General features: G+C 36.4%; 1 protein-coding gene across 2 annotated transcripts; it reads left to right on the forward strand.

The window, feature by feature from the left end:
* Nucleotides 1-54,961: 54,961 nt before the first annotated feature.
* On the forward strand, nt 54,962-103,752 carry PPP1R3A (protein phosphatase 1 regulatory subunit 3A). 2 transcript variants are annotated; one of them, XM_033099319.1, is made up of 5 exons: nt 55,196-55,441; nt 55,720-55,802; nt 96,468-96,526; nt 96,626-96,750; nt 98,652-103,752. In XM_033099319.1, exons 1-5 carry the CDS (start codon nt 55,331-55,333, stop codon nt 101,025-101,027), a joined length of 2,754 nt encoding a protein of 917 aa, XP_032955210.1. In that variant the 5' UTR covers nt 55,196-55,330; the 3' UTR covers nt 101,028-103,752. The 2 variants fall into 2 exon arrangements, with proteins under 2 accessions (XP_032955209.1, XP_032955210.1); XM_033099318.1 differs by having other exon boundaries at nt 54,962-55,802.
* Nucleotides 103,753-144,179: the final 40,427 nt, after the last annotated feature.

Genomic DNA, 144,179 nt, shown 5'->3' on the forward strand with positions numbered 1-144,179 from the left:
GCTGGTCCCATACCCGTGTGTGAACATTAAAAACCAGGAAGGATATCTCACTACAGAGATTTCCCTTGGAGGAACGCCGAGAGGTCCCAGCCACACACTAGGCTCCCCAGCCTAAGGTTCCAATACCAGGGAGAGGAGTCCCCATAATTTGTGACCACGAAAGTCAGCATAGATTGTGGCTGAGTAAGACAAGTGTGGCTGCAGTGCTAGGCACTCCTCTTAAAGAGCTCTCACATGGACTTACTCACTGAGGGACTCACCCACTCTGAGCTCAAGCGCTAGGGCAGCAGCTTGAAAGGCACCAGGGTCCTATGAGGAGGTACTGAATTGTCTAACTTCAGGATGAGGGCTGGAGGGTCAGCTTTCTCCCGAAGAGAGGAGCTGGTGGAAGCCATTGTTTCTTTGTTGAGCTCTCTCCCTCCCTGCATGTGGATGCACACAGATGCCATATCTGAGTCTCCATCAAGCTGGTTATCGCCTTTCAGCTGGCCCACCCTAGGGATTCTCTGAGACCCTGACCCACCCAACTTTCAGGCAAACCCAAGCCACTTCCAGTGGCTTTTCCATACAAATAACTTGTCTTACCTCATGCTGCAGACTTTCATAAAATATCTCAAAAGCCAAACAAGCAGCATCTGGCTTCAGCATGTCCTGTACCTCTAATTGAGCAGCGCTAAGGCCGGCACTAGTGACAGCCAACCTTATTTCATAGATTGGCCTCTCAAGTTACCTCCAAGACCAGTGTGACTGGCAACAACTCAGATTGCTTTGTGGCTCATACCAGCTAGCCAAGGGAAGGGCACAGGCTGTGGTTAAACTGAGCCTACAATGGGGCCCCTCCCAGGAGGCCCCAAAACTTGAAGAGCCAGTGGCCAGCTTGGACCAAGCCAGAGCATTACTCTGCCACCTCCAAGGATGACACACCAAAAAGGCAGACTGGGCAGGCACCAGAGCTCCGCTAAGTGAACCCTGCTGTGTAGGGCCAGCCCCTGCACCCCAGCTCCTCCACTGTAGTCACAGCCACTTCTCACAACAAATCAGCCTGAGGGTCAATCCCTCCCATTAATGTTCAAATAGCAATAAAGTTTCAACTACATAAGGAGGGCACACACAACCCACACAAGGGACACACCTGGAGCACCCAGCTCTGGTCAGGAAGATCAGGAAGACTGCACTACTGGGCCCCACAGCACACCTACTACATAAGGCCACTCTACTAAGACTGGGAGACATAGAAGCCTTACCTAATACATAAAAAACAAACACAGGGAGGCAGTCGAAATGGGGGAGACAAAGAAACATGTTCCAAATAAAAAAAACAGAACAAAGCTCCAGAAAAATAATTAAACAAAATGGAGACAAGTGATCTCTAAACACAGAGCTCAAAACACTGGTTATAAGGATGCTCAGTGGTCTCAGGGAGAACTTTAACAAAGAGATAGGAAACATAAAAATGAAAATAAAAAACATCAAAAACAACCAGTCAGAAATGGAAATGAAGAATACATTACAGGGAATCAACAGTAGATTAGATGAAGCAGAGGACTGAATCAGCAATTTAGAAGATAAGGTAGCAGAAATCACCCAATCACAACAGCAAAAAGAACCCCCCAAAATGAGGGTAGCTTAAGGGGTTTCTGGGACAGCATTAGTCAACCAACATTTGCATCCCAGGGGTACCAGAAGGAGAAGAGTGAGCACAAGGAATTGAAACCAATTTAAAGAAATAATGACTCAAAACTTCCCTAACCTTGTGAAGGAAACAGATATACAAGCCCAGGAAGGACAGATAGTTGCAAACAAGATGAACCCAAAGAGGCCCATACCAAGACACATCATATTTAAAATGCCAAAAATTAAAGACAAACAAAGAATCTTAAAAGCAGCAAGAGAAAGACAAGTATTAACTTATAAGGGAGCTCCCATAAAACTGCCAGCTGATTTCTCAACAGAAACTTTGCAGGCCAAAAGTGATTGGCAGAAAATATTCAAAGTAATGAAAAGCAATGAACCCCAATCAAGATTACTCTACCCAGCAAAGCTATCATTTAGAATTGAAGGACAGGTAAAGAGCTTCTCAGACAAGAAAAAGCAAAAGGAGTTCATCACCACCAAACCAGTATTACAAGGAAACTTAGAGATACTTATTTAAGACTAAAAGAAATTTTAAAAATCAAAAACATGAATAATAAAATGGCAATAACTACATACCTATCAACAATTACTTTCAACGTACATGGATTAAATTATCCGATCAAAAGACACAGGGTGGCTGAATGGATAAGAAAACAAGACCCTTACATATCCTGCCTACAAGAGACTCACTTCAAGTCAAAAGGCACACACAGCCTAAAAGTAAAAGGATGGGGAAAATATATTTCATGAAAACGGAAACAAACAAACAAAAATCTGAGGTAGCAATACTTATACCAAACTAAATTGACTTTAAAACAAAGGCTATAACAAGAGACAAAGAAGGACCCAGTAATTCCACTTCTGGGTATTTATCTGAAGAAATCCAAAATGATTCTTCGAGGGGACATGTACATCCATATGTTCATTGCACCATTGTTTGCAATGGCCAAGATGTGGAGGCAGCCTGGGTGTCCATCAGTGGATGAATGGATAAAGAGGAGATGGTACATATATACGATGGAATATTGCTTGGTCATGGAAGGAAATGGGTACTTGCCATCTGCAGCAGCATGAATGGATCAGGAGGGTATTGTGCTGAACTGAGTGTCAGACAGAGAAAGACAGATGCAATGTGATTTCGCTTATATGTGGAATCTAAAGAACAAAACAAACAAACAACACTTCTTTAGTATAGGGAATATAATCAATAATGTGGTAATAACTCTGTATAGTGCTAGGTTGATACTGTTGAGTAACTATGATGTACACCTGAAACTAATACAATATTGTATGTTAGCTATATTTTAATAAAAATCTTTAAAAGATCCAAAAAAATAAACAAAAGAGAAACAAACTGATAAATATAGAAAAAAATTTGATGGCTGCCAGATGGGAGTGGTGTTGGGGGTGAATAAAAAGTGGGAAGGGATTAAGAAGTACAAATTGGTTGTTACAAAGTAGCCTTGGGGATGTAGGATATAGCATAAGGAATATAGTCAATAATATTGTAATAACTATGTATGTCTCAGATGGGTACTAGATTTGTTGGGATGGTAGATGGGAGGGGGTTGGAGGGGTGGGTGAAAAGGTGAAGGGATTAACAAATACAAATTGCAAATTACAAAATAGTCGTGGGATACAAAGTAAAGCATAAGGAATATAGTCAATAATATGGTAATAAGTATGTATGATGCCAGGTGGGTACTAGACTAGTCAGGGGATCACTTCTTAAATTATATAAATGTCGAACCACTGTGCTGTACACGTGAAATTAATATAAAATAATAGCTGCTGCCAAAATAAATAAATAAAGTGTTTTTAAGAAAAGATGCAAATGGTCTCCACACTAACTCAAAAAGCCTTTACTTGAAAGAAACAAAAATTATATTAGATTTTTCCATTCATGAGCAGTAAAGCTCAAATTTATACTCTGCTTTATTTGAATGTACTCTTATTTCTACATAGATTTAAAAAGAGAGAAAAATAGCAGTTTGAATGACACCACAGAGGACAATTTTGAAAAAATATGCTTATTTAGTAATAACAACATTTAATACTTAGAAGTTGACTGATTTCTAAAGTTCAGATCCAGAAGATGTTATGCATCCTGTTACATTGCACTCAGTTTATTTACTAAAAAGAATGGAATTGGAAATGATTGCAAAATGTTCATAAACTTTAATAGATGACAAGCTGGGTTAGCTACATAGTGTTACAAGCAAATCTGGGAATCAATTTCCAGGATCTTAGTCAAATGTTCCATTACAAAATGCTCCCTCTAACCTATCCCTCACATAAACCTTCCTTGCTTATTTAGCACAGTCCCCTGAATCTCCCTTTGATTTTGTTTCTTAGCCATTATCATCTATTGTTAGGAAGTACATTTAATGTTAAATTCCTCAAGATGCAACCTAAGCTCATTAACAAGAAAAAACACCTTTACAAATATTGACAATTAGCATATACTTAAGTATCTTTTCTTCCTTTGGTCTAAGTGTATGCTAATATTTTATGATGCTAAACTTGCTTCACGTTGTTTTTAACTTTGTGAGATCTTGAAGTCAATATAGGAATGTTAATAATTTTAATTGTAAAATACATCACTCTTCTCTTGTATCGTCTTTGTAAAATATGTGTAATATAGATAATAAGTTACGTATCTACTGCTTATGTAACAAATAATTTGTTTTATATAATGTATTTTTATTTAATCTCTAGAGTATACTCTGGTTTACAGATGTTCTTTTAAATTTAATGTTTCTATTGACAACAATGTCACAGATTTTTATTCATTTTAAATAAATCTTATTTCCTTCCACCAAATTTTCACTTAGTCCATACTTTGTACTTTTTCAGATAGCACTGTACCTAGAAAGCCTTATATAAATTCAGTTTTCTTGTCAGTTGCTGCATTAACCTTTACAGAAAACATACTACCAATGACGCTGTGATGATTCTTTCCTCAGAAAATATGTGTTCAATTTATACTGTGTTAATTTGTGCAGCTAGTAATGCTGCTTGGTACTTGTGCTTTTTCTTTAGGTCTGTAAGAGTACCTTTTGTGGATTCCATCTGTTCAGCTAGATTGTAAACTTTAAATTAAAGAGTCATATCTTTATATTAGCTTCTATATATTTCCCTTCCCTATTCCCAATCTCCTGTTACTTGTTTCAGTACTCAAAGCTGTATGACTTTGGGGTTTATTGAAATGTAATTAAGATTTTCTCAGTGTAGGTCACTGTAGTTTATTATTTTGGCAGACTCTGAATGCCAGTTCCAGATTTGGGATAAATGGCTTAGACTAGAAAGTAAACATAAACATGAACGAAAATGGATTACATAAAATACCAATAAGTAAATATAAAGAAATTTTATAATACCATTTTTTTTCTTTTTTCTTAACTCAATGAAAATTTATTCTCCCTCAGTTCTCAAGGCCAGGATTCTGCAATTAGTTTCACTGGGCCAAAATCAAATTGTTGGCCGGGCTGTGTTCCCTCCAGGGGTTCTAGGGGAAACGCCATTTCTTTTTTCTTCCTGCTTTTGGGGGCTGCCGCTCTCCTTGGCTTGTGGTCACATTATCCAATCTCTGCTTCTGTGTTCACATTGCCTTTTCCTCTTCCATCTCTCTATAATACCATTTTCTTGATATTCAATAAGATACTATAGATTATGATTTTTTGAAGAAAATATGTGTTACAAAACCTGTACAAAGCCAGTTTACCTTGAGTTTAAATGTATGGTGTTATTTTCATTATGCATATTCAGTATCATTGGCTGTATGACTGCAGAAGACCAAAAGGCCGTCTGTAGTGCTGGCTCATGGAACACAAGAGCTCATCTGCTGCCCTTGGACCGAGTCTCAGCTGTTTCGTCTGGTTGAGGCTGTGAGAAGACGCCCGCTCGTTTGCAGCTGTGGCAGGACCAAGCACCCCTTCTTTTAATGTGCTCAGCTTCATCAGCCTCTTCACCAACCTCAGAAAAATTGCTCCCTCATTAAAAAAAAAAAAAAAGTTACAATTGTTACCAGGGAAGTTTTAAGTATTTTGTATTTTATTAGATTTTACAGCATTGATTCGCTCTTCAACGCTCTTCAAAGCCGCAGTGAATATTCATAGATACCAAGTTCATTGTAGTTTATTAAACAACTTGTGGGCACAGTTGGCCCAGGTTAATATTTACTGACATCATCAATTGAATGGTAAGAAAATAATAGTGATTTAAAAACTACCTACCTTACTCAGTAAGTAACCATATTGAGTTTATTACATATTCTATTTATTAAATAATTTTATTCATTTTATTAAACAATTAAAAGCATATGTAGGAGAATCTATTTGCTAGGGTGTGCTTGGACAATATTAACATTTAAAATTTAATATTAATGTTCCTAAGGCGTGAATTAAATTGAACACTTGTTAATTCCCTAAATAATAACAACATAGAAATTACCGAAAATAATTAAAAAGTAAATGCAGAATCAAGAAAATTATCTTTATATTTTTATTTTATGTTATCTACAAATGAAAATATTTGTGAAAGAAAATCCTATGGTTATTGATTTTTATATAATTAAAAGAAAATCATTTTAATTAAAATTATGTATTATACATCACAGTAAAATTTTTATTTATCTAGTTCATTTGTTACAAATGATCAAAAGAGGTATGTATATACTATTTGAATCTTAAATTATCTATATTTACGTGTAGGGATTACAAGAAAAGGAGTAGAAACAAGATAAAAACTATACATGCATAAATGACTATATTTCCTACTAATTATGTTAGGAAGGGAGGTTTTAGGCTGCATAGTCAATAAAACTTTCATAGCAAAAATTTAAATAGTTTATCTTAGTTTTCATAATCCACTGCTAATGATGGTAATGAGATCAGGAAGATATTGTGTCTCCACTTTTTCCCCATCCTTAGTTTTGGACCTCAATATACTTAAATGGAAGCTAAATTCATTTTATTTATAGGTGAGGTGAGAATACGCTGTACACCTGAAGCTGAAGTAGAATAATATTGAATGTCAACTATATATATATATATATATATATATATATATATATATATACATATATATGTGTGTGTGTATATATATATATATATATATATAGAGAGAGAGAGAGAGAGAGAGAGAGAGAGAGAGAAAGAGAGAGAGAGAGGGAGAGAAAATGTATATACATTTTAAGAAAAAAACTGTATTAAAATTGAAATAATATATACCAATAACAAAAGATGAATACAAATCGTGTTTGCCTTCTGCAATTACAAGAGGTGCTCAAAGCGGTTACCATCAGCATAATTTTTGGCACCCTCTGTATATAGTCACGAGATATATGGTACAGTGTAGGGAAGATAGTCAATGGTATTGTAACAGCTATATATGATGTCAGAGGGGTAGTAAACTTGAGGTGGGTATCATCACTTTATGAGGGGTGTAAATGGCTACTCATGTTGTTTTATACACCTGAAACTAACATAACAAAAAATTTTAAAAGAAAAAAAGAAATTAAGGCCAATGTAAGATAAAGATGATTTTCTGAAGCAATTTCTTCCTTTGTGTTGTTTGAAATGTATTGTTCTGCAAAAATTTCAGAAGTAGTACCAAAGGATGAGACTTCAGAAACCACTAGAAACTTCTCATGGATACTGAACTGTCTTCTGCTTATTTAGAAGTGTATCTTTAGTCATTAAAATAAACATCAATTATTAGTTTATACTGGTTTTTCTAACTATAGGAAACAATTTCTCAGACAATTGACTGAATCTGAAATATTGTAGAAGTCAACTTTCCACATCAGTGATCTGTTTTACTAGATCACCCTCCTGCTAGTACCAGTGTTAAGTCAGTGTACTAAATAATTAAAAATAGAAATGCCAATATTTAAAAAGAATTAAACCACTAACTAAAACTAAAAAACGTATAATACAGTAAGTATGAAGATAAACAATTCATCATATTAGTCTTTCACATTTTTTCTCATCTTGATAAAAATATTTTACAACTCTCCATTAAAATCTCATGACTAATGAGAAGAGGATTGTAGTTAGATAACATTGTGAAAGGATTAAACCCTTCACAGACATGTGAAACAAATGAAAGTCATTGTTTCCAGTTCTGTATTCTGCACCCAGGCAAACAAGTATTTAGAAAAGTACATGTTTGTTTTACATATGTAAGAAAAGCCACAAGAAATAAAATATTCTATCAAAGCCTACAATAATTGTTGATAAAACATAAAGGAATAAATTAATCAGTTGTTCCCATTTCTTTTAGATATTACTATGTTAGTTCGTAAAGTGTGATCTGCATATTTACTTGCAACACTATATATCAAGATTTTTTAAAGAAATCAAGAAACAATACAAGTCTTATATATTTAAGTGGTATTTGGTTCCGGCATTTGCAACACATTGGGACAAGACATGTGAGGGCCAGAAGAGAAAATACAATAAGAACAAATATATACTCTGTGTGAGAGAGAGAGAGAGAGAGAGAGAGAGAGAGAGAGAGAGAGAGAGAGAGAGAGAGGAGTTATTGAAGGTTAATTAGTTTTATTTTTGAACTTTGAGTAATTAATAATTTCTGTCAACTTACCTATTTTTGACCGCTGTTCAGTATGTAAGTGACTCATATACTCTGCTCCCACATTCCTATTGCTTTCTTTTTTATTTTATTTTTTAAAGATTTTTATTATAATATAGCTAACATACAATACTATATTAGTCTCAGGTGTACACCATAGTTATTCAACATTTATATACCTAAAGATCACCATGATAAGTCCAGAAACCATCAGACACTGTACCATGCTATCACAATATTATTGATTATATTTAGTTCCTATGCTGTACATTACATCCCCATAACTTATTTGTTTTTATAATTTTTGTCATTAAATTTATTGGGGTGACAATGGTTGGTAAAATTATATAGGTTTCAAATGTACATTTCTATAATACATCATCTATATATCACATTGTGTATGTTTTATACCTGGAAATTTAAACCTTATTTCCCTTCACATTTTCCTGCCTTTTAAATTTTCAATTACAGTTGACATTCAATATTATTTTATATTAATTTCAGGTGTGCAGCATAGTGGTTAGACCTTTATATAATTAAGAAGTGATCCCTCTGACTAGTCTAGTACCCACCTGGCTCTATACATAGTTATTACCATATTATTGAATATATTCCCTATGCTTCACATCCCCATGACTATTTTGTAACTACCAAGTTATACTTCTAATCCCTTCACCTTTTTCACTCTGGCCCCCAAACCCCTCCTATCTATCACCCTGATAAATCTAGTAACCATCTGACACCATACATAGTTATTACAATATTATTGACTATATGTCTTATGCTATACCCTACATCCCCACAACTACTAGGTAACAACCAATTTGTACTTCTTAATCCCTTCCTCTTTTTCACCCACCCCCAAATCCAGTCCCATCTGGCAATCATCAAAATGTTCTTTGTATCTATGAGTTTGTTTCTGTTTCGCTTGTTTATTTTGTTCTTTAGATTCCACATATAAGCAAAATCACATTGCATCTGTCTTGCTCTGTCTGACATACTCCACTCAGCACAATACCCTCCACATCCATCCATGCCACTGCAGATGGCAAGAACCCATTCACTTCCATGGCCAAGCAATATGCCATTGTATATATGTACCACCTCCTATTTATCCATTCATCCATTGACGGACACCAAGACTGCCTCCACATATTGGCCACTGTAAAAAAATGCTGCAATGAATGTATGGATGCATACATCCCGTTGAAGTAGTGTTTTGTGTTTCTTTGGTTAATACCCAGAAGTGGGATTACTGGGTCCTTCCTCTCTCTTGTTATAGCTTTTGTTTTAAAGTCTGTTTTGTTCGGTATAAGTATTGCTACCCAGCTTTTTTGTTTGTTTGTTTTTTTCCATTTTCATGAAGTGTCTTTTCCCCATCCCCTTACTTTCAGTCTATGCGCTTCTTTCATTTACATTTAAAGTAACTATTGATAGGTACGTAGTTATTGCCATTTTATTATTCATATTTTGTTTTTGTTTTCATCTTAAGTCCCTTCTAAATCTAGTTTGGTGTTAAGGAACTCCTTTAGCTTTTGCTTGCCTGGGAAGCTCTTTATCTGTCCTTTGATTGAAATGATAGCTTTTCTGGGTAGAGTAATCTTCATTAGAGGTCCTTGCTTTTTATCATTTTGAATATTTTGTGCGACTCTCTTCTGGCAAAGTTTCTGGGAGCTCCTTGTAGGTAACTAACTGCTTTTCTCTTGCTGCTTTAAAGATTGTCACTTCTTCATTAACCTTTGGCAACTTAATTATAATGTGTCTTGGTGTGGGCCTATTTGGGTTCATCTTATTTGGAGCTCTTTGTGCTTCCTGGGCTTGTATATCTTTTTTCTTCAACAGGTTAGGAAAGTTTTCTGTCATTATTTTTTCAAATGGGTTTTCAGTTTCTTGTTCTCTCTCTCCTTCTTCTGGTACCCTTATGATGCAAATGTTGGTGCATTTGATGTTGTCCCAGAGGTCCCTTAAACTATCTTCATTTTTTTGGATTCTTTTTGCTTTTCTGATTGGGTGTTTTCTGCTACCTTATCTTCTAAATTGCTGATTCAATACTCTGCATCATGTAATCTATTGCTGATTCCCTCTAATGTATTCATCATTTCAATTAGTCTGTTTTTCATTTTTGATTGGCTCTTCGATGTTTTCTATCTCAAATTTTATGTTTCCTATCTCCTTGCTGATGTTCTCCCTGAGATCACTGAGCATCCTTATAACCAGTGTTTGGAACTCTGCATCTGGTAGTCTGCTTGTCACCATGTTGTTTAGTTCTTCTTCTGATGCTTTGTTCTGTTCTTTCATTTGGGATATATTTTTTTGTCTCCCCATTTTGGTTGCCTCCCTGTGTTTGTTTCTGTGTATTACTAGGTAGTGCTGCTATATCTCCCGGTCTTAGTAGAGTGGCTTTATGTAGTAGGTGTGCTGTGGGGTACAGTGACAGTCTCCCTGGTCACCTGAGCTAGGTATTTCATGTGTCCCTTGTGTGGGTCGTGTGTACCCACACATGGGTTACAGTTGAGTCTTGGTTGCTGTTGGACGTCAATGGAAGGGATTGATTCTTGGGCTGATTGGTTGTGAGGACTGGCCATGACTACAGTGGAGGAGTTATGGTGCAGGAGCTGACCACAGAGCAGGATTCATTTAGCAGGGCTCTGGTGTCTGCTCAGTGTGCCCTCTGGGTGTGTCATCCTTAGAGGTGGTAGGGTAATATTCCAACTGGGTCCAAGGCTGACCATTGGGTGTGCCAGCCACAGGGCCTCCTGGGAGAGCATATGCTGCAGGTCAGTTTCAGCTACAGCCTGTGCCCTCCCCAGGGCCACCTGAAATAAGCCACAAAGCAATCTATAGTTGGCCACTGCCTATGCCGGGTTTGTAGGTGCCTTGAGAGGCCAAGCTGTGAACAGAGGCTGGCTGTTAATGACGGGTTTAGGGCTGTTCAGCTAGACATATGGGACATGCCGAAGCCAGGTGCTGCTGCTTAACATTTTGTGAACCTTTTAGAGATTTTAGGAAAATCTTCAGCATGAGCCAAGATAAGCCATTTGAAGTGGCTGGGGTGGGTGCAAATTTTGGGTGGAACAGGATCTCAGGGTGAATGAACTGTGTCAGACAGGTTGATGGAGACTCAGATATGGTGGCTGCCTACATCTGCACACCACATGAGTGGAGAGCTCAACAAAGAAACAATGGCCTCTGCCAGCTTCTCTGTCCTGGACAAAGCTTCCCCTCCAGCCCTTGCCCTGAAGCCAGATAATTTATTTCCTCCCTGTATGTCCCTGATGCCTTGAGCTGCTGCCCCCATGCTGGAGCCCAGAGAAAGTGAGTCTAACCATGAGATAGTCCATGTGCAGGCCCTTTAAGATCCAGGGCTCCAGGACTCCAGCTGCCCTCCGTTTCATTCAGCCACAATCTCTGCTGGTTTTCACAGTCAGAAGTTATAGGGACTTCTCTACCTAGTATTGAAACCATGGTCTTGGGAGCCTTATGTGAGGCTGGGACCCCTCACTCTTCCAGGGGAACCTCCATGTCTGAGATATCCCTCCCAATTTTTAACCACATGTGGGTATGGGACCAGCCCATTCTATGTCTCCACCCCTCATGCCAGTCTCAAGGTGGCTTCTTCTGTATATCCTTAGTTGCAGAACTTCAGTTCAGGTAGATATCAGGTAATTCTCAACGATGGTTGTTCTAGAGACTTCAGGGACACAAAACAAAACAGAAAAGGGTGGAGAATGACTCTGTTAAACCTCAAGGTTTTAAGCCTTGTGTTTTAACTCCTCTGAGAATTAATGCCACCAGGGTTTCTGCAAACTTTTGCCTTCTTTCTCTGGGAATTCGAGTATCCCAGTGTCCAATGGTAAGTGACTGATAGATCCAGAATTCAAACCCTTTCAGTCTGACTCAAGTGTAGTAAGTGATAAAATAGTAGGTACTGGACTCTGGCAGAGGGGTTGGCAGGTCGAGCAGGAGGCCCAGGGACGTTCAGAGGGCCTGAACTGAGGGCATTTGGAGTGGGAATTGGCGGGATGGGAGCTGTTGTCCCTGTGTGGAGCTTGCATATGTGTGGATTACCTGCTTTCTTTATTTTAAAATCCGTATTTCCCTGGCTTTCCAGCTTTTTATTCTATCCTAAAGTTGCCCAATTCTTTAAAGTCCTACAGTCTTTTTTCTTAGCCCTTATATACTGATTGTGCTGAGGAAAATCACACAACTCTGTGGATAATAATTCTTAAATTTCATCATCTTCAATCTGTACTGGGACCTCAGTACTGTTCAGGAATATTTCTACTCCTTTTCCTTTCAGTGGGCTTTGAACCTTCTAGTAAGTGCCTAAAAACTCTTGCTTTTTACACATTGTACAATATGACTGTTTCAGATTTCACACAAACAGAATCAGTAAGAGAGAGTTTGTTGTTTTTCTCCTTCCACATCATTCTGTATTGCTGCTATAATAATTTTTCTGAGATGCACATTACCTTATTCCTTTGCTCAAAATTTTTAGTGGCTCTTAATATTCATCAGGATAAAAGCTAAACTCAGCATGACTTTTGGAACTTTTGAATGACCTTGGAGTCATTCACTCAACAAATACTTATTTTTTAATTATTTTTTTCACTTACAGTTGACATTCAATATTATTTTATATTAGTTTCAGGTGTACAGCATACTGGTTAGATATTTACATAATTTATGCAGTGATCCTTCTGATTAGTCTCATATCATACATAATTGTTGAAACATTATTGACTATACTCCCCATATGTACTTTACGTCCCCATGACTATTTTGTAACTACCAATTTATACTTCTTAATCCCTTCACTTTTTCACCCAGCTCCCCCATGCTCCTCCCCTCTGGCAACCATCAATTTGTTCTCTGTATCTACGAGTCTGTTTCTGTTTTGTTTGCTCATCTATTTTGTTCTTTAGATTCCACATATAAGTGAGATCATATGGTATTTGTCTTTCTCAGTCTGACTTATTTCACTTACCCTTGTTGTTCATCCATGTTGTTGCAAATGGTAAGATTTCATTCTCTTTTCTGGCCAAGCAATATTGCATTGTATATATGTACCACGTCTTCTTAATCCAATTATCTATCAATGGACACATAGTTTGCTTCCATATCCTAGCTATTGTAAATAGTGCTGCAATGAACATATGGAAGCATATACCTTTTCAAATTAATGTTTTGGATTTCTTCAGATAAATACCCAGAAGTGGAATTGCTGGGTCATAAAGTAGTTCTATTTTTAATTTTTTGAGGAACTTCCAAACTGTTTGCCATAGTGGCTGAACCAATTTGCAATCCCACTAACAGTGAACAAGGATTCCATTTATTCCACACCAACACTTGTTGTTTCTTGATTTCTTGTTTATGGCCATTTCGACAGGTGTGAGGTGCTATCTCATTGTGGTTTTAATTTGTATTTTTCTGATGATTAGTGATGTTGAATATCATTTCATATATCTATTGGCCATTTGTATGTCCTCTTTGGAGAAATATCTACTCACATCTTCCCATTTTTTGATTAGGTTGTTTGTATTTTTGGTGTTGAGTTGTATGAGTTTTTTATAAATTTTAAATGCTAAGTCCATATCCGATGTACCATTGGCAAACATCTTCTTCCATTCAGCGGTTGGTGGTTTCCTTTGCTGTTCAAAACTTTTTAGTTTGATATAGTCCCATTTGTGTATTTTTTCTTTTGTTTCCTTTGCCCGAGGAGATAGGTCAGAAAAAATATCACTGAGAGCAATGTCAGAGAATTTACTGTGTATGTTTACTTCTGGGAATTTTATGGTTTCGGGGCTTACATTACAGTTTTTAAACCACTTTGAATTTGTTCTTATATATGGTGTAAGAAGGTGGTCCAATTTCATTTTTTTTAAACGTGTATCTGTTCAGTTTTCCCCACACCATTTATTGAATTGACTGTCTTTACACCACTGTATGTTCTTGCTTTCTTTGTCATAGATTAAGTGACCATATAGGTGTGGGTTTATTTGGGGGGCTTTCTATTCTGTTCCTTTGAAATATGTGTCTGTTTCTATGCCAGTATCATGCTGTTTTGATTACTATAACTTTGTAGTACAATTTGATATCAGTTAGCACAATACCTCCAATTTTGTTCTTCTTTTTCAAGATTGCTGTTGCTATTTGGGGTCTTTTGAGGTTCCATATAAATTCTAAGATAACTTGTTCCAGTTCTGTGAAAACTGCCTGGTATTTTCAAAAGGATTGCATTGAATCTATAGATTGCTTTGAATAGTATGGTCATTTTAATGATGTTAATCCTTCCTATCCATGAGTACAGTTTATGCTTCCATTTATTTGTATCTTCTTCAACATTTCTTCAGTAGCTCATAGATTTCTGAGTACATGACTTCTACCTCCTTTGTTAAACTTATTCGTAGGTATTTTTTTTATGCAATTGTAAACGAGATTTTTTTTTAAATTTCTCTTTCTGACAGTTCATTATTGGTATATAAAAATGCAACCAATTTTTGAACATTAATTTTGTGTCCTCTTACTTTACTGAATTCATTTATCAGTTGTAATAGTTTTTTGGTGGAATCTTTTGTGTTCTCTATATAGAGTGTCATGTCATCTGCAAATAATTAGAGTTTTACTTTTTATTTTCCACTTGGATGCCTTTTATTTCTTTTCCTTGTCTGATTGTTGTGGTCAGGACTTCCAATACTGTGTTGAATAAAGGTGGTGCAAGTGGATATCCTTGTCTTGTTCCTGATCTTAAGGAGAACAATTTTAGCTTTTCCCCATTGAGTATGATGTTAACTGTAGGTTTGTCATATATGGCCTTCATTATATTGATCTATGTTCCTCTATTACCACTTTGCTGAGAATTTTTATCATAAATATTCACTGGATTTTGTCAAATGCTTTTTCTACTCTATTCATATGGTCATTTAATTTTTATCTTTCATTTTGTTTACAAGTGTATCATAATTGATTTGCTGATGTTGAAAACTCCTTGCATCTCAGGAATAAATCCCACTTGATAATGGCTGGCATATGACCTTTTTAATGTATTGCTGACTTTGGTCTGTTAATATTTTGTTGAATTTTTGCATCTATGTTCATTAGGGATATTGACCTATAATTTTCATTTTTGCAATGCCTTTGTCTGATCTTGGAATCAGGGTAATGGCAGCCTCATAAAATGAGCTTGGGAGTGTTCCTTCCTCTTGAATTTTTTGGAATAATTTGAGAAAGATAGGTGTTAATTCTTTGAATGTTTTGTAAAATTCACCTGTGAAGGCATCTGGTCCAGTACTTTTGTTTTTTGGGGTGTTTTAGGTTACTGATTCCATTTCTTTAGTAGTAATCAGTTGGTTCAAATTTTCTGTTTCTTCTTGATTCAGTCTCAGAAGATTGTATGTTTCTAGGTATTTATCCATTTCTCAGATTGTCCAATTTGTTGACATATAATTGTTCATAATATTTTCTCATAAAGCCTTGTATTTCTGTGGTGTCAGTTGTCCCTTCTGCTCTTTCATTTCTGATTTTATTTATTTGGGTCCTCTCCTTTTTTTTTTTTTCTTGATGACTGATTAAAGCTTTATCATTTTTTTTTTCTTTATCTTTTCACCAACTCGCTCCTGGTTTCATTGATCTTTTGTATTTTTTTTAGACTTTATTTTGTTTATTTCCACTCTCAACTTTATTGTTTCCTTCATTCTAATCACTTTGGGTTTTTCTCTTCTTTTTACTCATTCCTTCAAGCATAAGCTTAGATTGTTTATTTGAGATTTTCTGTGTTTCTTGAGGTAGGCCAGCATTGTTATGAATTTCCCTTTTAGGATTGCTTTTCTGTGTCCCATAGATTTTGGGTCATTGTGTTTTCATTTTCATTTGTCTCAAGGTAGTTTTTGATTTCTTACTTGATCTCATTGCTGACCTATTCATTATTTAGTAACATGTTCATTAACCTCCATATGTTTGTGTGTTTTTCAGTTTTTTTTTTTTTTTTTTTTTTGTAATGGATTTCTATGTCATACCATTGTGGTCAGAGAAGACACTTGCTATGATTTTAAGTCTTCTAAACTTATTGAATCTTGTTTTGTGGTCTAACATGTGATCTCTTTTGGAAAATTTTTCATGTGCTCTTGAAAAGAATGTATATTCTGCTGCTTTGGGGTGAAATGCTCTAAAATATCAATTAAATCCATATGGTCTAGTATGTCATTTAAGGCCGCTGTTTCCTTGTTGATTTTCTCTCTGGTAGATCTGCCTATTGGTGACAATGGGTGGTTAAAGTCCCCTAGTATGACTGTATTACTGTTGATCGTCAGTCAACGTTTGCCATATATGTGTGTGTGTGTGTATTGGGGAAGGGGAACAGGACTTTATTGGGGAACAGTGTGTACTTCCAGGACTTTTTCCAAGTTAAGTTGTTGTCCTTTCAATCTTAGTTGTGGAGGGCGCAGCTCAGCTAAAGGTTCAGTTGCCATTGTTAGTTGCAGGGGGCGCAGCCCACCATCCCTTATGGGAGTCGAGGAGTCGAATCGGCAACCTTGTGGTTGAGAGCCCACGTTCCAACCAACTGAGTCATCTGGCACTGACCCATGTGGGAATCAAACCGGCAGCCTTCTGCATTTGGAGCACGGACCTCCAACCGCCTGAGCCACCGGGCCGGCCCTGCTTTATATATTTAGGTGCTACTATGTTGGGTGTATAAATGTTTAAAAGAGTTGTATCCTCTTGTTGGATTGATCCCTTTATCATTAAGTAATGTACCTCTTTGTCTCTTATTATAGCCTTTTTTTAAAAAGTTGATTTTGTCTGGTATATGTATTGCTACCCCAACTTTTGTTTTCATTTCCATTTTCATGAGATATGTTTTTCCATCCCTTTACTTTCAGTCTGTATGTGTCTTTTGATCTGAAGTGGGTCTCTTGTAGATAGCATACGTATGCATATTGTTTTCTTATCCATTTATCCTCCCTATCTTTTGATTGGAGCATTTAATCCATTTACATTGAAATCAATTATTGATAGAAATGTAGTTATTGCCATTTTATTTTTCATATTTTTTATCCTTCTTCTCCTCCTTCTCCTCCTCCTCCTTCTTCTTCTTAAAAAAGTCCCACTAACATTTCTTGTAATACTGGGTTGGTGGTGATGAACTCCTTTAGCTTTTTCTTATCTGAGAAGCTATTTGTCTGTCCTTTGATTCTAAATGATAGCTTGGCTGTGTAGAATAATCTTGGTTGCATGTCTTCGCTTTTCATCACTTTGAATATTTCATGACAATCCCTTCTGACCTGCAGTTTCTGTTGAGAAATTAGCTGAAGTCTTATGGAAGCTGCCTTGTAGGTAACTAACTGCTTTTCTCTTGCTACTTTTGAGATACTCTCTTTGTCTCTAAGCTTTGTCATTTTAATTATGGTGTATCTTGGTGTGGGCCTCTTTTGGTTCATCTTGTTTGGGACTCTTTGTGCGTCCTAGTCTTGTTTGTCTATTTCCTTCAACAAGTTAGTAAAGTTTTCCTTAATTATTTATTCAAAAAAATTTTCAATTCCTTGTTCTTTCTCTTCTCCCATTGGTACCCCTATAATGTGAATGTTGGTATGCTGGATGGTGTCCCAGAGGTCCCTTAAACTCTCCTCATTTTTTTAATTCCTTTTTATTTTTGTTCTAATTTTCTGCTACCTTATCTCTTAAATTGCTGATTTGATCCTTTATTTCGTCTAATCTACTGTTGATTCCCTCTAACGTATTCTTTATTTTGGTTATTTTATTCTTCATTTCTGACTGGTTCTTTTTTATGTTTTCTATCTCTTTTATGTTGCCTATCTCCTCAGTGAAGTTCTCCCTGAGATCATTGAGACTCCTTATAACCAATGTTTTGAACTCTGCTTCTGGTGGATTGCCTATCTCCATTTTGTTTAGTTATTTTTCTGATGCTTTTTTCTGTTCTTTCATTGGGGACATGTTTCTTTATATCCCCATTTTGGCTGTCTCCCTGTGTTTCTTTCTAAGTATTAGGTGTCTCTCTGCTGTGTCTCCTGGTCTTAGTAGAGTGACCTTATGTAGTAGGTGTGCTGTGGGGCCGAGTGGTGCAGTTTCACTGACCACCTGAGCCAGGGGCTCCAGGTGTGTCCCTTGTGTGTTTTGTGTATGCTCTCCCATTATATTTGAGCCTTGTTTTTTGCACATTAGTGCAAAAAACAGGTTGATTTGTTGTGAGAACTGGCTGTGACTACAGTGGAGCAACTGCTATCAAGGGACTGACCCTAGGGATCAGTATTCACTTTAGCAGGTGCCTGCCCAGTCTTACCTTTAGTCGTGTCATCCTTGCAGTTGGCCAGTCAGTTTTCTGTCTTAGTCGGAAGCTGGCCGCTTGGTCTGGGGCCTCCTGGGAGATGGTCCTGCCACAGGCCAAGTTCAGTAGCAGCCTGTGCCCCACCCAGCACCATCTGGCTTGAGCCACAAAGTAATCTGCAGATTGCCACCACCCATACTGTCTTGGAGGTGCCTCAATAGGCCAAGCCATGAACTGATGACAGCTGCCACTAGACCAGGCTTGGGGCACTCAGCAAGATGTATGGGGCATGCTGAAGCCAGATGTTGCTTGTTTGGGTTTTGTGAACCTTTGAGAGATTTTAGAATGGTCCACAGCATGAGTCAAAACAAGCTGTTTGTATAAAAAAAGCCACTGGAAGCAGCTTGCGTGGGCCCAAACATTGGGTGATGTGGGGTTTCAGGGACTCACCAGGGCAGGGTGAATGGTGTTGGCCAGGTTAATGGAGACTCAGATATGGCAGTCTCCTGCATCTGCATGCTGGGAGGGGTGAGAGCTCAACAAAGAAACAAAGGATTCTGCCAACTCCTTCATCCAGGAGAAAGCTGACCCTCCAACCCTTGCTCTGAAGCCAGACAATTCAGTTCCTGCCTATATGTCCCTGGCAGCTTTTGAGATGCTGCTGCCCCAGTGCTAAAGCTCGGAGCGAGTAAGTCCTGCACAGGTCCTTTAACAGGAGTGCCTGGGACTCCAGCCACCCTTTTCTCACTCAGCCACAATCTCTGCTGGTTTTCACAGCCAGAAGTTATGAGGACTTCTCTCCCCAGCACTGGAACCCTGGGCTGGGGTGGCTGGTGTAGTGCTGGGACCCCTCGGGGGGGAACTCTGCAGCAGAGATTCCCTACTGATTTTTAATGGTCATACACGGTTGGTCACACTTGCCTATTCCCTGCCCCTCCTGCCATTCTGAAGGTGGCCTCTTCTGTGCGTCTTTAGGAGTAGCACTTCTATTCAACTAGACTTCAGGTAATTCTCAATGATGGTTGTGCTGTAGTTTAGTTGTAATTTTGTTGTGGTCATGGGAGGAGGTGAGCACAGCATTTATTTACTCTGCCATCTTGACTAGAAATGCTCATAATGTGGTAAATCTTTAATAGTTTTACATAATTCTCTGAACAGATAGAACTCTATCATCCAGTGATTACTTTTATAATGAAAACTACTGTATTGTCTCAGGGTGAAACATCCACGTATTCACATATTCCCTTCACTCTGGGACTGAGCTGTTCTTAAAGTGTCTCTACTAGTCTGTGGCACACTTGGCTTCCCTCCACTAGGCTGGCCTGTGGCCACAGTGACGCTGCAGCTGGCGTTCCAGACATGCTGCTGTCCTGCAGCCACTTCCTGCATGCGGCAACAGCACTACTTCTCTTCCTTTTCCGTTTCCATGTGCTCTGTCCTCTCTGCCACCCCTCCCATATGGCAGCCTGTGAGACCCACAATGCCAGTTGTGCTCCCTCCAGCTCACCCAGTTGTACCAGTCTCAGCAGCTGCAGGCCAACTGGAGCTTCCCCAGCGAAGGTTCTGGGGCAACTGACTGGGTTGGCTTTTTCAGGTAAAAGGGATATTGACACACATACCACTGGTACCACATGATATATGTATAAAATAGATTTTATTAATCAAAGAACTTTTAAGCAAAGAAATAACAGAGAGTGTATCATCCTCTAAATTCTCACAATCCCAATAGAAGTGGATTTAGATTGCGCCTAGGCACCCTGGAAATGGCCCAGCTAAAATGGCTTCAGTATTAGGATACATCCAGTCAAGTGTAAATTCCCTGCTAAAGGAGCAGGACTTGTTAGAAAGTAGGAGACTTTCTGAACCCCAGAGGGATCTCAGCCTCTGACATCAATCTGTTCCCCTTGGAGCTAAGGCTTGCTGAGACAATTTCTTGCTAGGTTATCAACAGGGAGGAAATGAGTCACTAGGACCCCCAGATCTGTTCCTTCTTAGCTTATAGTGCCTTTGCATGAAATCAAGTACTCACTAACAGTGGTACTGAATGATATAGAAGGTAAATAGATCTCTATTATTTTCACATTTTAATTTGATACAAGAAAAGAAAGTAGAACATGGAAAAAAAAAACCTTTGGACTTTTGTTATTCAGTTAGAAACTAATAGCTAATGTGCCCAGGAAGGAAGTGTGTTAATTCATTATCAATTATAAGAAACACAAACCAATGACTGGTTAACTATGGGAAAGGTGATGGCCTGCAAGAAGAACTCTAACAGAACAGCTAGGATAATTGAAGGGCTGGGCTTGTGAGGTACAGAAACACAGGCAAGAGCAGAGGAATAGAAACAGGAAGACAGCACTGGTAAATGGTGCAATATGGACGGAACTTGAAAACATTACGCTAAGTGAAAGAAGTCACATGCCAAAGGCCACATGTTGCGTGCTTCCATTTATAGGAAATAGCCAGCATGTGCCAATCTATGCTGACAGAAAGCAGACCAGTGGCTGCCAGGGGCTGGGAAGAGGGGAAGATGGGGAGTAACTGCTTAATTGGCATGGAGTTTCCTTTTAGTGTGATGAATATGTCTTGGAACAAGATAGAACTGATTGTTGTACAATGTGGTGAGTGTATTAAGTGCCAGTGAGTTGTAAACTTTGAAATGGTTAATGTTATGTTAACCTTACAAAACTTTTATCTCAATTATAAAAAGAAAACACTGGTTGGGGCTACTCAGGTAGGAATAAAATTCCCATTATTCTTTTTCTTTTCTTTCTTTTTTGCTTCACTTGTCCAAGATTACAACTTTTTAGTGTGGCCAAATTTAGATCATGTGCCCTTATTCTTGTTGTATGGGGTCAATGAAAGAAAGTACCCCTGAGGTTTTGTAGTAGGGGGCCAGACTCCAGTGTTTCATGGACCATCAAGATTACAGAGATAATAGGGAAGATGTAATCTTCCAAAAGTAATAACAATGCTATTAGGAAGATACAGTGGATATTGGGTATATACTAATACCCCTAAAATAGCCCTAGGAGGGGCAAAAACATCAGAAATCAGTTCTTTGCGTTTTACTAATCATAGTTCTTAGGGAAATTATGTTTTGGTTAAAACTTAAGAATTTAGATAAATTTCCTTAAGGTGCTTGACAGGGTCTAAAGAGGGATTACTGAGACAAAACAATAATAAATTGACCCTTGATTTTTAGGACACAGGAGTATAAAGAATTCGGCTGCAGTTCATGTTTCTTTCTATTCCTATATCCAATATGTATTGTGTGTAATGATGTCTGCTTTCTGTGGTGACTGAGAAAGTTGAACCAGAGGAAGTACTTAAACGTTGTGCAAAACTTAATATAATCAGACCAATGTGGCTGTTTTATGTAGCAAGGACATAAATTGATTAGTCAAGACTCCTCTTTGTGATGATATTTATTGTAATAGAAATTTACCTGAAACACATGACTTGCATTGTACACTTTATACTGTAATAAAATAAAAGGCAAATATTCATCCAAGATAGGAAGGGATTAATTTTAACTTTCTGATAGATTTTTTTTTTTCTCACTGGCACACAGGTCAGAAAATATACAGACTAACAAAGTAGAAAGATGACTGAACATGGATTCCGAAGACCTGGGTTGGAGTCCTGAATGCTATTATACTAACTTTGCGAAGAGAAGTAAGTCGTCTGAATTCTCTATAACTTAGTTTCCTGCCTTAGAGTGATGCTGTGGAGAGTATCAAACACATGTAATTTGTTATGATATATTTTCTGTTTGTTTTTTTATTATTTTACTTTATGGAGTCTCTCTCAAGAGATAATTATATTTTCTCAAAATACTGCTCATAGTTTTAATGCTTTTGAGATAATATAACACGTCCAGAAATTGAATTATTCATTCAACAAATGTTTACTGAGCCCATATAATGCAGCAGATACTGTCCTTGGTGCTGGTGCTAGAGTAGTTACTAAAACAGACAATAATCCCTGTCCTCATAGACCTTAAATTCGAATGGGAAAAATAGACAATAAACAATGATAAATGAGCAAAATGTACAGTACCTTAAATATTGACATATGCTAGGGAGAAAAGGAAAGCAGAAAAGGGGTAATGTGTGTGTGTGTGTGTGTGTGTGTGTGCGCGCGTGCGTGCATGTGTGTGTAATTATAGGTAAGAAGGCTATTTTATGGTGAAGATTAAAGGAAGCCAGGGAGTGAGCCATCAGACATCTGTGGGGAAGATCCTTCATGCAGAGGAATTAGCCAACCGCACTGGATAATCTCATGAGGGTGAAAAGAAAGAGGAACTTCAAAAGGAATGATGAAACACTGAAATTACTTCCTTAATGCTTTTGAGAATGTTAGCCTCGCCTTGAACTGCCTTTTTACACGCGTGTACACCAGTAGCCTTTGCATTGTCTCCCCACTTTGCCATTGGCGCTTCACTAAAAGTACTGTTACATGCACGCACTCTTCTAGGAATCTTATCCATTCTCAGCCCACCTCATCTCCCTCTGCTCGTCATTTGACTCTACATTTCTGTATCTCTCGAAATTGATTCCTCTGTCAACTTTTGTGACTATTGTACTCTCTCACCGACACCCTTGATGGACCTTACTTTTCTGGCCACATCAGTGTATCACTGCCAGCCTTTGATCATTCCCATCCCCCTTACTTGGATTAGATCTTCATCTATCACCTACACGATGGATGGCACAGTCTTTTCCTGACCGACTCCGACTTCCACCCTCTCTGGACCGCGCACGGCCTCTGGGCTTCGGCTCCCGCAGTCGCTGACCGTGTGGGGGGGTGGAGGGATCTGCTCAGGACCCGGACTTGCTTCTCAGGCCACACGGAGCTGCTCCGGTGATGCACTCAGGCTGGGCAGCCGCAGCCACAACCAGCTGCTCCACGTCTCAGCTCCACTTATTCGGGTGAAGACAGTCCCTCTCCTCCCAGGAGGCCGGCGGAGGACTCTATGCTCGGGTTTGCCAGCATTTCCAGGGTGCTGGCCGATCTTGGGAATACTGAGTTAGGGCTCCTTCCAGAATCTGATACCTGTCTGGGTACAAGACCCTTGGAGGAAAATGATTTTCCCTTTTAAAACACTTATAATTTCCCCCTAGTTAATGGATTGCTTGACTGCTTTACTCAGACAGGCTACCCTTAGGGACCCCATGGTGATCTGTCTGCTAAGCGAGGTTCTAGGGAGAAGAATGTGTCCAAGGACGGACACTCTAGGGCAACTCTCTCAGCTGAGAAAATGAGGGCTCCATCCTCCCCTCCCCACCCAAACACACAGCTTGTCACGCAGGGAACCTTGCGGGCTCTCAGCTCCCGCTCCCTACACAAGAACGCAGGACATGGTGAGGCCAAAAAGGAACACCCACGGAGCCACAGATAGGGGAGTCATACCACTATTGTCTCACTGGAGGCTGGGTTGGAGACACAGGAAGCAGGAGACACAGGAAGCAGGAGCCCCACGATCTATCCACCATCCGCTTCTCTGCCAACCAACCTCACTTGCTAACTGCGATCTGCACTTGCCAGCCGCCATCCTCTGCTAGCGTAGCCACAACAGTTATATTAGTGGCCAATGGCTCACTGGTCACAGCTGACGGCCAACTAGCCACAGCTGATGGCCATCCAATCACAGTTGATGGCCATTTACTACCTGAGCCAGCACCTTTCCACCTGAGGCCAAGAGCCTGGAAACTGCACTCCTGGCTCTGTCCCCACACAGCCCCCTTCCCCCTCTCCCACCCAAACACACAAATGTCATCTCTTAAGGAGTAGTAAAAGGAATTTTATGGAGTTTATAACTAATTAAGAAGACTGAAATTAAGTTACTTTAAGGGAAGAGACACTGCCTTTGGAGTCTCTTCACCCAGAGTTCTCAATCATTTGCTTAGGCTATTGCTGAACAAAATAATGAAAAGAAGGTGATGTATTAACGTTTCAGATTTGTAAAATGTATGAAAGGCCATTCAAGTGGAGACATCCAAATAAATAATAAAGACAAGTGAGGAATATGTGAGCTCTTTTAACTTGAAATGCAGATTAGGGTGTCATCTGTATAGTGATGAGAGAGAAAAAAAGAGTAGACTGATATTTCAAAAGAAATTAGTTCTACTTGAAGATTAAACTGCATGAGATTTAAATAAGTAACAATGGTAAAAATAAAATCTGTTATTTATTAATTCCACTGAAGTTATCTCATTTAAACTGCTCAACAATTTTATGAGGTAGATGATATTATAATCTCTGTTTTAGAGATAAGGCTTAGAGCACATGGTTACTTTTCCAAGGTGTGGAGACAGAGCCCCCAAAAGCAGTTTCCAGGCTCTCGGACTCACATAGAAAGGTGCTGGCTCAGGTAGTAAATGGCCATCAACTGTGATTGCATGGCCATCAGCTGTGGCTAGTTGGCCGTCAGCTGTAACCAGTGAGCCATTGGGCACTAATATAACTGCCGTGGCTAGGCTAGCAGAAAATGGGGGCTAGCAAGAAGATGGTGGCTGAGCCTGAAAGCGGCGCAGTGAGGGTTGAGAATTGTGTTGCTCCTGGTTCCTGTGTCTCCAACCCAGCCGCCAGCGAGAGTATAGAGATATGACTCCCCTACTTATGGCTCCGTGGGTGTTCCTTTTTGGCCTCATCATATCCTGCGTTCTTGTGTGGGGAGCGGGACCAGAGACCCCGCATGACACCCTGCACAACACAAGGTCATACGGTTAAGATTCGTTTAGAACCTAAGAATTTGGGCTTCAGAACTTGTGCAAAGAAAACTAATGACTGGTGGCTTCTGCAATTTTGTATATTGTGAATTTGTTTTCTGTATGTGCATACGTATACATGTATAGATATATAGATGTTTGTTTGGTTCTGCCTCTGATCTTTAACGTTGTCTCTAGTCAGAGGAATTGATAAGATCCTAGGCTCACAGTACAGCGGCTCAACACTGTTTTCTTCTATTTGTGACTCATTCAGGTCTTACACCTAATTTTAGGGGCTGGTGATTCACTTCCAGGATCATTTTGTCCTTCTATATTTTCATTTTGGTTACATGGGCAAACATTCCAGTTCAGCCCATTGCATGCTGTACTACTATGAAATTAAAGTACAGTATTCAAGTTGTGTGAACTTGAACACTTGAGTCTTCCAGGCACCCAAGTTTACACGAAGTAAAACTCTACCACCTGAGAGAATAAACCGAAGACACTTTTCAGGTGGCAGCATCTACTGGCCTTGGTGATGGATTGCATCGGGGGTGAGGAAGTACTATCTACATTGCTGCTGTCACTTTCCCTCTAGCTTGATAAATGGAATATGGGACATGAGCCGGGTCCACATATCTGGCCTGAATCATTAGATGGATGCTAATGCCTCCATATGGGATACTAAGGAATTAATAATTGAAGATGAGGCCAAGAAAAGGACTAAGAATGAATTCAGTCTGCTGACTGGTGGAGCTGCTGCTATCAACTAAAATAGAAAGAGAAAAATGTTTCGAGAGTGTAGTTAATTAGGTACATAATTTTGGATAGAGTAATTTTAATAAGCCTCTGAAAATAAAGATAAATATATAAGTCCTGATTTTAGGAGAGGGTTGGCATTAGAAAGATATGGGAGTTATCCACATAGATTTGATTTGCCTACAGTGGCAGTCAGTGACAGCGATGGCTTAGGAAAGGGAGAGCATGTTAATTCTTAATAATATTTTTAACTATCTTAAATAAAAATAATAATATTTTTCATGTGAAAGATTTGTGCTTTCTTACACTTAGATAAAGACCAAATAAAATTTTATAAAATATTGATATTTTTGATATATTATGCAAACTAAATAAAACCATTGTATTTGCTATGCAAACGTAGCTTCAACACAAGACCCCTGGCTTAACCAGATTTCTACTCTAAAGCCCCACTTATGTAAAGTTTTGAAGTCATCATTGTATACCTAATACATAAATTTCTGGACACTACTTTGGTTAAGATATTCAAGATTTGCTGAATACAAACTCAATATGTTTTAAAAGGAGGTTTTACTTTTACTTACTGTTGGACAGTACACTTGTATGTGATAATTCATGAAAACAATAAGTAATTTCTCCCTAAACTTATAGTCAACAGAACAGAAATAAAACGTTATGTATTGCTGAAACCCAATCTTGTGCCCACCATTTGCAGTAATGGTAGAACTTATAAAATGTCATCAATTTAAAAATATTTATAGATGATAATTTTAGTACTGTATTGACCAGTTAATCAAAGACAATATTTGTATTTAGTCATAACCCTATTACTATATATGTTAGCTTTTCTACTTGCCTCAATTCCATTTCCATTGCATTTGTTTTCAATAAAATGAAATTTACATAAAAATTAGTATTATAGATTAAGAGAAAGGACTCCTTACTTTATGACTAGATAATGATTATTTATATGTTGTATTTTCAGAATTGTATTTTGTGAACTTTTCTTAGCATGCTATGCAATTAAAAAATAATAAGCATGTAAATTGTTTCTTATGAACTTAAAATATTTATTGGCAGGTGGTTAAAAGTCTTAGGAATTATTGTAAACATAATTTCAATAATAAATATTTGTGCTAAAATATATCCTATTCTACATATAGTCCTTCTTTCTTTTTTTTTTCAATAAACTTTCCTTGGTCATAATATTTCAGCATATTTTTTCCCATGGAATGCAGGCAAACTGCTCTCTATGCTGCCACTATGACGCTCTGAACAACTGGCTAGCTGGGACATCAGCGTAAAGATTACTCCAGATTTACTATGAAATATTTGACTTTCATCATTTGAAAATTATTTTTAACACTACTTAGTGATTACAATTCTCCATCCCTTTTAAAATGTGTATGTCCCACTGCAAGCTAAACATTTTCAATAGTATGCTTATGTGTTCCTCGAGAGTAGGGAGTGTGTCTTTTTCATTTTCAATCTGGCACAATTCCTAGCATGTAATATGTGCTTTATAGTGTTTGTCAACTAATGGAAGAGTTTGTTTTTTTCAGATTTATTGAATATGATCCATAATTCTCAAGTTTTCTTGTTATTCTTTTGGTGTATTCTCTGATGATATAAAAATGTGCCCAGTTTAGTAAGGAATCACTGGCTATGCATTTTAAAAGTGAAGCCACTCCTAAAAATATTTTAACAAATACTCCTTTTTTTCCTTCTAGATTCAGCTCATGTATTATTTCCTTTGGGAAACATGTTTTAAAAGATTTTTATTAAAATATAGCTAACATACAATATTATATCAGTTTCAGGGGTACACCATAGTTATCCAACATTTGAGAGTGAGGTTTTCCATTCCTTGCTCTCTCTCTTCTCATTCTGGTACCCGTATGATGTGAATAATGGTACGCTTGATGTTGTCCCAGAGGCCCCTTCAATGATCTCATTTTTTTGGATTCTATTTTCTTTTTGCTCTTCTGATTAAATGTTTTCTGCTATCTTCTAAATCACTGATTTTATCCTCTGCTTCATCTAATGTATGGTTGATTCCTTCCAATATAATCTTCATTCAGTTACTGTATTTTTCATTTCTGACTGGTCCCTTTTTATGTTTTCTATCTCCATTTTTAAGTTTCCTATCTCTTTGTTAAAGTTCTCACTGAATTCATCATCTCTTCCCCTAAGTTCACTGAGTTCAAAGATTACAACCAGTGTTTTGAACTCAGTGTCTGGTAGATTGCTTGTCTCCATTTTCTTTAGTTCTTTTCCTGGAGCTTTGTTCTGTTTTTCATTTGGGATGTACTTCTTTGTCTCCCCATTTTGGCTGCCTCCCTTTGTTTGTTTGTATTAGGTAGAGCTGCTAAACCTCCTGGTCTTAGTAGAGTGGCCTTATGTAGTAGGTATCCTGTGGAGCCCCGTGGCGCAGTCTGCCTGGTCAACAGAACTGATTCCTCCAGTGTGTCCCTTGTGTGGGTTGTGTGTGCCCTCCTGTTGTAGTTGATCCTTGGTTGCTGTTTGCATGTCAATAGGAGGGATTGATCTTCAGGCTGATTAGTTTTGAGGAGTAGCCATGACTACAGTGGAGGAGCTGGGGTGCACGGGCTAACCCTATGGAGCAGGATTCACTTTAGCAGGGCTCTCTAATGCCTGCCCAGTCTGCCCTTTGGATGTGTCATCCTTAGTGGTGGTCAGGTGATGATTTAGCTTGGTCTGAAGCTTGCCACTGGGTGTTCCAGCACCAGATCCTCCTGGGGGAGGACCCATTGCAGGCCAAGTTCAAACGCAGCCTATGCCCTGCCCATCTGGGGCCATCTGGAATGAGCCACAAAGCAGTCCACAGATGGCCACTGCCCACTCTGTGCTTTGAGGTGCCTTAAGGGTCCAAGCATGGGGAAAAAAAACCTGCTGTTGGTAGTTCTGGGCTTAGGGATGCTCAGTCAGAGTTAGGGTCACACTGAATCCAGATGCTGCTTGTTTGGATTTTTGTGAACCTTTGAGAGATTTTAGGAAAGTCTGTACCATGAGCCAGGCACAGGCCTTTGTCCAGAAACCCACTAGAAGCAGCTTGGGTGTGCCAGAAACTTGGGAGGAAGGGGTCTCAGAACCACCAGGGCATGGCAAACAAATGGTGTTAGCTAGATTGATGGAGACTCACATATGGTGGCTGCATTTGTCTGTATGCCTGGAAAGGGGAGGGCTCAACAAAGAAGCAATGGCTTCTGCCAGCTCCACTATCCAGGAGAAAGCTGCCCCTCCAACTTTTGCCCTGTAGCCAGACAACTCTGTTTCTCCCCATATGTCCCTGACACCTTTTGAGCTGCTGCCCCAGAACTGGAGCTCAAAGCAAGTGTCTATCAATGAATAAGTCTGTGTGTGGTCCCTTTAAGAGGAGCTCCCGGGACTCCAGCTGTCCTCTGTCTCACTCAGCCACAATCTCTGCTGGTTTTCACAGCGAGAGTTATGGAGACTTTTCTCCCCAGCACTGAAACTCTGGGCTGGGGATCCAGATGTGGGGCTGGGACCCCTCACTCCTTCAGGGGGGACCTCTGCAGTTGAGATATCCTCCCAATTTTTAATGGTCACACGTGGGTTCTGTGTCTCTGTGCCTTCAACCAGTCTCGAGGTGGCTTCTTCTGTACGTTCATAGTTATAGGGCTTCAGTTCAGCTAGACTTCAGGTGATTCTCAATGATTGTTCTTCTGTAGTTTAGTTGTAATTTTGATGCGGTCATGAGAGGAGGTAAGCACAGCATTTACCTACTTCACTATCTTGACCAGAAATCTTGGGAAGCATTTTAAAATCAGAATCAATCATTCACCTCTAGCTATTCAGCAAGAGTTAATAGGATCTATATATTGAACATTATTAACATGCTTGCTCTTTTGGCTTTCCAAACTATATTCCATTGAAGAGATCCTTCTGATTCAATGTAGGTTAAGATTTCTTACAAATGGAATGAAAACAAAAAGTCTGAGGTAATAATTATTATTCAAGAATAGAATTTGCAGCAAGGAAATACTCTAGATTTCAGTGACTTTCTAATTTCCATTGTGCTTATCATTAGCATTGACTTAGGAGCCTAGCCCATAAATTTTTACATAAGCATTCGAGACAGGAAGAAGATGAAGAAAAACCTTGTCCCTTTCTAGTCCTGGAAAAATGTGGCAAAAAGAGAGAGGTGGGAGAATATGATGAACAGGTCTGTATCCTTTCTGTGAGTAACAATATCACTGGGAACAGAGTGAGGCCTTATCCCCACTCCCATTTGGGACCGTTGTAGAAACTCCCTTATACTTTTTCTCGTACTATTCTGGCTGGGTCTCAGTCCTAACGGAGACCTTTTAGAAGCACAGCTTGAAATTTTATTTTTCCAATTCACTCTTATGCTATCCTGTGTACAATAGGTCCCTGGGTAGTAAGAATCTGGTTGATGGCATGACAAGACTTAGCAGTGATTTGCACTTTGGTGAGTGGACCACCTAGGCTGGTATTGAATGGGACACTCAACTTCATGTTTATAGCAGCAAAATGAACCAAAGTGAGGCTGAGCCTACTAGGGGAGCATTCTGCACATTGTAGAAGCTGAAAGAATTGTTCAGTTTTCTCACTCAGATTTCAACACTGGAAGACCACAGAGCATCCAGAAACTAGGCAATCAAGGAACATTGCCAGGAGGTTGGAGGAGCCAAACTACCCCATTGAAGGAAACTCCCACCCCTGCCACCCTTACCCCACACCCACGTGCTCTATTGGTGAAGAACTTGGAAGGCAGTGCAAAGACTTAGAAATCTGAGAGACTGAAAACAGTTTCTTGGACTTACTAAATATTACCCAAACATGTTATTTCAGTTGTCATATTGGGCTAGCAGGATTGAAAATTAATTCTTATTCCAATAAACCAGAGATGGGGCCTCTTGAAAAGACCATATCAGCTGCAAATAAAAGTAAAGAAACTGTATGCCCTCTAGGAATTACATTTTATAACCCACCTTCATATTTTTATTAAAGAAAATTGAAATTTATTCTTTCCAAGTATATACAATTTGTACATCTATTAGTTTTTTTCACGTTATTTTATAGAAAAGGTATATGTACCTGTTTCTGTATTGGTCTTCCAGGGCTTCCCTAAAGAATACCACAGACTGAGTGGCTTAAAAATAAATCTATTTTCACACAGTTCTGGAGGCTGGAAGTCCAAGATGAAGGTGTCAGCACATTAGTTTCTGGTGAGGCCTCTCTCCTTCGCCTGCAGAGGGCCTCACATGGCCTTTGCTCTCTGTGTGCGCACCCGTGGCGTCTCTTCCTCTTCTTCATGGACACCAGTCCTATTGGATTAGAGCCGCACCCTGTGATCTCATTTAACCTGAATTACTTTCTTAAAGACCCTGACTCCAAATATGGTCATATCGAGGGGTAGGGCTTTAACATATGCATTTGGGGGGGGACATGATTCATAGATGTATCCATCATTATATGATTTATATGAAGACAAGGACTTTGTCATTCCATCTCTAGTCCCTAGCGTGGTGATTGACACACAGTAAATGCTTCATAAATGACGAATAGTAATATATGCACAATGCAATATAATGGGGCAATTAAAGGCACATACTTTTGAGACATGTGTTCAAGTTCTAGCTAAAACTCTTATCCAGACTCAGTTTTTAAATCTGTAAAGTAGGCATAGCAATGTCTCTCTTTTTTAATTGTTAGAAGATTAAATGAGTACCTGGTCAAGTATAAGTGTTCAATAAATGTTAGTTGTGATTTTTGACATTTCACTACTTCATTTGATCACCCTGTTTTCATTGCATGTCAGCTAAAACTGACCCCTTTCTTGTCTGATAAACAGGGTCAGCGCAACCCTACCCTGTAATTCAGGGCTGTAGACCTGGGAGTAGTCAGCCCAACACAGAACTGTCAACCTGGATAGGTGGTCTCCAGAGATTGATTCTGTTTGCTTGGGGGTGCTATGTTGGCCCTCCTGATGGGTAATATTCTTAGTGTTTTCAGGCAAACTTAGGCTAAATTAATTTTAGAACTGACCCACTTACATATTTTTAAAACTTAGACTACGGCAGTTTAAACACCTAAGTTGGACAATTTACAAACTATGTTATGGCTTATATGGGGCAGGCTGCTCTCAAAATAGGACCAAGAGGCTCAAGAGTCCAAGTGAGTGGTTCTTGACAGATTCAAAATATTAGTTAAATCCTTAACCCTTGGATGTTGCTGGAAATCTAGCAGTTTGGAGAAGGGAGAAAGGACAACATGCTATAGTCTGGTTGGGGAATCAAAATCCAAAACAAAGAAAATTCAAATTCTGACTCTTACAGAATAGCTATCAAATAAATAGAAATTTGTGCAAGTTTTAATTACGTTGAATTATATTCACTTGCCAAATTTCAATTTTAAAATTTAAGTTAATTTGCTTAACTTGAAGGGAATGGTATAAGACTCATTCTTAGCCACAAAATAGTATTTTGAAATCTTTTACCATTTCCTCCATGAATCTTTTTTTTTTTTTAATCCATTGAACTAAAATTCTCTCCCCTAAATCCCCAATCAGCACTTTATCTAATTTTCTCATATGTCACTTTTAACATGCAGGGTGTTATGGTTTGTTTCGTGTCTTCTTTTTCCCTCACTCTGCTGTCTTCCTTGAATTCAAGGGGTAACTGACTATTCTTATATCTCTTGCAGTGAAGTTCACTGAATCATACACTTGGTAGGTGCTGAGTAAATAGTAATATAATCCAATATAACCAGCATGTATGCAGCCTCCACTCCCTGCTTTTTGCTACTACTACTCAAGATTCTACCATAACATCGTAACATTTTCCCTACTGAGTTGGACTTGGGCTTAAATTTTTTCTAATCACAGTGCTCCAGGGAGCTGCTATCTCAGCTATGCTTGGTATGAGAATGAAATTGCTTTGCTCTTCTGGCACTTGAGTTTTCACCCAGAGCTTTGCCATGAATTATAATCACTCATCTAGGTCCTTGTTAAGAATAAATGTAATAAGATGTCTGCAAATCAGATCAAAACTATCACTGGTACCTAAAAATAAATAAATAAATAAATAAATAAATAATTCATATTCTATTGAGTTGATAACAGATCAAAAACACTATTTTAATGTAGGAAAGACAGCCAATTCCTAGCAACAGTTGTGACTAAATAAATGTAAGAGTAAAATAATGCTAAATATTCCAAGTCACATTATGTTGAATCAATTGTTTTGATAAAGATATAGATACTAACAATTGTCACTCCAATAAATTAAAAAAAAAAAAGATATAGAAATAGCCTTGTTTTTTATGGTTTTTATTCAGGAATTATTTCCTTTTATTCAGGAAATAATTCCAAGATGGTGCCCTTTCACAGTTTCCACTGGAGAAGTTAATTTATTGACCACTATTTTAAAGATTATGGAGTTCTTTTTAAATCTTCATTTTGTTTAAATTATTTTAAAAGTATTTGACACTATTATAATGTTTCTAAGAGTTATAGACCTTTGCTTCAAAGTAAATAATTTCACTGTTTTTAAATTTTGGGCAATATTAATCTTGCTATTTACTTTTATGTGCATGTAATTCTATTTCTCTTCTATCCATGTGTACATGGCTAGGGGCGCTCTGAACCCTGGCCACATTCAGGGACATACTGAGGAAGAAGCCGTTTCTGAAGAAGATGCTGGGGTCCCTTTTGATCAGTTAAGAAGACTCAGACTACCATTATTCTAGAGTGAGAGTTTTTCAGAGTTACGTGGAAAAGTCTGTAGAAATGATTAGCTACTATCGCCATTATGTGATACCTTTATGCATGGAGACCCTAATAAGATTACTTTATTTGTTAGTAGCTTTGATGCAGGAAAGAAATGAGAACACAAGATTACCTGGTCAAGAAAGAATAATGAAACCAGAATAAATAAATGCTCATAATAAAATCTGAAAATAGTACTATTTGTTCAAACAGCTGAGACTTGTATAGAAGATTGTATCCATTTTTCATTCATAATGTGAAGATACATTGCAAAACATGTAACCATATAAACTTTACATGTCTAATATCACAAAGTACTATTTTTAGAAGAAAATATCAAGATATTAGAATTTTGTCTCATCAACCAAACTAAAGAATAAGTATCCTTCATATACTAGGATTTATTTATTGGAAAATAATTTCTTCCTGTCAAAATTCTATTCAAATCTGATTTTCTAAGCCTACTAAAAATAATACATAAATCAGTAATAATTTAGTGAACAACTTTTTCCATTTCAACCTCTTTCACATAAAATGAATGCGAACATTCCATTTCACCACTTATTGAAAGAGAAATAAAGCCACAATCTATTGACATATAGAATCAGTCTCTTGTTTTGTGTTGGCCTTACTATTTTACCTAAAGCATGGCGATATTACCTTGTGAAAACATTTTGGTTTCAGTACATGGTTTTAAATTAATTGGTAAGACTTTCTATTCAACTAAAGGTAACTCATAAAAGGGATGTTTTAAGGCTCGCAAAATTTTGGTGACAGTGAACACTGTGGTCAAAAAAATCTGAAGTCATACCAATGTTCCTCAGTGTTTGTCAATAGTATTGCATTAATATCTAATTATGGACCATACTTTGATAGTATGTTAGTAACAGCTGTACATAGTGTTCTAATACAGGGAAATAAAAAATTCTTCAAGGATAAATTCATAGGTATTGGAATTTATTGACTATTTATTATCTATGCTGTGGGAGAAACATTTCCAAAATTACTGATATTCACTGAAACCATTAATCACTAATTATTAATGGAGCAAATTGTCCTTTTCAATGACAAAACAAAAATTCTATAATTAAAAAATGGGAGGATAAATGTCATTCAAAATTAAATATACTGAAAAATTAATACAAACCCTTCTGCAAGTGCAGGCTGTTTTCATTCTTAATGGAGAAATCATGGGATAATAATTCACTTCATTAAAATATCAGTATTCCGTATCTTTTATCTCCCTTAGAAAGATTACTGAAAACAAAAACCATATCTGTTCTCAACTTTGTGCTTCTATAACTCTTAAAAAGAAAAAGTACTATATTATTTGTAAGCTTGATAAAACATTTTGAAACTTTTAATTTATACTTGTTGTAAAGTTCTATTTGCTTATTGTTATATATATATATATATATATATATATATATATATATATATATATATATATATATATATTTCAGGTGTGCATTTCAGGTGGATGAATTAAATGTGTAAAATGGCAGAAGGATACCACAGTACTCTAGAACACCAACATTCAGTCTTTGAGTCCTGCCTTGCTTTTACTTTCAATTCTGTTTTCAGTTCTGTTTGTTTTCATGACATATTTGGAAAGCCATGTTAAGAACTTACAGGGAGTCCACGCATGGAGCATGCCTGACATGTACCTACTGTAATTATCTATATTTCACAAAGGATGAAGCTGAGATGCAGAAAGGTTAAGCCATTTGTGAGAAGCCACATGTAAGTAAGCATTATTTGAAATGGAGACAGACAACTTTAATCAAGAAGAGGTTAAAATGTCAGGCTTCCAAATCTGAAATAGATGGCCTGAAATGGCAGATTCTTAAGAGAGAATAATTAAAGGAGTTGATGCCTCATTGTCTTTAATGATATTCCTTACTGTTCCGTCAAACCACTGAATAGATAAGAGGTGAGCAATAAGTTTCAAGCTGATCTTTTTTATAGCTGGATAATTTAAATAAAATCTCATAGGGATGGTGTGGAAAGTAAATTCACCTACCTGGCCTTGAAACTCCTCAACTTTCAGGAGAGGGTGAGTGAGTCATACCTGGACCTATTGAGCAGAATAAAATGACTGTATATTCTGGTTTCCTTTTTGGAATTTGCAGTATTGGGCCAAGTATGCTATGATCATTGCATTTTGAAACAGAGATTGCTATGTCACTTCTGAATTTTAGACTGGGCAAATGAATCCTATTCATATTCCATTTTCACTTCACCTGTGCTCAGAAGACTAAACTTATAATTATATAATATAAGATGGTTAATCCTTATTCTTTATTGCAGTGATTATAATTTCAACTATTTAAAATATGGAAGAAGATATCACCTTCCAAGTAAGCTAGGACATTTTTTTTTTTTTTTGACCCTTCTCTTCCTGTCTGGGAAAGTTCTGGATCAGAAACCTTCTAAGTCACGCCCCACCCATGATTTAAATTCTGATTTGTCTCTTGGGGGAAGGAAATAGGCCATTTCTAAATTAAAATTTTTTAGAGTCAGGTGACAGTGTAACAGTATGTATATATCACATCTCCTCTTAACAATTCTAATTTCTTGATATCAGTTTTTAATGGGTCATTTCCTTCATATCTTTACATTTTATATGAAATTGTACTTGAAAACGATCTAATGCTAGTCTACTTGTTTATGGATTCATAATTCTGTTTCCTTTTGTACTTTATTGTTATTTAGAGTTTCTTTCTTTTTTTTTTTTTGAGAAGTCTGTATAACACATGATGCAAATTTATCCCATTGGATTTCTTACATAAATGAGTATGGTGAATACATACGAGGCCTTCTGTGGTGACTGCTTAATACATTAAAACCTGTTCAGTTGTTTTCTAAAGGGATTCTTCAGAAAGATAAAAAGCACTCTCCTTTAGATTCTAGATAGGCAGTGGAGAAATCACCTCCTAGCAGGAGAAACAGAGAAATGATAACATATCTGTGTGTAGGAATCCTTTCTCAGTTGAGGAATCATTGAACTTTCTCTTCTCCTGGAGTGGGGTAATGATCCCAGCGTGGTTTGCTTGGATGAAGAGGGTAGATACCGCTTTCTTTTAGGAGACTTGATTGCTTCTCAGAGTGGGATTTTCTGGACCATCCCAGTCTTAGGTATGGATACAATAAAAATATCTAGAAAAGAAGGGTTCAGCTGCTAATGTTCAGGAGGACACCTTCAAGAGTGGCACAGGGACACATTGTGAGCAGTTCTTGTCATTTTTAAACAAGAGCTACAGTAATGTATTTGAAGGAAAGGATCATCGAATTGTGAGCTGGTTGATCAAGTTCTGGCTTTGCCTATGCTGCTAGTGTACTAATCAGAGGAGGGGAAAGAATTCCCTTCTTACCTATAAATCTAGTTTGTTTTTACAATAAAATGAAGCAGAGGATCTAAATGCTCTCTAGAATCCCTTTCAGTGTAAATATGTTCTAGTATACAAACACCTTCTGGTAAGGCTGTGTACTGTTGCTATGGGAGACATGTCATAGAAATGTTTTTCTAGCCCTTTAATAGCTAGTTCTTGCATCATCGTATGTGAAAATAATAGAGAAAATTGAACAGAATTTTAAGCCAATTCTACAATAATGACATAGTTTAATGCCATCTGATCTGATCCTGGTGACAACTATGATACCATCTTCATGGTCTGTTTCTTGGGTATGCAGATTAATAAGAATGAAACACAGTTCACCACAGCAATCCACTGTGGTTCAATGTGATGCATATTTCATGTAGGCAAATTACCTAAATAGCATGTGGAAATCTATCAACTAAAATTTTTAAATTAAAAAGGTCACAAGTTGATAAACTTTTAAGAAAGTAAAAGAATGTAATCTAATTATTGTATCTAAAAATATTTCTCTAATTCACAATAGAGAAGTTATTTAAGTTACATTTTTTGTGATAAATTGTGGTCCCTTTGAAGGCAAGGGCACTTCCTCATTCAACCTGGCACAAGGTAAGACTATCAATATATATTTATTGAAGTGAATCTTATAAAATGGAAGTTTTGGGGGTCAATCGATACTGACTATCCCAACACATACACGTGCACATACAATGAACAAATAGGCACAATTCAATATACACATGTAAGGACGTTGCAGTCAGCTTCAGGGGGCATAGAATTAGAATTAGAAAATTACAAAGGACCTTGGAGATCATTTAATTGTTATATGATAGTGAGATTTTGTTGTAATGAGAAAACATGACTGTAATCACATTCTGATTCTGTGAGAACTGCTGATAAAAATTATTTATATTTAACTTAAATAATCTGTGTTTAATCTTTCTGAGTGAATTATCAAATTAAAATAAGTTTAAATTCCAGAAGTATAGAAAAGGTAGTATCAGATTCTTCCCATGGCCACCTTTTTACTCTTTCGGCCTCTAGGAATGTCTTGTGTTCTGTTGGGTTATTTTTGTGTGGTTTGGGAGTATAGGTGAGGAGTTTTCAGATGGCCTGGTGGGATTTGGGGGAGGGAGAGAGAGGATGATTGGGAGTCGATAACTTCAACGGAATAAGATATAATAGTTACAACTCTTTTTTCTCTTCTTTGGTTGTTCAAGAGCAAATCGAACACTGTAAGTTACTGTCTTTATGTAATGTACAGCATAAAGAATATAATCAATAATATTGTGATAGCACGATATGGTGTCAGGTGTTTGCTGGACTTATCATGTGATCACTTCTTTAGAAATAAAAATGTTGAAGAACTATGGTGTACACCTGCAACTAACATTAATATATTACGTTAGCTATATTTTAACAAAAAATATTTTTTAAAAGTTAAACAGAAGAAAACATTTGTTAAAAACCAATAATATCTAATAGATATTGTGCTTCGAAAAATATGATATTTTACACAAGTTTAAAATAATAAATTACCTTATTTTTAATTTCACTATGTGTTACTGCTAACTGAACACCTGCTATGTGCTAGGGACTGTGCTTGGCCTTTGCAAAAATATATCATCACATTTAACATTCTTAACAGTGCTGTTATCTGTGTTTTACACATATGTAAAGAAAGTGAGGATGCTTTAGAAAAATCAAATACTTTTCCATGGTCACATGCCTGGTAATGTATGCACCATAGTTTCAATAGAACTTCCTTGACTCAAATGCTCTTTTTATAACATGCTGCTCTTCCCCCAGTGGATTTGCAGTTGAACTGAAATTATTGTAAAGTGGTGGTGAGTATATGAAGGGTACTAGCTCTGGAACAAACGATGTCCCATTACTAACTAGTTGTATGGGGTCAAGGTACTCCATCTCCCTGCCCTTTAATAGCTACATATGTAAAAAGAGGAAGTTTTAGTTAAAGTTCTTATTGCTCTAGAAATATGTTCTATTTTATTTTTTCAAAGATGTTCTTATTGTGAGACCATCTAAAAGATATGGAAATAGCTTTTAATTATTTTCTTTTTATCTGAACAATCTCATCGATTATCATTACATAGAATATTGGAAGTTTGTACACGCACAGGTGAGGAAATTTGGAAATATTGTGTTTAAGGGTCTTTAAAGAATTTAGGTTATAGAAAGTTATATCCTACCTAGAAATGCTTGTTGTAATAAAACTGAGTGCTATAACTAATATGAAAGCTGGCAAGCTGTAGCAGTTGAAAGAAGCTGACAAGAATAATAATATCTTACATTTAGGTTCAAAAAACTAAGTTCACCAATATAAATTTAGGGAGAATTGACACAATTTAAAAGACAGAGAAAGTGACTTCCCTTTCTGTTATGATGTCATAGTTGTGGCAGACTAATTATCCTGCCAAAAACATGAAAAAGGCAGAAAAATATTTATCAGACATGGATTTTAAAATCACTGTGATCAATAATTTTAAGAAAATAGTGCAAGATGGAGAATTCTACCAGAGAATTTGATTTTTAAAAATTGAGATATAATTCACCTACCTTAAAATTCACCCTTTTAAAGTTTATAGATCAGCGGTTTCTTAGTATGTTCACAGATATGTGACACATCGCCACTATCTAATTCCCAAACATTTTCATCACCACAAAAAGAAACCTAATCCTCATTAGCAGGCACATCTCATCCCCTTTCTCTCAGCCTCTGACAACCACTAATCTACTCTTCCTCTCTATGGACTTGCTTATTCTGGACATTGCATATAAATGGAATCATACAACTATGTGGCCTTTTCTGCTTGACTTCTTTTACTTAGCGGAATGTTTCTAAGGTTCATTCATGTTGTAACATGTATCACTACTTCTTTCCTTTCTATCACTGAATGATATATCACTTTTTTGTTTTAATCCATTCATCTGTTGGTGGACATTTGGGTTCTTTCCACTTTGGCTATCATATATATGCTGCTTTAAATATTTGTGTATGAGTTTTTGTGTTGATACACGTTTTCATTTCTCTTGGATATGTATACCTAGGAGTGAAATTCTGGCTCACATGGTAACTCATGTTTAACTATTAAGGAACTGAAAACTATTTTCCAAAGCAGCTGTATCATTTCACATTCCCACCAACAACGTATGAGGGTTCTTATTTCTTTAAAACCTAAACACCACTTGTTATTGTCTGCTTTTTGATTATACGCATCCTAGTGGGTATGAAGTGGTAGGGTATTGTTTGATTCATATTACCTTAGTTACTAATAAGGTTAAGCATATTTTCATGTGCTTATTGGCCATTCATAAGTCTTCTTTGGAGAAATGTTTATTCAAATCTTTTGACCACTTTTGAATTTGGTATTTGTCTTTTTATTGTTGAGTTGTAGAGACTCTTTATATAGTCTATGTTTGAGGTTTTTTTAAATTAAACTTTTTGGAGTGACAATGGTTAGTAAAATACATAGGTTTCAAGTGTACATTTCTATAATACATCATCTATATATCACACTGTGTGCTTTATCATATATGTTATTTCCAAATATTTTCTCACTCTGTAGGTAGTCTGCACTTTCTTGATAGTGTCTTTTGAGGAACAAAAGTCTTTAATTTTGATGAAGTCAAATTTATTTTATCTTCTTTTGTCACTTGTGCTTTTGGTTTCATATGTAAGAAACTATTTTCTAATACAAGCTCATGAGGATTTATGTCTATGGTTTTGTATAAAAGTTTTATAGTTTGAGTTCTTAGAATTTAAGTCTTTGATTTCACTTCATGAATTACTTTCTGTATATGAGGTCTGACAATTAAGTTCTCAAATCCATCCTAGAAAAAAGTGCTACATACCTCATTGCTGAATATCACTATGGTCACCTTCGACGTACTCCCCATGCAAGTTACACACTGACACCAGCACCTAGTCCACCCTTCAAAACAATTTTGGAACTCTTTTTCTGGAATGGCCATTATAGCTGTCATCGTATTACTCTTGATGTCCTGAATGTCAACAAAATGTCTTCCTTTCAATATGTCCTTTATCTTTGGGTAAAGAAAGAAATCATTGGGGGTCAGATCAGGTGAGTAGGGAGGGTGTTCCAATACAGTTATTTGTTTTTCTGGCTAAAAACTCCCTCACAGACAGTGCTGTGTGAGCTGGTGCATTGTCATGATGCAAGAGCCATGAATTGCTGGTGAAAAGTTCAGGTCGTTTTCGTCGAACTTTTTCACACAGCCTTTTCAGCACTTTCAAATAGTCAACTTGGTTAACTGTTTATCCAGTTCGTATAAATTCATAATGAATAATCCCTCTGATGTCAAAAAGGTTAGCAACATTGTTTTGACTCTTGATTTGGACTGACGGAATATGTTTTGATCATGGAGAATTGGCTGACTTCCGTTGTGCACTTTGACGCTTTGTTTCAGGGTAGAATTGGTATACCCATGTTTTATCACCAGTGATAACATGACCCAAAACATCATCTTGCCTCTCCAAAAGGTCTTGGCAAACTTCGACTCTCCTTTGCTTTTGTTCATCGGTGAGCTCCTTCAGGACCATTTTTGCACACATCTTTTTCATGCCAAGATTTTCAGTTAAGAGTTTCCTAACTGTTTCTCTATTGATGTTTACTTGGTTCTCACAGTCAGCTGACAATTTTGACCCACAATTTGATAAATTTTTGCAATGTTTTCATCAGTTCTGCTTGTTACTGGCCACCCTGACCTCCCTTCATCAGTGATGCATTTTCTTCCCTCAGAAAAATGTTTAATCCATTTGAACACTGCTGTTTTCTTCATGGCATTATCCCCATAAACTTGGACTAACATAACCCTGATTTCACTTCCACTCTTGCCAAGTTTAACAAGAAATTTAATGTTTGTTTGTTGCTCTAATTCAAGCTCAGACATTCTCGCGATGGCACACAAAAACACGCAACAACAATAATGAACGCCACTCAGCAAGACACCACCACATGTTCACATGAACACAGCTGTGAGACACTGATATACCTAGGTTATGAAACTTTACTGAGCTGTTCGTACAGTGTTGTCAACAGTGAATGGTGGCAAGTTGCAAAGTTAATTGTCAGACCTAGTATGGTGGGAGATGGAGTCCCACTTAATTCTTCTGCATGTAGATATCCAGTTTAACCAAGATTATATGTCATACCTAATGGTGAATTGTGAAACTTTATCCCATAGATGTGGATTTAGCTATTAATGCTAGTTCATTAACATTGAACATTGTACTAGGATATCTTCCAACAGAGCAAGAAAGTAAAATAGATATAAAAATGATAAACTAAGAAATAAACTGGGATTATTCATAGATAACATGATAATTAGTAGTAAAAACACAAAATAAACTGCAAATAATTATAATTAATAAATGAATTTAGTAAGATGACTAGATACAAGATCAATATGCAAGAATCAACTGTATTTCATTATATCAACAAATAGGAACATAGAAAATGAAATGTTTAATAAACAATTGGGACTACATCAAACTAAAAAGGTTTTGCACAGCAAAGGAAACCATCAACAAAATGAAAAGAGCTTACTGAATTGGAGAAGATATTCACCAATGATACATATGATTAGGCATTAATATCCAAAATTTATAAAAAACTCATACAACTGAACACCAAAAACACAAACAATCCAATTTTTAAAAATGGGCAGAGGACTTGAATAGACATTTCTCCAAAGAGGACATACAGATGGACAACAGACATATGAAAAGACGCTCAACATCATTAATCATCAGAGAAATGCAAATAAAAACCACAATGAGATATCACCTCACACATGTCAGGATGGCCATCATCAATAAATCAACAAAAATCAAGTGCTGGCGAGGATGTGGAAAAAAGGAACCCTCGAGCACTGTTGGTGGGATTGCAACTTGGTGTAGCCACTATAGAAAACAGTATGGAAGTTCCTCAAAATATGAAAAATAGAACTACCTTGTGACCCAGCAATTCCACTTCTGGGTATTCATCTGAAGAAACCAAAACACTATTTGAAAATATGTGTGCACCACTATGTTTACTGTAACACTGTTCACAATAGCCAAGGTATGGAGCAACCCAAGTGCCTATGAATAGATGGTTGGATAAAGAAGATATGGTACATTTGATGTGTGAGCAAAAGATAAGGTGAATGTTTAAATAAAAAATGTTGTTATAGTAAAAGACACATTGCCATTAATCTCCCTCAAAATAGTCCCCCTCTCTTCAAACACACTTATCCCAGTGTTCTTGCCACTTTCTGAGGCAGTTCTGGAAATCCTCTTTCCAGAGTGAGTGTCTTTAGTTGCGCTGTCCTGGCTGCCTCAATATCCTGAATCATTTTGACTTTGGGGAAGAGCCAGAAGTTGTATGGTGACAGATCTAGTGAATAATGTGGATGAGGACAGATAGTAATGTTTTTATTTGACAGAAATTGATGTACCAGAAGCGATGTGTGACACAGAGCATTATCATGAGGGAGGATGATTTACAGCACACTTTAAAACACACCTTCTCTCAACCGTAGCTCACACCCAACTGTCTGCACCAAACAAGTTGAAACTTATCACACCCTGTTACTAAGGTTTGACATACCACTTCCTGTATTAAAGATCCCTGCCTTTTCGTTGGATGGCACTTGGCAGCAGTATTCACTGTATTTTGTGATCACATCTTGTAAAATAAATTCGATTTATGAAAAGATACCACTAAAAGTGAAAAGGCAAGTCATATAATTGGAGAAATAGTACACACAGAGACATGTAAACATGTATTTATGACAAAAGACTCATATTCATATCTATCTATCTATCATCTATCTATTATCTAGCTATCTGATTTGAACAGTCAGTTCACAAAAGTAGATATCTAATAAAGATGCTTATTTTTATTACAATTAGGAAAACTGAAGTAAGAACCATAGTAAGATACCATCGTACAACTATGAGAGTGACCAATAAAACTACTGTCAATAGTAAGTGTTTGCAAGGATATGAAGCAGCTCAAACTCTTATACATTATTTATTGTTTGGGAGTGTATATTTGTTACACTACTTTGAAAACTGATAGTATGTATTAAAGCTGAATGTATACATAGCTTATGATCCAGCAAATGCACTTTTGGGCATAATCTTACAGAAATGTGTATACCTGTGCACCAAATGACAAGAATGTCATTGCATAACTGTCTTTAGTGGTTCACATCTAAACAAACCAAATATTTCTTTCAACAGTAGAATGGATAATAAGTCCTGATCTATTCATAAAATAAAATATTACACAGCAAAGAGAATGGATGAATCTCACAAACACTATATTAAGCAAAAGAAGCCAGATACCAAAGGGTTGGTTTCATTTAAATTAAGTTTACAAACCAGAAAGACTAATCAGTGATGATAGAAGTCAAGACAGCGGTGATCTTTGAGAGGTAGCTAATGGGAATGGGTCTGAGATGAATTTCTGGATGGAATCCTGGTGATCTGTTTTTGAAACCAGTTGGTGGTAAAACAGCTACATTCACTTTAGGAAGAATTCAGTGAGCTGTACATTTACAATTTGTGGATTTTTCTATATGAATGTAACACTTCAAGTTTTTCCTCAGTTGACACAAATTTTTATGATGACTTTGGTTAACATAGTAAGTTTTTGTAAGAATGTCAAATGCTTCTGGAAAAAAACCCAAAATACTAAAACTGATATAAATTAGATTGTGGCACAAAATAATAAAGAACTTTTCACTAAATTTTTCAAAAGTGTACGTGCTGTTTTATGAAACAGTGAGTTTGCCGTCTCTGGATTTCTCCAAGGTAAAGATAGAAGTGTTCCTATTAATAAATGCTAAAGGGAATCTTGAAGGATGATATTTGGAAAAAATGACTTTCAAAGAGCTTTCCACCTCTAGGACAATATAATTGTAATGTTATAATGAACAAATATAAACTCCCAAATGGGGTATACCAATCAATTTGTCAAACACTGTTCATCAGTGAGCAAATCATTTAAACTTTCAAGCTGATTCCACTTGAAAGAACATATATTTCTCACTTCCTTATATTTTTGACAACATTTTGTTATAGGATTTAAATAATTATACAGCTAAACTATTGAGTTAAGCAAGAGATTATGCCTAAATTTTTTTTCTATTCTTAAGAAAAATATAAAATAATCTAAAAACTGTTGACTGCTCTGTTAGTAAAAGACTATTTGCCATGGGGAAGTTTAGAATGATGCTAAATATATCTGTTCACTGAACCAGGAGTGGCTTATGAAAAATTAAGCAAGTTCTATTTATTTCTCACCTAAATAGTCAGGTTCAATATGTATAATGTGTGTAATGTTCATATAAATCTCATCATGTATTTTTCATATTATGTAGCAAAGAGATTTTTATGATGGATACTGATTTAGTTTGGGCTGAACTTTAGTTGCATAAAAGGGAGAGACTGGCACATATCCTACTTTTAATTTATAGGACTAAGTCCTCCTGATTATCAAATAATTATTTATGGATATCAATAATTCCTAAATTTTTGGTTCAGGGACCTAAGAAAAATTTTGTATACTCAACACAGTAAAATGTAGACATGCACAAATTTAACATATAATTTTAGATAATTATCAGACACTTTGTTTTCCACCCATATACCCTGCAGGGCCCATGTATCACAGGTTACAAGCTCTTGACCTGGTAAACAAATGTACAGTTGAGACAACAAAGTACTACTGACAATGTTGCTGGCCTTGCTATAATATTAAACACTATTAGGCATCCTACCCTGCATGGCAAATTCAGTTTAAGAGTCTTTAAGTCATTGCAGAGGCATTAAGTATTTATCATCACCCAAATCTGTGTCAAGAATTACATAAATCATGTACATACCTTTGAAACTTTGGGAGAAATCCATAGTTAATGCTGAAGTTTTGCATATATTAACTAACCCAAATGACAGAAGACCTTTAAAAAAAGTGAGTCACATATATTACAATACTATCCTGTAAGTAGATTGGAAAAAAAGTAGTCCTGCATGTTTATTTATGTAAGATCCCATAATAAAATCCCAGAAACTCTTGATTTTCCAAAATCAGATCTTATTTCCTTCCATGCTCTATGTTGTTTTATCCAATCGTAAATCATTCATTGAATTCAGTGACAACAAGGAAGGACTAGTATGGAGTGGAGAAGACAAAAGATTTCCTGTGATCTGAACTCGTGGTGACTCAGTGTAAAGAAAATACATGACTCATACAGTGAATCTGAAACAACTAGTGCAATTCTTTCTTCTGCATTTATCTGGATGTCACATGCATTGGCACTTACACTGTGTTTACTATGGAAAATATTTTCCTGAACAAAGAATAATGTTCTGTTTAACAAAATATTTTGGCAAATGGATAATTGATATATATATTGATTTTTACTGTATTGCAGAGTACAGCAATAGTAATAACAAGGATATTTAATAGAATACTAGGAAGATGATGGCATATGTTAAATTCATTCATTCGTCTACCACCCACCTGCTCATCTATTCACCCATCCATCCATCCACCCATCCACCCACCCACCCATCCCTCCATCCATGCATCCATGCCTCCATCCATTCATCCACTTTACGTACTGTGGGATGTATGGGACTACAATGTCACACAAAATGAATACTGTTTCTCAAGGAACTTTCACACAAAAAAATATAGGAAAAATACACAATGACTATACTGGATGATGGGATTTAAAAAAATTTATTGATATATAACATTGTGCAAGTTTAAGGTTTACAACATGCTGATTTGATACATGTATATATCGCAATATGATTGCCATTATAATGTTAACTAATAACTCTATCACATCACATAATTTAGATGATGGGATTTTAAATGATATTTTTTCTTGTAAATTTTAACCATTATAATTATAACTTATATTTATATATTTTTATTGTTTTGAAAGCTTTCCATGTTACAGGAACTCATTTGATCCTGTAACAAACCTGCAGGTAGGAACTGTTAGTATTCCTATTGTATAGGTGGGGAAATAAAACTCACAGAAAGGCTAAATAATTACCTAAAGTTACTTAGCTAATAAATGGAAGCAGGATTTGGGCATATGTAGCACATCTCCAGACACTCTCTTCTCAAAACCCCTAGCTATACTGTCTCTCAGTAATGGAAGTATGTTAATCAACAAAATAGCAATATTATCATCAGAAAAATAACAATAATAATATACACCATTTTTATCATTTATGTACACTTGTCACTATTGGCAATTGCTCATACATATGCTCTAGTTTAATCCTTATAAACACTTAATGACTTAAGCACTACTGTGCTCCATTTATAGAATGAAAAATGAGGCACAGAGTAGTTAAATATCTTGCTCAAGATCAAACAGCTTCTTAGAACACCAGCAGGCATTTGAACCAGGTCTATTTGACTCCAAAACTCTTAACCACTTTATTAAACTTCCTCCATTTAAATATGTTAAATGAAATTAATTTTGTATCTGGAAAATATGATGAACATGTTCAAAAGTGAATCTAGCTTTCCTTCCATCATCATATATTTGGTCCCCTTTTCCTTCTTCTACTGTCCTCTCCCCCTTTACCTGGGTGATGAACACACAATGCAATATATAGATGATTTATTATAAAAATGTACACTTGAAACCTATATAATTTTATTAACAAATGTTACCCAATAAATTAAATAAATAAATAAGAATCCAAATAAACATTATTTAAAATTTAAGTATTGGAAATTATAACTTAAAATATTAGGTTAACATTTAAAATACACTTGATAATTCACACCAATATAATTGGAAAAAACCTTAATTTTTACATTTTTCTTAATTGTGCACAACAGCTAGGGTAGGGCTATTTATATCATACCAAGGGATAATGCCCTCTGACATGGACTCTTAGAGTATTTCCTAGCTGATGCCCTCACCTACTGTGACAATGGGGCATGGAAAATGAGCAGAACATTTTTGGTTAGCATTCTAACACGAGAGCTCCTGTAATTAAACAGTCAATAAAATTAACAAAGTAAATAGCAGTCACAAGAACCAGTATTTTGTAGGATTTGTAGTCTGAACTTCTTTAAAAAGGGATGAAAAGGCCCTGACTACAGATAACAGAATTCACAAAGCTGTCTATGAAATAAGAGTACAATTTCAACACAATACAATTCTAATACAAGAAAGGGGAGAATATGGGAAGAACCCCTGAAGCCAACCTTACAAGGATAATTCCCAAGATTTCCCAATCAATGACTAAGGCTATTAGGGCAAGAAAGTGAGCTATATCATGATAGAGAGTTTCTCTTGTTGCCTATCTCTCCACTGGATGCCAGTCTATTGAGAACAGATTATGTATTTTATATTTAACTTTGTAGCCCTAGGATCTAATACAGTGCCTGGCACAGAGAAGGAAGTCAGTAAATGTTTGCTTCACAAATAAATGGCAACTTTGGTAACACAAGGCTTGAGTGTTTGTAGATTCCCCAGTTTTGAGGAGATCTTAAATAATAAATATCCAGAGATATATACAATGATTTCTATCATACAGTTTCTTAATGATAAACATGACTCCAGAATTTAGACATGCTGACTCCTAATGCAGTGTGCTTAATATATTTTTTAATGTCAAAATGCACATACTGTGAGCATTTTTTATAGACAATCTTTATTCTTTGTTAATGACTGTTGCCTATTTTTACATAACTGAGACCACATTGTATAATAGTCTTGCATCCTGCATTAAAAATTCTTACTTCATTTAAATTTCTTGGTAAAAATTAGAAAAAAATGTAAGTAGAGTTGGTATGTAATATTATATTAGAGCATGTTTTTTATAGGTCAATTAAAAATTTACTAAGATATTATCAGGTGATCTCTGTCTTTGAGAAGTTTATAATATATCTTCCCCCCCTAGGGCTAATACTGGAATCATCTACAACAAAGATAAGAATCCAGTTGACCATATAGATTTCAATTTTCTTACAAGTAAAATGAAGGAATCAGCCCTGATGCTTGCTTGCTAAGTTCCCAGAGAGCTCTAGATTTCTATACCTATATACTTATATGCCTTATTTTGATCCAAGGAGGTAAAAGCACATGATACAATTCATATAAAATAAACATTTGGTGCTTGAGTATTATAGTTGTTTTTCTTTTGTAAATTAAGCAGAAGAATCTGGATGCTCCCTTTGGTGGCAAATGCTTCTGCTATAACACGATCAGTTATTTACATTGGATCGTTCATCTCTCTGTGGAATAAATGACACATCCCTTTAAAAATTTACTTTCATCTGGCAAAATTTCCATTTTCCACTGATTTATCTGTGTACGAGGTATGACCAAACAACACAATGAATGTTTAAATTAAAATAATGTATTACAGTAAAAGACATTGCCATTAACCCCCCTCAAAATACTCCTCCTCGCTTCAAACACACTTATCCCATCATTCTTGCCACTGTCTGAAGCAATTCCGGAAGTCCTCTTTTGTGAGTGTCTTTAGTTGTGCTGTCATGGCTGCCTGGATGTCCTGAATCATTTTGACTTTGGGGAAGAGCCAGTATCAACAGTGCCAGATCTCATGAATAAAGTGGATGAGGACACACCGTAATATTCTTATTTGACAAACATTGCCATACTAGAAGTGATGAGTGACATAGAGCCTTTCCATTGTGATCACAAAATACAGTGAGTGCTGCTGCCAGTGCCATCCAACAGAAAGGCAGGGATCTTCAATACGGGAAGCGGTGAATTGAATCTTAGTAACCATGTGTGACAAGTTTCAACTTAGGCGGCACAGTCAGTCGGGTGTGAGGTACAGTTGAGAGAAGGTGTGTTTTAAAGTGTGCCATAAATCATCCTCCCTCATGACAATGCTCCGTGTCACACTTCACTTCTGGTATATGGCAATTTCTGTCAAATGAAAACATTATGTTGTGTCCTCATCCACCTTATTCACTGGATCTGGCATTGGATGACTTCTGGCTCTTCCCCAAAGTCAAAATGATTCAGGACATCAAGGCATCCAGCACAGCACAACTAAAGACACTCACAAAAGAGGACTTCCAAAACTGCTTCAGAAAGTGGCAGGAATGGTGGGATAAGTGTGGGGGAGTATTTTGAGGGTGTCTTTTACTCTAATATATATAAATATATATATATATATATATATATATATATATTTTAATTTAAACATTCACTGTATTGTTTGATCACACCTCGTATTCTCTATTGGTAGATATAAACATTTCAGAGGATTTTTTTCCCAATGATTGGCATCTGATGAACAAATCTGTGTCTCAAAATATGTTTGAAGTACTGTCCTTTAACTAATAGTCCTTTAAAATACTAAGTATCAATATTAGTTCTAAAGAGATCACATAACTCATTTTTATAACTTAGATGAGTAATTCCCAAATAGGAGTATAGCAGAGTCGCCGAGGGAGAGAGAGGGCAGTGTAAGATATCATATTTACTAATGGGGGCATAAGTTTAAAAAGGTTGAGCTACTCTGTCACAAAGAAAATTATTTGACACCTCTGGAGATCTTTCATCAAGTGGAAAAAAAGAAAGTTCACAAAAGTTAATTGATTAAAAAATAAACTAAATCTAGAACAATTAAATTTTAATGACTGTTTTTCAAAGAATGATTAATTTGTTAATTATTAATTCTAAAACTGAAAGTATAGATGGTATAATATGGAGAATACTACACTAAAATAAGAGAGAGCTGAGTTCAAGTCCCAGCTTTGTTATTAATTGATGGGGTCTTTCATTGTGATGGATTCCAATTTTCTTTCGTGCCAATTAAGGGGCCAGTCTAGTTGATTGCTAACTGCCTTAAAGTTATGCTACTCTATAACTCTACTAAATTTTTATGCCATTTTTATAAAAGAATTTTATAGCTTCCATATCAAAAAATCATATAGCACATAAAGAATGATAGCTACAATTCTTTCTAACTAGAGCATAAGTTCCTGACTCTACATCCCACAGACTAGCAGATCATGCATCTTGATGAATCTATATACTAGAATCACTCCTGGAGCGTCATTAACCTGGAAGCTCTTATTCAGCAGAGGGGATAGTGCACCTGAGCCCATGTAGTCTGAACATCTCTCTCAGTGATTTTTATATGTATCCCGGGTTAAGAATCACTGTTCCAGGTTCTCTTTTGACAAAATGTTTCTTCAGTTGATGTTGCAGACAAAGACTTATGCCAAAATGGAAACAAATGCAAAGTTATAATTAATTACACAAAAGTTCAGTTCTTTCTTAGCCATCAATGGATTAACTCGGTATTTCTTATTTATGACTTCCACAGGGTCAGAGCTTACAAATCTTAGACATTTGAACTTTTTTTGCTGTAACAAGAAAAGGTCAGGTAATAGAAACTCATTTGGCATTGTTTGCTCCACCAAATCTACTCAGCACTCTGGTGACCCTTCCCCACCCTCTTCTCTGCTCCAGGAGACTGACCTGAATGAATTGTAACAGTCCCCATAGCCTCAGGACAATGGTGGCCAGAGCAGGATATCGGAGGAAAGAAAAGTGAATTCAGCGTACTTTGCCCCTGGATCACTGCTGGCAAGGTCATCTTCAGCTGGCTGTTTCCCTTGATCCTCTGCAGCTGGTAAGTAGTTTATGGCACTCTGCTTTCAAGTTCTGATAATTGCTCCCCTTCATCATCCCTTGAGAAATGGTAACAGCTCTTAGGCACCTGGCCCCCAGTTTACTGCACTAGCCCATCTGGCTTTTCTGCATTTACACTTTATAAATAGACTCTTGTAAATAAGCCTGCCTGGAGTTACCTTATTTTGAACATGCCATCTAGTTCCTGTTTACTGGGGTCCTGATTGGTACCGTCTTTTACATTAAAGGTAACTTTGAGAATCTTTGAGTAATAGAAAAAAAAAGTAATGTGCGCAACCTAGAGCTGTAGTTTATTAAACAAAACAAACCAACTAAAAACCAAAACAACAACAGCAAACTGATAAAAACAGTATACCTAAGCACTTGAGGAAGAGTGTGGTAAAAGTCATGTTAAAATGGAGGTAGTAGTGAACATGGAAAAAGGGATGTTGGTCTGAGCTGTGATATGGAAAAGAAGAAAGGTGATGTGAATTTTAACTAAATATGAACACCAGTCACAAGGCTGGTAGGGTTTCTTTACATGCTTTAGAGATGTTTGATCTGTGATATTGCATTTATCTGGGGGCAGCTCATGAACAGAATAATACAGGCAAGCTGGAAGGAGTTCATAGAGGACTAACAAAATGATAAAAAGCACTGAGGATTGACACGTGAGAAGAGATTAAAAAGATGAAATTACTCTGCTTTAGCTAAGTGGTGACTTAGAGGGAACATGTCAACCATCTACAATTACGTGAAGGTTAGAAATGCCAAAAGATAGGCAGTGATTACCACAAATCAAGGGAGTCATGCTCTGTGTGCAGGACCAATTAAGGAGGGGAAAGTTTAGCTCAAATAACAGGACCATTTTCTAATGTAGAGCTATTTTATGTCTTGTAAAGCTAAGTGTTACATATTATAAAGCCTTTGAAAAAGACAAAAATGAAACAAATTACAAATCATTACTTAATATTATATGTGTGGATTCTCTATACTATGTTTACTTGTCAATCATCTACCTTGTATCTTAAAAAATCAGCTTTTCACAAACACATATAGAAATAAAAATAATGATTGCTACTATACTACAGGTTTTGTACTAGAAATTTAACAGGCATTTCATCTAATTGTTACATGATAACAATTAAGGAAACTGAGAAAATTTGGCAACATTCTGAAGGTCCCTCAGCTAGTAAGTTCCAGATACAGGAGAGGAACCCAGGAGTCTTTATCTCCATTCCTCTGTTGTAACCACTGGATAGTTAAATTACATTAGTACATTATTATACCTGTAAATTTTCATTATTCCATTATTTACATGACTGTAGGTATTATATACTAATTCTAGTAAGTATTTTGTTACTAATTCCCTTGAATACCTAACAATATATTTTAGGTACCTTGGAATATGGCTACTCATGGCTCATGGTTATTACATTTGCAAGGGATAGCCATTTCCACAGCCATTTCCCATGCTTGGAAAATTCATATTATCACCACCCATTCTAGCTATGTGGATGAGGTAAAGCCTAAATAATTTCAGCTTCTTATTCTAAACACTACTCATTTTTAAATTTGAAAAATAATTTCTTTATCCACTATTTTATGTACTTCAAATTATCCAATAAGTTGTGATGTATTTACAAAGTTGTAATTTTAAAGAAATTATGCTATTGGGTTCTCTTTAAAAAAATTAATCACCTCTCAAACTTAATTTAATTCGAGTTGAATCTAAATTGAAAACCAACCTTGTTTACAGCTAATATTTCAAACAGAACAGAAGATTATGAAGTGAAGTGAATGAGTACCTCTTCCCTACAGCCTTCAACCTCTGCGTTTGAGATAGCCACTGCTACTAGTTTCTTTTGTCTTTCCAGGAATTTTCTATGCATATATCTGTGCACACCTTTTTTATTTTACTTTGCCATTTGTCTTGGTTATCTTTCTATATCAACACATAAAGTGCTCCTTTATTTTTTTAATGACTGTAAACATTGTATGATATGGGTGTAACATTATTTATTCAGTTCCCTATTGATGGATAGTTAAATAGTTTGTAGAGTTTTAAAAATAATTCTGACATTTATCTTTGCATACTTATCCCATACTGTTAGGGCATATTTTTAGCTGTAGTGCTTCAGGGTCAAAGCCTATGTGTATTTAAATTTTTTTATAGGTTTTTACATTAACACACACACACACACACACACACACATACACACACACATGAGTGTAAACAGGATGCTCACACTTTAAAACTTACACTGAACTCCAAGATGTCACGGTATCAACTTCTGCTGTGTGGGCGTAAAATGGCCATTTGCCACAAACATTTTATTCTAGGTAAATATTTTACTGCTGGGCCAGGCTCACTATTGCTCATTTATATTTTCAAGTCAATAACACATTACTTGTGCGTATTTTTCCATGGCTTAATGAAAAGAAATCTACTAATGTTTAAAATAATGGATTTGACTACTTATTTGTTCCAGGCTTCGGTTCACACTGTCTTCCACCTAGAAAATCCACCTCACTTCCATCTGCATGTCTATCTGTTACCTGCCCATCATGGTTTATTTCAAATGTTACCTTCTCCATCTAAATCATGTTTCCTTCTTCAGAACTCCCAGCACTTCTATTTAACCCTTTTACAGTTTACATTTTACACAGTCAGTTCCTTATAGTTGGGAGCTATTATTGTTATTCGGCACAGGATGTTTCCAGTTCCAGGAATCATCTTCTTCTCTCCTGCTGCACTTGCCTGCTCCAACGGGCTGAGTTAACTCAAACTGTACATTTAGTATTCTGATACTACTGTTATTTTCTTTTAAAATAAATGGTCCAAGTTTTTATTTTTTAATACCAACTGGTTAAAATAATATTTTTATTCTTAAGTTTTCAGATTTTCTAACACAGCAAAAATGATTTAAAATGTCTCTTTGGAACTCAGCTCAAAAACACATTAAACCTGAGAGTTAAATCTGAAACACACTGGTGAGAGTACCACGGATGCTATCATGTTAAAGGCCTTTGGAGGCCAGCTCGCATAGTTTACACGCCACGGACCTATTTATAGAGCTGACTCCTTGCAATGTCAACAGTAACGTTATACTTATTTTAGCCTCCGTATCTCAAGTATCAGCCTCTAGCAGTTGTACAGTTCTCCTTTATTTGATATCAGAGAGCCCAATGGAGCCTTCTGAAGAACCTAGTCAGATCGACAAAGATAACTTTTTAGAAGTTCCTCATTTATCTGATTCCCTTTCTGAAGATGAAGACGTTAAAGCTAACTTCAAGCCTGGCTTCTCCCCTCAGCCTAGAAGACGGGGTTCTGATTCTTCTGAAAACGTGTACCTGGACACTCCATCTTTCGGTGTGAGAAGAGTTTCCTTTGCTGACGCCTTTGGATTCAATCTTGTATCTGTCAAAGAATTTGATTGCTGGGATTTACCGAGTACTTCAACCAATTTTGACATAAGGAAGGACATTTTCCACCCAGAAGATTATGTTTTATCTCCACTATTTGACTTACCTTCTTCAAAAGAAGATCTTATGCAACAACTTCAAATACGGAAAGCGATACTGGAGTCAGCCGAGTGTCTTCCCGGGTCTACATGTATGAAGGGCATTATTCGAGTTTTAAATATTTCTTTTGAGAAGTTAGTATATGTGAGAATGTCCTTAGATGACTGGCAGACACATTATGACATTTTAGCAGAATATGTCCCGAATTCTTGTGATGGTGAAACTGACCAATTCTCCTTTAAGATTTCATTGGTTCCTCCTTATCAAAAAGATGGCAGTAAAGTTGAGTTTTGTATACGTTATGAAACTTCTGTTGGTATATTTTGGTCAAATAATAACGGCACAAATTATATATTGCTTTGTCAAAAGAAAGAACAAGAGCCGAAATCTGTAAAACCTCGGGAAGAAGTTCCTAATAGACAAATAAGAGGCTGCTTAAAGATAAAATCAAGGTGAGAATATATCTTACATTCTTTACTCTTCATAATCTTAAAGTTTTTAATGCTGTTCTTTGTTTCGTGTGCTGTAAGAGATAGCCATTCTGTTTAAAATATACTGCTTATGATGTATAAAACAGTGCTGCTAGGCCTTGCCAAGGTCAATGCTATTCAAGTAACAGCACTGTGTTACCTCTCCTCCAAATATAAGGAAAAACATGGTATAACGTACTAACTGAGGAGGGAGTACAATGCTTTCTGAATTAGTATAATAAACTGCTTAAGTTCCAACCATGGAATCTACATTCTTAACATGTAAAACTATTTACTTTGCCATTTAAAGTACCTTTATTTTCAGCAGTTTTTAAATGTCTTTGCTATACTTCAAAGCATGTCTGATTAACATAAAATTGTATTTCAATGTACCTAGTGTTCAGAAATTCTTAGGCTTCCCCAAAAGCTGCAACAAACTTTTACTGACTGATTGAGTCATACAGGGATGTTTGGAGTGATACATGTTAAGTTAGTCATAAGAACTATGACTTTAATGATGAACTAAGAGAAAGACATAAGCATCTGAGTGATGTATGAATTACAGGTAAACTGTATAATATAAATGAATACAACAAAATGTAACATGGAACACAAAGTAGTGTAAAAGTAAATGGAGCAGAATAAAAAAAAAATGACCTAAATAGAAATGAGGATATTCAGCTTTATAGATTAGAGATTTGGGATATGACCCCTCATTAGTAACCCTGCTCTCCTGTTAATACGAAAAATAAAGAAAACTGGCATTCAGATCTCTCCATTGCAGAGTTGGCTGATTTCCATGACACTAGGTTAGTGGATAAAACATCTGGGAGAACGTAAGTCCCTCCTGCTTCCCAATGCTCACCTAACCACAGGCAAATGTTTGATTATCCTCTGGGTTGTCTGCCCTGCCACTATGCCCAAAGATTCTAGTAACTGTACCAGAAATAGTGTAATATGATGAAAAAGAGTCAAGACACCCAGCTTCTGAGCACAATTAAATACTAACCTAAGCAATGACATTGGGAAATTTTTAACTTTGTTCTTTAATGCCTTGCTCTATTATATGGCAATAAATGATAACTACTAAATGTGCAATTCTAACACATTAATGAACTAAATATAATATAGGTGGAAGCAAGTCAATCATATAAAATATTTCTATTTTCATTATCCTTTAAAAGTCATTTGAAAGATTGGTTTACTTAACTTTGTGTATTATGCCAATTTTCTAAGTCCAAAGAAAACTCTCTCAGATTTTAACTGATGCTGTTAAGAGAAATAACATAATCATAATCTCTACATGTGCTAAAATAATAATCTAGATGTTTATGAAATTACTCAGCAGCATGATAACTAGATAGACAAAATAAGTGCAACACTATTTAACAAATTAATTTATATAGCGCATAAACATACACATTACTTTACAAACAAGATCTTCATCATGAACATCTATTAAACATGCTGCAACTTGCTCTATTTTAGAGGAAAGCAAAATTTAGAAAAGGCACAACCTTACTATCAAAGAGCTCATAAAAGAAATAGTGTTTAACTCGGGATTTTTCTGCAAGTTAAAGATGCAGTTTTAAAATTACAAGCAATCATACTGAACTATGCTATAAATAGGGGATTCCTTTCTTTGATGGACCAAAGTTGACCCGATATCAAGAACAAAATGGGCAACTAATAGGCCTAATCTGCCCCAGTCAAGATATCACTGTAACTTTTAGTCGAAGATAACGTATGACTATATATATCCATACACACATTTGTATTCAGAACAGTAATCATTGGACTAATAGCGGACACCATTCAAGTTTTAATATTGCTTTGGGGAAAAAACCTGAGAACTAAACCACGAAATGGTCTAAAGGCCTGTAAAGTTTCCTAATGAGTTATAAAAATGGAAAAAATCTCTCTCCTTCAAAACCACAAATACATTTTCTGTACTTCTATAAGTTAAAAATGACCAACATAATTCAAACCACATTTTGCAAAAAGCATTTGCCTCTGGAGGAGACCTTTTGTGCTGAGTTTCAGTCCAACTTGAATTTTTACATCTGATTTATATACCACTCAAAATGGAGCGTATAAAGGAAATCCTGACAGATCCTTAGAACAGCATGTGCCATAATAGAATATTTATACAGCTTTTCCATGATATAATTTATATGCAATGGGGTTTCACATATTCCCAAAACTCACACAAGAGAGCATTATCAAATTTCTAAATGAATATTGCAGTTGGATTTCATTGTGAAGAATTTGGTTAGGGAAAAATAACACACCTTATTAGTGTTATTTTACAAAATGTGTACTTGGCTAAAATAAAAATGGACTAATACTTATTTTACAAAAAATTTCAGCTTCTAAAATATCCTCCTCCCTCTAAAGAGTTACAGAATCTAAACAGGCTTTTGATGAGCATTTTCATATTTCCTGTGTAGCTTAATTTGGAGATCACTTCTTTTGGAAGATAAATACAGAAGAGAAATTTATGTGAATTTTTGCTTCAGACATGCAAATAGATTAAAATAGAGTATAATATGTCAGAGTTAAAATGAAAATAAAGTTGTCTTAAAGTAGAGAGTAACATTTAACTTAATTCTTGATACCAAAGTTAATTTGCTATCGGATTCCTGGAGATCATATGTTCTGAAAGTTTCAATAATCCCTTCTAATAAGGACAGAATGAGCTGTGAAGACACACTCAGTAATGTGGGACTTCAGTTATGTCAATCACCCTAGGCACTGTGTTTTTTCCTATGGAGATTTTTTTTCAGGTCAGAGATCGCAAATCTCCATCCATGTTGATATGGTCGTCTATTTTCTTTGATGTTTGTTAATCTATCTACTTTGAACAAAAAGAAATATCTAGAAGGAGAGGAAAAAGAGTCACATCGGCATGTGACAGAGTGACCAGAGGTATTTAATTAACCAATAAGGCATGATCATGAGATACTTGATAAGGGTCACCACATATCTGGCACTGGGGTATGTGTTAGCAAACTAAGCAGATTTCTGATCTGCATCTTGTGGGCTTTATTTCAAAAGAAATGACGTTGATAATTAACATTAAGTGTACATAGATAAAGAAGCTAAAAGTAACATGCAGCAGCAGTATAACCTCAAAGTTAAAATTATGGGTTTTAGTTAAATATATCTGGATCTGAGTCCAAGCTTCATACATGCTAGCTGTACAGCTTTGAGCAAGTTAAATTTTGTTTCCTCATCTGTTAATTGGGAATAATAATAGTACTACCTCATGGGGATTGTTTGAGATTTACATGAGCTAATGCATATAAACTTTTAACAGTGTCTGGCCCATAGTAAGTTATCAGTAAATGTTAACTGTTGTAAAAACACAACACTAAATCTAGCTTAATTTAAGTGGATCTGAAAAACCCTAGAAAGGTTCAACCTGGCCCAAAATTCCTCTCCTCTTTCAGCGTTCCTAAGTTTTTAGCTTTGGAGAGCCGCCATTTCTCTGTCTTTTGCAATATTTTAATAAATAAGTAAAGCCAATTGAATTGCAGATTTTCTGATATGTGTGTCTTAATCTGGAGCATCTTAAATTTGGAAGAAATCTTAATGAGTATTAAAATTTCCATATTTAATAGATGAAAAAGTGGAGGTCCAGATCAGAAGTAGTAAAAAAGGCATCAATTTTGCCTTTTTTGGCAAAATTTACTGGGACAGACATGCATTAGTCCCAGTAAATATAAACTTAGTAGCTATGTGTCCATGCATATTACTTTATTTCTCAAAGCCTCAGTTTATTCATCTGTAAAAAGGGGTAATGATGTATGCCTGATTTTGTAGTGGTTAAATTAAAGTAAGTGAGATTATATTTTAAAATTTTTGGTACAGTGTTGGGCATATACAGTAGTCATCAAAAACAAACTATAATTTTCATCATCATCATTATCAAATCTTGTTCAGCTAATTTCCTGATTCTTGAACTTGCATCACTTCCCAGACATCACAGTTACTCTTGTTCAGGTTCTAAAACTCATTTCACAAGTGTTTATTAAGGGCTTGTGTGTCAGGTGCTATGTTGTTAGGCACCGGTATGCCCTGGGAAACAGAGCTGGAAACATGACCCTGTGAAGACCCGAGAGGCCCAGAGGGAACGCGCCTCACAGGGGCTGAGAGCAGTGCAGGGAGAGAGAACACCACAGCCCAGTGCTGATTCCTAGGGAGTACAAGGGAAGCAATAGCTAAAAGGAAATAAGGACCATTTACATTTCGGGTTTTCCAGAATATGGGATCTATAACTGATCTTGTGTATTGGGTAGGGGAGTGAGCTTTTCAGCATCTTTTTTTACCCGCAACAGCAGCTAAGTGTACGTTCGCAACCATTGGGTCCACAGACTGACTTCATCTGGTTTTGTATTTTATTAAGTGATATCAATTTATTATTTTAAGTAAAGACACGACATGGTGTAGGTGTTGCGTGGTATTTATAACTTGGCCAGGTGAATGCAGATAAATTCCTGAAAGATTTTAATGCCAAAAGAGAAAATTGATGAGTGGTCAATTTTTGTACCAGTGGATTAGAACTAGGGAAAGAGAGAAATACCTTCTAAGACATGATTTTAAGATTACACAGAGTTTATCTTTCAGGGTGGCAAAATAGTAAATATGTGGCCAAGAAAAGCACTGGAAAATTGGGCACGAGGTATGGTTGTGCTGCATGTTCCGGTGACAGCCACTGACTGGGCTGTGAGAGTCCTTCATTTACACTTACAGTATAATCTGGGGTCCTGGAAATAGTCCAAAGAGGTGTAAATAGCCCCATGAGGCCTTTCCGACTTAATGTATTCCATAGCTAACTTGTTTTGAGTCCACACTAATTGTGGAAGCTGGGTCTGTTTAAGGGAGGGAGCTCTGGCAAGGCCATATGGAAATATAAAACACAGCTGCACAGGACCCGTCAGGAAGACTTTGGAAGCTGCCAGCTGGTTGACAGCAAAGAGCCAAATAGTTTAGAGTTTCCTTGGAGGTCTACCAGGGCTTCATGGCTTCCTGGTTTTGTGAAAATCCATACCGTTCAGCCTAGACTTTCCCTGGAGGAGTTTTGAAATTTTTCTGAGAGAAGAGGGTCTCGTCATTCAGGGTTTCTCTCAAGCTCTAGCTGAAGGGAGTCGGTATGGATGCCATGCCTCATGCATCGTCTGGGATAGTCTGAACCTAACTGCCCACCTAAACCATGGAGCAGGGTGCAAGAACTCTGAGCCCACAAAGCTCCAGGCAAAAAAGTGATTGTGAAGTGGGACAGGTTTCCACCGTCTTCCAATTCTGCTGACTGTGACTCTTGTCCCTGTTCTAAGTTTTTACCCAACACCCAATAGGAATAACAAGGAGAGCAACCTCAGGGCACACACCTGAGGCGAGCCCAAGTGCCCATGCCCTATCAGACTTAGAAGACCCTCTCTACTCTGACACCTCACTTAGAAACTGCCTGAAAAAGAAAAAAAAAATATATATGTATATATATACACACACACACACACACACACACACACACACATATGTGTGTGTATATAGATATATGTGTGTGTTCGTATATGTGCATGTAAATATGTGTGTTTATGTGTTTGCACACTCACATGTAACACACACATGCACGTAAAATCCCCTCTTTAAATGCAGACACCTCTAGGATGTCAGGGGCTATCTCTGTCTTACACAGATTAATATCAGTTGTACAAATTTACTCTGTCTGTGGATTGAGACAATGGAAATGGATAATTTTAGAGCAGAAACCAGTAGGAGGCTGGAGGCAGATTTGAGTGCATAGATGTGGTAAGGGCTCTGAAGAAGTGTGAGGACCCTGAGGGTCTGGAGTGTGCATGTGTGTGTGTGTGTGTGAGCGTTTGGTGTATTTGGGAGGGTGGCGGATTGCTAAAACAATGAGGCATAATGGAAACAGCACAGGCTTTTAAATAGGGCAAATTTAAGCTTTCATTCTAATTACTAACTATGTAAGCTTGGATAACTTATATTTTGTATCCATTTTATTCAGGCATAAAATAGGGATAGTAATTTCTACTTGGCAGAGTTGCTATAAGAAATATATTAGCTAACATATAGAAGCATCTACTCCAGTTGCTGACACTTTGTAGATTGCATAGATGATAAATTTCACATTTTAAAATCTTGTGTGTGGCCAGTCCTATGCCCAAGACTAATGGAGAAAGAAATGCTTTTCCCCCCTCAATATCATTCCTGCTGTGAGAACCCAGGCTAATACAAATAGTTTCAAAATTAGTTATGTTACAGGTTCAATAAGCTTTTCATCACTAACCAGGGAAACTAATATTTATGGCATTGCTTTTATGGGGGGAAATTATTTCCAAATTCTAGCAACTTCTAGGTTACAAAAAGATTTTGGAATATCAACTATTCATGAGTTGCACACTAGGTACTTTTTCTTAATGAACTACAACATGTTTTTTCTTAAAATAGTTTTTCTAAGGATTGTCCTTTTCACTAAATAATTTAGTTGGCTACACACAATTTCACCTTATCATCCCTGTATATCTATGAATAAAAGATAAAATTGAATATTATATAATTCTTTTCCTCCAAGGAAATATATTACATACTATTGCATTTCTGCCGTTCCTTTGCTTTAAACCATTTTCTGTACCCCACAACTATATAAAAACGAAAAGGCTTCTCAGAACATACCTCTCAAATCTTTTCACATTTGTATTCTGCTTCTCTGATAGCTTTACTTGGTAATTGGCATGGTTGTGTTATTATGTATTTTATAAATAATAACTGGTTTTGAAACTTCATCATACTATTCTGCTGTTTAAAGATTTTATGATAAATAGCTAAATTAGACTGTTCTACGTTATTGTTTAGTGAGAGATTAATTGTACATTAAACAAACATGTCTTAGTAGATTTTACTATTCCCTTCCCCTCAAGTTACTCTGAAAATGGTCTGTCTGTGTTCAGTGCTATTCAAAGCACAACCAGAAATGGAATTCTAACATTATAAGACAAGGACTATCCTATGTTCAGTTGTGGATTTGAATTTTACTTAGTCCTTTTAAAATTTGCGGTAGTCAAAATGATTAAAATATACCCCACCCTCCAATTTATATTTGTAAAGCATGGCGAACAGTAGATGCTTTTCTTAACTATGTGAAAAAGATTTTATAGCCCATTCAACACTGATGGTATTCTGATTTGTTTAACAGGATAATGCCATGATGCAAACCTAAAGGTTCTAAATCTATCAGAAAAATTCCAAGTTGATTTTCATTCTTAAAAACTACTGTGGATGTCTTCACACAATTACAAATCACATAGAATTGCTTAGGTAAATTTCAGCTTCATAATCCATATGTAAAATGAAGCTGAGCAAAATGCTCATAGTTCGCTAATATCTTCTTTTGAGAATTAATGTTTATAATTATAATTTCATAATATATTGTTACAACTTAAATTTTCTGAGTACTTAACAATAGAAAAATTGCAGCGATTTTAAAAATCACATCAGGTACAGCTGAAAAAGAATATAATCTTCACATATAATCTTAAGTAGGTGTATAAAACTGTTGCATTTATTGTAAATAAAGTATTAATCATTGTTTCCGATGGTTTCTGAACAATTTTCACTAAATTATATTGTTGTAGAAGAGACCATCTAATTTTATCCTTTGCTTTCAGGCAGATGATTCTGAAAATTACTCAAGCCAAATGGCTATAAATTCTCTTCTTAATCATATCCTGGGAAGATTGTGTTCTTCGGGAATGTATTCTGTAGGAAATTCTACGTCTTTATGTAGCCATCCATATTATTCTATGTCTTAGACTTGTCACTTGTTTACTCTGATTCTCACTTGAGTTAAACGTTGGAGTCCCTTTCCTTATACTTTAAAGTTAAGTAGAATTATTTTGTTTCTGTCACTGATTTCTATTTTCTATGTCAAATGACCCCAATAACTTTAATGTTTTCCCCTGAGATCCTAACTAGTAAACTAATAAAAAAATCTGTAGTATTTTAATGCAAAATTCAGAGAAGATAAAGCTCATCACCAACTGAATTCTCTTAAAGGGTGAATTATATCGCTATTATGAGGACTGTGCTTTGCCGGCACTGATATATCAAGGGGCAGGGCAGTAGGTTAATAGCAGGCCAGCTAAGGAGCTCTCTGTCTTTAGCTTTAGGTTTGAGTATTGGCAGTATTAATATTGTCACTGTACCTCCTATGTGAGTCAGAGAACGGAAGCAGACTCCTTTACAAAATTACAAAATTTAAAGTACTTCAGAATATCACTCAGTTTATTTCTCAATTCCACCTAAAAAGATGGCTGTGTTAGAATTTTTGAAGCCCTCTCAGACTAATAATGAATAATTAAAAATACTCGTTACACTATTTTCTAGATATCTAATTTTTAAATAAAATTTCACTCAAGAACGTAATTGTATGAGTAAGACCTTGAAAAGAAACCTTGGATAGATTTGTAAAATTCAAATATAATGTAGACCAGTTGAAAATTGGTTATAAGTGTATACTATTGTAGAAAGGTTAATGCTGTGTCTACAAGGAGAATGCACTTGACTATATGCTAAATTTCTTGATGTTTGTGTGTATGTGTGTGTGAGTGTGTATGTATGTGAATGTGTGTGTGAGTGTGTGTGTGTGTGAGTGCGTGAGTGTGTGTGAGTGAGTGTGAGTGTGTGTCCTTGTGTGAGTGTGTGTACAATTTGAACTAACAGCTCTGTGTTCTTGTCAATGAATACGTGCAGCGGACTGATACCTCAACCAATTTAGTAAATTAAACATAGGGAGCAGTATAATTAATACGGCCCATCTACATTCAAATTATCCCTGATGAATTGATTTTCTTGTGAAAAAAATACACACATGAGCTTTACTTAAAATTAGTATATATGTGTATGTAATAAATATAAAAAAGGCATTCTTCAGTTAGTTCATTTTTTCCTAGTATTTTATATTTTCTGTTAGTAATATCTCACTCAAAGCTAACTTTGGCAAACCAAGTTAAGTTTTTAGACAATCTAGTTATGAACATACAAGGCATTTGTTTACAAATCCCATACAACTCATGTAGTTCAACAGGACCCCGACTCCTATTGGTGATTTACCCATATTGTAGGACTTGCTTTTGCCCTTCCAATCTTTGTTATGCTTTCTTTAAATTACCAGTATTTCTAGCAATATTTTCCCATCCATGGAGTGGCTACTCATAGGATACAAAAAAGAAAAAAACTTTCCCTAAACAAGCGTTGCTGTTTGCCATATTTGCATCTGATACAATTAATTTATTAGCAAAAGACTGAATGTTTATCAGATTTTTTTCTGTCTGGAAAGAAAAGGACTTTTGCCATACAGCCCTATGTATCTGGTTAGTCAAAATATTTACAATACTAGCACTTACAATACAGTGGCCTTTTCCTTTAGGTTTGAGTATTGGCAGTATTTGCATAACTTTTATGTATGTGCGATCTTCCCAAGTGGACTGCAAGCTCCTTGAGGTGAAAATGGTATATTACTCTAAGATCATTCCCCATAGTGACCAATACACAGTTTTGCACATGAAAAGCTCTGAAAAAACATTAAAGGCAACTCGTCTTTCTCGTTGATATCGCTGAGGCTTGGTAAAATGCAAAAGTAAGTTCTGAATAATTAAAGAATGAATTATGTTTATTATAGTTTTAATAATGAGTACTTTTATTGTTTTCAAAATCTTTGAAATCAGATGCCTTCTGGACATCTCCGTCTAGATATCCAAGTGGCAAATTAACTCCCTTAATGTCCCCAAACAAAGTTGCATTTCTCCTCCAATCTTAGTTCTTCTGCTTTTTCTTGATGTTTTGTTCAAGTCATAGTTATCATTCCTGCCGTGCAAATAAAAAACTTCGGCATAAAAACAGATTCTCCTTTGCCAATTCCTATCCATTCTACAACCACCATTCTGTGGAGGTAATGATTGTTCATTTGATGAAAAATAAAAATTATTTAAAAAATCGAGAATAGAATAGAATGTACAAGGACTATATTTACATATTATAAGAACAGATAAAAGGGAAATTTTTCTCTGCAATAATAACCATGTATTTGTTCTTTAAATTGACTCAAAATTAAATATAGAATTGAACACATTAACCATGTAACATCTTGTAGACAGTCTAAATTTAGATGTTGCTTTCAGTTACCAAAGTATCAATGAAGGATCAAATTGAGAAATAAATTAATATAGTCTACTATAGGATACTCTCATTATTGTCTTTCCTCCTTTCCAAAGTCTTCTAAAGAGCTGATAAATTGAGTCACTACAATTTTACTGTTAGGTAATGTCAGGTAATATTAACATCTCACATAAAAGAAATACTCATTATTCAGCCTTTGACATCCTTTATACTGTGGTCCAGATCAATGGGACCAGAGCCAGAAAAAACCAACAGGCTGAGTGATATAAGACCAAAGGCAAATATTGTGTATCCACTGATCAGAACTGAGTCATTCATTCTTTCTTCTTGCCAGGGCCAGCACCAGGGCCAGCACCACCAGGACCAGCACCAGGGCCAGCACCACCAGGGCCAGCACCACCAGGGCCAACACCACCAAGGCCAGCACCAGGGCCAGTACCACCAGGGCCAGTACCACCAGGGCCAGCACCAGGGCCAGCAGCACCAGGGCCAGTACCAGAGCCAGCACCACCAGGGCCAGCACCACCAGGGCCACTACCAAGGCCAGCACCAGAGCCAGTACCACCAGGGCCAGTACCACCAGGGCCAGTACCACCAGGGCCAGCACCAGGGCCAGCAGCACCAGGGCCAACATCAGGGCCAGAACCACCAGGGCCAGCAACAGGGCCAGCACCAGCGCCAGTACCACCAGGGCCAGTACCACCAGGGCCAGCACTAGGGCCAGCACCACCAGGACCAGCACCAGGGCCAGTACCACCAGGACCAGCACCACCAGGGCCACCACCAGGGCCATCACCAAGGCCAGCACTAGGGGCAGTACTCCTGTTAGTGCCGCTGCTCTGGTGGTGCTCATGGATTCTGACACCAGTGGATCTGGGCGTGGCTGTTGTCTTATCTGCTTTCTTTACCTTCCTGACTTCCCTTGACTTGCATTTTGCCTCTACCAGATTCCTCCTGTGTACTTAAACACTATTAACTTGTATACACTGTCATCTCTCTCTTCAGATTGCAGTCTTGGTTTTCCCCTACATGAAACCAAACAACACAAACGTTTAACCTTAAAATCTAAAAAAAGGTAGTGTGATCAATCTGCTACAATCTTTTTTATTTTGATATAATTTTATATTTTAAAAAAATAACAGGAAGAATATGAAGAATATGAAGGCTTCCCATATTCCTGTATACAAATGTTTTAAAATCATATAACAGAGGGATCCAGTTGCATTGATGCATGTAGGCAAAAGCTTTTACTTTGGAAAACTTTAAGAAGTGGTAAGTTACTAATTTGCTGCTAATTGCCTATTTTGCACAATATAAAATACATTTAAAATGTTTTCTGAAAATATTAACAAACTCAAATGGAAATAGCACTAACATGAGACATATAATGCTTTTAAAACTTTTAAAATTATATTAGTTTTTTATGACAATAAGATTTGGAAAACAAATATATATTTTAAGAAATTAGCAAAATAATTATATATTTCACATGGTAAAAATAATACATTCTATCTATAATGATCCATTAATTCATTTCTTAAAATATTATTTTTAAGCTTTCAATTACAGATGACATCATATTATATTAGTTTCAGGTGTACAACATAGTGATTAGACATTTATATAACTTACAGAGTTATCACCCCAATAAATCTAGTACCCATCTGATATCATACATAGTTATTACAATATTATTGACTAAAATCCTTATGCTATACTTTACATCCCATGATAATTTTGTAATTACCAATTTCTACTTCTTATTCCCTTCACCTTTTTCACCCACTGCTCCCCACCCCTCCCCATCTGGCAACCATCAAAATGTTCTCTGTATCTATGAATTTCTTTCTGTTTTGTTTGTTTGTTTATTTTGTTTTTTGGTTTCCACATATAAGCAAAACCACATTGCATCTGTCTTTCTCTGTCTGATACTCTACTCAGCACAGTACCCTCCCGGTTCATCCATGCTGCCACCGATGGCAAGATTTCATTCTTTCTTATGGCTGAGTAATATTCTATTGTATATATGTACCACCTCCTTTTTATCCATTCATCCATTGATGGACACTCAGGTTGCCTCCATTTCTTGGTTATTGTAAATAATGCTGCAATGAACATATGGATGCACAGATCCTTTTGAAGTACTGTTTTGGGTTTATTCTGATAAATACCCACAAGTGGAAATCCTGAGTCCTTCTTTGTCTCTTGTTATAACCTTTGTTTTAAGTCTATTTTGTCTAGTATAAGTATTGCTACCCCAGCATTCTTGTTTGTTTGTTTCAATTTACAGGAAATATCTTCTTCCATCCTCTTACTGTCAGTCTGTGTGTGTCTTTCGATCTGAAGTGAGTCTCTTGTAAGAAGCATATCGAAGGGTCTTGTTTTCTTATCCATTCAGCCACCCTATCTTTTGATTGGAGCATTTAATCCATTTACATTGAAAGTAATTATTGATAGATATGTAATTATTGCCATTTTATTATTCATATTTCTGATCTTTTTTTTTTTTTTCTTCTCAAAGAAGTCAGTCTAACATTTTTTTGTAATACTAGTTTGGTAGTGATAAACTCCTTTAGCTTTTTCTTGTCTGGAAAGCTTTTTAATCTGTCCTTCAATTTTAAATGACAGCTTTCCTGGGCAGAGTAATCTTGACTGTAGGTTCTTGCTTGCTTTTCATCACTTTGAATATTTCCTGCCTGTCTCTTCTGGCCTGCAAAGTTTCTGTTGAGAAATCAGCTGACAGTCTTATGGGAGCTCACTTTTAGGTAACTAAGTGCTTTTCTCTTGCTGCTTTTAAGATTCTCTCTTTGTCATTAACTTTTGGCATTTTAATCATGATACTTGCTGTGGGGCTCTTTGAGTTCATATTGCTGGGGACTCTCTGCACTTCCTGGGGTTGTACATCTGTTTCCTTCACCAGATTAGGGAATTTTTCCATCATTATTCCTTCAAATAGGTGTTCATTTCCTTGCTCCCTCTCTTCTCCTTCGGGTACCATTATGATGCGAATGTTGGTACACTTGGTATTGTCCCAGGGGCCCCTTAAACTATTTACATTTTTTTTAGATTTTTTCTTTGTTCTGATTTTCTGCGACCCTATTTTCTAAATTGCTGATTTGATTATCTGCTTCATCTATTCTCTCCCAATATATCAACATATTCTTTATTTCTGTTATTGTGTTCTTCTTTTCTGACTGGTTCTTTTTTTTATGTTTTCTGTCTCCATTTTTATGCTGGAATCTTCTCCCTGGAATCTCTTAGTATCTTTATAATCAGTGTTCTGAATTCTATGTCTGTTAGATAGCTTTTCTCCATTTTGTTTAGTTCTTTTGCAGAGCTTTGGTCTGTTTTTTTATTTGGGACATGTTTATTTGTCTCTCCATTTTGGCTGCCTCCCTGTTTGTGTTTCTATGTATTAGGTAGGGCTGCTATGTCTCCGGGTCTTTAATAGAATGGCCTTATGTAATAGGTGTCCTGTGGGGCCTAATGACACGGTCTCCCTGGTTAACAGAGCTGGGTCCTCCAGGTGTCTCTTGCTGGGATGTGGGTGTCCTCCTGTTGTAGTTGAGCCTTGGTTGCTGTTTGCACATCAATGAGAGGTAGTGACTCTTGGACTCATTATTTGTGAGGACTGACCATGACTATAGTTAGGAAGCAGTTGTGTAGGGTCTGACACTTCAGAGCAGAATTCACTTTAGCGGGGCTCTGGTGCCTGTCCAGGTTGCCCTTTGAGTGTGTCATCTGTGTGGGTGGCCAGGTGGTGCTCAGGTGCTGTCCAAAGCTGGCCACCACACTACATTCTAGGGCCTCCTGGGACGGGTCCCGCCATAAGCAAATTTCAGCCAAAGCCTATGCCCTGCCCAGGGGACCCTGGCATAAACCACAAAGCAATCAGCAGATGGCTGCCACCCAAACTGGGATTTGAGGTGCCTTACCATGCCAGGCTGAGAACAAAGGCTGGCTGACTTGGGGCTGCTCAGCAAGAGGTACAGGATATGCTGAAGCCAGATGCTGCTTGTTTGGGGTTTGTGAACCTTTGACAGATATTAGGAAAATCTGCAGCATGTACCAAATCAGGCCATTTGTATGGAAGAGCCACTGGAAGTTGCTTAGGTGGGCCTGAGTGTTGGAGGTGGAGGGGCATCTCAGGGAATCACCAAGGCAGTGCCTAACGAGTTAGTCAGGTTGATGGAGACTCAGATATGGCAAACAGCTGCCTGCATCTGCATGTTAGGAAGGATGGGGGCTCAACAAAGAAACAATGGCTTCGCTGGCTCCTCTGTCTGGGAGAATGATGCTCCTCCCCCACCTCACCCTGAACCCAGACAACTCAGTTCCTCCCCATCTGTCCTTGGTGCCTTTCAAGCTGCTGCAGTGCTGGAGCTCAAAGCAAGTGAGTCCAACCATGAGTTAGTCCATGTGCGGGCCCATTAAGAGGAATGCCTGGGATCTAGCCACCCTTGGTGTCATTCATCCACTGCTTGGAATGTAAAGAACTATGGAACTCAAACTTGAAAAGCAAAGTTGGAAAAGAATTGTACAGTCTTGCTAGGCTGAGAATTTTGAACTTTGGTCTCTATGCTCAAGGACAAAGTAGAATTCTAGTTATTTTAATCCAGAAAGTGTATGCAGGGTAAGTTAGAGATAAAGATATGAATTAGGTTGCTAACTGTAAAAAGGGAAATTGAATGTAATTGTAAATGTTGAGTATAATTTTCCTATTTTTTCTTTATTTGTTCCATTAATTATATTAAATTAAAGATTCTCATTACCTTGAAAAACCGCTTTTGACATTTATGAATACCACCATATTTATGACTCTATTTTGGGTGTATCATGGATTAAATTATCTGTTCTATGTTCATAATATTTTTTATTTATTGCCTCTGGAATGTTTAAAACACAGGTTTTATCCTTTGTTCATTATCAATATTAATTATTAAATTCTGCTATCGGTCATCTTTAACATAAATAAGTAGATATGAATTATGCCACAGATTTTTGTATATTTCTACACTTATTTCATGGGTGATTCATTCTACTACTTTCATCATGCTTAGAAGAATTTATGTTTGTATTTAGTTTTGATCCCAATTGTTCCTCTAAAAATCTAAGGATTATATTTCAAGTTAGTGAAAAAGATTAGCCCAGATATCTGAATCTTTTTCCTCTTGGATGAATACGTAAAAATTACATTAATATGTTTTCTTCTATAATACCAATGACTTCAAGATTGAGAAGGTATGGGTCTTGGTTGACATGAAATAAAAATAATCAAAATATCAATGACAAAACTGTTACTATGCTCTTTTGCTTGTTCATTGATGGGAAGTAAAAAAAAAATCAATGACTTGAAGAAATGAATGTAGAATCTTTATGCATTCAATAAATATTTATTGAACACATACTATGTGCCAGGTACTGTTCTAAGGACTGGGTATACATTTGTGGAAAAATGACAATCCCTGTTCTCCTGTAGCTCACAGTGTAATGGAGAGAAAACTAATAAGTAATAAACATAAAGAAGACATAATTTATGTTAGAAGATGATACATGCAAGTGAGACTATAAAATGCAGAGCAGCATAAGAAGAGTGAGGACTAAAGACTGTATTTCATTAGAAGAAGACAATTCATTAGAGACTTGAAGAGAATCAGTCATGAAGAAATTTGGGGGATGAGAGTTCCATGCTGAATGAAGCAACCAGTGCAAATACACTAAGCAAGTTCCTTTCTGTTTACCTGGGGTTCTCCTGCTCCTTAAGTCTCCTACAGACTCCCATAGGACAAGTCAATACTCACAGCATCCCTGAGAAAAAGGGGGAGTGCAGGAAAAGCATAGACAAAAACATGAAATCTCACATATCAGTGAAATCATGTGGTTCTTGACTTTTTCTGTCTGACTTATTTCGCTTAGCATAATAATCTCAAGATCCAACCATGTTGTTGGAAATGGTACTATTTCATCTTTTCTTATAGCAGAATAGTATTCCATTGTGTATATATACCACATCTTCTTTATCCAATCATCTATTGAAGGACACCGGTTGTTTCCATGTCTTGGCCACCGTAAATAACACTGCAATGAACATCAGAGCACATATATCTTTACGGATAAGTGTTTTTAGTTTTTTTTTTTTTTTTTTTTTTTTTTTTGGTAAATACCCAGAAGAGGGATTGCTGGGTCATATGGTAATTCTGTTCTTAGTTTTTAAGGAACTTCCACACTGCCTTCCATAGCCACTGCGCCAATCTGCATTCCCACTAACAGTGTAGGAGGGTTTCTTTTTCTCCACAGCCTCTCCAACACCTGTTATTATTTGTCTTGTTGATGATAGCCATTCTGACTGGTGTGAGGTGATATCTCATTGTGGTTTGTATGTGCATTTCTTTGATGATTAGTGATGTTGAGCATCTTTTCATATATCTATTGGCCCTCTGTATGTCCTCTTTGGAGAAATGTCTATTCAGATTCTTTCCCTGTTTTTTAATTGGGTTGTTTGTTTTGTTGTTGTTGAGTTGCATGAGTTCCTTATATATTTTGAATATTAGCCCCTTATCAGGGGTGTTGTTTGCAAATATCTTCTCCCATTCAGTTGGTTGCCTTATTATTTAGTCGATGGTTTCTTTTGCTGTGCAGCAGCTGTTTAGTTTAATGGAATGTAATTCCATCATTTATTTTAGCTTTTCCCATTCATTTATTTTAACTTTTACTTCCCTTACCTTTGAGTTCAAATTCATAAAAATTCTCTTTGAACCCAAGGTCCATAAGTTTAGTACCTATGTTTTCTTCTATGAAGTTTATCGTTTCAGTCCTTATGTTTAGGTCTTTGATCCATTTTGAGTTAATTTTGGCACACTGTGACAAATAGCACTCTAGTTTCATTCTTTGGCACATGGCTTTCCAATTCTTCCAGCACCACTAATTAAAGAGGCTGTCTTTTTCTCCATTGTATGTTTTTGGCTCCTTTGTTGAAAATTATCTGTTCATTTTTATGTGGCTTTATTTCTGCGCCAATTTTATTCCATTTGTCTGTGTGTCTGTTTTTCTGCCAATACCATGCTGTTTTGATTATTGTTGCCTTGTAGTACAAGCTAAAGTCAGGGAGTGTGATACCTCCAGCATTGTTCTTTTTTCTTAGAATTGCTTTAGTTATTCAGGGTCTTTTGTTGTTCCATACATATCTGATGATTTTTTGTTCTATTTCTTTAAAAAATGCCATTGGAATTCTGATGAGGATTGCATTAAATCTGTATATCGCTTTGGGTAATATGGCCATTTTAACTATATGATTTCACTGATATATAGGATATAAAACTAAAACCAATGAAGAAATAAGACAAATAAAGAAACAAAAACTCATAGACACAGACAATAATTTAGTGGTTACCAGAGGGTAAGGGGGGAGGAGGGTGGTAGATGAGGGTAAAGGGGATCAAATATATGGTGATGGAAGGAGAACTCACTCTGGGTGGTGAACACACAATGTGATATATAGATGATGTACTACAGAACTGTACACTTGAAATCTATGTAATTTTACTAACCATTGTCACCCAATAAATTTTAATTAAAAAAAATATTCTAAACAAATAAAAGAAAAACATGCAATCACCACTTTGTCTTTGACACCAATATCTTTTAGGATCCCTTTCTCCATTCTCTGGCTGCCCAGATCCCCATATGCTATCTGCCAGGATCATCTTTTCCAATGAGTGACCCAGTTGCAATTTTGTTTTAGTGAAGGTAGAGTTGAGTTTTAGTTAATCTAAAAAGAAATGCCACATTTGAGTTATCTTAGTGAGCACCAGATAATTGTACCTATCATTATTTTTATTTTAAAAATGTTTTGATTATTCTGAATATAGACTATTAGTATTATACATGTCAGATAAGTTTGTGTAAATTGGTACTTGTGAGAAGAAAATTTTTTACCATAAAATCAACACCATATACATATAAATCAAGCAAAATATTGTAAAATGATAATTCTGAAAGATAGTAAGTGTAGTTTTGCAAGTGCCTTCACTTACCAAATCAGGGAAAAAGAAGACCACAATATATGTGGTCATGGTATTTTTATATAAAACATTCTCTTACATATGATAAACTCCAAATACATTAAACTATCAACATTATTCATGAACTTACATTTTAACCATTAAATTGCATATTCTTCCTTTTTCAGTAACTGTCACCTCATATGTATTATTTTCACCTCAAGACTGTAATTGTTTCTTTTATGGGATCTAACCTACTAGTGTCCTTGACAATATACTTTATGGTGCTCACACTTACAATAATTGTTTGAGCAATTTGCCAAGTAGTGCTCCTGGACAACATTTTACTAGTGCAGGTCTAAATATTCACAAACATGATCATTTTTATGATGAGCAATATAGTTGTTAATGTAGAAATGATGACTGTCTCTTACCCCAAACAACACTGGGTTTCCTTTCAGTTAAAAAATCATGAAAGAAAAAAACATGAAATAGTGCCATTTGTGACAAAATCCATCCAAAATGGATGGATTTTGCAATTATTATGCTAAGTGAAATAAGTCACACAGAAAAAGTCGAGAACCATGACTTCACTGATATGTGGGATATAAAACTGAAGTCAATAAAGGAACAAAACAAACAAATAAAGAAACAAAAACTCACAGACACAGACAATAGTTTACTGGTTACCAGAGGGTAAGGGGTGATAGATGATGGTAACCGGGATCAAATATATGGTGATGGAAGGAGAACTGACTCTGGGTGGTGAACACACAATATGATATATAGATGACGTACTACAGAATTGTACACTTGAAACCTATGTAATTTTACTAATCATTGTTACCCAATAAATTTTTAAAAAGTAAAATTAAAAAATAACAAATTTAAATTTACTGAAGTATGGACATGTAATCCCCATGATGTATGAGAATTAATTGTTTTATAGACCTAACAATAGCGGAAGTACAATCCATATAAAATTTACATTAATGCTAGTCTGTTTGATTATGTGTACGCTCTCCTTCCCACTCCCTATGGAAAATATTAATAGCAGAGTATTTTTACTGCAGGACTTAATTTCGCACCAATATGCCTTCCTTCATATAGTAAAAGCCAGTGTAGAATAGAAGTGTAACCAGGGTTTCTCAAAATTTGGTGTATATAAAAGAGAGAAAATAAGGCACCCATACTCACATCCCTTTACAAAGACACTAATTTCATTGGTCTGGAGCAGATCCCAGTCATATATATTGTATACATACCGGGGGTACCAAACAATGTACACAAGTGGACACTTTGGTCAATGTGGCTCAAGCAGTAGTTCGCCATAATCAGAAGTGTCTGGACGCTGATGGTAACCACTTTGAGCACCTCTTGTAATTGCAGAAGACAAATGTGACTTGTATTCATCTTTTGTTATTGGTATATATTGAGTATTACAATTTTAATAGTTTTTTCCTTTCTTAAAATGTGTACACATTTTTTTTTGGCACCCTTGGTGTGTGTATATATATATATATATATATATATATATATATATATATATATATATACATATATATACATATATACACACACACATACATATATATGTGTGTATATATATATATATATATATATATATATATATATATATATATACACACACCAAGGCACAGGTATTTTTAAAAAAGCTTCCCAGGTGATTCAGAAGTGCACAAGGGCTGAGAATGACTGGTATAAACAGGACATAAACACAGTTCTGAGTTATAGTTATTTTTTAAATTGAAAGTCATCTACACAGTTCTGAGTTATAGTTATTTTTTAAATTGAAAGTCATCTAGTCACAGTATCCACCAGAAAAATAATACTAAATAAAGGAAAATTATTAAATCTAAACAAAATAATGCTTTTGCAAATATGGCATGAGAGATTTTTTAGGAAAAAACAGCAGCATTAAGGACTGTGGGGTACTGGGATATAAAAGGTAAGCTTCTCAAAAATATGTATGGAAGATCTTTTGCCACTCTGTTGACTTGGGGAAGAGACAAAGAGTACATTAAATGTACTCTTTGGTACATGGTAAAGTTAATTCATGGTAAAGTTAAAGCATGGTAAAGTTAATTTCCATTTAGAATCTTGTAAACCTTTAGAAAGTATTCATTTTTCTTTTTGAAAACTGTATATTTTGATTCAGAAAATGGAACCTTTTACTACGATCTGCAGTCACATGACCAGATGTGACCTCCCCCTCCTGTAACCTCTCCACAAGCCTGTGCATGTACATGCAGGCGCTATATCTTCCTTGAGTGTGAGTTAGCACTCTTATTATTTTCTTCTATAGGACCCCTGCTTCCCCAACTATGAAAGATACAATTGTGATTTTAAACTGCCCGTTTGCATTTATCCTTCTTTAGACTGTACACTTTATGAAGGCACAGTTTGTTTAATCTGAGCTTGCACTATCGTTTAACTTCTAGCATGATTCTTAGCACATATTAAATATTTGTTAAATGAATACACAGAGCATTTTGTTCAACGTTATTCAGAATTAGTATGCTGTCCAGTATAAGGACTGAGTCCCTTTGAATGTGTTGGTAGTAGTATTCTCCAGAGTACTGCCTTGTTAAGGGGGGCAGAGACCCCACCTTCAACAGTGTACCTGCACCTCAGCAGAATTTGGCTCTCGCACCTGACTTCTTCAGCAATCCCAGTCTGTGGCCCACCTTCTTCAGTCACCTGCTTCTTGCATTTAGTTCATACCTGGTTCTCCGGTTTTCCTTCCCAAGCACCATATTGCTCTTGTACTCATCTCCAACCATAGTCTAGCTCAGTGAGCCCTTCTCACTTTATCTTCTTAGGTTTTCCTCATAATGAAATTCGCTATTTTTAATCAGGGGTCTGAAAGCCTTCATCCGAGAGAGCCGTCTTGGCACTGATGAGCTCCTCCCTGTCTTCCCCCTTTACCAGTGGTAGGCTCCAGAGAAAATAAGATAGTGTTTGTACTGTAAGCATCCTACGTCACTTGGACTTCTCTTGAATCTGTGTGTTCATTTGTGTCGTCTCTGAATCTGTTTAAGCAACTCCAGCTTAGAACTGCATAGGACCAACAACTGGTGGGTGTTTTCTAGCATTCAGTATTGAAACTAACATGAGCAAGACTGTGAAATGTAATTAGTGGTTTGTGATAATTATATTAATAAAGAATATTTACATTAAAAAGAATATTGCCCCCTATTTAAAGTGTCTTAATCAAATAAATCTATGTAAGATCTCCTCAAGGTAACAAAGACCTTAAAGCCAATTTAAAAATTATATTACTAGGACAGCATCCAAATTAAAATCTCTTGTACTTCAAAACATACAATCAGGAAAGTTAAAAGACAACCCATAGAATGGGAGAAAATATTTTCAAATTACACATTTGATAAGTGACTTGTGTCAGAAGAACCCTCACAACTCAATAATAAAAAGACAAATAACCCAATTTAAAAATGGGTGAAGCGTTTAAATAAACATTTCTCCAAAGAAGATATATTAATGACCAATAAGCCCATATAAAATTATTCAGCAACATTAGTAACTAGGAAAATGCAATTCAAAACCACAGTAGGTATCACTTCCCACCAACTGGAATGACTATAATCAATAAGACAGAAAATAAGTGTTAGCGAGGATGTGGAGAAATCAAAATTATAGAGTCATCATAAATCTAGCAAATCAACTCCTTAGGTATCTACCCAGGAAAAATTACATACATGTCCACACAAATACTTGTATGTAAATGTTTACCAAGTACTATCCTCAAGAGCCAAAAGGTGGAAAAAATGCAAATGCCCGTCAACTAGTGAATGAAAAAACAAAGTGTGGAATACTATTCAGTCAAATAAAGGCAGTACTGATACAATCTACAACATTGATGAACCTGAAAAACATTATGCTCCTCACAAGATGACAGACACAAAACTCACAGATTGGCTCATTCCCTGTATATCAAATTTCCAGAATAGGCAAATATAGAGACAGTAAATAGATTAGTGGTTGCCTAGGACTGAAGGTGGGAATGAGGAATGGCTCTAATGGGCACAGGGTTTCTTTTTGGGGTGTTGGAAATGTTCTAAACTTAGATTTTGATGATGGTTGTACAACTCTGTGAATAGACTACATATACTAAAAATCTTTGAACACTAAAATGGGTGGATTTTTTGGTATGTAAGTGTGGGGACAGAGTTCCAGAGAGCAGTTTCCAGGCTCTCAGCCTCATGTGGAAATGTGCTGGCTTGGTTATTAGATGGCCATCAGCTGTAATCAGATGGCCATCCACTGTGGCTGGTTGGCTATCAGCTGTTACTGGTTAGCCATTAGCCACTAATATAATTGCCATGGCTAGGGTAGGGGGTTGGTTGGTTGGTTGGCAGAGAAGCAGCCAGCAGATTGCAGATCGTGTGGCTCCTGCTTCCTGTGTCTCCAACCCAGCCTCCAGCAAGAATATAGTGGTATGACTCCCCTATCTATGGCTCCATTGGTGTTCCTTTTTTGACCAGAGACCCTGCATGACAGTAAGTTATATCTCAATAAAGCTGTTAACTTAAAAAAATTACATTACGGATTTTGTATGAGGATATAAATATTTTATGATAAATAGATACAGACTTCTGTAGAACTACTACAGAATTTAGGATCCATGGAGTTTATAAGTTTAGAAATAAGGCTCTGTTTTTTCTGAAATTTAGTAAAGAAATAGTAATAAAAGATTGTATTGTATTTCAGATGAGGCTAGAATAATAAAGTGGCAAAAAAAATAAATACAGGTAGCATATAAAGTCCCAAATGAAAAATTGTACTATAGCATATTTTACATACCTGGTATGTGGATAAGTTTCAAATGACGCTTGAGTAACTTTCCATGAATTCTATAGCTAATTCTACTGCAGGAATAAGGAATATAAGTTTGGTCCCCTTCTTCATAGTGTATTGATTCAAAGACTTAACAACTTTCACTCCATAACATTTTTCTTATTATTTCAATAATGTTACCGAAGAGCGGGCCCTTCTCGGTGCAATGTCCAGGTTCTTGGTGTCTTGAGCAAAGAATTGAACGAGACACGGAAATAAAGTGGTGAAAGAATAGTTTATTAGAAAAGATAGTATACTTCAAAGAAATAGGAGAGGACCCGAGCAGTAGAGAATGGCTCAAGGGCTCATTATTAAAAGAAAAAGTACACTCCAAAGGGTTTCGAGTGGGCCCCCAGCAAAGGCAAAGCTCAAGAGACACACCGATTGGGAAGACTTAGAGTTTTTATCCTTTTTTTCCTCTAGAATGGGCTGTTTTTTTCTGGGTGTGGGACCACTTGATTGACACCTGTGATTGACAAGAGGCTATTACCTCATCTTTGTAAACTGCTGAATGTTCCTTCCCAGAATTCAGTCTGTTATAATGATATTAATGAACCTCCGGGCATATGTATGATATTATAATGATGGTATAATGAGGCCCAGGTGAAATGAAGGTCATTGTGGCCTTTACTGCACAGGTGTGAGTGACCGGTTTAATGTAGTTGGGTATTTTGTACCCATTTGTTCCTCATAGGGATAGATAATTATAGTGAAAAGGGGAAGTTTTTGGGGCAGAGAGGAGAGGTCTTTTGGGCAGTTGAATTCTGTGCGTTGTGCAGGAATGCGGAGATCTGATGCCTGTCTCTAACTGCCTGCTTTGTATTCACTTTGAAAGATGTGATCCCCATAAAATCTCTATGGGAAGTTGAAGGACAGGAGGTCTTTTCTTCTGTATCTGCTTCCTGCTGGGCAGGGGTGTAGAGCTGTCCCTACCTATTGGGGGATTCATGGAACTCTCATCCTATCTGATCTCAAATGACAGGGTCTCAAGATCTGCTTGGAAGGCCATAATGGCTTCTTTGGTTGGAACTGGTAATCTTGCTGGGGTATCATATGTATCCCGAAGGCCCCTAAATGAGGAAAAATAGATTTTGGTTAAACAGAGTTCCAAGTGTTGGCCCAAGAACCAGGACCCAAAGCCATTGATGCAAGGTGGCTGTGTGATAGAAATTCTGTTTAGCTTCGTGGAGCCTGTGGTCTTTTCCTCTGGTTAATCTGGTCATTCAGGTGGCGGTGTTCACCCAGGAGCTGGGCCCGGAATGGCCTGGAGCAGGGGGCAGGGGACTTCCTGTGATTCAGGCTGGGAACAATATTCTGTTTAAGATTAAAAAGCTGATTTGAAAGGTGAAGAAACTAGGGGAAAAGAAACTTAAGGAAAGGGAAACTTAAAATCCCTATAGGAAAGAAACCTTAAAAGCAGTTTGCTTGGCCCCTGTGAATAGGGTATGTGGTATGAACTTCAACTTTTGCCTAATAGCACAATGTCAACACAATAAAGATAGCTAATACTTGTTGATTACTTGCTGTTTGCCAGGCATTGAGTGGTTTAAATCCATTTCCTCATTTAATGTGTTACACAGATATGACTACTTACTCTTTTCTTACTTGGTTTAATTGTACTTTTTTTCTTACGTTCTCTCTTTTGGGCCATTCTTTGCTCTTTTTTTCTTTACTCCACTACTCTTTCCTCACCCACCTTCAGTCCATAGATGATCATAACATCCATGTTTCAGAGCTTTTTAAAAATAAGTACTTTGTTCACAATGCTCTGCCTTTAGCTAAAAGCCAGTTTGACACTGGAGAAATATATCCTATCAGGTTTTTTGCTAAATTTTGACTGATTTAGTCAGAATGTTCAAGTGGTTTGCCTATGTAAACCTTAAAGAAATGGGGCTGAAGGGGAGGAGTCTCTGATTGTGAAGTGGTCTATTACAGGGGTCTTGAATCTCTTGTGAAGAAATTTGTAACAGAGAGTGGAAGAAAGAAAAAAGTACACAAAAGGTGTGGAAGAAGGGTGGCAAAGAAAGTGTGTAACAAAATGTGGATGTTTGTGAGGTGTGCCTCAGTGCCTTGCAGGAGTAATTTGCATATTAAGGAGTCCCAAGTCTTCATGTTAATGAGTCCCTAACCAGCTCTGACACAATAGACTGAACTGTCCCTGGAGGAGTCATTAGGGCCCATCCTGTCAGTGATCCTGGATTAATGACTCTTACAGGCACATCAACAGGTAGCCTAAGAGGAATCCATTGAGTTCTTTTTCATTTGCTTTTCAAATGTATCCTTCCCCCTCCTTTTATAACACTATTGTGAAGAATTGACAAAAAGGTGCAGTAAGATGATTTTAATGTTAAATTCACAAAAGCATTAAATTTAGAAATAATCCTTTAAGTCTTACTGGGTCTGCCTAGAAAACTTTTCAAATGCAGTGAAATATAAGTCCAGTTGGATCATAGCGTTCTTACTTGGATTTTAACAGAAACATCCTGGCCAATTTACCACACTTCTCTTTCCCTTGATAAATCAATTTATGCTTGATTAACATAAGTAGAACAGCGCGTTTGAACATAGGTTTGTGAAACTGAATTACTTGAAAATGGAAATGTATTCCAACAAATTTCATACTATAGAAGTTACTAAATACTTATTAAAGCTAAAAAGCTAATATTAATCAATTTAAGAATATAGAGGAGATACTAGACATAAATTGATTGCACAGCAATAAAGAAATGGTCCCAGGATCTGGAAAAAAAAAAGGCTTTATAACTTTTAAATGTAATATTTAATTAAAAGTAGTCACAGGATAGCACTGAGTATCTTAACATTTCTAACATGCTCTGACTTTTGTTAGTCCCAATTATTATATTTAAGATGATTTTTTTATAAACATAAAATCTACAATCTTCTATAACAAATACTGAAGAGTTGCTCTTCCAGTATTTGTATTGAGTTGTACAATATTTCACCTGATTTACTCTCCAGATAAAGGGAGAAGTACTGATACATGCTTGAAATTCTTTGTCAAAAGACAGGAATGGGACAGAAGCTGGAGAAAAAGTTGGAGATGTTTGGCGCTTTGTTCCCCATAAAAAATAACAAAATGAACAAGCACAGGTAAACATTACCCTACTGAGCAACAACTGAGGGCACAGATGCTCAGGTGAATGGCTGCAGGTTGGCGCTCTGGCCTCACACCCTGCCACCCTCATTGGGCAACAGATTCATCTTCTGAGAGGCGTCACTTCTGAACGATTTGATTCCAGGATCTGGAAGTCTCATGCTCCTTTGCATTCTCTCCCTTTTCTTACCCTTCCAAACATACACTGGGACTATCAATTTACATTTTAAATTACCTTTTTCTTAAAATAATAATGTGTAATTATAATAAAGATAATAAAGATAATAAATTATAATAAAGATAATGTGTAACACAGATGCTGTACAGCTTGGATGTCAAATTTCAGTATTTAACAAACCAAATAACTTAGATGATCGTTAATGTAGATTGCACAAAGAAAACATTTTTAATCAAGATCTTTATCTGCAATTAACAGATCAGTAGTTCATGACTCTGTGATAATGACTTTTACACAACCACAAACACATCAATATCATTATGAAGAAATAAAGCCTGAAATTTAATATCCTTAGGAAAAAAGTAGACATAACGGTACTCTGATAATTTTTGAAAGATGAAGGGAGTGTAAAGCTCTCAGCAATCACTTTTCAGAGGAATTGTGAGGAATAGGAATGTCATATTTCTAAGGTAGCAAGAATCACTAGTTCCTTGTCACCCACCTGCTCAATGGGTGACAATTACTTCCTTTAAGAACTCAGGTAAAATAAGAACTTAACGCCAATAAATTTAAGAATTTGTTTCTGATATCTCTCTGATGTATATTCTTCATTCCCCCCCTCCTGTACCAATCACTTAAAAACATTTACATTTTCTCTCAATAGAATATAATTGGCAGGTTGTGTCAGAGGAGCCTCCTGGGCCATGTTTACATATAAATCTTCTTCCACTTAACATTGATGGATTCTGTTAGTAATTACATCTCATTCCAAAGCAAAGTACGTATTTTTTTTTTTTGGTTCACATTTGAACCATCAAGATTCTACTTAATTATGTACTAGATTCTAACAATTTAGTGCTTCTTGAGAAAATATACATCTCTACAAAATTACACATGGTACCCAGATTCAATCACAAAATTAAATTTAAGTAGTCTTCTGGTCCCTTTGGGATGAACAAGAAAAAATGGACCTACCACTTTGACATGACAAAGCAGATATGAATGGGCAATCCTTGGTAGGAAACAAAGAGTTAAGAAATGAAGAGACTTTGGAAAAAAACTTACCAAAGAATTCTTAAACAAGATTTGATTTCCGTTGCTTCTTCCTCTTTTATCGAAATTTCCTGCATCAAGAAGGCATAGTACCATCTTTTTAAGTGCCAAGGTAATGAGCAATGTTCTAATTTTGAAATAGAAATAGAGAGGATTTTTAGGAATGTAGGAATTCAGCTTCATGGAAAACAAGAAAATGGCTCAATAAAATCATCTGGTCACTAACATGATGGTAATGTTCTTACCATATTTTGCCATGTATAAAGCGCACTATTTTGCCCAAATTTGTGAGGGAAAAATAAGGATGCACATTATACATGGGTAGTACTAATTCCATATCTATATAAATGTTTTTAATTCTTTTATTTATGCTTATGAGTTAAAAGTGTAACTCTAGAAATCAATAATGATATCCATATGCAAAATAATATCCTGGAATACAATAATTGGTTTTATTGAACGTACGACGAACTTGCAAAGATAAAGAGTTCTTGGCATTCTATGATGCCTAAATATCATAAATTTGTTACCAGTACATAAAGTTTCTTGTACCTTGTATCTGTTCTTGTGTTTTGTGATTATTTGTTACACAAAATTTTTTGTACCATAATGTGTTAAAAAATTAATGCTGAAATTCCTTTATAATTCAAAAAACAACTACCTAAATGTAAACAAATAAAATTTTGAATTAAAAAATTAAAAAGAAAGATTTTTCTCCCTGAAAGTTTGGGCCAAAAACGTGGGTGCACATTATACATGGCAAAACATGAATGCTGAACAGTTCACTAAAGTTTTCTCAGGGGACTTATGGTTTGCCGTGGTATATGATTGCATTCTAAAAGGAATAAATCATCTTATATAATATGTATTATCCAATACATTTGTTTATCCCAAGCAGTTGCCAATATATATATAATGTTCCACTATTTGAAGAGTTTTGCCTGGACATAAGTAAAATAATGTGGGAATAAATTATTCCATAATCTGTATTATAAATAATGTAAGATTAGCTTACAAAGCATGCAGGTAAGATTTCTACCAATCTGAACTGATAATGCTGATCATAAAGTTCAATTTTGAATTCATCTTTGACTATATTGCAATTTTAACAGTTATTTCTATTGATCCTAGCAGCATTTATATTTTTATCTGAAAAGAATTTCAAGAAATTTCTAATTAAACATTTCAAAATTGTATTTATAGAATACTCCTATCAGTTATATAGATATAGAACTCCAAAACTGGAAGGCGTGCTATTTAATATCAGAACTGAGAAGAGCACCTTTGTTCCTTTTGAGCCACAGTGGGGATAGACATGTAGGGGCTGCCTGTTTGTTCAGAGAAGGGGCAGCAGGCTCAGTCTGGTTTCAGCAAGGAACCCCCTTGACCTGTTATCAGTGCTTGCCAGGAGTGCTAGAGAAGGAGACCAGCATGAAGGTCTTGCATTGGATATCCCCAATCTAAACCAGAGCTTTCACCCTGAAGAGGAGAAATGTGGTGCCGCAATCGCCACGTTCCTTTCCAAGGTCGTTAGTAGCCTCCATACTCAGCATGTAAGAGAACTATAAAGCCATTTAAATTTTTTGATATTTTTTTTATTTGAGATTATTTCTTCCTTCTTACAACACCCATTAATAATACAGAACTGTCTTCTTTTTGTTTTCCTTCCTGGAATTATCATCAAGGATAATTCATCTTTTCATCCTAAATTACTTCTGTATTGTGCCTTTAAATTTTTTTCCTTAGACACTTCTGTTCACAAGTAGACATTTATCTCTTTGTCTCTCTTTTGATCAAATATTTCTCTTTGGTTTTTGGTTTTATTCCTGATCAAGAGAAGACTAAGGATTGTAACACCAAAGGGTTAGATATTAAGCTCTAGTAGTTGGTTAATGTACTATGAACTTTTCCTCTCGTTAAGTACAAGTTTTTGCTTTTCTCCATCCTCCAATTTATAAGTGGATATAAAATGTCAGAATACTAGAAAGTCAGTTTTTAGAAAAATAGCTCCATAAAATTTTGAAAATAATACACAATATGTGATTATTTCCCTTAGGAGAACGTTTTCGATGCTTTTAAAGTATCTACTTATTAGTGTCAATGCTAATATATTCTTCTTAAGTGTCTTTAAAAAAATTCTCCAATGAGGTGCATATTGTTTCTAATTTAAAAGCTCTCCATTCATTTATTTTCCTTTTTTCTTTAGGGGAGGAGGGTAGAAGATATCAAATGAGACCACAGTATGAACAAGGACAACAAACCCGAACTTCTTGAGGAGTTCCACATTCACTTTTTAGTTGTTTATGATAGAGTGAGAGGTGATATCCAAGAACTATGACTTCGATTCCCTTTAGGCAGTGCTGAGTGCTTTCAAGCAGAATGCTAAGCATTCGCAAATACAACAGTCATGACTCACTTTGGAAATAGCTTTTTTTATGCCAACTTTTTGATTCCTCTTAAAATAGAGTGACATTTTTGCTGCCTACAACCTAATCCTGACATTTACCCTGACTGCTTGGGTAATTCCATCACATCGCACTTAGGTTGTGTGGAACTAGTTTCTGAGACGTTTCACTCATATTTTAAGAGGACATTGGGTTTTTAGCACAATGGCATTATAGGACCTTAGAAAAAAACATATTTTTTCTTATATGAAAACAACTACATTTTTCCCATTTTTAAAAAATTAGTTTCAGGTGTACAAAGCAATGTAATATTTAGACATTTAAACCCCTCATAAAGGGATAACCCACCCCCAAGCTACTAATCCTCTGGCATCTTATATAGCCGTTACAATACCATTGACTATCTTCCCTATGCTGTACTCCACATCCCGTGACTATATATACCTATGTATTTAGTGATAGTTGACATTCAATATTATTCTACTTCAGCTTCAGGTGTGTAGTGCATTGGTCAGGCGTCTACACAGTCTATGACGTGATCCCCTGATAAGTCCAGTGCCCATCTGACACCTTACATGATCTTTACAACGTTGTTGATTATATTCCCCATACTGTGTTAACTACCAATTTGTATTCCTTTATACCTCCATCTTTTCCACCCTTCCCCCAGCCCCATTCCCTTCTATCACCCTGATAGATCTAATACCTATCTGGCACCATACCTAGTTATTACAATATTATTGACTATATGCCTTATGCTATACCCTACATCCCCATGACTACTGTGTAACAACCAATTTGTACTTAATCCCTTCCCCTTTCACCCATCCTTAACCCCCCTCCTATCTTAACAAAGCCCCTCTAAGATTCCTTGTAATATTGTTTTGGTGGTGATGAACTCCTTCAACTTTTTCTTGTCTGGGAAGCTCTTTATCTATCCTTCAATTCTAAATGACAGCCTTCTTGCTGGGTACAGGAGTCTTGGTTGTAAGTCGTTGCTTTTCATTCACTTAGAATATTTCCTGCCACTCTCCTCTTGCCTGCAAAGTTTTTTGAGAAATCAGCTGCCAGTCTTACGGGAGCTAGTCTACTTGTAGATAACTAACTGCTTTTCTCTTGCTGCTTTTAAGATTCTCTCTTTGTCTTTAATCTTTGGCATTTTAATTATGATGTGTCTTGGTGTTGGCCTGCTTGGATTTATCTTGTTTGGGACTCTCTGTGCTACCTGAGCTTGTATGTCTATTTCTTTCACCAGGTTAGAAAAGTTTTCTGTCATTATTTCTTCATAGGTTTTCAATTCCTTACTCTCTCTCTTCTCCTTCTGTTACCCCTATAATGCGAATATTGGTATGCTTGAGATTGTCCTGGAGGCCCCTTAAACTCTCCTCAAATTTTTGGATTCTTTTTTTGTTTTTTCTGTTCTGGTTGGGTGTTTTCTGCTACCTTATCTGTTACATTGCTGGTTGGATCCTGTGCTTCACCTAATCTACTGTTAATTCCCTGTAATATATTTTTTCATTTTCATTAATGTATCCTTCCTTTATTTATGACTGGTTCTTTTTCATAGTTTCCATCTCCAGTTTTATGTTTCCTAGCTCTCTGTTGAAGTTCTCCCTGAGATCAGTGAGCATTCTTATAACCAGTGTTTGGAACTCTGCATCTGATAGCTTGCTTATCTCCATTTTGCTTAGTTCTTTTTCTGGAACTTTGTTCTGTTCTTTCATTTGGGACATGTTTCTTTGTCTCCCCATTTTGGCTGCCTCTCTGTGTTTGTTTCTATGTATTAGGTCGGGCTGCTATGTCTCCTGGTCTTAGTAGAATGGCATTATGTAGTAGGTATGCTGTGGGGTTCAGTGGCACAGATGTGTCCCTTGTGTGGGTTGTGTGTTCCCTCTTCTTGTAGTTGAGCCTTGGTTGATAATTGCACATCAGTGTGAGGAACTGACCCTTGGGTTCACTGGTTGTGAGGACTGGCCGTGACTACAGTGGAAGAGTTATTGTGCAGGGCTGACCCTAGAGAGCAGGATCAGCCTCAGCAGGGCTCTGGTGTCTGCCCAATCCATCCCTTGGGTGTGTTATACTGGGAGCTGCCTGGGTGATGCTCCAACTCATTTTGAAGCTGGCCACTGGGGGCGCCAGAACCACCTCGGAGGTGATTGCTACTTCAGTCAAAGCCTGTGCCCCATCTGGGGCCACCCAGGGGGAGCCAGAAAGAAATCTGCAGATGGCTGCCACCTGTGCTGTGGTTAGAAGTGCCTTGAGAGGCCAAGCTGCAAACCAAGGCCGGCTGCCGTTAGTGCCAGTTTAGGGCTGCTCAGCCAGAGGTACAGGACTTGCTCAAGCCAGATGCTGATTGTCTGGGTTCCGTGAACCTTTGAAAGACCCTAGGAAAGTGCAGCTTAAGCCAAGGCAAGCAGTTTGTATGAAAAAGCCCCTAGAAGCGGCTTGGGTGTACCTGAAAGTTGGGCGGGGCTAGGTCTCCAATCACCAGATTTAAACTAAAGAACTAAAGAGAACTAAAGAACTAAAGGTGGAGACTCAGATATGGCAGCTCCCTGTGTTCACACACTGGGAAGGGGGAGGGCTCAGCAAAGAAACAATGACCTCTGCCAGCACTCCTGTCCAGGAGAAAGCTGCCTCTCCAGCCGTCATCCCAAGACAGACAACTCAGTTCCCCACCATTTGTCCCTGCCACCTTTTCAGCTGCTGCCCCAGTGCTGGAGCTCAGAATGAGTGATTCCATTGGTGGGTAAGTCCGTGTGTGGTCCCTTTAAGAGGAGTGCCTGGGAGTGTGACGCAGTCTCACTGAGTCACAATCTCTGCTGGTTTTCACAACCAGAAATTACAGGAACTTCTCTCCCTGCCACTGGAACCCTGGGCTGGGACCTCTTACTCCTATGGGGGTGGGGAGGACCCCCACAACTGAAATATCCCTCCCTATTTTCAATGGTCACACATGAGTGTGGAACCAGCCCATTCCACATCTCTGACCTTCCTACGAGTCTGGAGGTGGCTTCTTCTGCACACCCTTAGTTGAAAGGCTTCAGTTCAACTTGATTTTAGCCGATTCTCAATAATGGTTGTTTTGTAGATTCATTGTAATTTTGATGTGGTTGTGAAATAAGGTAAGTTCAACGTTTACCTACTGCACCATCTTAGTTGTCCCATGACTACATTTTTTATTTACTACATGTTGACAGTGTTAAAATTAACCATAACTCCAAAAGAAGTAGTGCCATATACCCAGAGACTGCAGTTATATTAACATGCTGCCTAAGTTCGGACACTGAATAAATCAGTTGCATAATGACAGAAAGTGAAAGTTAGCATTCCTGGGCATGCTGCATTTGGAGAGGACACTTTAAATCAGAAGTTACTTTTACTGAAGATCTAGTGATTTTTCTTCAGTGGGTGATCCTCTGATAATAATGGCATATTTTAAAAGTCTAACCAAGTATGCTATTATGGGTTGCAAATTTTACTCCTCAAAGTAGCTTGTGAATTAAAGATACCTGAGAATAGAATAAACATTAAAAATATAGATAATTCCAAGTAAAAGGAGGAGAACGGGGATTGGGTACTGTGGTAGCTTAGAACTAACGATCAGTGTGGTATTTACCACATGGCTGTAATGATAATGATAGTTACCATAGTGATAATAACAATATATTTATTAAGCACTTCCACATATTGAGAATTGTGCTAAATAATTGTCCTCTGTAAGTAGTAGGCAATATTTGGAGAAAAAGGAGACAGAAAAGTTAAGTATCTTGTATGTGGTCGCATGGCTAGTAAATGGCTTAGTAAGCGGTAAATAACAGGAAAGACTGAGATTTGCATCCAGGTCTCTCTGCCCTTTTTTCACTATGGATTGACCCGCTATGGAACAAACACTGACATGGTGCTCAAGAAATGTGAATCTAGTTCTAGCCTGGCTACTAATTAGCTTGTACAACTTCTGCCATATTGATTAAGTAGGTTTAATTTCTTTCTCTATAATATGATGACGGAATAGGACTATTCAAGCATAAGGTTCCTTACAGATCTGACGAATTGGAGGAATTTGACATTAAAGAGTAAAATAAACTTTCTGTAAGTTACGTGAGGCTTAGAGATAGAGTCTCTAAGATTCAATTTTTTGGTGATTAACAGCTGACTCAGATACACGAATTATTGTTTGCTTATTAATTTGATAGTTTGCAAATACCTTTCAATTCCTACTTCATCAATGTTTCATTGTTTCATTCTGTAGTAAGTATAGACTGGTCTAGTCTTCAACGTATTTCTTTTTCTCTGGGTATATATATGTAATACATAATTATTTTCTTCTGTGCATAGAGTTGCAGCTGATTTTACATAGCTGGATGTGACTGGCTAAAAAGTCTGAGCCATAAAAAGGGCACCACTTTCCCGGAGTCAGAGCATCTGCCTGTTGCCCATTTATACGTGCAGTTAGATCCCAGTGTTTCTAAACACTAGTGCACTGAGCTACCCCTGAGCTTACAGTAAAAATGCAGATTCCCACTCTCCACTCTAGAGATGTGGATTCAGTCCCCTGAAGCAGCATGCGTAAAAAGTACCAGGTGACTGTCACCTGGAAGGTCTGTGAACCACGTTTTAAGAGGCAGTATTAGGATCTAAGTTTGTGCCTCTTGAAGCTGGCCAACTACCATTTGGTGCCCTGGCTTTTGGTCTTTCATTCTTCTTAAATTGTATCTTCAGTTACTTGACATGTTAAAAATAATTCTTTTTTACTGATAAGATATTTGCAAACGATGCCTTAATCTTGGAATTGCTGCTCCCCTCTTCTCTATCTAATGTTACTTTTTGCTTAGGTTTTAACTTAGAGGGCATGTTCTCGTGGGAGTTTTTCCTGCCCCGCCCTGCACCTCATAAAGCCCACATTTATTACACTCTGCAGTCACAGTAGATTAGGGAGGAAGGTGCTTTTCCTGGGCACCTGAGACGCAGATCACACAGCCCACAAGACATCAGAAAGCAGACCGCAGACTAATTTAAGACCTTACTGACTTGTAGTGCAGAAGCCCCAGTTAACCACCAGACTTAACTATCCCTGGCTTAGGTCTTGGAAGGGAAAATACTAGATTTCTAACTCTCATGACTGCAACCAAGGTCAGGCAGAGAGAGGTGTTTTTAAAGTCTATTTATAGGAAATTGATCAACAAATCATATTGATGCTACATCAAGAATTGTCACTCAAATTTTATTCCTTTTCTCTTTCCTCACTGCTGTCACCTTTAACCTCATTGTTCCTAACTGTGTCATTTTTTTTTGGGCTTTCTAACCCTTGAATCTTTGTCCACTCATTATTGCCTCTGACTGGAATAACCTTACCACTCTTTTTCTAATTGGGGAACTCCTACTTTCCCTAAAATTTAATTCATAATGTTACTCTCTTTGTGAAAAATTCCATGAGTCCCTCAAAAGAGTGTCTGTCCCCCCTCATTTCTGTCCTCTCTTTTTCCTAAGAGAATATCTATAATATCTAATTGTTTATCATAATATTTATCATTTATTATAATAATTGCCTGTTGAAGTGTTTATTTCCATCATTATGTTATAGCTTCCTTGAGGTAAGAGGCTATAGGTTCGTCATCTGTGATTTCCCAGTGCTTATTATAATCTAACATAGTGTGTTGTTCAAATTTCTATTAGAAGAATGAATGATCCTCTTATGATTAAATAATACAAGTGACTACATTATACGGGGTGTGACAATTAAGTTCGTGAACTTGCCACCATACCCTTACATTGGCAGCACTGTACAAACAGCTCGGTGAGGTTTCATAACCTTGGTCTATCAATGTCTCACAGCTGTGTTCGTGTCGACATGGGATGATGTCTTGCTGAGTGGCGTTCATTGTTGTGTGTTTTTGTGTGTCATGGCGAGAACATCTGAGCTTGAATTAGAGCAATGAACAAACATTAAATTTCTTGTTAAATTTGGCAAGAGTGGAAGTGAAACCAGGGAAATATTAGTCCAAGTTTATAGGGATAATGCCATGAAGAAAATGGCAGTGTACAACTGGATTAAACACTTTTCTGAGGGGAGAGAACATGTCATTGATGAAGAGAGGTCAGGGCAGATAGTAATGAGCAGAACTGATGAAAACATTGCAAAAATTTGTTAAATTGTGTGTCAAAATCATCGGCCAACTGTGAGAAGCATATCAGACCAAGTAAACATCAATAGAGAAACAGTTAGGAAAATCTTGGCATGAGAAAGGTATGTGCAAAACTGGTCCCGAAGTTGCTCACCGGTGAACAAAAGCAAAGAAGAGTCGAAGTTTGCCAAGACCTTTTGGAGAGGTAAGATGATGTTTTGGGCCATGTTATCACTGGTGATGAAACATGGGTGTACCAATAGGACCCTGAAACAAAGCAGCGAAGTGCACAACGGAAGTCAGCCAATTCTCCACGACCAAAAAGTTTCGTCGGTCCAAATCACGAATCAAAATAATGTTGCTAACCTTCTTTGATATCAGAGGGATTATTCATTTTGAATTTGTATGAACTGGAAAAGCAGTTAACCAAGTTGACTATTTGGAAGTGCTGAAAAGGCTGCGTGAAAAACTTAGATGACCTGAACTTTTCACCAACAATTCATGGCTCTTGCATCACTACAATTCATCAGCTCATATAGCACTGTCTATGAGGGAGTTTTTAGTCAGTAAACAAATAACTTTATGGGAACACCGTCCCTACTCACTTGATCTGGCCCCCAATGACTTCTTTCTTTACCTGAAGATAAAGGAAATATTGAAAGGAAGACATTTTGATGACATTCAGGACATCAAGGGTAATACAATGAGAGGTCTGATGGCCCTTCCAGAATAAGAGTTCCAAAATTGCTTTGAATAGTGGACTAGGCGCCGGCATTGGTGCATAACTTCCTAAGGGGAGTACTTCAAAGGTGATTATAATGATATTCAGCAATGAGGTGTGTAGCACTTTTTCTAGGGTGAGTACATGAATTTAATTGTCTGACTCCATATGATTTAAAGTGCACTGGAAATTAACTGCTTCTCCACAAAGTACATACTTTTTTTACTTTTTAATTTCTAAATTTATATTAGATTTTTAAAAATTAGTTTGACGTTTGAACCCATAATTAAAAGTATTGTTCTGGACTTTAGAAGGGATGCTACTTTAAGCATTATAAGACATACAAAAATATGCATAATTTAAATTATTAGAACCTTTTCTGAAATTAAACTTTAATGAGGAGGAAGGGAAGAACAATGTTATGATAATGTTACAAGAGGTGGAGAGAAGGGAAGAGTAGAAATGGGCCATGCGTTTACTGAGTAGCATTCATTATGTCAGTCCTATGTGTCGGGCACTGAGCTAGTCACTGGGAACACCGATAAATAAGAAACTCCCTTTCTCAAAAAAGACCCAGGGAATGTAAAGGGGAGACCAGAAACATTCAATAATATGTATCATATCACAATTGTATATGGTCTGGGCCCTATCATCAAACATCAAGTTCATCTTTCCCTTCAAGTTTTCTAAAGCTGTTTTAATTATACTCTGTAGATGTAATTGGTCATATGAGGGACACCTTCAGAGTGGGATTTTATTTATAGATACCCTCTAATCTAGGCCAGAGAACAACCCATTTGTCTTAATTAATTATGTAAAACTGGAATTTAACTATTAGGTATTTTAAATAATGTAATAAGCACCTGCAAAATTACCACTCAAAACAGTAATTGACTTCTAACCATTTCCTTTCCTTATTCCTTTCCCGAAACTTGCCCCAACTGAGGAAACCATAATCTTGAAAATCGGGCTTTCTTGTTTATATAACTTTTTAAAATATTCTGTGTATTCCTTGTTATATATTTTTAAATTATTTTAGTCATTTTTAGTTTAATTTAAAAAATCCTCTGATGTAATGTTTTCGAACTCTTCATTTAATATTATTTTGGTAAGATTTATCCATATTGTTGTAGGTCTCTGTGGTTTATTACTTTTGAGTACTATATAATATTCCTTTTGTGTTATGCCATAGTTCTGTGTCTACTGTTCTGTTGATAGGCATTTGTGTTGGTTCAAGTTTATGCAGTTGATAGCAATTTTTATCAATTAAATAGGCATAAAATGGTAACTCCTTGTGGTCTTGATTTGTACTTCTCTGTTCTCAATGAATGTTTAGCATCCCTTTATTTTCTTATTGGCTATGTGTGTTTTGTTTTCTGTGGAATGTCTGCCACTCTCCCCTGATTCAATTGAAATCTTTGTGCTTTCTTACTGATTTGTAGGAGTCCTTTATACATTCTTGATATTTATTTGTGTTGATTTTGTGTAATGCAAGCATCTTCTCCCAGTTTGTAATTTATTTTTTTATTACAATGATATATTTTAATAAACAAAAGTTTTAAATTTTAATAGGGGTAAATTGACAATATTTTTTTAAAGTCACTGTTTTTATTTCTAATTTAAGAAAACATGTCCTACTCTGAGATCTGAAAGATATTTACATATATTTTCTAGTAACAGTTTCAAGGTTTCTGACATTTAAGATCATAAATGATCTGGAGTTGATTTTTAAAATATATGTGGTGCTAATTTCATCTTTTTCCATAAGAGAGCCATTTTCCCTATCTTCATTCATGGAACAGTCCCTTATTTCCCTGCTGTGTCACATGTTGAGTTTGTCATACGCCAAAGCGCTGGATATATGTAGATTGGTTACTAAGTTCTCTATCCTTGTCTGTCTCTGTACCAAAGTAACTGTCTTAACTAAATCTTCATAAGAACTCTTGAAATCAGGTAGAGCAGTTGCCTCCCCCCTGTTATTTCTCAGAAATATTTTAGCCTTTTATTCTTCTCTTTAGAATCATATTTTCAAATTTTGTGAAAAAGTGCATTGGAATTTTGATTAGAATTGAATTGAATTTGTAGATCTACATGGGAGAGACTTAATATCTCATAATACCTTCTTTTTATCTATGAACATTGTATATTTCTCATTTCTAGGTCTTGATACAATTTTATTCTTTTCCCTATAGGAGTCTTACTACATATCGTTTATTAGTTTTTTTCCATAGACAGTTGATATGATATTTAAATTTTATCTATTTCAGCTTCTCTTTCTTGTATTTATCACTGAATCTAAGACTTTCCTCCTATATTTCTGCATTTGCATGTTTTCATATTAATATAATAATACACAGGTTGGTACTTAATTATTTCTCCCCAAAATGAGTTAAAGCATATTCCTTACCTTTTGATAGAATTTTTAAATTGAAATATTTTAGAGAATTGAATTAGAAAAATGACTGATAGCATTTTGGTTAGGCAAAAGCAAAAGGCTTTACATGGCTATTATTTTCCCTCTACAAAGGAGATTTTTTCTGCATTGTTATGGGAATAAAGAGGAAGCAGGACTAATTAAGTGATGTTTAATGTGTTTATATATTTTTAAGCCCATAGATATTATATTATATACATGGAGAATGAAAGCTGTGTCAGCTTGCAGCTATATTCCACAAACTGGATCTTTGCATAGTTATTGGCCTCATTAAATAATATAAATTTATAGATTAAGTCAGCATCAATTGTGTAAATACTATGTTTTTCTAATGAAATCATATTTATGTAGAAACATTGTTTTCATTCATGGGCCCACTAGAAGGTACCAAACACTTTGGGTTAAGTTAAAATTAAGCATCATAAATATATACAGTAGTGAATTACTTTCTTACATAGTCAGGATGGAAGAATTTGCAGTTTTCTCATGATTTGTTGAAATAAGATTAGCCTTCCTAAAATTTGGATCAACACTGTCCATACAATGAAGAACAGACTCTATTACACAAATTTATCAGCTGTTGCCAACTCTCTAGACTTCTTTTATTGCAGAAAAAATCATTGAGACAAGTCACTAGAAGAAAATTCAGCTGAAACAAAACAAAAAAATGTGGGTACTGGGGCAATCATTACTGATAGATTGACTTGTGACATAACTATACACAAAGTGGGTTTTTTCACTAACATTTTTCTTGCTGAGTGTTACGGACAAATCTAAATTCTAATGATTCCACAAATATACCTACAAACAGGTTACATTTGAAAGTAAAAGGTATTTATCTTTCTCAATCAGTATGCAGAATACCATTGAAAAGGGAGTGTAACCGAATCATTTTCAAGAAAGAAAATATATGCTTCCATATGAGCAATCTTAAGTATTGCTTATAAAATTGGCCTGTGGCAATACACACATAAAGTCTTTTAACTGAATATAAAATTAGCTGCCTTTCAGTTTTTAGTAAGTTTGGTTTTTTCTTCTTTCCTGCAGAGAGAGAGCTAATGTTGTATCAGTCCAACTGAAAGAATTTTGAGTAAGATGGAACACACAAAAATTAATAATTAGGATGTTAGAAAGCAATTTCCATGACTACAAATAAACTATTAGTTCATAAAATTCTATCATTTAAACCAAGAGAAAGATGTTCTCACTTGCAAAGTTTAAATTCATGAATGATGAAATAATCTACATTTACATATATTTTTATTTTGGTTATGTATGTTTTAATATGAGTAACATAATCTTATTTAGAATAAGATTATATAAATTGTATAAATTATTTAAAAAATTTTCTATGACTAATATATACTTTTGTATCACTAAAAGATTTATTTAAAAAAATATACAAAGTAATACAAGAAAATACATAAGTTGATAAAACATTTATTTGGCTTGTTATTGGTTTGAAATTCCCCTGTGTAAAAACACTTAGAAAATATAGTCCCAGAAAAATGTATAACACTTTGTTTTAAATCTAACAGTAAAGAAGAATCATCAGTAATATCATATGAGAATAACTTTGAGAATTCAAAGATTACAGGTAATCTTTCTTATTTAATTTTTAAACAAAATCTGTCTCTTTTGTTGAAGCCTACAATTATAACAATCTTACATCGGTACAATCATATTAACTTTCCAGATACCTATATCCCAACAATTGTTTGTACTCATGAGGAGAAGGAAGACTTGGAAACCAGTAATCAAAATGTAAAAGCCGTAAACAGGAAACATGAAAAACATGATGAAAAAGAGTTAGAATTGATGGTAAGTGTTCTGGTTGCCACTATATTAGAGAAGATGAATCCATTTATGCTTCAAAGATGCTGCAATGCCAGCCTTTCAATAGCTTTGACTAATATAATTTGCAAATGTGAATGCCCAGCCTATTTTGTCCTTGCATCTCTAGCTTGATCAACAAGGCACTTTGATTTCAGTATGCTGCTACTGGTCTCTGTGGTGGTAAATTAATGACATTCATTTCTTATCTTTTTACCAGTACCTCTGAGTAACAGTTTGTAGAAATTGCAGAAGAGGTAGCACGATCCTGATGTGCGTTTCTAATCTTTGTGACAAGTGCACACTTAGCATAAACTTGTCTGTAAAATGAGAGGCCTGAACTAGATGAGTGTTAGGGTTCTGTCGAGCTCTAGAGTATATTGCGTTTACCAGCATTATTTTTACTTCCACCTTTATGAGAATCTCGAAGTTCTATATCATTGGAAAGTATTAAATTACCAAATGAGGAGAAAATAGCCTGTGTCATATTTTTAAATAGGAAACAAGTTCAGCACTGTACAATTTAGTGTTGAATTTATTATAAATTTCACACATGGTGAACATTCAATCTATTTGGAATTTTGGGGGGATGGTTTAGATAGCATTTTTATTACAAAGCGAGAAATAGGAGTAAATGAGTCACATAATGCGATTTATTCTTTACTGCATTTGGTTGGAACTCTCATCATTAGAATATATGGATTCCTAATCATCTAAGATTAAAATGGAATTCTCCTCTTCAAGTGTCAGTGCTGAAACAGAAAAGAAATAGAGCTAATCTCTTTCCCCACACAGTCCCCATTTTCTATAGTGATATGGAAGCTGCGTCACTAAAGGATGCAATTTACTTTGCTCCACCTTTAAGAAACTACAAAGTTGTCACCCATTGTGAGAATTTTCACCAGCTGAAGTTAACATCACCATTTTTTTCAAACCACAGAATATAATGAAAGGGCCCTGAAAAATCACATACTTCACCAATACACCTCATTACAATGAGCAGCTTCAAAAATAAAAGTTTGTTTAGAAGTTACTGAGATCGTACATCCAATAAATGAACAGGGAGCTGTAATTTAGATGCTAATTTGCTCCATGCTGACGTTAATGCATAAAACAATGAAGCTCCATAATAGATGGAAATACAACCAAATCTGTGGAACCCACAGGCATTGGCTTACAAGACAGCTGTGCAGTTGACAAGTAACATGAGCCTTATGTGAGAAGAAGGGGAAAACGTAAGATTTGCATATAATTATTGAGATCATGCAAATGTCAGTTATGAGGAGGAAAAAAAAACACAGGCATCACACTGTTAAATCCTGACAGTTGGCATCACTGAAGAGCTCAAATACATTTGAGTACCAGTTGGCAGAGGGTCATTAAAACAGAATTTGCAGAGACATTAACTCCCTCACTTTTCTTTGAGTGACGTTTTGCTATTAATAGTTTGCAGAGGCTTTGCAGAAAACATATTAATAAGAGAAACTGTAATAGGGACACCTACAGCAAGTGTGAATGCAGCAAGGGGCACCCAGGAAGCTGCTCTCTAATTGATTAGCATGGAGCTATCAATGTGTATATCCTAAGTGAGGAGAAAGTGCAATGACAAGCAGGAATAGTTGAATAATACAATGTGATATTTGGAAGCTGGGAAGGAGAGTGATTAATTTTGGCCCCTTTTCTTATTAATCTCATTCCCAAGTCATAGCCTACAAGGATCCCCCCAAAAACATCTGGCTTCCAGAATTTGTACTAAAACCACAAATGAAATGAGTCAAGGAAATCTTAGTAGCCAAGATAATTAGTAGCCAAGTTCATGAAACCTATCTAATTCATTTTGTATATTTTAAATCATCAGTCATTATTTTTTGTTATTTTTATTTCTTAAGATAAAGCAACGCTTAATAAGAAGTACTGCTTCCGAAGATGAAAAGAACATGTTTTCAACAAATCCAGTCAATTTTCCAAATAAAGCAGAGGGGTTACAGGAGAAGCATGTCCAGGATGAAGCATACACTGACTTGTTTAAAAGGACTTTGTCTCCAGGTTCATCAGCAGAAAGGTCTTTAAAGGGAGATTTTCACTGCAATGAAAAATATTCCTCGGGAAATGAGTGTAGTCATCAATCTTCAAAGGACATTACTTCAGATAAGAGAGAACTCAAGCCGTCACTGGGAAATACCAGTGGTGATGAATTCATGCAACTACATGTCAGCAACAGAGAAGCACTGGATGATAACGCTAATCCAGCCCAAGAGAGAGGCAGAGCGCAGATAGCTTGTCCCTCCTCAGATCAGCTAATGGCAGGCAACCTTATTAAAAAACAGGAAGGAGGAGCTGAGAAAATTAAAATAAAAGATTGGGACTGTTCAAGAAGAGATTTCCATTTGGAAGAATCAATAGCAAAGGGACCTTCCAAGAAAGATTGTGGGAATGGTAAGAATGAGAAGGAGAAGCAAAGAATGCACGTAGGTGATAATGAGAAACAAAGCAACAATTGTCAATCAATCCTCCATGACCAAGAAAAGATGAGCCACTCTGACATAAGTGTGGGAGGGGTAGGAGCGAGTAGTAGAGAACTAAGTGTTCTGCTGAGTCAAGATAGCATGACTCCTGAACAGGTCATCCGAGCAGATTCATTTCATCCCCCAAGGAGAAATCCAAGTTGGGGAGAAGCTGTGTTAACAACCCCAGGGCATGCTCTCTCGACTAATAAAGGCACTGCTTTAGGAGGTCAAGTTTGTTCATCAAGAAATGGGAATGTTTCGAGGCATGATTATGTTTTCCAAGTTGAAGAAGAGAATTTAGGTTGGATGAATCCTGAAGATCACAATAAAAACAAACAGCACAAACAATATTGGAATTTTCGGGAAAGTCAGGCAAAAGCAAGAGAGAATAAGACAAATAAAACAGAGAAGACAAAAGGACAAACAGATTGTGAAGACATGCGGGAAAAAAGAAATAACACAAAGAGTCTGAAAGCTAAGCCTGCAGAATTGTTTACCTGCCAAGAAACAGTGAGCTGTGAACTGTCTTCTCTAGCTGATCATGGTCTTGCTGAGAAAGCAGAAGCAGGTACAGCTTATATAATTAAGACAACATCAGAAAATACTCTAGAAAGCATGTCTGCTAGAGAAAAAGCAATAATTGCTAAGCTACCTCAAGAGACAGCACGCAGTGACAGGCCCATCGAGGTAAAGGAAACTGTGTTTGATCCACATGAAGGGAGAAATGATGACTCACATTATAGCCTTTGTCAAGGAGACACAGCAGGTGTAATCTATGACAACAATTTTGAAAAGGAATCATGTTTAGGTATTTGTAATGTACATGTAGATGAAATGGAGAAGGAAGAAACCGTATCTATGTATAATCCTGGGAAGACACATGACAGGAAGAAACATGGCATTGGAAACAGAACATCTGTAGAAGAATCCTTACAGGTCGTTACAAGCAATAAAAAAGCAGCCTCAGAACTGGATTTGCACTTGGGAATGTTACCAACAGACAAAAAAATATTCCCAGAAAATAGAGATCATGGGCAGGTCCAAGAATTATCAAAGGAAATGGACATTGATACGGTTACTCATTCTGCTTTAAACTCAGACACAAAGAGAGCGTCTCAGAAGGGCTCTCACATTTCCAGTCACCACGCTAAAACTTCACTGTCATCCTATGAACAGGCAATTGCTGGAAAGAATACAATTACTACCACGACTCTCCAATCTAGTCCTGCTAAATCAGAACATAATTGTAATCCCGCAAGTGAAACCCATGGTATTGAGAAGTGTCCACATCCTGGGTCTATACCTGAAGAAGTTTCCACAAGTTCAGGAACAGAGATGTCAGGCAGCAGGAGAGAAAGGCGTGGAGACCAGATTTTCCAGCGAGGAGAAGGCAGTAATGTAGGAAAATCTCTAGGGCCAATGATTTTAATCAGCGAAGCTACTGAGAATATGGAAGAAGAAAGGCATAAAAATGAAGGATTAATCAACTCCAGACAATCACTGTGCTTTTCAGGTGACAGAGAATCTGAGAGCTCTACTTCTCCTAATCTCCCTGCCCAGGAAAGTCAAGCTCAAAGCAGTGAATCTCTGCTTTTGAAATACACCAACTCTAAAATACCTTATGTCATTTTGTTTCTGATATTTCTTGTAACCATCTACCAATACGACTTAATGATCGGCTTGGCATTCTACCTTTTTTCATTGTACTGGCTATCCTGGGAAGGAGGGAGACAAAAAGAGTCTGTCAAAAAGAAGTAACCTCAGCACTATTATTATTCGCTCTTCAAAGATAAGCTATTTAGCCCCAAACATTTGGATTGGTGAAAAAGACTATTCATTGTTCAAAGAGCCAGTGCAGTTTTTCTCTTGAAGGATCATTTAAAAAAGAATGCGTATGAAGTTTGTGCCTTCATATAAGTAATTATTCTATATAGGACCATTATGTTTGGATCATTAAATACCTATATGAACATGAGATCTGAAGCACGTCAGGGTGAAATTAGGCACAGCTGTTGCTCCTTAGCAGGCTATGAAGGCGCAATGCTTCACGTCTCCTCACCGCTTAAGTGCCATTGCTTGCATTCATTTCTTTTGCAGTAAAGCTTCATTTTTTCCCCTGAGAGTATTTTTCCCTCTATCATTTTTAAAAACAGATAAAACATGGACAATGGCAGAGGACTGTTTTTGGCCTTTTAGTACTGTCCATGAATTTTGCATTTACCACTGTATCATTTATCAGCGTATTTTGATAGATCAAGTCTTTCAGTTTCAATTTAATATTTTTAAGAACACACATGTATATTAAAATGTGTAGACTTAAACTGAAGAAACATGTTGTTTGCTTGAATAATACTTTATCTGCACACAAACACATACACCTTTTACCTCCTTTATACCTACAAAGTCAAGGCATTCATGAGCCAAATCTGACAAAGACTAAAACAGTTGGGAGATGACCTTTCAATTCCACAAAATTTTCTGGGTGGCCTGTCTTTAAGCAATTTTTCTCTTATAAAGGGAGACTGTGTAAGACTGTGTGACATTTTCAATGTCAACTGTTATTCAGAGTTCAAATTTTAAAGGTTCACTAACATTACATTACAATGAATTTGTACACAAAGCATTAATGATAATAATTAAAAGACTTCCAAATGAACTATTCTACTTGGTCGTATTTTTTGACCTCAAACAATTTTTTAATTTTTTCTCATCATAAGACAATGAATTATTCCTCAAGGTGCATTTAGACAACAATTAATCATTGGTGGTATTTAGTATACAATTATCAGGTTTTTAGATGATACCTCAAATTTTAAAGTAGGCAAGTAAGTCGATATGGAAATCTACTGAGGGAGAAGTAAATATCCAGTATAAAATTGATTTTGGCTGCTGTTACTATCTACAGCTAACTCTGTGAAATAATGAGACATGATTTTAGTCACACACAGGCAATGCAAAGATTCTTATGCAATTGATTTCAACGACCATTTACGCAAAAACATGCATGAGCTCTGTTCTATGCCAGAACACTTCCTTTGATACACGGAATGGCTAGTCCTCAGGGAGGAAGCATAGGTATGCAGTTTGACACTTTTGACTTGGCCAGGAATACAGAAGAGAATCACATCAAGGGAGCTCATTTGGGCGATTTCTTTTTCATAGGAACTACTTTCACAGAGCATGTAGCATTGCTCTTCAGAGAGAAAAACTAATCTGTTTATTTACCTGTAAAGGTAAATCTGATAAAAGCTTGCATTTTCATCCCGTACTTCTAAGAAGCATGCATTTATGGAAAGACAAAATGAGAATGAAGAATTTTAACTGACTTTCATGTGGTACTAAATGATTCCTTTAATTTTCATTAGGTACAGAACTATTTCCAAATCTCCTAATTGCATGCTTGTCTCAAGTCCCATTGAAATTGAACTTTAACATTTTAGTTGAACAAATACAAACATCCTGAAGTAGAACTTAGGGCAAATATTTGATTGAGAAAGCACATTTTAATTAAATACAAGTGGAATACTGTAGGCCTAGAATATTATCTCTAAAATTGCTGTCCTGATAACTTTGTTGACAGGTCTAAATTACAATGGAGTTAAGGTTAGCATTTCTTCAGTTCTTAATAGCTTGGTTTTTCATTCTACCTCTAAGAGTTTCAGTCAATATACCATATCTTATTAATGCCAAGAACACTACAGTACTTTATGAACACAGGTGCACAAACTGCAGTTATTCCCTTATACATTAAAGAATGTAACTTCTTTTATCTCTTTTATTTGACTTTTGGTAGCATTAACTTATTAAACATTCTCATGCATACTTATACTATGCTGATAGAAGTTTCAAAGAATTTAAATATTCAAATGTGTATGAATCTGCATGCAATGAAGAAAAAAATTGGTGATTTAGCTGACTTTCCAAACATTACTTATGAAGAATTTGAAATAGTCATAAGAACTTAGGAAACTACTGTTAGGTACAGAGGTAGAGTTTTGAAACATATTTTAGTCACATCATTATGTTGAACAAGAAAAGTAGATCTGAGGAAGAACTGGCAACACCTGGTTAATAAAGATTTGGTTGAATCATCAGGACGATCTCTATAAACATAGCTGCCTTCATCGTCTTCTCAAGTATCGATTCAGAACCACAAGAGGGCGTGGCATGAGGATAAGCCAAGGGAAATGCGTTACGCATTTGCTTCTTACAGCGGGTAAGAAATGTGATATAATAACCATCGCCTTTTATCTTGCTGGGTTTCTGATGGTTAGAAACAAAATTCTAAAAATTAATTGGCAAGTGAAGCAAGTGTAAGTAGTAAAATCAACTATCTTAAAAAAATCAATCTGTATAAGCCATCAATATCTCTATGTTTTTCAGTGTTAAGAGGAAATGAATCATTGAAATGAATTTACCACTTAACGTTCAAGAACATTGGACTAATACAGTCGTGTTTCCCTGCTGAGCTGCAATATTTTGATAGTGAATTATTTCATGTTATATATATATATATATATATATATGTTCACAATTTTGTGAGAGAAACAGGATTATCTTTTATTTGTCATCTTAAACCAGTCTGTTGGTTAAATGGAAAATTTTAATATATCCATACCAAATTTGGAGAAATAAATAAAATACTTACTTTTTCACACATAACATTCATGATATGTTCTTAATGATTTTTTTAGTCACTAGTATTATTTTGTATAACTGGGCCTATTATCTTATTTGTTAGGCTCACGTTTTGCATATAAATAAATCAAAACTGAAAATAAAGCAAAACAATAAAAAGCTATCGGAGAACTAGGAAAGATGCAGGCAGGAGGGCCCTCCAAGGACCAAGTCACCTGCTGATTTCTGTCATCATGAACTCTGACCTTTCTTTGAAATTTTCACCGAGTGAAAGTGGAAACTGAACTATGCAACAAGGCTTGTCTTTGGTCACCTGAATCCTGTCTTAGCCAGTTCTTGTGGAACTGAAGAATAGAATTGACTCTAATTGTCAACAACGTACGAAGACATATGAGGGGCCATGCCCTTCCAGCAGCTCCTCAGTTGTGCACCTATATGAACAGAACAGCTAACAAGTTACTTTTATTTATTTGATTAAACTAATTATTGTTTTCTATTTTCAGAAATAATTTATGATAAAAATCATGGCAACATAATTTAGTTTTCATCTTTAAAAGTAGATTTGTTTATTTATCCAATGTGTTTCCATAACTTTACCCAAAGCTCTTTAAACAGCAAATTAAATTTTCGCTAGATTTTTCAGCCTAGCTTTGAGTGATCATATGTTTTACAAGAAATGTCATTGTAGTGTGTTAAAACCTTATTAAACAACTCTAAAAAGTTTAGAATTTTCATTTTGTTTCATTTCTGTATTTGTTAAATACGTACATATTGCCTTCATTTTTCAAATGTGAAACCAAATAATATGTGAAAATTTAAGAAAAAAATTTCCTGAGTCTTTTTCCGATATATCCAATTCTTTATATTTGTGATGATAAAGTGAAGAGGGGCATAGGAAAATCAATAATGGATTACAGAGAACTTACTTTTATTTGGCTGAGATGCCTCCAAGATCTGATTCTGTAGCACATTTCAATGCCTAATTAATTTACTGGTCTGGATTGGACATAGTGCATCTGCATCGTCCTTTCCTTCTTATCACCCTGCTGAACCATGCAGGCTTAGGTCCCACTGCTCTCTGCCTTGAGTCCTCTGTCAGTCCAGCTAGTCACATTGTCCCTAGAACATGCCATGCTCATCAGTTCCTCCGTGACTGCTCACACACTCCACTCTGTCTAGAGGTTACTTTCAATGATCTTTATTTCTTTCTCCCCATCCAACTCCACACACTTTCTATGTACAGCTCAAGTCTGCATCCTCTCAGAATCTCCTACTATTTCAGTTGGTGGGATTGCTCTGTTTTCAGATCTCTTATGACACTAATTTTCTTGTGTGCACTAGACATTGGACTAATTATCCTAAGTGGACAGCCTGCCTCTTTAGGACAGGGACAATGATTTCTTCTTCCCTCATAGAATCTCACAAGGTCTCGTTTGTAGGTATCCTCAGTCAATACTTGTAGATAGAAATGAATTGCAATGTGTGTCCTTCCTATCCTGTCCCTGAAATGTGGACAGGATACTCAGTGGTCTGATTTTATAATGAATAAACTTAACCAAAACAAAGCTAGGATGTTTTAGTAAACTACCAAAGACAAGGTAGAAAAAAGGCAAAGAGAAGATGGAGACAAAATAGAGTGGATTTAGGATGTGTGTGGGGGAGAGAGAGAGAGAATTCTTTCTCTGCATTCCTCTTAACAATTAAATTGATTTTCTATATTTATTAATTCTTCCTAGCACCGAAAACATTCTCTTCGTTTTATTTCATGGGGAATAACATGCAGATTATACATGAAAAGAAAAATAATTCGTATCTCAAATCACTGGTACATGTGATAATTAATAGAACAAGACATGTCTTCAGAAAAAAGTAGCTCAGTAGCTTAAAAACCAACAAACATCACAAGGTATAAAGTGTAGGAAACTCAATCTTCCCAACTGCTACTATGCCCTTTGAAAATGGCTGACCTCTCAATTTCGCACCTGTTCTGCATGTCAACTTTTAGGGCAAGCAAATAGAACAACTAGCAGAAATAGTCAGTGGACTTTTTTTAAAGGAAACATTTGCTTGGTTAACATATAAGAGAGTAGGTATGTAACTTACAAACACAAGCACACACATGCACACACACGCATGTACACACACACACACAGACATGGTATTCCAACATTGGATGACAGTAATAGCACTGAGCATAGTCTATTAATACAATGTGTAGTGATGTATAAAATATGTAAAACTTTATATTTTCCTTGAAGAGACTCATTCTATCATATTTAGATGTGAAGTTAAATTGATAACACAAAGATATGCCTATTTTTGAGGCAGAGTCTAAAGGAAAGCAGTATATGACCTGGAAATGTCATATAACAGCTTAAGTCCATTAGCAATTAGTCTCTTAAGACTTAAAGAAAACCCAGATACATGTCTACTATATTGTAGGATTCATCAGTATCATGTATCATCGGTTGACTTGGCTCTGAGTGGAAACAGATTTAGAATTTTCTAAAGACACACTCTATAAAACATAATATCAAACAGCAGAAATGGTGCTTAAAAACCACTATAAGAGGTGAAAAATTATCTTTGTAAACACTTAACCCATAATCTACTTTTAATAATTCTATGTAAGAGGCTTTCAATATATACAATTGATAAAATATTTTAGCATGGAAGACTTATGAAAATATTACACATTTAAATCATTTTTATATACTCTAATAATGATATGGATATTTTGTTTCTACACATTAAGTGTAGTGACTCTTCCCAATTAATCCATAAATCTTTGGGAAATGCAATTGTCATTTTTCTTTTTTAAATATCTTATTTTATTTTTTCTGATCTTTAAAAAAGACTTTTATTTAAAAAGAGTAGCTAAAATACAGTATTATATCAGTTCCAGGTGTGCACCATAGTTGTTCAACATTTATATACCTAAAGAAGTGATCACCATGAGTCCAGCAACCATCTGACACCGTACCACGCTATCACAATATTATTGACTATATTCCCCATGCTGTACATTACATCCCCATGACTTATTTGTTTTATACTTGGAAATATGAACTTCTTATTCCCCTGCATTTTTTTCTGCCCATTTTTAATTTTTCAGTTACAGTCAACATTCAATATTATTTTGTATTAATTTCAGTTGTACAATGTAATGGTTAGACATTTGTAATTTTTTTAAAAATTAAAGTTTATTGGGGTGACAATTTTTAGTAAAGTTACGTCTGTATAATTTGAGAAGTGATCCCCCTGACTAGTCTAGTACTCACCTGACACTATACATAGTTATTACCATATCTTTGACTATATTCCCTATGCTTTACTTTGCATCCCCATGGTTATTTTGTAAACTACCAATTTGTACCTCTTAATCCCTTCATTTTTTTCACCCTGTTCCCCAAATCCCCTCCTATCTATCACCCTTAAAAATCTAGTACCCATCTGACACCATACATAGTTATTACAATATTATTGACTATATTCCTGTGCTATATCCTACATCCCTGTGATTACTGTGTAACAACCAATTTGTACTTCTTAATCCTTTCCTGGTTTTCATACACCCCCTCAACTCCCCTCCCATCAGGCAATCCTTATCATGTTCTCTGTATCTATGTGTTTTTCTGTTTTGCTTGTTTATTTTCTTCTTTAGATTCCACATATAAGCAAAATCACATTCCATCTCTCTTTCTCTGTCTGACATACTCCGCTCAGCACAATACCCTCCAGGTCCATCCATGCTGCCACAGATAGCAAGAACTCATTCCCATCCCTGACCGAGCAATATTCCATTGTATATATGTACCACCTCCTCTTTATCCATTTATCCATCCACGGACACCCAGGCTGCCTCCACATCTTGGCCATTGTAAACAATGCTGCAATGAATATATGGATGCACATGAACAATGTTTTGGGTTTCTTCAGATAAATACCCAAAAGTAGGATTACTGGGTCCTTCTTCGTTGCTTGCTATAGCCTTTGTTTTAAAGTCTATTTTGTCTGGTATAAGTATAGCTACCCCAGCTTTTTTTATTTTCCCCTATTTTCATGAAATATCTTTTTCTATCCCTTTACTTTCAGTCTCTGTGTGTCTTTCAATCTTAAGTGAGTCTCTTGACTCACTTCATATGTAAGGGTCATTGTTTTTCTTATCCAATCAATGTTTTTGATTGGAACACTTAATCCATTTATATTGAAAGTAACTGTTGTATTTTATTATTCATATTCTTAATCTTTCTTCTTTTCTTTTTTTTCTTTTTTTCATCTTAAAGAAGTCCTTCTAACATTCCTTATAATACTGATTTGGCGCTAATGAACTCCTTTAGCTCTTTCTTGTCTGGGAAACTCTATCTGTCCTTCAATTTTAAATGATGTGTAATCTTGGTTGTAGATCCTTGCTTTTCATCACTTTGAATATTTTGTGCCAATCCTTTCTAGTCTGCAAAGTTTCTATTGAGAAATCAGCTGGCAGTCTTATGGAACCTCCTTTACAATTAACTAGTTGCCTTTCTCTTGCTGCTGTTAGGATTCCCTCTTTGTCTTTAACCTTTACTATTTTAATTACGCTGTCTCTTGGTGTAGGCCTGTTTCGGTTCATCTTCTTTGGGACTCTCTGCATTTTCTGAGCTTGTATATCTATTTCCTTTACCAGGTTAGGAAAATTTTCAGTCATTATTTCTTCAAATAGGTTTTCATTTCCTTGCTCTCTCTCTTCTCCTCCTGGTACCCCTATGATGCAAATATTGTTGTGCTTGATGTTGTCCCAGAGGTCTCTTAAAGTATCCTAATTTTTTTGGATTCTTTATGCTGTTATGATTGGTTGTTTTCTGCTACCTTGTCTTCCAAATATTGATTCAATTCTCTGCTTCATCTAGTCTGCTGGTGATTCCCTCTAGTGCATTCTTCATTTCAGTTATTGTAGTCTTCACTTTTGACTGGTTCTTTTTTATGGGTTCTGTCTTGCTTTATAGTTGCTATCTCTTTGTTGAAGTTCTCACTAAGTTCCTTAGCATCTTTATAACCATTGTTTTGAACTTTATCTAGTAGGTTGCTTGCCTTAATTTCATTTAGTTCTTTTTCTGGAGTTTTCTCCTTTTCTTTCATTTGGGACATATTTCTTTATTTCCTCATTTTAGCAGCCTCTTTGTGCTTGTTTCTATGTATTAGGTAGATCTGCTGTGTCTCCCAATCTTGCCAGGCAGCCTTACGTAGTAGGTAATGAGACAAGCAGAGTAAACAGGAGTGTGCTGGTGAGCTGGCAGGAACGAACTTAAACTTTAACTGCTTGGCTCTGGATCCCCTAGCTAGCAGTGCACCTGCAAGCTGACAAGAAACTTACATCCATCATAGGTCAGAACAAAACAGTTCCCATCACAACAACAACCTCCTGCAAGCTGACATCCATCATAGATAGGAACAGGACAGTTCCCAGGAGAAGACAATTGTAATGGCAGTCCCCTGCAAGCTGAAAAATATAAAACTCGAGCTAAACAGAAACCCATTGCAGCTGTCTTCATCAGACTCTGTCCTGGCAAACTTCTTCTGCCAGTATTTCTCTTACCCCTCTGTCTCGGCAGCTCTGTCCATTAGACTGCCCTGACAAAACTCCTTTGCCAGTTCCCTACATAACTCTCTCTCTCAGCCTGACTTTCAATAAATCTTTTTGCTCTCCCACTTTGAGGAGTCTCATGAATGCTTTCACGTTCTGCAAATGACCAGGGGTTAATTCTACGCCAATATGGTAGGTGCCTTGTGAGGCCCAGTGGCATAGTCTCCCTGGTCACCTGCGCTGGTTGCTTCAGGAGTGTCCCTTGTGTGGGATGTATGTGCCCTCCTGTTACAGTTGAGCCTTGATTGCTTTTGGCATATCACTGGGTGGGATTGCCCCTCAGGCTGACTGGCTATGAGGTTTGGTTACATCCAAAGCTTACGAACTGCTGTGTGAGGGGACTTATCCTATGGAGCAGAATTTATCCCAGTGGACTCTGGTGCCAGTTGAGACTGCCCTTTGTGTGTGCCATTTGTGGGGCTAATTGAGCAGTGCTCTGCTCTGGTCTGAAACCAACATTCAAGTGTGTTGGTTCTGGGGCCTCTTGGGAGGGGCTCCAGTGTAGGCCATGATCAGCCAGTGCCTATGACCAGCTGGGGATTACCTGGTAGGAGATAAAAAGCTATCCACAGTTGGTTGCTGCCTCTGTTTAACCTGGAGGCATGTTGGAGAGGCCACACAGTGAACCCAAGACGGGTGCCACCAGTAACAAATCTGGGTTAGCTCCACAGAAAGCCAGGACGCACTGAAACCTGCTGCCGTCTGCCAGCTCCCATAAGGTTCAGCCACTGATAAAGCCTTGTGCAGTACAGAGTTGGGTGAGGAGAGGTCTCAGTGAGTCACTAGGGTGGAGCAAGCAGAGCTCACCAGACCAATTCAGACCAATTAGCCATGGCAACTGCCTGCCAGCTGCACTGGAGAATGACTCCACACAAGGACAATGACAACTATCTTCCAGCTCTCGCCTGAAGCCACACACCTCAGTCTGAGCCCCACATGTCTCCAAAGCCCCCCGAGTCACTGTCCCTCACCAGAGCCCAGGCTAAGTGCTTGTGAGCGAGTATATGCAGTTCCTTTTAAAAGGATGTCTGGGTTTCCCACAGCCTTCCATCTCACTCAAATAGTTTGAATCTCCACTGTTTTTCACAGCCATATGTTGTGGGGGCTCCTCTTCCTGGCTACAGTACTCCAGGCTGGAGAACCTGGTGTGGGGCTGGGGTCCCTTGCTTCTCTGTGGAGAACCTCTGTGGCCGAGATACCCTCCCAATTTTCATCTGTCATAGGGAGATTTGGGGCAGCCCCTTTCATGTCTCCTCCTCTCCTACCAGTCTCAACGTGGCTTCTTCTTTATACCCTTAGTCATAAAACTTCTATTCAGCTATACTTGAGATTATTGTGCAGGTTGGTTTTTCTATAGTTTAGTTGTAATTTTGATATGTTCACAGGATGAGGCAAGCACAGCGTTTATCTACTCCACAATCTTGGCTCATTTGCAATTATCATTTTTCATTATGCACATAAACTTTCATCAGGTTAAAGAGAAACAGTTCTGCATCCTATTTATGAAAGGAAATGAAGTTTTTTTAAAAAAAGAATTTATTTTCTACTTACACAGATATCAGTGAAAATACTTTAAATACATTTCTACTCTTTGAAAGTTGAATAGGAAAATAGAAAGTAAGAGATTATAAATATCCTCCATATTTATTTTGTAGTCTTTAATATTTGGGGTCAGTCTTATAGATTTTAATTTAAGTCGTCATCTGCCATGTGAATTCTTTGACTACCCGGTCTAATTGCCATTCTTAAATTAGTATTTAATTTAAGTGTAACAGGTTGATTTGATTTTTTCTTACATGAATAAGCAAGGAACATACCTGTAGTCTGAATCCCTGAATGTACATCTGTATCTCTACTGATCTGTGTATGTGAGGCTCAATCTTTTGTAATACTAGTAGCAGTAATTATTATTATAACAACAAAGCAAGAGCCTACTCATGTGTGTTTACACTTATTTGACACTGTTTTAAGCTCTTTATGTTGAACAACTCATTTATATATTACAATTCCGTGAGAGAAGTACTATTACTTTCCCATTTTACAGATAGAAAGGCTAGTTTTTTCCAAGATCACATAGCTGTTAAGTGGCAAAGTCTAGATTCAGACTCCAACTGTCTTTCTCCAGAGTTGATCCTATTAATCATTGTAACATGGTGCTCTTTCAATCCAGATATACCAAGTTATATTATGAATGGTACAGTGATATGTTAGCACGCCACATGCAGCGATGTTAATATATAAGTACATACATGTAATGCATCATATCTCTTGTGCAGATAATCCTGTCTTTATTAATGCACCTAAAAAAGGAAAGTTTCTAAAAATATTTTGTTCTTTTCAATTTATTCAAATAAACTAAATTCTAAAAATACACATTGATTCCCTTCCAGGCCAAAACAATACCCTCATCCCAGGAGATGAAGACATAAACCAATAATTGCCATATCTTGTGACCAGTTCAATAATAGGGGTAAGATTTAGGAACAGAAGTGGTACAAAGGAAAAACTGTTTGGTCCTGTAAGCGCTGTGCTACTTACATTTCAGAGATTTGCCATATTTTTAATACTATAATTTTAAGTATCAAGGAATTCACAGTAAAACTCTCCAAATGCCTCATTACAATTAAATTTTACAAAGATAATAACTACACTGAGGACACATCTTGATGTGATTGGCAGAGTGCTTACTTATGCCTGATGCCCAGTGTAATTATTAATAGCACTCCTTTCACTTTCAAAAGTAACTTGATTTGGATGAAAAATGATAAGGTCAGCTTAAAACTTCAAGAAAATATTCTAGCCAGTAGGTGTAAATCACTCTGTGTCACATGAATAAAAGAGGCAGCTTCCAATATGAATGTCATCTATAACTTACAGACAGAATTCTTTTCCTTAGAGTCATAGAAAATAATTCAGATATACCAGCCCCTGGTCAGCCTAGATACAGTAAAGCAACATTTTTTTGCAGATTCAGTAATGAAAAGGGATAAAGTTAAAAAAGAAAAAAAAAAAAAGTAGGGACATTTTGTAAAGAATGCACTGGTCAAAATCCATTAGAAAGATGTCATTTACATACTGATATGAGGTAATCATATCATTGTGGAACCAGATACTATAGCCTATAGCCTCTTCAGAAGACTTGGGACATGATAATTCCATTATCCAGGATAGCCAAAGTGGAGCAAAATGAAAGAAATTTGCAAAAGTTGTGGAGGCCACTGTGTGTTACTCAAAATCATAGTGGTGTATGTTGCTGGAAACTGTATTATGAGGATACATTCAGTTAGTCATCTGTAAATAAAGTTACAATGAACATCAGAGCACATATATTTCTATAGATAAATGTTTTCAGATGTTTTGGGTAAATAGCTAGGAGAGGGATTGCTGAGTCATATGGTAATTCTATTCTTGATTTTTTTGAGAAACCTCCACACTGCCTTCCATAGCAGCTGCACCAGTCTGCATTCCCACCAACAGTGTAGGAGGGTTCCTTTTTCTCCACAGCCTCTCCAACACTTGTTACTATTTGTCTTGATGATAGCCATTCTAACTGGGGTGAGGTGATATCTCATTGTGGTTTTTATTTGCATTTCTTTGATGATTAGTGATGTTCAGCATCTTTTCATATGTCTATTGGCCATCTGTTTGTCCTCTTTGGAAAAATGTCTATTCAGGCCCTCTGCCCATTTTTTAATTGGATTGTTTGTTTTTTTGTTGTTGAGTTGTAGGAGTTCCTTATATATTTTGAATATGAGCCCCTTATCAGAGGCATAGTTTGCAAATATCTTCTCCCATTCTGTTGGTTGCCTTTTTATTTAGTTGATGGTTTCTTTTGCTGTGCAGAAACTTATTTATATATATATATATATATATATATATATATATATATATGGTCCCATTCACTTAAAATACTTCCCTTGCGTTTGAGGTCAAATTCATAAAATCCTCTTTGAACCCAAGGTCCGTAAGTTTAGTACCTATGTTTTCTTCTATGCAGTTTATTTTTTCAGGTCTCATGTTTAGGTCTTTGATCCATTTTGAGTTAATTTTGGTACGCAGTGATAGATAGCAGCCTACTTTCATGGTTTTGCATGTGGCTTTCCAATTTTCCCAGCATTTATTCCCACCATTTGTTGAAGGGGCTATCTTTTCTCCATTGCATGTTTTTGGTTCCTTTGTTGAAAATTAAATATTTAGCCTTTCGATCCATGAGAATAGTTTGTTCCTTCTATTATTATTTATAATATTCTCTATGAATACATTGTCCATTTACTAAATAGATTTATTTTAGGTACTTTATGGATTTTGTTGCTATTGTAAATAAAACATTATTTTCCTATTATATTTTATTTTGGGAAATTATTGATATATTGTAACACTTGATTTTTATGTGTCATTTATTCAACTACTTTGCTGAACTTTCTCATTAGTTCTGCTAGTTATTAGTTTAATATTTTGGTAATTATTCCATACTTAATAATGTATAAGTACTCTATTGTTGTATGTTCTGTTATGCTGATTAATAAACTCATTATTATAACTATGTAGTTTGTAGTATTCTTAATCTACTTACTTCTTTCTTTTCCTTGACTTCTTGAGGTAAATGCATAGCTCATTTATTTTTTAATTCTTTCGGTTAAAGAAAAAACAAACCATGCAACACTATCAAATGAACCTAACATTTTTCACTGCATTCAATTTGTTTTGAAAAAATTATTTGTACCTCAAAACTTACATATATAATATATTTTTAATTTTATTCACTTCTATTTTTTATTTACCACTGTAATTCGTGTTGTAATTTAACACAAGATATTTAATGGAATATTTAATTCTTTTTATGATATTTTATTATCAGTGTCAAATTTCATTAGACTGTTATTATAAAATATGACTTATTGCAATTATTTGAAATATGATAACACTTACTTTGTGATGGACTACATTATCAATTTGACTATTATTCTATGTATACCTATTATTTTGGGGATACAGCGTTGGTATATACGAGTATTTATTAGGTCAAGCTTCCTAAGTTTGTTGTTAAAAACCATATTTTAATATTTAATGTGTTCAGTCATCATTACTTGAAATATAGTATTATGGAGGTATTCATTTCTTCCTGTAAGTGCAGTTTTATTTTTAATATTTCAAGACTCTTAGGTCTTAGTGGCAAATAATGTCATTATTACTACCATTTTTTGTGATTTTTTCCCTTTATTAGTGCATCATATCTTTATTAATATTTTGGCCTTAAATTGTATGCCATCTGATGTTGATTTTGCTACATTAATTTTCTTATGGTTAGTATTCACATAATATAATTTCCCCACCATTTAATCATTCCTCTTTTCAGCAATTTATAGCTATATTTTTAAAAATCCAATCTGTAATCTGTCTTTCAATAGGTGAGTTTGAGCCATTTACAGTTTTCATTTAGCTAATATATTTGAACTTATTTTTACTATGCTATTTTGAGTTTTATATTTCTCATTTTTATCTGTACTGCATTCTTAATAGATTCTTTGAATTATCCTTCCAATACACTAATTCTCTTCTACTCTGTCTAATGTAGAATTATTTTTCAAATTTTAATGACCATTATTTTTATTTAAAGATATAAAATGTGTTATTGTTTATACTTGGTCATTTTCATATTTTCTTCTTTTTAAAAAATAATTTCTTCCTATTTAAAAAGTAAAAGTTATTCTTCCATTTATCAAATTGACCATTTTAAAATATAGAAGTTTAACGTCTTTTCTGGAATATTTCATAAAACTAATATAGCTTGAAGTGAATGTGTCAATGTTTTATTTCTTTAGCTATATTTGATACTTGGTTTCTTCATGTGTTTTAGAATTTGGTTTAATCATACAGGCACACCACATTTTATTGTGCTTTGTTTTATTGTGCTTCACATATATTGCATTTTCATCAACACCAAACCAAAACCCTCCACCAGCAAAAAGATTACAACTCACTGATGGTTAGAATTTTTTTGCAATAAAGTGTTTTTTAATTAAGGTATGTACATTTTTTTAGACATAATGCTATTACACACTTAATAGACTACAGTGTAGTAGTGTAAACGTAAATTTTATATGCACTGGGAAACTAAAAAATTCATGGGATTTGCTTTATTGTGATATTTGCTTTATTGTGGTATTTGCTTTACTGTGATGGTCTGGAACAGATCCCACAATATCTGCTGGGTATGCTTATATTCGATATTTGATTTCTTCAAGTGTTTTAGAATTTTTGTTTATAAGTTTATTCTCTCTCTCTTTTTCTGAGCTTATTTCTCCCTGTGTCAACTCTGTTTTGTGTTTGTCTTCACCTGGTTTCTTGATCCTCACATGCAGAACCTCATTATATCATTGGATTTGGGGGCTTCTGTGCTATGGAAATAATAGAAATATTGCAAATTCTGTCATCTGCAAATCAATTGTTTTTGTGCTATTTGTAATAGGGAAGCTATGTCTGCACTCTCCTTAGGCCTGGAGTTTGTTAAAGTTGCATTCTAGGTTTTAATTTGTGTTTCTTCATGAGAAGAGGAGCCCCACTCTTGGTTTCAAATTGTGCACATGCCTTGAGTCACATTATCAAACGTTGTTGGTAGTTACACTGGTGTTGTATATATCATGTCCTAGGAAGTGGCAGGCATGAGAGTTAGGGGGGAACACTTAGTCCTGCAGAATAGCTAAAAAAAAGGTGTTAAAGGAAGAAGGAAGATATTATGTGCACTGGCTCTGTTTTAATAGTGCATATTTAGAATTATTTTATAGCTCAGCTTGCTCCAAAGAAAGGCTTTGTTTAGAAGGCTTAATTGATCAATGCCAATTTTAACCATACCAAAAGATATTGGTTGAGTATGTTATCTTTTGTTCTCTTTGATACATGCTAAGAGTATTTTAAAATGAATAAGAATTTAGTTCAGAGATACTGTGGGAAATTAATTTCTCAAATATTTATGCGGTAACCATATATTACACTACCATATGTCCTTTTATGGAATTCAAAATACGTAGAACTTATGGTTGAAAATCATTATGTTTCAAAGAGGAGGAAAATATCCATTATTAGAGGTTCCTAGACATTTGATAAAATACTTGTTTCACTGTAATCCAAGGATTCCCTAGGGCTTGAAGATTATATATTTAAATGACTCATAGAATCAAGCTCTCTTTGTCATGACATCAAGGAACATGCATTTGAAGTATTTGATATCATTTTTCTCATATTCCTCACACTTGTAGAAGGAAAACTAAAAGTGGTCTGTACAAGAGAACACAATTCCACTGAGAAACATGGGGGAAATTCAGCTTTGGATTTCTCGGCTCTTCTTCTCCACTTTCCTTTTCTATCCCACTCTCCCCTTTTTTCTTCCTATTACTTTGAGGCAGTCTTCAGACAGTATATATATATATATATATACTGTCTCATGAGATTTTAGGATTGAATCAAGGCAGATTAGTGTTTGCTATGATCCCACTAAAATATGAAATAAAATCTAATATTATATATTTTCCATCAAATAACTAGAGAAAAGTGATGAAAAACGATTTTAGCACTGAAAATATTAGCCAATGATTGACTTCATGTTTCAGTTTCAGAATGCATGACCAAAATACAACAACATCAAAATACCTCATTGCAACCTCTCTTCTAGTTATCCAGGTCACTCTCCTGAACGACGTCACGGAGTATGGCTGACCTAACAAGCTATCAAGTCCTGACAACTGTAAAAATCTTACTCAGAGGAAATAATTGGTATATATTTACTTTTCATTATAGGAAAATACGTCTTACATGGATTACATTATCAAAAATATGCTTTAATATAACCTAGGAAATTGACTAGGTTCCTCAGATACCAAAATAATTCCTGTAAGGGAAAAAATGGAATTAAATTGGGATTTTACTAGCATGTTGAGTAAACACTTTATCTTTTTTTTTTTTTGATTTTTTTAAAATTAAAGTTTATTGGGGTGACAATGGTTAGTAAAGTTGCATAGTTTTCAGGTGTACGATTCTGTAATACATCATCTATATATCACATTGTGTGTTCAACACCCAGTCAGTTCTCCATCTACTCTCATTTACCACCCTCTCCCCCCTTACCCTCTGGTAACCACTAATCTATTGTCTGTGTCTATGAGTTTTCGTTTCTTCATTTGTTTGTCTTGTTCCTTTGTTGTTTTCAGTTTTATAGACACATACCACATATCAGTAAAGTCTTATGGTTCTCGACTTTTTCTGTCTAACTTATTTCGCTCAGCATAATAATCTCAAGATCCATCCATGTTGTTGCAAATGGCACTATTTCATCTTTCTTATGACAGAATAGTATTCCATTGTGTACATATACCACATCTTCTTTATTCATTCATCTATGGAAGGACATTTTGGTTGTTTCCATGTCTTAGCCATCATAAATAAAGCTGCAATGAACATAGGAGCATATATATCTTTAAGGATAAATGTTTTCATATTTTTGGGGGTATATACCCAGGAGAGGGATTGCTGGGTCATATAGCAGTTCTATTCTTAATTTTTTCAGGAACCTCCACACTGCATTCCATAGCGGCAATTTGATTTTTATTATCACCACACACTATCAATTCTAAATAATATTAATGGTAAAATACTCTTCTCCAAAAGCATTGATAGTCTAAACAATTGCTGTGATTCCTGTTGAGTTTCAACAATAATATGTGAACTTCTACTTAGCAATTTTTATTATTTATCTTTTTTTTAATTTATTTTTTTTAAATTAAATTTATTGGGGTGACAATTGTTAGTAAAATTACATAGATTTCAGGTGTGCAATTCTGTATCACATCATCTATAAATTACATTATGTGTTCACCATCCAGAGTCAGTTCTCCTTCCATCACCACATATTTGATCCCCCTTACCCTTATCTCCCACCCCCCAACCCCCTTACCCTCTGGTAACCACTAAATTACGTTCCCCAGATTAATTTTCAAACCCCGTGGCCATCTTGTGGTTACTGATTGTTTTCTAAACCCCTCACCTTCCCCTTTACCCCCACCCCACCCCGCCCATCTAGCAACCCTCAGTTTTTCCTCTTTGTCTCCAAAACTGTTTCTAATTAGTTCATTCACTTATTCTTTTCTTTAGATTCCGCATATAAGTGAGATCATATGGTACTTATCTTTCTCTGTCTGACTTATTTCACTTAACATAATGTTCTCTAGGTCCATCCATGTTGTTGCAAATGGTAAGATTTCTTTCTTCTTTATGGCTGCGTAATACTCCATTGTATAAATGTACCACAGTTTCTTAATACAGTCATCTACCGATGGGCATTTCGGTTGTTTCCATGTCTTGGCTATTGTGTATAGTGCTGCAATAAACATAGGAGTGCATAAAGATTTTTGAATTGGAGTTTTGGATTTCTCCGGATAGATACCTAGGAGTGGAATTACTGGATCATAGGGTAGTTCCATTTTCAGATTTTTGAGATATCTCCATACTGTTTTCCATAGTGGCTGCACCAATCTGCAATCCCACCAACGGTGCACAAGCGTTCCCTTTTCTCCATATCCGCTCCAGCACTTGTTGTTTGTTGATTTATTGATGATAGCTATTTTGACTGGGGTGAGGTGGTATCTCATTGTGGTTTTTATTTGCATTTCTCTGATGATTAGTGAGGTTGAGCATTTCTTCATATGTCTGTTTGCCATCTGTATGTCCTTTTTAGAAAAATGTCTCTTCAAGTCCTCTGCCCATTTTTTAATTGGGTCGTTTGTTTTTTTAGAGTTGAGTTGAGTGAGTTTTTCATAGATTTGTGATATTAATCCCTTATCAGATATATCATTGGCAAATATCTTTTCCCATTCAGTAGGATCCCTTTTTGTTTTATTGATGGTTTCCTTTGCTGTGAAAAAACTTTTTAGTTTGATATAATCCCACATGTTTATTTTTTCTCTTACTTCCCTCGCTCGAGGGGATATATCAGTAAAAATCTTACTCCGGGTAATGTCTGTGAAGTTTCTTCCTATATTTTCTTCTAGGAATTTTATGGTTTCAGATCTTACATTTAAGTCTTTAAGCCATTTTGAATTTATTTTTGTATATGTTGTAAGGAGGTGGTCCAGTTTCATTTTTTTGCATGTGTCTGTCCAGGTTTCCCAGCACCATTTATTGAATAGACTGTCTTTACCCCATCGTACATTCTTGTTTCCATTGTCGTAGATTAAATGGCCATATAGGCATGGATTTATTTCTGGACTCTCTATTCTGTTCCATTGATCTATGTGTCTGTTTTTATGCCAGTACCATGCTGTTTTGATTACTGTAGCCTTGTAGTATAATTTGAAGTCAGGTATTGTTATACCTCCCACTTTGTTCTTATTTCTCAAGATTGCTGAGGCTATAAGGGGTCTTTTATGGTCCCATATAAATTTTAGGATTATATGTTCTATTTCTGTGAAAAACGTCGTTGGTAGTTTGATAGGAATTGCGTTGAATATGTATATTGCCTTAGGCAGTATGGACATTTTAACTATATTAATTCTTCCTATCCATGAACATGATATGTGTTTCCATCTATTTATATCTTCCTTCATTCCTTTCTTCAGTGTCTTATAATTTTCTGAGTACAGATCTTTTACTTCTTTGGTTAAATTTATTCCCAGGTATTTTATAGTCTTTGGAGCAATTGTAAATGGGATTGTTTTTTTAATTTCTCCTTCTGATGTTTTATTATTGGTATGCAACTGATTTCTGAATGTTAATTTTGTATCCTGCTACTTTACTAAATTCATCTACCAGCTCTAATAGCTTCTTGGTGGAGTCTTTAGGGTTCTCTCTATATAGTATCATATCATTTACAAATAATGATAATTTTCTTCCTCCTTACCGATTTGGATGCCTTTTATTTCTTTTTCTAGTCTGATTGCTGTGGCTAGAACTTCCAGCACTATGTTGAATAGAAGCAGAGATAGTGGGCAACCTTGCCTTGTTCCTGATCTTAGGGGGAATGGTTTTAGCTTTCCCCATTGAGTATGATGTCAGCTGTGGGTTTGTCATATATGGCCTTTATTATGTTGAGATATGATCCCTCTATTCCCACTTTCTTAAGGGTTTTTATCATAAATGGCTGTTGGATTTTATCAAATGCTTTTTCTGCATCTATTGATATGATCATGTGATTTTTATTTTTCATTTTGTTAATGTGGTGTATCACGTTAATTGATTTGCAGATGTTGAACCACTCTTGCATACCAGGGATGAATCCCACTTGATCATGGTGTATGATCTTTTTACTGTATTGCTGAATTCTGTTCACTAATATTTTGTTGAGGATTTTTGCATCTATGTTCATTAGAGATATCGGCCTGTAGTTTTCTTTTTTTGTGGTGTCTTTGCCTGATTTTGGGATCAGGGTGATAGTGGCTTCGTAAAAAGTGTTTGGGAGTCTTCCCTCCTTCTGGATTTTTTGGAAGAGCTTGAGGAGAATAGGTGATAATTCTTTTTTGAACGTTTTGTAAAATTCACCTGTAAAGCCATCTGGTCCAGGGCTTTTGTTTGTTGGGAGATTGTTGATTACTGATTCAATTTCCGTGTTGATAATCAGTCTATTCAGGTTTTCTGTTTCTTCTTGAGTTAGCCTTGGAAGGTTGTACGCCTCTAGAAAATTGTGCATTTCTTCCAGATTGTCAAATTTGTTGGCATATAGTTGCTCATAGTAACTTCTTAAAACTTTTTGTATTTCTGCGGTGTCCATTGTCACTTCTCCTCTTTCATTTCTGATTTTATTAATTTGGGTCCTCTCTCTCTTTTTTTAATGAGTCTGGCTAAAGGTTTGTCAATTTTGTTTATTTCTCTAAGAACCAACTCTTGGATTCATTGATCTTTTGTATTGTTTTTCTGGTTTCTATTTCATTTATTTCTGCTCTGATCTTTATTATCTCCTTCCTTGTGCTCCCTTTGGGCTTATTTTGCTGTTCTTTTTCCAGATCACTTAAGTGTGAAGATAAACTGTTGATTAGTGATGTTTCTTGTTTCTTTAGGTAGGCCTGCAAAGCTATGAATTTCCCTCTTAGGACTGCTTTCGCAGCATCCCATAGATTTTGGGTCGTCGTGTTTTCATTTTCGTTTGTCTCGAGACATCTTTTGATTTCTTCCTTGATCTCCTGCTTGACCCATTCATTATTTAGTAATAAGTTATTCAGCCTCCATGAATTGGTGTGTCTTCCAGTTTTTTTCCTGTAGGTCATTTCTAATTTCATAGCATTGTGACCTGGGGACCTTGAGAAATTTTTCTTCCTTCCAATTTGTAAATTAGAATTTTACTGTAGTTGTGACCAAGTATAGAGTTGTATGTTTCCACTCAAGTCTTTTAAAGTATCCTGCACACTATAAGAAAAGTTTTTACATATTTATGCAAGTCAGTGGAAAGATTAAAGCACAAAAGTTTAGACAATCATTTTTTTGTTACCATGAGACAAAGTTGATCATTCATTACAGTTATTTCCCACATTATTGCTATTAGGTTGGTGCAAAAGTATTTGCAGTTTTTGCAATTATTTTTAACCTTTTAAACCTCAATTACTTTTGCACTGACCTGATAACTATAGTGGACCATAACTATTTCCAAAAGCTAACAGATGTTGTGGTTAGCTACTGTGTAAAGTTAGAAGTACACAACACTGTGAAAAAATAACCCTAATGGCATTGGGAACGATTTCCCAGAGGAGTTATTTCAAGGCATTCTGAAAGCTAGAATAGGATTTTGGTAAAAGATGAGAAAGTAAGAAGAGTTTTGCCCAAAAGGGTTGAATTCATTTAACTCAACAAATACTTAGAAGAAATGATAATCAGAACTGCTATGTGTTAGGCAATACTCTAAATATTTAACTATGGTAGGTTTTTAATAGATTATGTTAGACACTATTAATATTTTCATTTTATGGATGTAGCCGTGAGGCATAGAGAGATCACTAAGCTATTAAGTGGTAGAATTAGAATTCAGCCCAGAGCAGCCGACTTCAGAGCCCACACTACTAAAAGCAAGGATCCTGGAGTCGACAGCCTGGCTTCAAATCCTGACTCCCTCTACAGCAGTTAGATTAGTGCCTGCCACCTGGTAAGGGACCAGTGAATGATAACCATTTTAATCATGTGTATTATTATTATTACTAATACACTGCTATGTTATCACTATTTCTCTGTGGCTATGTGTAAGTTATTCAATGTGCTGCAGATGATACAAATGTGTTAAGTAGAAAAGTCGCAGTCCTCAATGAACTTTGAGATTTTTAGGAACAATAGATATATATCCCAGAGACATAATAGGCTAAGTATGGGATAGATTAATTTTAACTGTAAGAAATTAAGGAAGAGCCCAGAGTGTTTTTTGAGAAGAACATAGGATGGTTAAACTTGCAGTTGAAGAGTTAAAAGGGAAGGCATATGGAGTGAAAGGACAGTGTTCACAAAGGCATGACATTTTAAAAACACTCAGAATGTGTTGGGAAGATTGCTTGGCTTATGTTTAGTTTGCATGGAGGGAGGGAAGGGCAGTGAGAGGAAAGGCAGGAAAGCAGGTCTCATGGACACTTGAAGAAGTCTTTAAAAAGTCAGTCACAGATCAAAGGTATGTTTTGAAGATCATTTTGGTTAACAGGGCATAGACTGGAGGAGGGAGGGCAGGGCTATGACTACAGACATGAAAAAAATTTAGACTTGCTGCCATAGTTTAGTTTGTGGAAGACAAACCAGGGTTCTATGGAAAGTAACCTCACAGGGTGTCTGATCGTAAATTCCTAACTGGGCAGGTCTTGGTGGGTATATGACTTCTTTACTCAAAGGCCTGTCTCTGCCTTAAACAAGCTGCCCATTGTTTCTGCGCATGCCGATTAGCACACCTCTGAAATGCCCCCTGATAGAGCCTCCTTCTAATACCTGACCACCTTTTGGACCCTCAATAGAGCACATCGTGACCACTCCCAAGAGAGCACACAATTTTAACTGTCCTGAAATCTGATTTCCCCCTTACTTTCTACCACCTTCTTACAATCTTCCTTACATTCCCTCCTTAATCTCAATACATAAAAGAAACTGTAAATTTATTCTCTGAACAATTTATCTCAGTCTGTTCAGATCTTTTTCCAAGTGTATTCTCTGTATTTTGGCTCAAATACATTTTTATAAAAATTCACTACAGGTTCGATGTTCTTACATCGACTAGTTCCACCATCATAATTCTAAGAGCACACTCTATCATTAATTTATTGAGCCACTGTACAAGCCACATACTATTTTCATTCTGTTTCCTCATTTACCTAATAAGGGAGATGAATGTGATCACCTGCTTCTGGAAGACATGCGGTACTTGACTTAGTGCTTAAATTCTTTCACAAATAATTTTTGTTCGTGATGGTTGTTCACAGATATAAATATCTTCCCTTTCATAGTAAATAATTATTTTTACTTAATATTTACATTCATTTGGCTCATAATGCTATATTATTGATCCTTATTTTTACTTTATTTGATCTCAATTAACTGTAAATTAATTGAAAGATCATATTTTATATTTATATATGAACAGAGATTGCTATATCATAAAGACTCAGAATAATATTTACTTATTCAATTGATTAATGGCAATATGAAGTTCTGTGCTTTGATTATGGTCCTTTTCCAGTGAGTTGAAAATTTAGCAGCTTTTAGAACAAATTTGACATGTAAAATTAAAATAATAATTTGTTTTATCATCACTGTTTATGTAAACTAAAAAAGCATTAATTTTTATTGTGTGTATTTTTATATTTTACCTCCACAAGAAAGAGTAGAAGATAATATTTTTTTCCTCAAAATAAATATACAAATCCCAGAGTAAGAGACAATTATAAAAAGATCATTTTTAATATTATGAGAGGTCTAAATGTGTTACATGTTCTGAGTAAGGAGAGGTGACCTCAGGTTAAGTGGCTTCTATTTGGTAACCTTTGTTGTGACTTTCACACTATATTTTCATGCCTTGATATTTGAAGCTTGAATGTCCCCCTAGGTACTTTAAGATGCTACAGCAAACAAACTCCTTTTGGTCTGAGAAGCAACTAGAAGTAAATCTTAAAACTAATTATGGTTTTCCTGCTGAGAGTTTCTTTAAGAGCCACTTTCCATGTTCTGTCAAACATTTGCAGTTCTAACACAAATACATTTTTTTTTCAGAATTAATTCACTTGCATCTCAACTTCAAAATAGTGTTTGCCTTTCATTGTGAAACAGAGAAAGGTTATGAAGAGATTTCCAAGGAATTAAAAAATTAACTCTTAATATTCAATTTTAATTTTGCAAAAGTCTAATGAGCCCAGTCCTAACAATTAGAGTCACACAATTATCTAATAGATTTATGATGCTCTCATTGCCAAATTGGGCTTTAAAGAAAAAAAAATAATAATTTTAAAACTAAACTCTGAATTGATTGTATTTCTGGTCTAAGACTAAGTTTTAGTGAAAAATTACCTAACATCCTTTATATTTTGATCACATTTATTGTTTTTTTCCTCCACCCGAAACTGTTCTCTGACCAACACAGCCAAGGTGTAACTGGCTGTGGATGGATGATGAAGTCTCATCAGGCAGGAGAGGCTGGAGACTTCCTGTATTTAAGGTGTCTCTCAGGCTGACATTGTTTCTGCTCTAGACAAGGAAGTAGATTGGATTTAGTCCAATTTGTCTCTAATCTCCGTATCTTAATATTTGTTCAAAGAGAAGGATCAGAGTCAACAATAAGTCTAATCAAGGCATTTTCACCAATTAGAAAACTTGTTATTTAAAAATCAACATTTGATACATAGGTAAATACCATACATATAAGAATTAGTTATATCAATACAAAAATTGAATTTGCATTAGATTGTAAAATGCTAAGGTTTATTGTCACCATTTTAACTAAATAATTCATGGAAAACATCTCTTGTAGATTCTATTATATTAACAACCTGAGTGGAACGAAGGCTACTGTTTAGAACTTACTAACATATCTAATAAAATGTGTAAATTTAGTTCCATTAACTAAGTTTACATAATGTATTTTTATTGTGACAATCATACCTCTTATGACATTCAAGGATATATCCATTTAATAAATTTTAAATGAATGACTCACTTTTTTTGTTTATTCATTGTCATTAGACTGAACCCCACAGTTACATCCAATAAGAAGTAAGTTAAAAATGAAGTTTCTGTCAACTATTTTCCACTAGCAAACATAGTAACTCACCTTCCAAATAAAAGCATATCAACATGAAAGTTTCCCAAGGGTATATTCTAGGTCATAATCTTTATGTTAATGAATTCCTCACTGAATAGTAAATCGTAAGAATATATTACCTTATTCCTGTAATGCATTACCTGTCAGCAGGTAATTACCCATCAAAACCTAAACAGAGAGAAAGAGTGCCCTGTGACACCAGTGACCTCTACAGGTAAAATTAAAGAAAAAAGGACACTGTAATTGGACAAAGGTAAATAATATTATCCACATATTGTAGAAAAAGATGGTTAAGTAGCAATAAGTGGCAAAGCTGGGAAAAGGCCCCAAAGAGTCTGCTCCTGGGCCTTTTACTACAGGGAGAAGGTGATGTTTGGGAAAGGCCAGAAAACTAGTACATATACTTTATTGTCAACTAAATGGCATGTGTTTAATGACCATTCACGCATTTAATGTATATGGAGTGCTTACTTAATACTTCACTATGGCCTGGGTCTTCGGAGAAGAATGAAAAATAGCCAGCAATTTAGCATGGGGAATTTTTTGAAAGAACAATGTGTCATGTGAATGGTTCAAACAGATGCAGTTTGGATACTCTAACTGGTGATAATAAAAACAGTAGCCATCAATTGAACCATTTCATTTATATATGATTGATATAAGTACGTAGTTAACCCATGTAAATTTTGAGGCACAACTAAGAAAAATCATGATTTTTGTTATTCTTAGAATATAATGATGGCAACATATTGTTGTCAAATACTGTCTTTAAAAAAACTGTCAATTAGCTATAAAACTCTTAAAAGCTTAATCACTCAAAGACCACTTAACAAAAAGCAAAAATAAAAGCAGAACATCCAATACCTCGGTATTTCTTTGATTTCTGTCATATGGTAGTAAGCACATTCCCGAAAGCAAAAATAATATTAAAAATATACCAAGACTTCACAGAGAAGTCAAATATTAAATGCTTGTTCATTTCCCCCCACCAATATTTAATGGACACCTAGTATGTGCCAGGCAATGAGATAACAAATTGGGTGTATTGTGTTGAACAATACAGACGTATTCTCTGCATTCACAGAGCTTATAGTCTGGAGGGGAAACGTAACAGCAGGTGAACAAATAAACATGTAAGGAAGGGCGTTAAGTGCTCTTAAAGAAATCAGTAGTGCAGAGGTTAGAGAAAGACACGGGACTCTACTCAAATTGGAGTAAGCCAGGCAGGCATTGTGAGAAGTGTTCCAGCTCTGAGCTCAGGCCTGTGAAGGAAGGGACAGGGCCGTGCTGAGGGGAAGAGGGAGCAGGCAGGGAAACAACCTGCTTTGGTTAAGAACCTAACTGCCGAGAGGCGGGTGCGACGGTGGGGGCGCGGGTGCCAAGTGGGGGGCGTGGGGCAACCGGGGGGCGCAGCAGGACAAAGGGACTGAGTTCAGATCTGCAGCCTCTTACGAATCCTGTCGGGGAGTCTGCATCTCACCTGAGTGTAATGGGATCAGCTGTTACAGTGACTAAGGGGGCCTTGTCTCGCTGCTGTGTAGTGGTAAATCATGAAGGGAGACGACAAGAACCGGCGATAAGAAAGGAGGTATTGTAATAGATGAAAGCTACGTCTTACCCTACGAGCAAAGCCAATTATTTCCTCAGTTTCCTGTAAACGAACCAAGTCGAGGGATTTTTGTCTTTAAAATACCAAGTTGTTGCATTAATGCTAAAATAAAAGATTGGTGTAAATTGAATTGAATATTGGTTATACCAACTAAACAAATATATGGTCATATTTCAATGGTTTTAAATCCTGACTGTGCTTTAAAAATAAGTAAAATAAAATTATATCCCTTTTAATTAAAAAAAAAGGCAGAAAAAATTTTTTTATCAGTCTTCAAAATGACTGGTAGAGAAACAAATCTTCCAAAAAATAAAGTAAGGGTGATATTTTTCTCATAGCCCAAGTATAAAACCGTAATAAGTTAGTCTGTACATAATGCTAAAACAACCATTCAAGTCAGTGAGGAAAAAATTAGTTAAGCCAGGTGTGGGGAGAGTCCCAGAGAGCAGTTTCCAGGCTCTCGGCCTCGTGTGGGGAGGTGCTGGCCCAGGTAGTGAATGACCATCAACTGTGATTGGTTGGCCGTCAGCTGTAACCGGTTAGCCAATTGGCTACTGATATAACTGCAGGGCTGCGTTGATTGGTTGGTTGGTTGGCAGAGAAGTGAATTGGTACTGCGGATAATGTGGATCCTACTGAGTGTGTCTCACCCGGCCACCAGAGAGAATATAGTGGTATGACTCCCCTGTCTATGGCTCCATGGGTGTTCCTGTTTGGCCTCACCATATCCTGCGTTCTTATGTGGGAAGCGGGACCAGAGACCCCACCTGACACCCCGCACGACACTTGGTGTAGTCAGCAGGATCCCCTGCAAGACACATGGCACAGCGAGCAGAATCTCCCGCATGACACCAGGTATTTGGCTTAAGGAACAAATCAAAAGGGTGGCTTTTCCGCATTTAACACTTTATAAGAAGTGGTTGACCTCATATAACTACAATTACTTTGTTGACTTATATGTTAAATGAATAGAAAAATGCCAACATAGTAAGATTTTAGGGAGACTTGTATGGAACACTTCTTGCCCAGAGCCTGGCATATAGTAGGCATTTGGTTTATAACAAGACTTGCAGGCCCATCTAAGGAGAATGTGAATCACAGCTAGAATTAGGGGCTTAAGGAAGCTATGCTGATTCGTCAGCAGTTAGTGGGTAAACAGAATCATTAATTTCAGGGTATTTTGTAAAATTTCATCACACAAATTATAAACTAGAAAGCTGTTCTTCAAACATGGCGTCTACAGTTTTGTTTTGTTTTGTGTTGTGTTGTTGTTTTTTGATATATAGCAAAGTCAGAAGAATGCTGTAATTAGACTGAGATGGTAACACAGTCTGAAATGCAAACATAACTAAGTACTGAACTCATACAATTTTGTTCCTTGCTGAGATGGGCTTCTCAACCTCTTCTATGTAAATACAACATTTAGGTTTAGGAAAACAACAACTGAGAATTATATAGGTGGAATTGTGTCCTTCTAAAAGATATGTTGAAGTCTTAACCTCTAGTATCTCAGAATGGGAACTTATTTGTAAATACAGTCTTTTCAGATATAATTACTTAATTTGAGAAGAGGTCATACTGGAGTAGAATGAGCCCTCAATATAATATGACTGGTTTCCTTTCAAGAAGACATGGACACAGAGAGACTCAGAGAAAACAACAGAGGCAGAGATTGCAACAATGTATCTGCAAGCGGTTGGGACAGCAAGGATTGCTGGGAAACTCCCAGAGCAAGAAGAGCAGGACAGGATTCTGTGGAAGGATGGCTCTGCTGACACCGTGATGTTAACTTCTAGCCTCCAGAACTATAAAACTATAAATCTCTGTTGTTTTAAGCCACTCAGTTTGTGCTACATTGTTAAGGCAGTCCTAGAAAACCAATACAAGTGTGAAACCACATGGACACCTAGTCTTCAATCTACAGTTTTTAGCCCATCAAAGTAGAAGAAGTTACACCACATGGAATGAGAGGATACCAACAGTGTTTCATTCTCAACCTTAATTCTGGCCAACAGCATGCCTTAGCAAAAAGAAAAAAAGAAAGTAAACAGACAAACACCCCCAACTCCCACATTAATTGTATGTTTTCTCCTGAGTCTCTTATGCCTCATTTCAGTGACCACGTTTATCACTGCCGGACCTTCAGCGCCACCACAGCTGTAGAGATATAAAGTCTTTTCCTTGACTTCATGCATCTTTAATAAAGGCTCCATTGTAGTTGAACACCAGAAATATCTTTTATTGGTGGTGATGTACGAGACTGAAAGAACACAATCTGATTTTTTTTCAGACCCAGGTACATGAAATTGAGCTTACAGTACTGCAAGTTAGGAAAACCTCGTTTTTAAGGCTGTAAACTGCATATAACTTTGTGAATGTATTCATATGCATGATATTAAAATAGCTTATGTATGCCTAAAATCCTAGATTATAAAAATAGCATCTTGCTAAAAACTGGATTTTCTAGTGGATGCTCTCTCTTTCTGTGGCCATTATAGTTTTCTGTGTCTTGTCTTTCCTTCCCAGTCTTATTTGCCATTTTCACAAACAAATTAAGGCAGAGAGCCAGACGAGGTATGCATCTCTACCCTTGCTCATTCACTCCCCCGTGCCTCTGTCAGAATCAATAAGTACTCATTCCAAGGGGGCCAGGCAACTCATTAATCCTCCTGCTCACTGTCTCCAAAATATGGGTGGTTTGTTAGGTGCAGCCTGAAAGCCACAGTGCAGAGTGCAGTTTGTGAGCGCTGTTCAAGACCCAGGACTCAGGCGAACGGCCCTGGGAGAAGGACCTGCCAGTGGTAATTACAGGGAGGTGTGTGTTCTGAGATTCATCCACTCACAGCATTTCCCAAATAGTGTTTTTTCTTCATGCAAGATATAGGCTGTCTTTGTTTTCAGAGACTCTGCCAAGCCTGATGTCTCTTCATTGTTTACATCTGTGCTTGAACATAAACATCCTGGAAATTTCCAATTTTATACAACACTTCCAGAGCACATTAAAGGAAAATTCTTCCAGCTCAGAGAGTGACTAGTGATTGCTGACTTGTTTAGAGTGAGTCCTGGAGGCGGGATGCCATGCAGGAACCCCTTTAGCACTTCCCTTGAGGAATGTGGACACCAACACCGTGGAAATTCACAGGCAATATTGGGGGTTAAAGGAAAGCAAACAAAGATAGACGCGAATGGATCTCGACGCTTACGTTTGTCATTCTCCTTGACCTTCAAGTTAGAAGTGTGATGTCTTGGGTTTACTCTCCTAATTCTTTTGTTGCCTCCAGTTTGGGTGACTTTATTGTTATTCCTCATGGATTTTCTAACTCTAAAAGTGATGTGCAAAATAACATCAGCCTGAACTCGGTAACCTCTACTTTATTTAATTTTATTTTTTTTCAGTTTGACTTGGCTAAAAGCCATTATAGCTGCTGTTTATTATTTCAAAATACCATTAATACTTACTATGTGATTCATTTCCATGTAAATTTTTCTTTTAGAGAGCTTTGATTTAGAGCAATGTATGCATTAGGGAGAAAAACATCATATAATTATTTACTCAAAAAACAAGAGAGAGGAGGGTTGAAGAGAGCATATCCCATGAGGTTTAAGGCTGACAGATTAGCAGCAGAAAACCTTTTGTCTGGAAAGTAAGAAAAGGATCCTAAGAACTAAGCACAATATACCTCTCATCTTGTCAAAACCAGTGAAGGTGCTTAATATGTACAAAATGTCCAATTCTCTATCCTCTTACACAACTAATTAACTTGTAAATTTATCTGATTTGGAAAATAGCCAAATTGAAAATAAAATCTATAATCAAAAATGCAACATTTTTATAGATAAAAAAATCCCATTGGATTTTTCAGAAGTAGGATTGTACTGTTTCATACTTTCAAATATTTATTCTAGTGTATTCATTGATTGATAAATTATAACAAGGTGATAGCTTCTCAGCTAGAGTATCTAAACTCAAGGGATAATGAAACTAGCCATTACCTTCTAAGCCCTTGCAATAGGCCAAGAGTAATGCTAAGCTCTTCATTTAAAATTTCCCTCTAACCCCCATAATAAACCTATGGACATAATGATATTATTCCTTTTAATAGGTGAGGTATCTGAGAACCACAGAGGTTAACTAACTTGCTGAAGATCATGTAACTGAAAAGTGGCAGAGAGGGGGTCACATGCAGGTTTGTCTACCCTAAAGTAGGTGTTTTGTCTACGGTGCCCAAGCAGCTGTGCTCACCAGATGTTAGAGATGATGTTTTCCATCATCTGTTCTCCTATAGAGTTACATAGTTGTTTTTAATTAAATCAATGAAGAATATTTACACAATTAAGTCTGCAAACGTACACTGTGGAGCCAATTTTTTCAGTTTGATTTTTTTCACTTGTTGTTTTGTCTATTGTTTTTCATGGTATTTCTTCTTGAATTTCTTTTTTTTGTTTTTATACTATTTGCCTTTGTCATATATACTCTTCAAACTTTATATCATATCAGAAATTCTATCAAATGAACATTTCCCCAAAAAATTTATTTCAGTTTTTCTGCTTCAGTTGGGACTAGTTGCTTTCCAGGTCTCTTGCCCAGCAGTTATCCTGGAAGTTCCTTTCACTGTTCGTCTGGGCTATGTCCACTTCTCCTGGGTCCTAGCTCTCTCTCTCTCTCTCTCTCTCTCTCTCTCTCTTTAAATATACACTTGATTTTTTGTGTCACTGATGCTACTCCCTAATGTTAGGTGTAAGATAAATAAAATTTCTGAAGTCTTACATACATGAACATTTCTAAATGATAATCTTTACCTAATATAATGAAGTAATTACTAGGCCACCACATTCAAATATATGTGTAATAGAATAATTGCTTTCCCCACCGCTTTTCCATTGGCTAGTTCGACTGAATCACGGGTGAAATACTAGAGTAACGATTATACCTATGTTTCAAGACCATAGAAATTACTTAGGATCTTTTTTTATTAACAGTTTTGGGATTCAAATTTTAATTAATATCAAAGCTCTTTTTTTAATTAAAATATATTCTGTCTAGAAATGTTTGGTATACATACTAAGCATAAAGATGTACTTATATGTATACACCTACAAAACAAATCATTAACTTAAAACAAACTTTCACTTAAAAATAATTCCTCTGACTCATTCATTCTCTTCTCCCCATTGGTTCCCTCCTCCCCAGTTCTACTGCCACGAAAATGAGGGTAGGAAAAATTTTGGAGCTTTTAAAGAACTGTTCAGAAAGTAAGAAAGTCAAGAAACTTTGAAAAGCAGCATTAAATTAGAATGGCTAATCCTGGGGACACCTGTATATGTGGTGATTCCAAATCATCTTATTATAATTAAGGTCACTTTATTAAAGCTATAATACTCTACAGATTAAAAATTCATTTGGGTTAACATAAATTATCCTTTAAAAATGTGGGTTTTTTCTTATATCGTTTAACAAGCACTATCAGTTTGCCATATTTTAAAGTGAGCTATTCCCTACTATGACCCCCTTGGTGTTTCTCTAACAGTGTTTATCTTCACTGGGACACAAAAAGTGAAGACAATTCTAGTAAATGGTAGAGTAGACTGAAGGCAGTGCCAAGGTGTCCAGAAATGTGTGTCAAGCTAATGCAAGTCCATCAGGGGCATCAGGAGGTGAAATTTGTCAGGTAAAGTAAAGGAAATGGAGGGGATTCCAGGAGGGGGATGATGTGGGGCAGCTGCTCCATAACGATAGGACCGCAGACAGTGGCTGGGGGAACCGCCAGGAACACTGGCTGTGATGGGAGGCCGCACTGCGAGCCTCGCTCAGAATGGGACAGTGCCACATACTCCAGTGACCTCCCACTCCCCAGGAAATAAAACCGAACCCTTCATCGGGACCTATAAGGCTCTGCAGGGTCAGGAATTTGCTTATTTCTTCGCCCTCCTCTCCTCCTCCCCCTTTCTTCTCAGCTAAGTTTCAGTCACACTGACATTCTAGCTATTCCTACAACCTACTAAACTTGTTCGTGCCTTAAGCATTTGCACTCAGAGTGCCCCCTGACAGGTATGCCCAACCCCAGATCACCTGGTGTCCTTTTGATATCATTCATGGTTCAGGTAAGATGTCACCTCCTCAGAAAGGTCTTTCAATTTAAAATAGACACTTTTCATTTCCACCAGCCCCACTTCCTGCATTCTCTATCTCTTCACTTTGTTTATCTTACCAGCACTTATCACTTTCTGAAATTATCTTCTTTATTTATGTTTCGTTTATTTGTTTATCCCTGACTTGGCCGTGAGTCTATAAATGCTTGACAACAGGGACTTTGTCTCGTTAAATATGTGTCCTCGGTTCCTAAAACCCATGCCTGACCTTAGGTATCCAATAAATGTATGTTGAATAAATAAACTAAAAAAATGAGCTGCAGAGATGATGGCATAAGAATTAAGACAGAACCTTCAGCCTGCTCTTCTAAGAGGGTGGGAGAACTGGGATAGGAAAAAGCTACGACATAGTAAACAGTGTGACCAGGGTGGAATAAAAGCTCAAATTTGCCATTCTGTAACATGGAAATTTACTTACGTTTGCTGAATGTTAGTTTTCACAGCTGTAAAATGAAGTTAACTATTTTATGTGTCCAATTCAAAAATTCAGTTAAGTGAAATAATGAATATATTAATGTGTACATGAAGAGTAAGGTGCAAAGAAGATGCTCAGTAAATTATAGCCATTATTACCGTCAATAATGGGCCACATGAATTTTTGCATGCTTGCTATGTTGACAGTGAGGATGGAAAGCTGAAATTCACTTTATGCAATTTTCTTATTTTTCTAAAATATATTTTTAAACAATTTATTACATGTTTATAAAGGTAACAATAATGTTAGTGTATTTTGCATGTCAAATAAAATATTCACATAGACTTGGTTTTCATATGCAGTCAAATAATAAATTGGATCATAAAGCATGAATACTGTACCTAGCGATGAAATAGTATCCATGAGTGGAAGAGACATAATGGTTGGTCATAAAGTATGATTAACCTCGTTGAAACAAAAGGCCTTAGTACCTCACAAGTGGTGAACTCATTAGTGGGCTATAGGGGTTCCACATGAGTGAAGAAATCATGTATAATGGTTGCTCATTACATACCATATTGAGTCTTAGGGTGTCTTTTTTTTAAGCTTGGTTTTTCAATTAAGTTTAAGCAAAAAGAGAAGAAAGCACGATATAAAAATATACCAACTCTATTAAAAACGGTATTGTTATAGGAAGTTGCTCTGTATTAATCAAAAGAAACAGCCCTTAATGACAAAATGAGTTTGCTGTGTATTCCATGTATGGCCATGCCTTTTAACATTGCTTTCAAATCAAGACTTTTATGAAGCAGAACCTTTTGACAGGTTATTTCTGTTTCCTCTCTCCTTTTCATTATTACTCTTACTGCTTCTATGGCCTCAGTTTCACCACCACTTCTCTGACTTTGGGTAGTATAATGAAACATGCTGAACCTCAGTTTGTAATATGAAAGAAGGACACCGAAGTTGCATACCTCTTAATTCCAAACAAGACAGTACTGGGAATGCTGGCAGCACTTTAGAGTACCATGAGCATACAACGCGCCGTTTCAGAGCCCATAGTGCAGCGCCTTTTGCGTCATGGGTGTTCAGTAAACATTAACTGAATGAACAGAACCAGCCTTTGAACACAGACTGGTGGGGCAAGAATCTGACTTACCTCCCTTACATGTAGTTATAGTGCCAGGTGATAAAGATAGGAAACCTGCACATGCTTACTCATTCTTTCCTCTATTAAAATGTTATGAGCATTAAAATTTGGCTGTATTTCACCAATACAGAGATTTTGGGTTTTTTGGTACATGTAGCAAATGTTTCAATTTTTCTTCATTTGAATACTTTGTATCCTTTAAGCTCATTTTCAATGGGAATGACTAATTTAGTACATTTAAAAATATATTGTAATATTTTAATACACTATAATTGCTGAAAATGTTCATATTTGAATATAATTGTTTGCACTACTAGATAACATTATGGTGTTATTAGTATGTTATGTACTCAAATTTTCAAGTTCAAATTTTGGACCCAGTTAAAATAATCACAAGTATAATCTCTGGTAGTTTATAATGCAAGGGCACAAGTAATTGCCTAAGATAATTAAATTAGTGCCTTTTTTTTTTTTTTTGGCCAATGAAATAGAGTAATATAGGGTACCCATCTGATTAATTCAGGCCAAAGTATTTGACTCTTCCTCATGAACAAAATTTCAATCTGAAGCATCCAGTTACCCTAAACCCTTCCTTTAATTTGCCAATTTGTTCCATTGATCACTCCTTCATTTACCTTTTCAACAATTTTTCCAGTGTGTGACCAGCAATACATCAGGTTCAGGAGAGTAGAAATAGTTAGAAGTGGTCCTTATGCTGGAACAAGTCAAACAGCCTCATAGGCAGTGCTAATGGGAAAAAAATGTACCTACTTAATACAGACAAAAACAATGTGTCATGCAGGGTCTCTGGTCCCGCTCCCCGCAGAAGAATGCAGGATATGGTGAAGCCAAAAAGGAACAACAACCGAGCCATAGATAGGGGAGTCATAGCACCATATTCTGGATGGTAGCTTGTCGAGACACAAAAGCAAACATCCGCCAGTACCCCAACAGGGGGTCTTCCTGCACCCCAATCTTTCTGGCAGCCGGGCAAGACACAGGAAGTAGGATCAACATGATCTGCAATCCACAATCTGCTTGCTAACCCCACTTGCTAGCGGCAATCCACTGTCCGCTTCTCTGCCAACCAACCAACCAACCCACTAACGCAGTCACGGCAGTTATATTAGTCGCAATGGCTCACTGATTACAGCTGATGGCCAACTAGCGACAGCTGATGGCCATCTACTACCCGAGCCAGCACCTTTCCACGTGAGGCTGAGAGCCTGGAAACTGCTCTGTGGGACTCTGTCCCCACACACTGTAAAGATTAATTTTCCAAGTAACTAGCCTAAATCACAATATCTTCTTTGAGTTGGGTTGCCAGCTTAACTCTCTACACTGATATTTTATGTGGCTTCATTTCAGAGAGCTGCTTAATGACAGCAGTCTAGGGTAAGATGTGAGAGCACGGACCCTGGGGCCAGACGCATGGCTGTTAGTACTAGGTCTGATGCCTATGAACTGTGTGACCTTGATTTCATACCTTCATCTCCTTGGGTCTCAGTTTTCTCATCTGCAAAATGTGGCTAATAAGAGTAATTACCTCACAGTTTGTAAGGTTTAATAGCAAAGCATTCAGAATAGTGCCTGACAGAGTGTAAGTTATAGAAGTGGTAAGTATTACCAGCAGGAATAAAATATTTATTTAAATGAACCATGATAATTGTAATTATAATGCTTATAATGTAACACATGATAATTGTACATATTATATAGATTACCTATATATCTACATATACATAGAGATGATGAATGAAACAATGTCATACTTGTAAACTGAAGCTTACATCTTAGATGAGGAATAGGCTGCTTACGTTGAGATAGAGACATATACAAGACTCCCCCTTTGTCGTTCTACCCCAAATGTGAACTTTACCTTTTTATAACAGATATGAGTTAAAGTGAAGTTGTGTTGTCTTGGTCAGCATGCCTTAATAATCAATGCTGTACTCCTTCCAGACTGAGGATACAGGAAGGAAATATTTAAATCACATAGAATAACTCCTAGCCATAACTTGTATATATATGTTTTATAACACTCTTTTTCTTTTTTTAATATATATATTAATTTTATATTCTATAGGATTTAGATGCAACACTTGGAACTGTCTACAGAGCTTAAAAATAAGTTCTACAGCTCTGGATCTAATTTAGGAGACATTAAAATTCTTAATGTTTTAGAAAACCTCAGAGAAATAGAGCAGCCTATTCTATTGAAATAAACTACTAAATCTGCCATGATTTTTTTTACTGAAGCTGCTTGCCGCTTGTGAGCCAATGTTGGAGACACAAGGGTTGGTGGAAAGAAAAGGAGGTTTATTCAAAATGCTGGCATTCTAGGAAGATGGCGAACTCCTGTCTCAAAGGCCACTTTCCCCTTTCCAGGAATGGCCAGAAGGTTTCATAGGCACATAAGAAGAGGCAGAACAAAGGAAAGGGAATTACGCGATTCCTGGGGGCTGACGTCTGGGAAAACAAAAACAAAAACAAAACACGCTTCCCAGAGTCCGGTTCCCAGAGCCCGGTTCCTTCTGAGATAAAGGTATCTCTGATCCTGTTGTCGGAGTGAATCTCATCGTGGTTGCCGTGAAGCTGATTTCTGAGGGTTGAAACAGTTATTTTCAATTAAACAGATTAACGAGGTATGCATGCAGCCTTGAAAAAACAGGGTCATTAAATCCGGTAGGAGGCGAGGGAAGCAAAGCAAAGAAATTTAGTTTTAAACTAAATTACATTGTTAAATCAAACTAAACTATACTGTTAAATCTTTAAAATAGAAAATACAGTGTCACCCTTATAATTTGAGTCAGGTAATGTTTTAATTTTAATGGAATTGGCCTTTGTCTTTGAGTGGGACAAAATAAACAGATTGGCTGCTCCTGAATACTGCTACATACAGAAATAGTTCTTAATACGTGGTTAGGCCTCAGAAAAAGAAAAGCAGGCACCCCTGGCAGCTAGTGGTGGTGGTAACCAAGCAACTCTAAGTAGGACAACAGAAAGGCTAAAAAAAAGCTCCGAAGGAAAGTATCCAAAATTCTTCTCACTGAAGAATCTCCTCCCTGGTTCATAACTGCTAAAACCTTATCAAGTGTTGCATCCTGTTTTAGTAAGAAAGACTGTCTTTAGTAAACTTTTATTTCACTTTTACTTATTTTTACCTGCATAGAATTCATAAAAGTACTACTTATTATATTTGCAGTTTTTCAAAATAGGTAATAATACATATTCTCTATTGCTATACTCAGCTATAATTTTTCCTACTATATAGTATTCCTTTGGGAGAATATATCACAGTTTAGTTTATCATTTTGTAGGTAAACATTTAAGTTGTTTTTAGATTAATTTTGGTTATAGTTTTTTTGCTGTTACAAATAATTTTTCTATAACCATAATGAAAAAATAATATTGAATGAATAAAAGCAAGGTGCATAAAATAAAACTAGATTATATCACTTTAATAAAGCTTAAAAATTCTGTTATACCTTTTTTTGGGATATATGCATATGTAAATAAAACTATTTTTTAAAATAAAGAAATGTTAAACATAAAATCCGTGATAGCTATTATTGATGAGGTCTGGATGGTGGGAAGCACACTGATTCGATAGCATTTGTAATATCCTTTTGAAAACATATTTATGGAGGACCAAGAAGGTCCATTTTAAAAACCATGCTTTATAACTTTTGCAGTGTTTTGTATGTAGAAAATTTTAAATATTTTCAAAATTAAAGAAGTATATATTATTACATTTGTTCTTCAAATCAACTCTGTGAGGCTGGCTGAGGGGATACAGTTGCCCTTGTTTTACAGATGAGGTAAATGAGATGTAATTTACCCAAGACCTAATTGATGGTAAATTTCAGATATGTACTAGAAACTTCTTTACATGAATCAATCAGTCATTTAATTAATTCAATAAACATTTCTTCCATCCCTCCTCCTCTCTGGGATAGGCACTGGGTCCCATCTAGTGAGTGGTTCAGCTGCAAACCTGAGAGTCATTCATAATGCTTCCCTCTCTCTTTACTTCTATAACTAATTATTTACCAGTTCCTACTAATATGATCTCCTTAATAGACTTCAGTAAATTCCTTCCTCATTATTCCATGGGCCTAACCTTATAGATCAATCCGTCTTCATTTTACATCAGATTGAGACAACCACCTTCTCACCTTGTCTCCAGTCAATTACTACAGTTTTATTTCAATCAAATCCATTGTCCAAGTGAAAACCAGAGTGCCCTTTTAACATGTGACTCTGACTTACATTCCTAATATTTTTTAATGGTTCCATATTCCCTCCACGATGAATTTGATGCTTCTTGTTATGGCATTACAAAACCCTTCATAGCCTGGCTCCTGCTGACGCCTCCAGATTCATTCCTTACATTTCCACCTGCTCATGCCAGAGCCTCTAACTACTTGCTGGTTTCCAGGACACAGACTTTTTTTACAGACTTTCACAGGACCTGGAAATAATTCCTTCTGAAGATCCACATCCTATCAGACATATTACCGTAAACCTACATTCCGCATGAAAAATAGTTTACAGATAACTATATAAAATTTGAGCAGTTGTAGTTGACTGGTTGACATAATGCCACATTTAATAAACTGAATTAAATTCATTCATGAATTCGATGCTCATTAGGTGGCTATTACAGGGCTTACCTTATTTTAGGGACTAAAACTTGTCAGTGAACCAACAGATAAATTCCTTCTTTTGTGGAGTCTACAATCTAGTTTTAACTGTATTTTAACATAATTAGTTGTTGGTTAATTTGAATTTAAAATTTCCCCTTTTAAAATTTCAAAACCAAGAAAATTAGTTTTTTTAGGTCACATATAGTTTTGCTGGCCTTTGAAGGCCGTAGGCCCTTGTCACAGTGCCCTGGTCCTATCTGCTGGGTAAACAGCCCAGTCCCACAGTGTCACTCCTGTGCCCCAATGACACACATGCTGCCCCCTCTGCCTGCCGCGCTTTCTACCCCGTTCCCTACTCCCTGAAACCCAACTGAACTCACTCACCTGGCTAACTCTTCTGTGCGTTTGCAGAGGAAATTCAGACTCTTCCGTCACCAGAAAGCCTTCCCTATCTAACCCACCAGCCCCACCAAGTCCTGAGCAAATCTAATACAATATATTATATTGATTCCTTGCTGAAAATCTTCCACTGGCATCCATCACGCTCAGAATAAAATCCAGAGTACTTCCCATAGCTTCTACGGGTTTTTGTATAAGCCACCCATTAGCTAACTTTCCTAGTTCATTTCCTTCCAGTTTTATTCCTCCTTCTGTTCCAGTTACACTGGACTTGATGTTTTGACACATGCCAAATATGCTGCCCCAGGACCTCTGCACTTGCTGTTGTCTCAACTTGACATGCTTTTTTTTTTATATACTGGCATGACTTACTTCCTTACTTCATTCTAGTATCTGCTCAAAATTTCCCTCTTTGAAAAGCCTTCCCTAAACACCTTATCTAAAATAGGACTTTCCTATTACTCTCTTTGTTCTTTCCAGGCTTTTTAATTTCTTCATGGTGTTTACCATTATCCTAATAGTATATTACATATTTGGTTGTTTACTGTCTGTCTCACGTACTATAATGTAAAATGTATGAAAGCTTGTCTGATTTGTTAACTTCTAAATTCCGCACATACAAGTATGTGTGACACGTAATAGGTGCTCAATAAATATATTCTTAATGAGTAAATGGCACTTACCACAATAAACTATAGTCTCTGTAGGCATTACAATCAGAGGGCCATGCTGCGTTATGACAATCTCTGCTTAGTTGCCTCTTTTCCCCACTATATTAATGCTAAAGGACAGAAACTGCCTTATTCATCTCAATGATTAGGATACAGTGGGACTAGAGTAGGCCCAATTAACATTCGCCATAAGAAAATGCACTGAGTGGTCTTTACTCTGCAAGGTATTGGTCTACGCGTTCAGAAATCTTTCATCAGTCTGGAACTTTTCATAGTTCACTGAAGGGAAGAAGAGAAGCAAGAAACTGTCCAGGATGAATCCTAAAAGATGTGTCATCTACTTCTAGGGACAAATTCATTCATTCATACTGTTTTCCTTCATTCATTCAAACATGTTTTTAAGTGCCTACTTAGACAGATGGATAGATCAAATAAATCATTTTGGACCTCTGAAGATTTGCTGTCTTCAGCTAATCCATAGCTGCCCGTGTCCTCTGTGATGTTGCCGTTTTCTCTCTTCTGTTCTTCTGAAAGGTGGTAACAAAGATGGCCTTAGTGTGCCCCCCACCCCCAGCTTGGCTGCTGCACAGTTTTCTTCCTGTCTATAAACCCCACCCCTCTCTTGCAGCATTGACTTTAGAACCTTGTAATTGTAAATTCTTCCTCTGCCCCTTTGAGATGTAAATCTCCCAGCCTCTTGCCAGTTGTACAACCCCAAAATGTCTTTTTCTAGCACTGGGAGCCATCCCTTTAAAATGTAATCATCAAGGAAAACTGGGCCCCTCCCTCCCCGTGTCTGTAGGAGGGGACGAGTTTCCCTTCAATCATTAGCAAACACAGACGGCCTAGTCCTACTGAACAGCCTCTCCCTAACATACTCCAGTGCTCCCCACTAGCTCACCCCAGTGATAAAGTCTCTCCCACACTGTGCTTCTCCTGAGTGGAGTTCAGTCTCTCTTCTGCATTGCAATAGCAGTGACCCCTGTTTCAATAGTCTTCAATAAAATCCTCCCTTGCCTATTTAGCTCTTTCAAGCACAATTTTGATTTGCTAGTACCTATCGTTCTCTCTTCAGAGTCTCCTGTTCTGGGCCACAGAAGGAACCAATTTGTTCGTTTCCTTTACTAAAGTATGTATCAAACTGGAGGTATGTGCAGACCCCTTTTATAAAGGGAGCGGGGAATAAACTTCTTGAAGACCCTTAAACCTCTGGAAACATCTTTTTTTTTTAATCAAAAATGTTTGCCCCCAAAGAGAACTTTTATAACTGGTAAGTTTTAAATAGATCATCATCAAAATGAAAACCCAAATTTGAACCTGTGAAAATTCTGACCCTGCAATTGTGTGCCCCTTCCCCTTCAAGATTTTCCAGAGGTCCTGGGAAACCAGCTTGAGAAACTATGCTACAACTTGATCAATTCCCTTCCTGGTGAGAGAAATATTTTTATGCAAAATATGTGATAATAGTATACCTTGAATTTTATTTTAACTTTCCATTTGAAAGGAACAGTACTTTTGACAGCCAAATAAATATACAGGGATAATCACTGACTCACAAGGGGACTTTTCTGTTAAAGAATCCTGACCACGTAAAGCTATAATTTAGAATTTCTTTTATTTATTGTTTATCTGCTCTCCAGTATACATATTTAAAGCCCTATAATTTTGCTCTCTAAGTGTGTGAACTTGGCCATTGACGCAAAATATCAGTCTCTCTGCTCACCCTCAGAAAGGACTGTCTCTATCAAACGGCCTTGACATGTAACAACTGGTAGATGACAGTCTGGAATTACTGCTTAAACAAATGACTTGTCCATGTAGCACTGACCCAGGGATTCATGGATTTAAGGTGGGAGTGTTCATATTCATTCCTTTACAAAATAAGTTACTCAGACAGATCCTGAACAGACCAATAAACGTAGCTATTTAATATTTTCCAGTTCATGTTAATAACTTATAATTTAAAAACTAAAGTTTAACACATACACTAGTTACAAAAATCTGCACATAGGAGGAAAAAACCATATGCAGAAGTATATCCAGCACCTAGGACTTTTTGTCAAAGAAGTAGCAGGAATTGTGAGACACTTGCAGGTGGGTTGGGAGAACCTGACCACACGAAAGCAAAGGCAGCTACGAAGGTATATGTTCTGTTCAGGGTTGTAAAAGCCAAGAATGCACAGCGGAAGGAATGCCTGACATACCAACTGTTGAAAGATTTGTGGATTTCAGGTTGTTGATATTAAATCTAAATATGTTACGATGAAATACTTGGTGGATTTTTTCCCTTTATGTATTTTGGTCACACATTCCTGATCCACGTATATAGTATGTGATCTATAAATGTGAATTAACTATAAGACTCTTCTCTCCCTAATTCTATTGGGAAGTACATGTGTGTTAGCTTTTCTATTGTGAAGGGAAAAGTCAGATCAGTGTCGTTTAAGGCAGCAGTGGCTTAATGAGGGTGAGTCACAGCACTCAGAGAGACAAGCCGATTTATCTTTATTACACAACACATTTAACTGGGACCATTTTAAAAAGGCCAAATGACAGAGCCAAGATTAGATGCACCCTCAGTAGACAGCTGGCATGCCTTGCCAGAATGAGGACTTAGGGGAGTGTGGCTGAAAGCAATAGCCAACAATTGGGGGAAGGGGAAAATGGAAAAAAATAAACTCCCTGAAGAAAATAAACACACACACACACCCCCTAGAAAAAAACCAGGTCACAGTAATTTCCCTCAGGACTAAAATGTGTGACATGAGCGTTTTGCATTAAATCAGAAATTTCAGAGCAAGAAGAACTAGGAAAGAACCTAAACCATGGGGAATAATGTCACTGTTGTACCTGGGAAGGCTCAGATAGAAAGTTACTGAGTCCTTTCCAAACCAGCTAGCTAAATGGTATGCTATTTCTCAAAAAGAACTTGCTTCTAGGAAAAAGGAATTAGACCTGTTTTTCTATTTCACATTCAATCACAGTAGTGAATTTGATAACTAATCAACTAAGGTGTATATGGTAAAAGGAAACTTCCTGCACTGTGGCAAAAAAGACTTATTGGGAGACTTTATATTGGACGAATGATATCACTGAAGCAAACGTGTTTACCATTCCCGAGATTATGACACTGTTTTTAGCTTCTTTTGAAAATGACTGTCCTGTCTATAGTTAGCCTTTCCAAGTATATCATTCACCTGCACTTAAACAAAGCAATAATTTAGTGCATAAGTTTGCAATTGGATTTGGGGATCTTTCCTTGAACAAATTTTACTTTTTATCAAGAGGCAATATAAAAATGATTGTCAAGCCTAAAATAAGTGAATAGCTCCCCAGAAGTAAACTGTGTAC

This window comes from Rhinolophus ferrumequinum, chromosome 26 (genome assembly GCF_004115265.2).
Source record: "Rhinolophus ferrumequinum isolate MPI-CBG mRhiFer1 chromosome 26, mRhiFer1_v1.p, whole genome shotgun sequence".
NCBI classification, from domain to species: domain Eukaryota; kingdom Metazoa; phylum Chordata; class Mammalia; order Chiroptera; family Rhinolophidae; genus Rhinolophus; species Rhinolophus ferrumequinum.

What these genes read in the sequence shown, in the direction of transcription:
- PPP1R3A (XM_033099318.1), top strand. Translation starts at nt 55,015, where the DNA reads ATGGAGCCTTCTGAAGAACCTAGTCAGATCGACAAAGATAACTTTTTA. An exon ending in TGCTTAAAGATAAAATCAAG is followed by an intron (nt 55,803 to 96,467) that starts GTGAGAATATAT and finishes TAAATCTAACAG; the next exon opens with TAAAGAAGAATCATCAGTAA. An exon ending in TGAGAATTCAAAGATTACAG is followed by an intron (nt 96,527 to 96,625) that starts GTAATCTTTCTT and finishes TTAACTTTCCAG; the next exon opens with ATACCTATATCCCAACAATT.